The sequence below is a fragment of the Pristis pectinata genome, chromosome 2 (assembly GCF_009764475.1).
Source record: "Pristis pectinata isolate sPriPec2 chromosome 2, sPriPec2.1.pri, whole genome shotgun sequence".
In the NCBI taxonomy this organism is placed as follows: Eukaryota; Metazoa; Chordata; class Chondrichthyes; order Rhinopristiformes; family Pristidae; genus Pristis; species Pristis pectinata.
In genome coordinates this window covers 127974670-128118848 of record NC_067406.1, presented here as the reverse complement: position 1 = coordinate 128118848, position 144179 = coordinate 127974670, and the positions used below count along the sequence as shown (strand labels likewise).

Below are 144179 nucleotides of genomic sequence, written 5' to 3'. Positions count from 1 at the left end.
CAAACACTCTGAAGTTCAGGCAGCATTTGTGGAAGTGGAAAGAATTAATGCTTCAGATTGAAGTCCCTTCATCAGAGCTGGTAAAGAGAGATTTTAAAAATAGATAGTTTTAAGTTGCAGAGAATGTGATGGGAAGATTGGGGAGGACAAGGGGAATATCTGTAATATGGTTAGGACAAGGTTGCCCTGGGGATGTATTGTCGGGATCATCCAGTCAAATTCATTAATAGGGGCAATTAAAGGGTGATAAGATAGACAAAAAATATAGTGTGTTGTTACGAGCAGGATTGTAGAAAGGAGGGAAATAAATTAAGCCGGTATCACAGATGGATGTGGGCAGAAACGGTCAGTTCTAATACAGAGAGTAACCTGAAATTGGAGAATTTGATATTGCGTTGAAAAGGCTGCAAGGTTCCCAAATGGGAGCATTACAGTGCACAGGCTACAGGGAGGCAAGAATAGAAGTGGGATGTAGAATTAAAGTGGTAGGCAACAGGAAGCGCAGAGTCATTCCTGATGACAAATAATCCCCTTATCCTTTCTTTCCCTCCTGCCACACTCACTACAAGTTAAAACTACATTTTTTTTCTATTTCCCTATTCTATTGATGTGTCTTTGACCTGAAACGCTAACTGTTTCACTTTCCAAAGGTGCTGCCTTACCCACTGAGTGTTTCCAGGATTTTCTCTTTTTATTTCAAAATGGTGTTGCTCAATCTTTTATTTAAGGTGAATGTCATCTCTCAAGGTATTTCATCTCCAATAGGAAAGCTGTGACTTCTGTTTGAGGCATAAATATCGATTAAAATCCAGAGCATACAGTAGAATTCACTTTAAATTGTCTACTTGCTCGAAAGTAATCCCTTAGCTAGGCCTCCTATCCCTCTCCCTCAATATAGATTGGTTTATATCATTCTCGAGCTCACCCAAAATATCAAATCTCTTTGCCTTGAACACTTTCTTGAGGGTCTCTAGAGAAACTAAGTCACCTGGAAAATCGCAAGCTTTCCTTTTCCTTGAGATTCTTGCTACCCTGTGCAACATATTTCCTTCACAGCCACTTCCTTTTGTGTTCCATTTTCTTGGCTTTTTGAACAGTGGTTATACATCACAATTAAGGCCTCCAAGGATATTATCAGCAACATGAGTGTTGAAGAGAATCAAACCATAATTTGAAGTTACTGAGAGGTGGGAATTAAAAATCCCATTTTGAAATCAATTTGTTGTTTGATTCTAGGTCTTGGAACTGTAACATGGCAGAGAATCATGTCGCTCATCATTTTCAGCTGAAAGCATAATCAATGGCAGTTGCTAATGCAACAATTTCCAACCTTCTCAAACCTTCTCTTCAACAATTATAATGGAGATATATTTTCATTCCAGGTTTATTCTAAAAGCCATTGACTTCACTGAATGAAATACCAATTGAAAATGGATATCCTCTGCCCTTTTTAGGATTGATCTAAATAGTTCTATTCCAATAAAAATTCATGTAAACTGGGTTGTGCATCGTAGCTCAGGATATTTGTACATGGTGATGTTAATATTTTAAATTTGTGCAGAAATATTATCTGTATACCAGTTACCAAGGTCTGGCAATGCTCCCCTCACTATTTGTTTAAAATGGGTGGGGGACAGAGATAAAATGCTTTGTAGTTCACCACAGAACAATCTCCCAAGGTACTTTTGTGTCATAGTTGTATCTCAGAAGTGTGGTTGCAATACTAGCAGTTTGTAGCTCCTCCACAACTATTAATAAATTTAATATATTGGTTCCCTGCTCCAGACTGAATCACAGTATTCCTAATAATCCTTAAAACTGGAAGGTAATTTCTTTCACAAATCCACTTCTATGGTTAAACTATTGAGGCTGTTTGATGTCCACCGATACTGAATGTGCAAACAATGGGGCATTTAAAAGACTTAGATAGACACATGGAAGTAAGAAAAATGGAGGACTATGGGCTGTGTAGCAGGGGAGGGTTAGATTGATCAGGGAGTAGGTGTTTATATAGGTTGGCACAACATCATGGGCTGAAGGGCCCATACTATGCTGTATTGTTTTATGTTCTATGTACTGGCAGAGAGGTTTTTGTCATGTTCAACCCAGAACCAAGTTTCATATTTTTCCATGGATCCCCCACACAGTGCCTTGGAAAACTCTCTTTGAACCTTAGTTTTCTCCCCAAACTTGTCAGTTTTCTCTGTCTCTCGACTTCTGTGAACTTTTCTTTCACCTGTCCAAACCAGTCTCAAATTCCCTCCTGGTATATCTTTTATTTGTCTGGTGCCATCTTCCTCTTCTTTTTAAAACAAAATCCTGATAATCTTTCTTTGTCAAGGCTTTGGTCACCCTTTATGTTCTTTCACTCCATGGCTTTGTATCAATTTCCATTTTTTAAGATCTTTATGTTAATGATGTATAAGTGATTGATTGTCATTATTGAAGACAATACCACTGATTTACTGCTTATTAACTTTGTGTCAGTAGTAAGTCATGGGTTTGGCCTGCATTTTCTGATGTGTACTTTCAGTAATTATTGGGAATAGCAAAAGCAAAATTCATGCTTATATTTCACAGGTGACTGGAACTTTAACAGTTTGCAGAGTTAGGTTGTGGAAGAGCAAATGACATTCTTAGCACGTATTTTGGGGAGTAGGGGAAGTGTTGGGGACTGTTGTTATTGGTGTATATATTTTTTTAAATTGTAAGAATTTTTTTAATGTTGTAATTTCAGATCTGTTCTCCACCTTGTCGTTTGGTTGTTTCGAAACAAAAAATTATTTTGTTTGTTTTCCAGATGGGTAATAGCATGATGATGTCACAATCTAATTTTCTGTAAAACTAAATAGTTTTAATCAGAAGCATAGGTGGAAATACAGGGTCATTGTGTGGCAACTTCTCCTCTGCTATTCAAAATTATTTTTTTCTTAATGAAATTTTATGATTTCCAAAACAACTCCTGCTGCTATAGGCTCCACATTAACTCAATGACTGACATATATAAAAACACAAAATATTGGCAATACTGAACAGGTCAGGCAGGATCTGTAGAGAGAAAAACGGAGTTAACATTTCAGGTCGTTGACTTCTCATCAAAACTGGGAAAAGTGAGTTTAAAAAAAAGTGTGTTTTAGGTTGCAGAGGAGGAGGGGTAAAGACGGCAAAGGGCACTGTGAAAGTGGCAATCAGGAGAATACAGTGATAGAGATACTGTTGGTGCTTTCTAAGAGAAGGTGGTGAATGCTTATTAATCAAAGCTGATCTTTCTGGAGGAGATGTAAATAGAGTGAAATGATTGCGGGCAGAGTGGAGAATAAAAACATTGGAGCTGTGAGATGTAGAACACAGCTGTTGCTGAAAATCTGAAATAAAAGAGAATGCTAGAAATACATAGCATACCGGGGAGCATCTGTGGAGGGAAAATAGACTCAGTTAAGGTTACAGATCAAAGACTTGCATCAGAACTGTCCAGTTCGGACACAAGTTGGAAAGGCTGGTTACCTGGAATTGTTGAATTCAGAGCTACATTTTGACTCGGAAGAAGATGAAGTCCCATTCCTTGAGGTTTGTGGGAACAGTATAGAGGCCAAAGGCAGAGGGGTCAGAATGGTAGTTGAAGGTCTAAAGTGACATTCTGCTTCCATGCGGTGGTGAATCTCTGGAATAGTCTGCCCTGGCCGGGGATAGAAGCTGAATCATTAGAAGTATTGAGGTGGACAAATGCTTGATTTGAGGAATAGAGGGGTTGAAGCCAGCATAGATCAGCCATGATCATATTAAATGGTGGGGCAGTCGGGAAGAGCCTGATGGCCTACTGCTCTTATTTTCTTGTGTTCTTGTGACATGCAGCTGCAAATTCAGGATTTCCCTTGCAGACTGAACAGACAGAAGTGTTCTGTGGAGTGGTCAGCCAATCTGTGTTTGGTTTCTCAAATGCAGAGGATATCACAATTTGAGCACCAGCTGCTGTGCACTAAACTGGAAGAAGTAAATATCTGTCTCACCTGGAAGAACTGAGTTATAGATGTCCTGTTGGAGGTTTGGGGAAATGTTTAGTGTGATAATTGTGTACCTAAGATGACTTCTAATGCCAACCACCTTCCGGCTTCACTTTGCCATCTTCTCGCGGCTGCATCTGCCTCATTATATTATGTCCTTTTGGATTACTGTTCTTTTGATTTCTTTTTATCACCAGCCTTGATTTGAATTCCTCCTAGATATGCCTATTGATTTACCTTATTTTACCCAAACTTGCTGTCAATCAGTCAGATCAGATACATTTGTTTTTAAGAAAGCTAAATGCCTTGGAATTTATGATGACAATAACAATGAAATTGCACTTATGATGGACAAAATCAAATTATAACTATTGAATTGCTTACTGGTTAAGTAAATCCAGATGTTTCCATCAGTGATTACCATAGGACCATAAGACATTGGAGCAGAATTAGGCCATTCGGCCCATCGAGTCTGCGCCACCATTCGATCATGGCTGATTTATTTTTCCCTCTCAATCCCATTCTCCCCATAACCCTTGATGCTCTTACTAGTTAAGAACCTATCAACCTCCACTTTAAATATGACTTGGCCTCCACAGCCGTCCGTGGCAATGAATTGCACAGATTCAACACCCTCTGGCTAAAAAAAATTCCTCCTCATCTCTATTGTAAAGGAATGTCCTTTATTCTGAGGCTGTACACTCTTGTCCAAGACTCTCCCACTGCTGGAAACATTCTCTCCACATCCACTCTATCCAGGTCCTTCAATATTCGATAGGTTTCAATAAGATTCCCCCTCATCCTTCTAAACTCCAGCGATTACAGGCCCAGAGCCATCAAACACTCCTCGTACGTTAACCCTTTCATACCCAGGATCATTCTTGTAAACCTCTGGACCCTCTCCAATGCCAGCACATCCTTTCTCAGATATGGGGCCCAAATTGCTCTCAATACTCCAGATGTGGTCTGACCAATGCCTTATAAAGCATCAGTATTACATCCTTGCTTTTATATTCCAGTCCTCTCAAAATAATGCAAATATTGCATTTGTCTTCCTTACTACTGACTCGACCTGCAAGTTAACCTTTTGGGAATCCTGCAGTAGGACTCCCGAGTTCCTTTGCACCTCTGATTTCTGAATTTGCTCTCCATTTAGAAAATAGTCAATGCCTTTTATTCCTTCTACCAAAGTGCATGATTGTACACTTCCCTACGCTGTATTCCATCTGCCACTTGTTTGCTCATTCTCCGAACCTATCCAAATCCTCCTGCAGACTCCCTGCTTCCTCAACGCTACCTGCCCCTCCACCTATCTTTGTACCATCCGCAAACTTGGCCACAAAGCCATCAATTCCGTCATCCAGATTATTAACGTATAACGTGAAAAGTAGTGGACCCAACACCAACCCCTGCGGAACACCACTAGTCACCAGCAGCCAACCAGGAAAGGTTCCCTTTATTTCCACTCTTTGCCTTCTGCCAGTCAGCCAATCTTCTGTCCATGCTAGTACCTTTCCTGTAATACCATGGGCTCCCATCTTGTTTAGCAGCCTCACGCGCGGCACCTTGTCAAAGATGTTCTGAAAATCCAAGTAAAAAACATCCACTGACTCTCCTTTGTCTATCCTGCCTGCTGCTTTCTCAAAGAATTCCAACAGATTTGTCAGGCAAGATATCCCCTTAAGGAAACCATGTTGACTTTGGCCTAGTTTATCATGTGCTTCCAAGTACCCTTCCAAGTACTCATCCTTAATAATGTTACCAACCACTGAAGTCAGGCTAACTGGCCTATAGTTTCCTGTCTTTTGCCTCCCTCCCTCCTAAAAGAGTGGAGTGACATTCGTGATTTTTCCAGTCCTCTGGAACCATTCCTGAGTCTAGTGATTCTTGAAAGATCATGACAAATGCCTCCACAATCTTTTCAGCTACCTCTTTCAGAACCTTGGTGTAGTCCATCTGGTCCAGGTGATTTATTCAGACTCTTCAGCTTCCCAAGCACCTTTTCCTTAGTAATAGCGACTACACTCACTTCTACCCCTGACTTTCTTGAATTTCTGGCATGTTCCTAGTGTCTTCCACAGAGAAGACTGCAAAATACTTAGTTCGTCCACCATTTTCTTTGTTCCCCATTACTACCTCTCCACCGACATTTTCCAGCGCAGTTTCCATTACTGCACCTCCACAGGAGATATTATTTCAGTCTTTGCTGAGGCAATCAAAGTAGCATCAGTGAATTGACGAGGACTTCAACTTTTTATAAACTACTTTCATTAAAACAAAGCTTAAAAATCTTAGCTTTGCCAAATGAGGTGTGACTGAGTTTTTAAAGCATGGTAAGGATTAGAGTTTTGAAAGATTGGGGGATTGAGGGCTATGGGGATCTGACACAGGAGGAGTTGAGGCCTGGGATAGATCAGCCATAATCATATTGAATGGCAGGACAGGCTTGAGGGCCAGGTGGCCTACTCCAACTGGCGTTTTATTTTCTTATTTCAAATCCCTACATTTTAAATAATAAACATTAATAAAGATTATTTTTTATGATTTTCAAAGCCTATCTTAATCCAATTAAAGTGTATAATTGGGTTGGATGTGGTTATGCCAAGATGTGGTGGTAGTTGGTTGAAGAGTTGTTAAGTTGGCCCAAAGCAGAGCTTGGACTTGACTGCCTAGCAAGCCAGCAGAGGTTGTATCAGACGTTTCCTCAGAAATTGCTTGCTGGCAGAGAACAGATGAGGTGGGCTTGGGATCACAGTAAAAGGCAGAAGTGAAACTGGGCTTGATTCAGAGGGCTTAGGGAGATGCATGGCAGCAAATAGTCTATTGTACAGTGAACAAACTCAGAATACTTAAGGGGCGAGGAAACAGCAAGTTAAGATAAGGAAACTTTATTAGTCACATATACATTGAAACACAATGAAATGCATCTTTTGCAGAGTGTTCTGGGGGAAGCCCGCAAGTGTAGCCACGCTTCTGGCGCCAATGTAGTTCTGGCCACAACTTCCTAACCTGTACATCTTTGGAATGTGGGAGGAAACCAGAGCACCTGGAGGAAACCCACACAGTCATGGGGAGAACGTACAAACGCCCTACAGATAGTTCTCCCAAAAGCAGGGTAATTTATTCTGAAAAAATTGCAAATAGTTGCATTTTTTTCGCAAAGGACTGTGGTGGTAAGTGAGGTTGAAGCTGAACGGTGGGAGCAGGACTGGAAGCTGAAAAATGATTTATTGCACATTTAAAAATATATTGAGGCGTAATCCCGAGGCATAAAATTTTAGAATAAGAAATGGCTTACATTACCTTTTGATGATTGTCCTCAATAACTATAGAACAGTCAAGTAAAGGGTAGATAAACAGCAAAAATATTCTTTGATTTATCAAGTGGTTTGCACAGTTAATTTACTGAAGTTATGGCAATAGATGCAACTTCATCGAAATTCACCTCCCAGTGCTTTGGTCAACAACTGGTGATTCCTGTGAGAAACAAAGGATGACGTAGGTGGGTGAAATCTGACCCCTTCAAGAATGGGTTTTAAATAAGCTAAAATTTTATCATGGGTTTTCCATTATAAAAATATTGATGCTAGATTTTCCCTTTCTAAATGGCTTTGTGCATTTCATCATATGCAAGATGGCGCCAGAGCGTGGCAACTTGTTGCAAGCTGCTCTCTGTAGATCCACTCATTACCTTGTAAAACAAGTGGAGGATTAAGGGTGTATGTACATGGATGGCATGTACAGGACATTTAATTATAATTAACAGATATCCTTGGTATTGCTCATGGTAACTCAGGTATTTTAGAATAGTTGCATTTATCCACTTTAAAGACTATGGATGTTGTCCACTTATTACAGAATATGCAAAATTTTTACTGGTATTATGTTGGGAATTCATGGAAGATGGTGTGCAGTGTTTTCTGATTGGAGTTAGATATTTAGTGAATCCTACAATGAGTACTTATGGTATGATCTCACATCTTTCAGATTTTGGCACGGATTCTGTCATAGCTGATAGGTTAGCTCATTTTCAGATTCAGATTGTGTATAACACGGCTTCAGATATTCCTGGAACACACAAAACTGGAGTTTAAGTGGAAATCAAAAAGGAGTTTGAATAATATCTAGAAAGGGAGCCTGGTACACCATCAAGTAAAAGCTCCTGCGGCTTAAAGCGCACGAGCAGAAATCTTTGAACAGCATGCTGTTATGACAGAAATATGGAGCAGAAAGCATGCTCTATTTGAATTTTGAGGCCAGTGACCTGCCAATAATGTAGTTCTTACTTTGTGAAGGGAGGTGCAATAAAAGGGGAACAAATAACCAAACCAATAAGTTATGACTTTGCAACCTTTCTACTTAATGTGGCAACAGATTAGCGCAACAGTATATGCAGAAAATTAAGTGTTTAGCATCCAATTAAGGAGTACAATTTAACCGACTGTTGTTGAGAAGTGGAATAACTAATGGTTCGGCATTCTGTACTGTGGTCTATTTTTGCATAACTGGCTGCACTGAATTGCTGTGACTCAGTATGCAGCTTGTCAGCTGATGATAGTGATGTAAGAGGAAATGCAGTGTATAGAACCGTCAAACTTTTACCTGGTAAAGAAGGATGGTAAGATTAGAATTTCTTCTCCCTCTTTTTTCCCTTTCTCTATCACACATTGATAATTGTCTGTCAACTTCATTAATCTTCTGTAAACATGTCTGTAATGCTAAAGTTGAGATTTGATTTAGTTCTGTATGCAAAATAAAACAAACTGCTGGAGGAACTCAGCGGGTTGAGCATTAGGTGGGGGGGGGAGGGAATTGTTGACTTTTTGACAGTCCTAAGGCAGGGTCTTGACCCAAAACATCGACAATTCCTCCCTCCCTTTCCACCCCGCCCCCCCCCCCCCACCCCCACAGATGCTGCTTGACCCACTGGGTTCCTTCAATTTGCTTTTTGCTCCACATTGCAGCATCTGCAGTCTCTTGTATCACCTTTGTAAGGCTTAGTACTTTAAAAGTTCAATAGTAAATGTTTGACTGTGTTAAAATTTTAAGGTAAGTTTCATTTGAAGATGCTTAATGTTGCTTAAATTGTAATCCTTTGCATTTAGAGCAATATATATTTTCCTTTTGATTCTAGATAATTTAGATTGCTGAAAACTTTTTGCTATCTTAATAGCTTTACAAGTAAATGGCATGTTGCATGCAACTTTGTTCAATGCATGTCATTTGGTTTGAAGGAGGCTGGTTAACTCCATTATTTATTTTCCTGTAGAGTGAATGTTTGAAAGGAATGTTGAATATCTTTGTATTTCTTTTGGCTGAGCTCTGTTTGCCTCTTGTTTTGAATTTGGGCTGCCATTATGAAATGCTTCAGTCAGCTAATTAAGGTTTATAAGTGCTACTACCTGCTGCTATGTGCTTTGTATATTTATAATTCATATTATGTTTTTTCTTTTTAAGAATGTTATGTACATATAGGACCATACATGTAGTTTCATTTATTGAAGTAGGGTATAATTAACTCATTACTTCACTTTATTACACAGAAGTCCTGGACTTGGTTTTGAAATGTACTGTAGTTTCTCACCTGAAGAATGAGCAGAATTAATCATATCTTGGAATAAAAGCTCTGTTTCAGTTTTTTGGTTTAAATAGGTTTTGATTAAAAATATTAAAAGGCTACCTTACCAATGATATTCATGACGTGACTTTTAAAATGTGTCCAAGTATTTTTTTTCTAGGTTCTGGATTCCTTAAGTGTATTCTGCTCGAATATAAAATTAAAACCCAACTAGAACACAGTCAACCTTGACCTGATCCAAGCCTGAGGACTTTTAAATTTTTTTCCATTCCTGACTCTACCCAGCCATCAGTTGTAAGCATAACAATCTCAAATATGCAATTGATCTGTATGAGGATGGAAATATCAGACATTGATCAGGAACAAAGGACAGCAGTAATACTAAGCTAATCATCCTAACTTGAGTAAAGTACTGAACCCAGTTGTTTTATCAGAATACACACTCAACCCAACCCAAATCCAACACCTATGACTGGGTCTTGTTTGGCTCAGGTTGAGTAGCCAGGCTTTACTTATTAACATAAGGGCTTCATCCAGACCATATGTAAAATGAAGGTCAAAGCCTCAGAATGATTCCTAATAAGAAGTAAAAACAATTGCAGGGTAAAAATATTGTCTGCCATCAACCTGCCAGCAATTATTTCTGACAAGTCTGGATATAATCCTGTGGTAAGTATTTTGACAGAGGAGTGTGACACAGAAGCATTTGATGTGCTTCTGCTGGTACTGGATGGTTAAGCCACTTATTCATATTTTCTTTATACTAACACATGTTATAACTTCCGAAGAATAATGGCATGTATCCAGAGAGACGTCACATGAACAAGTGAAGGGAAAGAAAAATCCATTTGCTTTATAGATATCAAAGGATTCTGGATGCTTAATTTGAGTGAATGCTTATGGACTTGGTAAAACCATTACTAAAAAACAGTGAAGAGTATCTGCTTGTACTGATCCTGTGGGACATGGTAAATCCAGGAAAGTTCATATGGTACTTACCATGATTCTGGACTATGTCACAGCCAATATGAGAAATGTGTTCATTGTTGTTCATGCAATTAATTTAAGCTTATTTATACAAGTTTCTGCAAACAGCATTGAGAAGATGAATGGTGAAATTTGATTTTGGAAATATATGTCACAGGAGAACTCTGCTTAAAGAGTGCAATGGAAAATTTAGTATTTACCAGGATGGACAAGTTTGGTCTTTGCTTTAACATTTCAAGGGTAATACCTCTTACAACATGACAGTCCCATATTATTGACCAGAATATCAGCCTAGTTATGTATTCAACACCTGAGGTAAGAACTGGATTACCTTCTGAATCTGAGATGACATTATTGTTAAATGAACCAAACTGATGATATTACTGGTCCAACAGCTAGTTATCAGTGGAGAGTCCTCTTAAAAGTAATAGCAAAGTCACTGTCAAGCAATTTGCATGCTTTACTTAAGGACAATGTGTTGGCTTTTAAATTAAGAGTGATGACATGCCTATTCTGCTGTACTAGTTGCTTTGACAATATAGGTTTGAGTTAATATGACATGTCAGGCATGTGCCTTTATTATATAATGTTTTATTCTCTTTAAGTAATTAAATTACTTCTAATTTGATTTTGGTTACTCTACTGTTTCTGAAATCTTTGTTCATGAGGTGCAAGTTGCTGTTATCTTTTCCTTGAGCAAAGTGTTTTGTCAAGTGCAGAGCCTGACCAATAGGGTCTCATGTCTTTTCAGCAATACCTAACCTCCTGTATTTTTTCTCTCTGTTTATTTATTGAAATTGAAGATAAGAGAATTTTACAATTGCAATAGCTACTCTAAGGTCTGTGGAGTCAGGACTTGATAAGTACACAGTCATATTTGAAATGTATATTACAATTGACCATATGTGGACACTATTTTCAATATATAAAAAATTTTGTTTGATTTTATTCCTTTTACAAGGAAAAGGTTATTGCATCGGACTATGTTAAGTGCCATCAGCTGTTCCTTCAGTACTTGTTTGCTGATTTAATGCTTCAGAATGGTTTTGAACATACATTAGGACTTCATTATTGTTATTTTTCTTTATCACTTAGAGTTCTGGCATTGAGACCTTAGTTGAAGAACTTTGCTCCAAATTGAAAGAACTGCAGAATAAGCAAAAAGGTATGTTTTCTCCAAGTTTAATGTAACCGTACTGGTCTGTATTTTAAGTTTTCACTATTGTAGTTATTGGAAATCTAAGAAGGGTAAACAACAAAGATCTGAATCCATCATATCGTGTGGCAAACCTGCTTTAGGTAGAATCCCAGAATGACATTACTGTTCATTACAAAATTAAAATTAGAGGCTGTTTCCATTTTAGTTAATTCAAATGTTCGTATAACTCAAAGTTTTATCATCAACCTGTTTAGCTGACCCTAAAGTACTAATTTCGTTTTCAATAAACATTCAAGTACAAACCATGTAATATGTAAAGTAATTAATAATTCATTTAAAAACTAGTTTGCGAGGGAGGTGGGAAGCAGAGGGGTAGGTCAGAGGAAGAAGTGGATGGGGAAAAGTCAGATCTAACATGTAGAGAGGCTTTGAGGAAGAAGACAGAGTATAGGGTATAAAAGTAGGAAGGTGGATAGGCTAAAGTGTATTTACTTAAATGCAAGAAGTATCAGGAATAAGGGTGATGAGCTGAGAGCTTGGATAAGTACATGGGACTATAATATTGTAGCTCTTGCAGAGACTTGGCAGTCACCAGGGCAGGAATGGATATTGAATATTCCTGGATTTCAGTATTTTAAAAGGGATTGGGGGGGTGGGGGAAGAGGAGGAGGGGTGGCGTTACTGGTCAGGGATACTATTACAACTGCAGAAAGGGTGGATAACGTAGAACGATCCTCTCTATAGTCAGTATGGGCGGAGGTTAGGAACAAGAAAGGGGTAGTTTCTCTACTGGGCGTATTCTATAGGCCACACGGTAGCAGCAGGGATAATGAGGAGCAGATTGGGAGGCAGATTTTGGAAAGGTGCAAGAATAACAGGCTTGTTATCATGGGATACTTCAACTTCTCAAATATTGATTGGCACCTGCTTAGTACCAAAGGTTTAGACGGGGCAGAGTTTATTAAACGTGTTCAGGACGGATTCCTGTTACAATATGTTGACAGGCTGACTAGATGGAATGCCATATCAGATCTAGTATTAGGTAATGAACTGGGTCAGGTGACAGATCTCTCGGTGGGTGAGCATTTGGGGGACAGTGACCACTGCTCTATAACCTTTAGCATTGTCATGGAAAAGGATAGGAGCAGAGAGGACGGAAAGATATTTAATTGGGGAAGGGCAAATTATGAAGCTATAAGGCTAGAACTTGCGAGAGTAAATTGGGATGCCATTTTTGAAGGGAAATGTACTATGGGGATGTGGTCGTTGTTCAGGGATCTCTTGCAGGATGTTAGGGATAAATTTGTTCCAATGAGGCAGAGAAAGAATGGCAGGGTGAAGGGACCATGGGTGAAAGAGAGGTGGAACAACTAGTTAGGAGGAAGATGGCAGCATACATAAAGTGTACGGCAGCAAGGATCAGATAGGACTCATGAGGAATATAGGGTAGCAAGGAAGGAACTTAAGAAGGGGCTGAGGAGAGCAGGAAGGGGATATGAAAAGGCCCTTGGCGAGTAGGGTTAAGGAAAATCCCAAGGCTTTTTCTCACTTATGTGAGCGCAGAAGGATGATGAGGAATAAAGGTAGGGACTGATTAGAGACAAGGTGGGAAGATGTGCTGGAAAGCTATGGAAGTGGTGTGAGGTTCTCAATGAATACTTCTCTTCAGTATCACCAAAGAGAGGGGCCTTGAGGACGCTGAGGACATGTTGGTAAGGTTAATGTTCTGGAGCATGTAGATATCAAGAGGGAGGATGTGTTGGAGCTTGTTAGAAAATATTAGGACAGATAAATCCCTGGGTCTGACGGAATATTCCTCAGGCTGCCCTGTGAGGCGAGGGAGGAGATTGCTTGAATCGTTGGCTAGGATCTTTGAGTCCTCGTTGTCCACGGGAATGGTACCGGAGGATTGGAGGATGGCAAATGTTCTCCCCTTAGTCAAAAAAGGTAGTAGGGATAGTCCAGGGAATTATAGGACCAGTGAGCCTTACGTCTGTGGTGGGCAAGCTGTTGGAAAGGATTCTAAGAGATAGGATCTATGAGCATTTAGAGAATCATGGACTGATTAGGGACAGCCAGCATAGCTTTGTGAAGGGAAGATCATGTCTCACAAGCCTGATAGGATTCTTTGAGCAGGTGACCAGGCAGATTGACGAGGGCTAGTGCAGTAGATGAGGTCTACGTGGATTTTAGTAAGGCATTTGACAAGGTTCCACATGGTAGGCTTCTTCAGAAGGTCAGAGGGCATGGGATCCAGGGAAGCTTGGCCGTGTGGATTCAGAATGGCTTGCCTGTAGAAAGCAGAGGGTTGTGGCGAAGGGAGTGCATCAGATTGGAGGGCTGTGACTGGCGGTGTCCCACAAGGATCGGTTCTGGGACCTCTACTTTTAGTGATATTTATTAATGACTTGGATGAGGGGGTAGAAGTGTAGGTTTGCAAGTTTACAGGCGACACAAATAACCGATGGTGTTGTGGATAGTGCAGAGAACTGTCGGATATTGCAGAGGGATATAGATAGGATGAGAAGTGGCAGATGGAGTTCCAATCCAGAGAAGTGTGAGGTGGTACACTTTGGAAGGACAAACTCCAAGGCGGAGTACAAGGTTAATGGCAGGATTCTGGGTAGTGTGGAGGAGCAGAGGGATCTGGGGGTTCATATCCACAGATCCCTGAAAGTTGCCTCACAGGTGGATAGGGTAGTTAAGAACAGCTTATGGGAGTTAGCTTCATAAGTCTTGGGATTGAGTTTAAGAGCCACGAGGTAATGATGCAGCTCTACAAAACTCCCGGTTAGACCACACTTGGAGTACTGTGTCCAGTTCTGGTTGTCTCATTATAGGAAGATGTGGAGGCATTGCAGCGGGTGCAGAAGAGATTTACCAGGATGCTGCCTGGTTTGGAGAGTATGAATTATGAGGAGAGACTAAGGGAGCTAGGGCTTTACTCTTTGGAGAGGAGGAGGATGAGGGGGAGACATGATTAGAGGTATACAAAATATTATGAGGAATAGATAGAGTAGATAGCCAGTGCCTTTTTCCCCAGTGGCACCAACGCTCAATACAAGAGGGCATGGCTTTAAAGTAGTGGGTGGGAAGTTCAAGGGAGATATCAGAGGGAGTTTTTCACCCAGAGAGTGGTTGGTGCATGGAATGCGCTGCCTGGGTAGTGGTGGATGCAGGTACGTTGGTCGAGTTCAAGAGATTGTTAGATAAGCATATGGAGGAAGTTAAACTAGGGGGATATGTGGGAGGAAGGGGTTAGATAGTCTTGGGTGTGGTTTAAAGGTCACATGGTGGGCCGAAGGGCCTGTATGGTGCTGTATTTGTTCTATGGTATTATTAAAATGGTGTTGGGTGTGATGATTCTCTGTGGACAACTTCTAATTAATCTCCATTTGCAGTGCTAAGAAAAATGTTAGTGTGGGGCACTCTGACCTTATCACCATTCAAATTGATAAGAATCCAGTCTCATGGACCTATGGAATTGTTAGTTCTGATTTGTTTTCAGTGGACCTTAATGAAGTTGTTTTAAAAGAGAGTATTTTAACACCTAATCAGCTAGATCAGAACTAACCAGTTATTTTTTAATGCTGTGCATGACTGAATTCAGAATTGTTGCCAATAGATTTCAATGCCAATAAGATAGAACAGCGTTTAAAAGAATGTTGGGTTTTAGGAGTAATGACCAATTTCAGAAAAGGCTTCTATTTTAACATATGACAAGTAATTGATAAAATGATTTCTGTTTACACACTAAATTGTTTCTCCAAATATGGAGCCAACCATTGTTAACCTGCCTGAGTAATTGGGAAATATCTCTGAGATACAAGAGATTCTGCAGATGCTAGGAATCTGGAGCAACATGCACAAAATGCTGGAGGAACTCTGCATTCTGCTGAGTTCCTCCAGCACTCTGTGTGTGTTGTTGAGAAATATCTTGCATCTTTTGTTGTGGGAAGTGTTCCTGATACTGAGTCCTTGGCAGGGGCTGGCTGCAATAGGGCTCCCACTTGTTACAAACACACAGATAAAATTGGGATGTAAACACTGACGGTCAGAATTTTAGGCACCTAATAAAAATAGGCTTTGGTGAGATCCAAAAGTAAAATACATCAAATAGTTTGCAATTGTTTACATTCTTCATGATTGCTGTAAGTCCCAAATAGCTAAACACACTATAGTCATTCTTGTACTGTAGGAACAACAGCAGCCAATTTACACAAGCTCTCACAAACAGCAGTGTGATAATGACCAGAAAATTGAGTTTTTTTTAGTGACACTGGCTGAGGATAAATACTGGCCAAGACATGGGAAATTATTCCCCTGCTACCCTTCAAATGATGGCATGGATTCTTTCGTATCCACCTGAGAGGGCAGACGGAACCTCAGATTAATGCTTCATCTGAAAGACAGCATCTTTGACAATGCAGCATTTAATATTGCTCTCGATTATTATCGTAAATGTTTGTGTTCGGCCCCACATCCTTCTAATTCAGAGGCAAGTGTGCTCCAACTGAGCCATGGCTGATGCTGCATGACCATCTGAAATGAGTAGCAGAGCACATTTTTTTTGGGATTTTTAGAGAAAAACAAGCTGTATTGATTAAACTGTCAAATGCAAAACTGCTTAGTGCCAAAATTTCTGCAAAAAATTTCTAACTGTGAGGAAGTTCAGGAATCTCACAGAAGCGTGCACTAGTATAGAAGTCCAAAACTTCCACACAGTTAATTATGACTGTCAAATCCACTGTATTCCAATGCAGGATTCCTCTTGGAGTCAAGTGGTGGAGCATGAGCTCTCTGTAGTTTCTCATCAGTTACTTCAGGAATAATTAAATTCAGTGGGGAGAAATAGCTATGAGAGCAAAGTTTCAGTAATTTACATTGATTTAAATTATTTTAGTTAATTTGTATTTAATTGTGTTACGGACTCAGTGAATGTCCCTTTTTAGATAGAGAGTGTATGTGTGTGTGGGGCGTGCTTACGTCAATAGAAGATAAAGGACGTAATGACGTGGAAGAAGAGAAAGGAGAGAGAGAGAGAAGGGAGAGAGACACCAGCCTGCTAGTTTTCTCTATTGATGGATGAGAAACTATAACTGTGTCTGCCACTGAAATCTATGTATGGAAGTTGGAAGTAATCCGGTGGAGTTCACTTTGTTACTGACCTGTAGAAGGAAACAGGTATGTGTGTGTGGACGACCACGATTCGGATGCTTTTCGGGGTGAGGAAGTCACTACCGAGTAAACACTGGAGTGTCGTTTGGGTTCCATCGTGGAACATTTGGATTTCGTATTTACTCTCTCTATGTTTCTCTACGTCTACATCTTATCTTCAGACAACGGTGGTTGTTGAAGAAGCCCTTGCTCATGTTTCACCTTATGGCTTGCGGAACTGAACTTTAAGAACCATTCCTGAACTTGGAGTTTGGGACTTTGTCACACACACACAAAGAGTTTAGTTTTGGGGTTAAAGTTCAAAGTTTAACATTTTTGAATTCTAACATACTAACATTTTTACTTTTATTTTACGTATTATCATAAGTAGTGATTAATAAAATAGTTTTTAACACTGAATCAGGCTCAGTGTGTTTCTTTTGTTGCTGGTTCGTGACAATTGTTTTTAAATTTTCCCATTGTTTTAGCAGTTTTAGTGTTTTAAATTTTAAATGATTTTAAAAAAAGATATTATTAATTTTAGAATAGATTTGGAACATTTGTGAATATGAGGCATTCACTTTGGCAACTGATTTAGTCTGAGAATATGATTCCATGTGCTGTCAAATCATTCTGATTGAGTTTATGATCAGAAGGCGTACACTGCACAGGTCATCATCAGAGATCAGAGCTGGTTTCTTTGAGAAAGTCTTGCTGTGGGAACCCACTTGAGAGAGTTTAGAAGGAAGATGAATAGTGAGCCACTTTGAAGTAATTCCAGCTCACTGTTTTGTTTTGGTTTTAAGTTGATGAAATTTCTGCATTTTTACAGACCTGAAGATTTGTTTAACTACACAACAGAGTATGTGCATAAAATACAATATCTGGCTTATATGTCAAGGAGAATGCATTTGTTACACCCTTTAGCTCATATCTAAATGTTGGCTAGTGTGAGTCAAATCTGACACAGAAGAAGTGGCAACAACTGCTCCATTGAACTTGAAAGGTATCTTAGTTGACCTAAATATAAGCTGAGTTTCAGAAATTGCAGTTACATTGAAGAAAATAAACTTGGTAATCATAAATATCTTTGTATGGCTATCAAGCAGTCATTTTAGTCATGTTTTGATACTCATTGTGTTGCATAATGGTTATAAATACAAATGATGAAAAGTGAGGGAGTTTGGGTTTAATGCACAACCCTAAACGCTCAGAAATTCTCAACTTTAGATAAATGGAGCATGTCTAGCCAGTGGCAGAGATGAAAAAATAAATCAAATTTTCTGAAAACTTGTTTAGCTTGTTGATTTTTAGTGATTTTCCTATTGCCAAAAACATCCAGATTTATTTTTAAAACCAGAATTCTAAATTGCAAGCCTGAAATGGCTCTTTGTTCAAAGTAAGAAATACAGAACGATAAAACCAAGCCAATGAAGCCTTTTCTTCTGCAGGTTTTGTACACTTGGAGTTACAGGATCTTTAGACATTTACAGTTTGGAAGGTGGCCATTCTATGCATCAGATCCATGCTGAGCGGAAATCAAGCTGTTCAGTTATTCCCACGGCCCAGCTCTCAGCTGTAGCATTTTATGTGGTCATCCAGCTTAATTTTAAATGTATCAAGGGAGTTCTGCCTTCATTACTCTTTATGATAGTGAGTTCCAGACCCCCACCAAATCTTTGGATGAAAAAAAAATCCATGTTTCCTCTATATTTCCTTTACTTTAAATCTTAGTCCTTTTGTCTATGTCTCTTTCAAAGGAAATGGCTTCTTCCTGTTCACATTGTCTACACCTAATTTTATACACGTCGATTAAATCTCTCCTTAGCCTATTTGGTTGCAAAGAAAACAGCCCTTCCTAGCCATTGCCTTGATAGCTTCCTACAGCCTAGAACTGTCTTGCTCACAATTAAGCACACTACTAATTTCAGAAACTCCATAATCTTTAGTCATCTCGCTCAATGCCTCATTGAAAAAAAACTTACCACAGGTAATAAATATTAACATCTAACTAAAACACTAAAATTTATTCCTCAAACCATAACTTAGCACAATTTTACCTAAACTTGTTTTCTCAAGTTTCCATTTATCTTTTTTTCATTCAAAGTAGGGAAAATAATGAAGAAAGTAAAGATTATATTTGTGATGTCCATCTTGAATTTACTTATCTTCTCTCTTCCCAAATTACAGAAGAGAAGCAAGGTAGTAAGAAAGCAGAAGGATCTCAATCTCCTGAAATTATAGGATCTCCTTCCGCCAAGGATCAGGTAGAAATGTATGTATGTACTTAAAATATTGTTCTATATTGGAATACGGTTGACATATTGAAGCATACTATGGCTTTCCATTTATTGACAGAACACTAGAGCATTGAAAGGAAACTAACTTCATAATCTTTTTAACTTTGAAAAGTAAGAAAATGTGTTTACATTGTATAGATCTGTTATTATTAGATGGCTGTATCAGTATTCCAGCAAAAACTACTCTAATATTAATTTATTTTAAAATGTGATTCACCTGATGAATTCAAAATTAAGGGATTTGATGACATTTGACATTGAGGTTTGACATTCATGAATTTGTCAATAAGCCAAATGAATATATTATCTGAGTTTTTTTTTGGTTTAGGTATTATGAAGCATTTCCACCTCTTTCTGAAAAGCCAATCTGTCTGCAAGAAATCATGACCGTGTGGAATAAGACCAAAGCTTGTTCATTTTCTGGTTCTTCTTCTTCATCTGCTGCTCCACAAACAAGCACTGATACATCCTCTCCAAAAGAATGCAACAGTGAAGGTGAAGGTACTAGAGAGCGAACAAATGAGGCTTCCACTATAACCAACAATCGTACATTCAGGAGAAGTAAAAAGGAAAAAGAAAATAGGCACAATAACAGCATGCCAGAAGAAAAACCCGCAACAGGAAAGAAGATCAGACACAGGTCAGAAGGAAAGATCCGCCCTCGTTCATGGTCCTCTGGCTCCAGTGAAGCAGGCTCAAGCTCAAGTGGCAACCAATATGAGTTAAAGGGTTCCACAAAAGCTGTCAAAGTCAGACATAAGGTGAGAGAAACTTCTCGGAACAAAAAGGGGCGAAATGGACAAGTTAGGCTATCATTGAAGTCTGTTGACAAAGATGATCGAAAAAGCACCTGTGGAAGCAGCAGCAGTGGACCTACTAAACAACTGTGCAAAAAAGGAAAAAAGTTTATGAAAGAAACAAGAAGGAAAACAAATGGCAACAGTGGTGCTAAAGATCTTGGCAATGAAAATGGAAGGGAACAAGAATTTAAAGAAGAACCATTGTGGTACACTGAACCAATTGCAGAATATTGGTTCCCTCCGAGTAGAAAAAGCAAGCTAGAAACTGCATACCGGAATAGTGTAGCTGCTAATGATAGTGAATCTTTGACTTTGGAAGAGCTTTCGGAGACAATGCAGGGTCTTTGTATTAATAACAATAATTTTCAAACATACCTCGCTGCAGGTGCTTTCGTCGATGGTCACTTTGTTGAAATGCCTGCATTATTAGATGAGGCTAATGACCTCACTGGGACCTCAAGCTGTTCTAATCCCAAGGACAGTGATATTTTAGATGATATGCATCTGTCAGAATTTACTCACTTCTATGAAGTAGATATTCATCAATCCATATTGGATCCTAGTGCCTCAAATTCATTGCAAGGAGAGAGTCGAATTTTAAGCATGATTCGACGGAAGAGTACAGAGCAAACTGATTTTGAGGCAGACTGTTGTATAGTATTAGATGGACTACAATTGACGAGGGAAAGTGCAATATGGACAGATTCACAACCTTCTCTTGGTGCAGAAGGATTGCTCTTGCATGATCTTGCAAATATAGCTCAATTCTGGGAGTGCTCTAGCTCTGATGAAGCAGAGGGGGAAAGCTTCGCCGGGGAATCCCCCATTACTCTTTCTCCTATTGTGGATAATACAGTGTGTGACGCAAGTAGTAGTACTGGCAATCAAGAAGAACACTTTTCAGAAGCAAATGAAGGGTCAAGTTTAAACTCCACTTGTTTTTCTCTGTTTGAAGTGCAATATGATAACCCTGCTTCACCATTCTGTTTTGATGGGCTTAGCTTGGGAAATCAGAATAATGATATTGGAGGCTGGGCAGATTTGCCTGGGAAAGCACAGTCTCGTTTGCTTATATGGACCAAAAATAGTGCCTTTGATGAAAATGACCACTGCTCAAATCTTTCAACGCGAACGTGCAGCCCATGGTCACATTCTGAAGAAACACGTTCAGATAATGAAACCTCCTTTGGTATTCAGATGGAGGAGTCCACTAAATTTAATGCAGATGAGATTGATTGCATAGTCCCGGGCATTTCAACCAGCCTTCTTGATGAAGATCTATTAGATTTGTTGCATGAGGAGACTCATTCACAAACAGATGGAGCTTTACGAAACATAACAAATGTGGCTTTCAAGCAGAAATCTAAGTTGGAGTCCGTTTGTGGGATTCAGTTGGAAGAAGAAGAAAATAAGGAGTATGAAACAACTGTGGAAATTTTCAAAGAACAGATGGCCAGTCATGGAGATAGCTATGACTCAGAAGTTATAAAAGACATTTGGACAGCCATAGCTGAAAATGATGCTGTAACAACACTAGATGTAGAGAAATCAGAAGAAGATTTCTTTCCTGGTGAAGTGAATGGTTGCCATTGCTGTTGTTTGGACATGGCAACGAAACAAGACATTCTACAAGAGCCTCATGAAAAGGCAGTACAGAGGTCAGAATATCACTTATGGGAGTGCCAGAAAGAAAACTTGGAGGCCCAGGCTATTGCCACTGGGGAACTTGCAGAGATAGATGTTGGTGATTACACTGCACCCTCTAAACCTTGGGATATTGGTGCTGACAAAGAAAGTGCTTTCATTCTTGGTGGAGTCTATGGAGAACTGAAAACCTTTGACAATTGTGGGGACTGGGGAGTGGTTCCACCTGATCCTGCAAAAGGTACTTTATTGCAATGTGCATCTTCAGATGTAGTGACAATAGCAGGTACAGATGTCTTCATGACTCCAGGTAGTAACTTTGCTCCTGGCCATAGACCATTGTGGAGATCTTGTGCTTCATTCACACAGTGTGATCAGATGAGAAAAGGAGAAGACAAATTAAATACAGAGTTCTCTTTCATCTTCCATGAAGATTTATTAGGGAATTGCAGTAATTATCAGAGTCAAGAGCCTGGTGTTGAGTATTCATTTTCCTCCTTTGACCTGAACAATCCTTTCTCGCAAGTTCTTCATGTGGAATGTTCATTTGAACCTGAAAGGCTTGCAACATTTAGTCCAAGCTTTAAACCCAAATCTATACTGTGTTCAGACTCAGAAAGTGAAACGTTTCATCCTAAAATATATAGTATTGACAAAACACAGTATAGAGCTATTCGAATCTCACCGCGGACTCATTTCCGACCTATACCTGCCTCTGAACTTTCACCAGGCGGAGGAAGTGAATCTGAATTTGAATCAGAAAAAGAGGAAGTTACCATACCTATTCTGTCTCAGACAGATTTATTTGAGGATCCACAGGCTGATTTAAAGCCATTGGAAGAAGATGCTGAGCGAGAAGGACATTACTACGGAAAATCAGAGCTGGAATCGGGGAAATTCCTGCCTAGATTAAAAAAAGCTGGAATGGAAAAGAGTGCTCAGACTTCATTAGATTCTCATGAAGGGTCTGGTGGCCTTTTACTGTCAGAACAGCAGTGCCCAGAATGCCATTTACAGGCATCAATGGGATGCACCAATGTGAATAGTTGCGAAATAGATTTTAAGTTGAAGGTACCATGTGATAAATTGGAAATGTTCCAGAATCGTACAATAAGCAGGAGCTTTTCTGGGTTTAGCGAGGGAACGTGTGTCACAGCAGCATCACTACAAGAGGTAAGAATTACTGTTGCTTTTTGAATTTCTTTGCTTTCAATTGTTGTAAGATATTACATTTTCCAGTATTTTGAAAACTATTACAGATGATGTTGAAAGAATAAACAATAATTATCCTATTGGGATATTGACTGAGTCTTAAAATGTGGCCAATCAATGTCACATTTTCATAGCTTTGTACAATCAGTGGACTTCTTGTTGAACTAATTACAGTAAATCGGAGATTATGCTGTTGCAAAAGAGGTACTGAGCTTTCAGTGTCAGGAAAGAGCAGGTACTTTACCACTAAAATGTTTTGGAAAGCTCTCCTAAGAGTTGGACTCAGTTCATGAAATTGTTTGCCTTATCCAGTGGAGATGAATATTGAGGATATTGCAGCCTTACAGAACTCGCTACATCTGCAAAGACGTATACATATAGATACAGTAGTAGCTGGTCAGCCACACTATCTTGTTATATAGTGAGAGTCAAGAAATACGGAAGTAAATATGGAAATTAGATTCATTTTCGTCATTGTCATGTACAATGTACAAAACATCGTGACGAATGGTGTTTTCACAGTTTGAGTTGTTACTTGTTCCTTTAAATTTGATAAGTGCACCAAGTCTTTTTTTAAAAAAAATAACCAGTTCAAATATGCAGTTTTATATTGTAAATTGATTTGAAGAGGATTTCAAGCTTGTAGAAGGAACAACTGATGAAATACAATGTAATTTGCTCATATAAATGCTTAACAATTATTCATAAAAGTTGTTTTAAATCTCCTTGTTAGAAATACTTTTTGTTGTAAATGTATAACTAATATCAGTTATTTACTGATTATTGCTTAACTTAAATTCATTACAAACTCAAGCCTACAAGACAACAGCATCCCCACACTTCAAAACATGGCTAATTAGAGGTAAAGCAGTTGAGAACATCCTGAGATTGTGAATTGTGTCATGTAACTGCAAGTCCTTCTGTCTTCATTCTTTTTCTTTATAATATTTGCTTGCTATTACAAACTTAAATACAGGATCTGATTTGGTGGTAAATTAATTTTAAATAAATAATATACTGCAGAGGGGCAAAAGTAATGTTTAATAGCAATTGCCAAGAAGAGTTTACTGTACATTATCAATAGCTTGCTTGCATCTCTCAGCAATGATAGATACTTATAAAGTTATGGGGTGCTGGAACTTGTATCCTTGATTACTTGTGTAAATTAATGATCTTGGGTAGGAAAATCTGAAAAAGCACAAAATTTTAATGTATGAGGAATCATCCTTGTGATTATGTATGATATCAGTAATTAATGTCTTTTTGTAGTACTCGAGTCTGTAATTTAATAATAGCAATAATAACATGCCGCTAAATAAAATTGCAAAAATAAGACTGTTATTAACCAATTAAGACAGTCAAATTTTTATGTTCTCGAGGTTCACTGCAAGAACTTTATGGAGTCTCTTCTACCTGCATCAGTTTTGTATGATTAGAATGGATTTCTGAAAGAACTGTTCAGCGTTGCATTTATTGCTCTTTATTTATTGCACTACTGAAGTAGTTTATCTTCTAGTCTTTAGAGAACAGAGGCTTTCTCAGATGCTAGAACTATGTCAAAGGTTCAAATTTTTTTGTCTGTAGGTCCATTTTTCCACTCCACTTCAAAATTAGACAATATATATTAACATTCTGCATGTAAAGGGTATTTTAATGATACTTCTAAGAAAACAGTTCCTAAGGATACAAATGCATGTCCTCTTTGCAGAAAACTTTTCCTTGGTGTTGTGTTTAGTAACATGTTTCAGCTCAGGACTTGAGTGCAGAGCATAATTATGTATTATTTTGCTGTCACAGGAAACTCTTCACAAATACTCATGGTTCTGGGAACCCAGATTGAGCGCCAATGAACTATGAGACTAGAGTTAAATGTCGACCAGCATTGTGGATTTCTCTCCCTGAAGATAATGTTTTCTAATAGATAATGTTTTCAGATAGGTTTTCTAACATTCAGTGATCTCACGGTCATTCTTCTCAGAATCAGAATGAAGTTTATTATCACTGACTTGTATGTCGTGAAATATGTTGTTTTGTGGCAGCAGTACAGCACAAAGACATAAAATTACTATAAATTACAAAATAAACAATAATGGCGAAAAAGGCATAATGAAGATGGGTTCATGGACCATTTAGAAATCTGATGGCGGAGGGGACGAAGCTGTTCTTAAATCATTGAGTTTTGGTATTAAGGTTCCTGTACCTCCTCCCTGATGGTAGTAATGAGAAGAGGGCATGTCCTGGATGGTGAGGATCTTTAGTGATGGATGCTGCTTTCTTGAGGTACCGTCTCTTGAAGATGCCCTCGATGGTGGGGAGAATTCTGCCTGTAATGGAGCTAGCTGAGTCTATAACCCTCTGCAGCCTCTTGCAACCCTGTGCATTGGAGCCTCCATACCAGGCTCTGATGCAACCAGTCAGAATGCTCTTACATCTACAGAAATTTGCAAGAGTCTTTGATACATACGAAATCTCCTCAAACTCCTAACGAAGTACAGCTGCTGGCGTGCCGCCTTCGAGATTGCATCAATGTGTTGGGCCCAGGGTAGATCCTCAGATGTTGATGCCCAAACTTGAAACTGCTCACTCTTTCCTCTGCTGACCCCTCAATGAGGACTCTCTCTGATATTAGCACACAAAATCCAGATTAATGAATTGGCTAGAATTCGTATCCTCTTCTGGATAAGTAACATGAGCACATCACTACCAAGCTATTAATGTAGTGTGAGGAACAGACAGAAAAAAAGGAGCAGGAGTAGACCATTCTGCCCATCGAACATGATTATCCAAAGTTAGTGTCTTGTTCCAGCTTTTTCCCCATTTCCCTTGTTTCAACTGCTTTCTGAAATAGGGAATTCTGCAGGTTCACCACTCTCCAGGAGAAAAAAAAAATTCTCTTCATCTCGGTCTTAAATGGCTTACCACTTATCCTTGGACTGTAATGCCTGGTCTTGGATTTGCCTGCCATCAGGAACATCCTGTCCATTCCTGTTGGGAATCTGTAGATTTAATTTCATCTCATTCTTCTAAACCCCAGTGAACATATGACTACTCTGATGAAGAATCATTGACCTGAAACATTGTCTCATTTTCTCTTCCTATAAGTACTGCATGAATTGCTTCTGGCATTTTCTGTTTTGTATTTTTTAGCATCTGAAGCATTTTGCTTCCAGGAAATACTAAATGGCTCATGAGCTTCACATCTTAGCAATCTGAGATTTGTGACTTTCAATTGTTATATCATGCTTTTTGGACCCCACACCATATTAGTTTGGTGCAACTTGGATCAGAAGTAAACATTCTTCTTCAGTAGTCAAGATTTTAGGCAATTGTGATTGTTGATGAATCATCACAACTTATTAGTAGCAGCAGTATAAATTAGTTCATGTTTATGACCATCATATAACTAGGATCCTATCATTCTTTGCAGTTCTAGCAGTGTCTGTGGAGAGAGAAGCAGATAACATTTCAGGTTGATGACCTTTTATTGGAGCTGAAAAAGTTACATTCTGATGAAATATCATCAGTCTGAAGGTTAACTGTTATCCTCACAACAGGCTCCACCTGATCTAATGATTATCACTAGGACTGTCTGTTAATTCAGATTTCCAGCATCAACAGTTCTTTGCTTTGTTGTTTTCTTCACTTAGTAGCTTATATATTTATTATTCCATATTTTTAAATATCCGTGCAATGGAGATTTTATTTGTGATCTGTGGTTATTTTATCAACATGAAATTAAACTCGCCACCGAAGGTGGATCTTGTCCATGCTAAATGCAAGAAAATCTATGCCATTGTTTCGATGAAGAGAAGGGTTGTTATCTCCAGTGTATTAATCAGTATTTATCCATTAACCAATGTGACTAATACTAATAATCTGGTCTTTATCATGCTGCAGTTTGTGCTGCCATATGTGAATTGGCTGTCGTGTTTCCTTCATTGAATAATGATTTGCATTTAAATGTACTTTATTGACTGCAGCTTTAGGATGCTTTGAGGTCATGCAAATACAAGTCTTTGTATTTGAAGAGTTGGCAGGGTAATGACCTACCTATCTGTATCGCCGTTGGAACCCAAATTCCTTAGTTAGAAGTCTGATACACTTGTGATATTTATTTAGTTATAGTTTGACGTTTTTTCCAATCATCTTGGACACCCTCCCCCAAAAATTGAGATAAGGAAGAGGATGGTGTTTTGGAACAGCCTGGGACTGAAACAGATCTATCATAAAAGTGAAGGAATTACCATGGGCTAGAACGTTCTGCCCTTAAAGTTCCTATCAATAATATCATTCAGTGTTTTGTGCCTTCCAAAAAATAATAGTTTTGTGGCGACTCACCCTCTAGTCGGGCGAACCGGCTCGGCAGTCGGGTCGCGCGGTGTCGGAGCGACGAGGCCCAAGATGGCGGCGGGCCTTGTCTTTCCGAGCGACGGGGAGAACCAGCGCGCGGGAAAGTCCTGATGACGTAGGACTTACGTCATTGCCGGTTTTTTGGGCAGGAGTTTTCTCCCTTAAAGGGCCCGCGCAAGGCGGGAAAATAAACCAGTTCTGTTTGGCAATCCTCCGAGTGAGTCTTGTTTTATTCCACGGTAGCAACCGCTACATTGGTGACCCCGACGGTCCAAACGGCTTTTGGACCCGCGAAATGGACGACAGCGCAGCAGCCAACGCAGTGGCCCTCAAGCTGCCCACCTTTTGGACACTTCGGCCCAGCGTCTGGTTTGACCAGGCCGAAGCGCAATTCCACCTTCGGCAGATCACCTCCGACTCCACGAAGTACTACCATGTGGTTAGCTCTCTGGGCCAAGAGACAGCCGCCCAGGTTGGAGACTTCATCCAGTCGCCTCCGGAGGAAGATAAGTACCCGGCTTTCAAAGACCTTTTGATCCGGACCTTCGGCCTCTCCCGTCGTGAGCGCGCCGCCCGCCTGCTTCATCTGGATGGCCTGGGGGACAGATCCCCATCCGCCCTAATGAATGAGATGCTGGCATTGGCCGAGGGACACAAGCCATGCCTGATGTTCGAACAGGCCTTCCTCGAACAGCTCCCCGATGACATCCACTTGTTGTTAGCTGACGCCGACTTCAGCAACCCCGTGAGGTGGCCGCCCGGGCAGATGTCCTGTGGAGGGCCAAGCGCGAGAGCGGTTCGTCCGTCAGTCAAATCACCAGGCCGCGAGCCCAACGCCCGCCTCGCCCGGCCCCAGCAACCGAGCAGCCACGCCCCAGGAACGCAGACGACGACACGGGTGACCAGCTGTGCTTCTACCATCAGAGGTGGGGTGTGGAGGCCCGTCGATGCCGCCCACCCTGCAAGTTTCAGGGAAACGCCAGGGCCAGCCGCCGCTGATGGCTACGGCGGCTGGCCGCCGACAGAGCCTCCTCTTCGTTCAGGACAAGAAATCTGGACGGCGTTTCCTCGTTGATACTGGAGCGGAGGTCAGTATTTTGCCCCCGACAGGCCGCGACACTCGTGACAGGCCACCAGGTCCTCTACTCAATGCCGCCAATGGTACAATGATACGGTCTTTCGGCACCCGTACCCTTCAATTACACTTTGGCGGCAGCCGTTTTACCTGGACCTTTACCCTTGCCACCGTCGTCCGACCACTCCTAGGAGCCGATTTCCTTCGGGCCCACAACCTGTTAGTCGACCTGCGAAGGAAGCGGTTAGTTCACTCTAGCACTCTCTGGACCTATCCCCTGGGAGAAATCAGCCCACCAGCCCCGCGCCTGGACTCCATTTCCCTTTCTGGCGACGATTTCGCCAAGCTCCTAGCCGAATTCCCATCGATCTTGGCACCTTCGTTTACAAATTCTAGGCCCACACATGGGGTACGACACCACATCATTACCACAGGGCCACCCCTTCATGCCCGAGCACGGCGATTACCTCCAGACAAGCTCCGCCTGGCAAAGGAAGAGTTCCGTCACATGGAGGAGCTGGGGATTGTTCGCAGGTCAGACAGCCCCTGGGCCTCCCCCCTGCACGTGGTCCCCAAAGCCACCGGAGGGTGGAGGCCCTGCGGCGACTACCGCAGGCTGAATGACGCCACCACCCCGGACCGCTATCCCATCCCTCACATCCAGGACTTCGCAGCGAACTTACACAGGGCCCGCATCTTTTCCAAAGTGGACCTCGTTAGGGGATACCACCAAATCCCGGTCCATCCGGATGACGTCCCCAAAACTGCGTTTATCACCCCATTCGGCCTGTTCGAATTCCTTCGGATGCCGTTCGGCCTTAAGAACGCCGCACAGACCTTCCAGCGGCTGATGGACGCGGTAGGCCGAGACCTGGACTTCGTGTTCATTTACTTGGACGACATACTGATCGCCAGCCGTAACCGCCAGGAACACCTTTCCCACCTCTGCCAGCTGTATTCCCGCCTCCACGATTTCGGCCTCATGATCAACCCATCCAAGTGCCAATTCGGACTTGACTCTATCGATTTCCTCGGCCACAAAATCAGCAGCGACGGGGCAACACCCCTACCCGCCAAGGTGGACGCTATCCGCCATTTTGCCCGCCCCGACACAGTCAAAGGCCTACAGGAATTCCTTGGGATGGTCAACTTTTACCATCGTTTCATCCCTGCAGCAGCCCATATCATGCGCCCTCTGTTCTCGCTGCTGGCTGGTAAGGGCAAGGACATCATCTGGACTGACGAGGCTGCGGCTGCTTTCGTTAAGGCCAAAGACGCCCTGGCAGACGCCACGATGCTGGTACACCCCAGGACTGACGTCCCGACTGCCCTCACGGTAGACGCGTCCAACACCGCGGTGGGTGGGGTACTGGAACAGCTACTCGAAGGCCGCTGGCAACCCTTGGCATTTTTCAGCAAACACCTTAGACCGCCCGAACTGAAGTACAGCGATTTTGATCGGGAACTTCTAGCGCTGTATCTGGTGGTCCGGCATTTCCGATACTTTCTAGAAGGCAGGCCTTTCACCGATCATAAGCCTCTGTCCTTTGCCTTCTCCAAAGTCTCCGATCCCTGGTCAGCTCATCAGCAGAGACAATTATCCTACATTTCCGAGTTCACAACTGACATCCAACATGTCTCCGGAAAGGATAATGTTGTTGCTGATGCACTTTCCAGACCAACCATCCACAACCTATCCTTGGGTGTCGACTACACGGCCCTGGCTGACGCACAGCAAGCCGACGACGAACTGCCCAGCTACAGAACCGCAGTCTCCGGTCTGCAGCTCCGAGATTTCTTGGTTGGTCCAGGTCAGCGGACCCTACTTTGCGACGTTGCGACTGGTCAGCCCCGCCCTATAGTCCCTGCAGCCTGGCGAAGACGCGTTTTTGACTCGGTACATGGGTTGGCGCACCCGTCCATCAGATCTACTGTCCGACTGGTCGCCAGCAAGTTTGTCTGGCATGGCCTGCGCAAACAGGTCAGTGAGTGGGCCAGGACTTGTCCGCACTGCCAGACGTCAAAAATCCAGCGACACACCAAGGTCCCACCACAGCAGTTCGAGCCTACCCGTAGGAGGTTCGACCACATACACGTCGACCTCGTGGGCCCTCTGCCGGTTTCAAGAGGAGCCCGGTACCTCCTCACTATCGTGGACCGGTTCACGAGGTGGCCTGAGGCAACCCCCCTGACTGACATCACAACTGATTCCTGCGCCCGAGCGCTGCTCACAACTTGGGTCTCATGTTTTGGCGTTCCGGCCCACATCACTTCAGACGGAGGCACCCAATTCACTTCCAGTCTCTGGGCTGCATTAGCGAACCTGCTAGGGACGCAGCTGCACACCACCACGGCCTACCATCCTCAATCAAACGGGTTGGTGGAACGTTTTCACCGCCATCTAAAATCGGCCTTGATGGCCCACCTGAAGGGTCCTAACTGGGTTGACGAGCTGCCTTGGGTCCTGCTCGGCATACGCACTGCCCCCAAAGAAGACCTCCGCACTTCGTCAGCTGAGCTTGTATACGGGGCGCCACTAGTTGTCCCCGGGGATTTCATACCTGCCCTTTGGGACCAAGGGGAACAACCCCCAGCAGTCCTACAAAGACCGCGCGAGAAGCTTGGCACCTTGGCCCCGATTCCCACCTCATGGCACGGTCAAGCCCCATCCTGCCAGCCCAAGGAACTACGGGACTGTAAGTTTGTTTTCGTTCGCAGGGGCACACCTCGGGCGCCATTGCAACGACCATATGAGGGACCGTTCCGAGTCATACGGAATAACGGATCCACTTTTATTTTGGACATTGGAGGCAGGGAACAGGTTTTCACGGCGGACCGCCTCAAACCGGCCCATTTGGAGAGGCCGCCCCCCTAAGCGGGCAAGCGGCACAGCCCACGGACCTTGGGGACTGTCTCGCCGGTTCTGGGGGGGGTGTGTGTGGCGACTCACCGTCTAGTTGGGCGAACGGCTCGGCAGTGCAGTCGGGTCGCGCGGTGTCGGAGCGACGAGGCCCAAGATGGCGGCGGGCCTTGTCTTTCCGAGCGACGAGGAGAACCCGCGGCGGGAAAGTCCTGATGACGTAGGACTTACGTCATTGCCGGTTTTTTGGGTGGGAGTTTTCTCCCTTAAAGGGCCCGCGCAAGGCGGGAAAATAAACCAGTTCTGTTTGGCAATCCTCCGAGTGAGTCTTGTTTTATTCCGCGGTAGCAACCGCTACAGTTTCCTGTTTTGTAACAAATCTGCACTTCACAATTCAAGAATAATTCCAGTTAATCGACATCACAAGTCAATTCAAATACTGTAGCCTAAGCCCTACTCTAATTGTTTAGCTGCCTTCTTGTGCTTTATTGTATTTAAGAAGTCAGCATTCTTGATGAGAACCTTGTGTAATGGAAGTTCAGCACTACCTTGCATCATGTTAGAAGAAACAATGAAAAATAAGTTTAACTATTATGGTGTCAGGTCTCTGGAGGATTTATTTACTTTGTGAGCTGGGTTATTGTAAATATGTAAACAATATTGCTTAGATAAGATATCTTTATTAGTCACATGTACATCAAAACACAGTGAAATACATACTTTTGCATGGAGTGTTCTTGGGGCAGCCCGCAAGTGTCGCCATGCTTCTGGCACCAACATAGCATGCCCACAACTTCCTAACCAGTACGCCTTTGGAATGTGGGAGGAAACCGGAGCACCCGGAGGAAATCCACGCAGACACGGGGAGAACATACAAACTCCTTACAGACAGTGACCGGATTTGAACCTGGGTCGCTGGTGCTGTAAAGTGTTACGCTAACCACTACAATTGGTAGTATTAGAGCATATGTTTGGAGCACAGGTGATAGTATTTCGAGCTATATCAGATCAAGATTGTCTAAATGTTTCAGACTTTTGAAATGTTGTGCATCAACTGACTGAGGAGATGGATGAAAGTTAATTTCAGTTTCAGTATTACACCAGTACTTTTTTCTAAAAAATTGCATTTCTGTTGGCAGGTTCACTACGAACCAAAATGAGTCTTCTTGTTTGAAAAGCCCGAGATACTGGCCTACCAGCCAAATATGAAATATTTCCAATGCTGCTAGGTATTAAGTAGGAAGTCTGCACTATCTCGTGTTGCTTTGAAAGCCAGATCATATTTTTATAAAAGGCGAAGCTGTTTATGTATATTCAGTTCAATAAAACAATTGACAGCCTGTTCACTCAGGATAAAATGCAAAAACAAAAGTGATCTAAAAAAACTTACTTTCAGAACATGGGATAAAATAATTATATGAATAATTGCAACTGGATCCCTTAATAGTACACTGAACTGCTGTACAAAATTTACATGGATCTAAGCCCATTAAACAATGTTATTTTGTTGTGCCCTGTGGTCAATAAAATCAAACAAAATAACAGCTGGAAATCCTATCCTGGAGTCGTCTTCATCTAAGATTTCTTTCAGTTATTTTTATACAGTCCACCTTGATGGTACTTGCAAGATAAATATACATTACACATTAGCCCAAGAAGGCTAACAGGCTAGCAAATATCATTCACTTTCCAGTCAGGATGTATTCTAGTTCAACTGGACATAAATTTGCAATTAAAATATTAGTTGGAGATATTTGTATGTAACCACAGTAACTAAAAATGCAAACTAGCTCCAAATGGACTGAATTCAGTGAGATGTAACTTCTGTTGATTGTATTTTTGAAGCAAACATAAAAACTTAGTTTCAAAGCAGTACCCATACAAAATATTCAATTTTGATTAACATAAAAAATCTACCATTGCTGGCTTATGAGAGAAATTCATGAAAAAAGGCAATTGTCTCCAATTGAAGCTGAGATGGGTAGAATTTTGTTTTAGGCTTGACGACCTCACCATCTCCAGATGGTAATGGTGATCTTATACACCTGCTCAGAAATTAGAATCCACTGACATATAAAATGGGGAAAACCGAGGACCAGCTTTTCTGATGAGGGATTACAATACTGCTATAGTCTCATTTCATCACCAAATATGAGAATATTATTCCCACTTCCAACAACATGTTCCTCTTTAGTTATTAGTGATGGGGCTACCTCTTGCCAGTAGTTCATGATTGATACAGGAACATTCATAAATCAGTGTATTTTTAAGATTCTTAATCCTTTTTGGAGGCCAGATATATAGTCAAATATTAATTCAAGAGAGACAACTGCTTTGTTCTGTGGAAGTTTTCATGATGTGGTGCCTTTCTGAATGTTTGTAATTCTTGGTCTCCAGTTCTTTAATTTCTTGTTCATTCCTAAATTATGTAATTTCCTTCTTTTGTAAATACCATTCAATATTTTAAGGATCTGTATCACATCCCTGATAGTTTTCTTCATATGTTGAAACAAGTTTTCTTCTGAGAGTCATTCACCTTACTTGAATTATGTAATTCATTCATGTGTGAACGTCTCAGCATTTAAAAATGTAGATCACATTCATGTTTAATTTTTTTTCTAAGAGCAAGTAGGAACAAACATAGTTCCTAAGAGTCTCCCACCTTTCATGCATGTTTTCCCACCAGGTTCTACAAATGCAAACTGTTATCCCATTGATAGTATGCTCATACAGTATTTAAGAAGCCATTCTTGTTTAGACCTAGAAAGTGAGATAGACAAGCAGGTTACCATAGGTAATTCTGGTTTTCCCACCATGATATTTAGACACAGGAATGAAAACTTTTTTTGACATTTTCCCTTCCCCAGAGCCAGGAAACTCTAAGAAATGCCATTGGCTCCATTGCTGAACAAACTAAAACTCATTTGGCTCAGCATAAGTTGAGGATTCACCATGAATCTGCTTTGCTGAATTATTTCCTGAACAGAAATTACTCTGAAAAGGCAGATTGCTAAAATTTCGTGAGAGTTAAAATCTGTGTAATACATTTACAAATGTAGTGACTTGTAAGGGAAAGATTAATCTTGGGCTACAAGACTTGCATTTACCAGTTGGAGAGCCATGTTTTTCAAACTGCCATAAATATCTTCCATGTTCCCTAAAAAGTGTTTTTTGTGTGCATAGGGATGCTGTATTTCTTTGGTGAAACACATTGCTGTTTCTTAAATTCATTTTTCAGGATGTGGATATTGCTAGCAGAACCAACATTTGGTTATATTAGTTTAGATGACTAGATTTAGTTTATTGTCATATACACCAGGGTGCAATGAAATTCCTTGTTCGCATGAAGCTCACAGAGTAAACCATATACACAATAATAATAAATACAACAATAAATACGACAATGAGTGCAAAACAGCAGAATGCTATTGTGTGAAATCGTTCTTTTTTGTCTTAAGGATCAAGGACTCTGAACACGAGCTTTGTAGGCCAAAACTAGTTTAATCACAAAGGCAAACACGGGCCAGAGTGGATGGGAACAGACACACGCTCACTCACACACAGGATACCACGAACACGAGAGGGGAAGTTCAACTGGGGTAAAATACATTCTCTCTCTTGCTCTCTCTCGCTCGCTCTCACAAGCACACAATAACAATGTACAGCTTCAGGATATAACATTTCAATGCCTGTCCCACACTATCATTGGCCCTTAACACTCCCTGACCACGTGGTGATGCACTCTTACCAATGATCTCTGCAGCGTTGTTTGGAGGCTTGTTAGCGGTGCTAGGAGGCTGAGTGGAGCCTCACTGTTGTGATTTAAACGAGCCAATGGTGTGGGAGTCAAAGACAAAGGTTCCTGCCACAGCCAATGGTCAGGCAGGTTCAGAGACAAAGGGTGGTGGTCAGGCAAGTTCAGAGGGAAAAGGTACTCTCACACCTTAGGGGTGGGTGGAGCCGCACCTTGATTGACAGTAGTATCACTTCTGATCAGAGAAGCAATGCTGTCCTCCGCTCAGCGGGGGTCAGTGTCGTTACTGTCACGTGACAGCCATGTGGATTTCTCACAACAGGTGTAAAGATTGTAATGCAATCTGAAGTAGTGCAAAAAGAATCCTAAAGTGACAATAGTGGAATAACTGAGAGAGGTAGAGTTAAGAGGATGAGAAAATAGCAGCACCATCGGGATGGGTGTGTGAAAGAAGTGATTGGTTCAGGAGTCTGATAGCAATGGGGAAGAAGCTGTTCTTAAATCTGGGCGGCTGGGCTTTCAAGCTCCTGTATCTTCTCCCAAAAGGTAGAAGACAGAAAAGGGAATGGGCAGGTCTCAGGTATCCTTGGCAATACTACTAGCCTTCTTGAAGCAATGCACCATGTAGATGGACTTGCTCATCCCTAATCGCTCTTGAGAAAGTCCTGGACAGCAGCCTTCTAGAATTTGTGTAATCTTTTATTGGGTAGGGCATTCCAGGATTTAAACCCAGTAAGGATGAAGAAACGGCATTAAAATTCCAGTTTAGGATAGTGAGAGACTTTCAGGGGATTCTGCAGGTAGAGGTATTCCCAATTGCCTACTGCCCTTGTCTGTCTTGTGTGGTAAAGTCCATGGGTTTGGGAGGTGCTGTCAGAGTAGCCTCAGTAAGTAACTGCAGTGCATTTTGCTGATGGTACACATTGCAGCTATTGGTGTGTCAGTGGCTGAGGGGGATGACTCTTCAGGGAGGTGGACGGGTTGCCAGTTAAATGGGTCGATTTGTTCTGGATTATGTCAAGCCTCTTGAACATTGTTGCTGCATTTGCCCAAGGATGTGTAGAGTTTTCCATCAAGCTCCTGACCTGTGTGTTGCAGAAGGTGAAAGGCTTTTGGGTGGCTGTAAGTGGCTCAATTACCACAAGATCCCCAGACCCTGAACTGCTCTTGTCTTTTTAATATTTATGTGATTGGTCCCATTGAGTTTCTGATCAATGTTGATACCTCCAGGTTGTTGGTGATGCCATTGAATATCAAGGGTGGATGATTAGAATGTACATTGCCTGACACTGTTGTGGTTTGAATCATACATGCCTCTTATTGGCTATGTCTGGATGGAACATTGTTGCATGGAGCATTGTGGAACAGGTCTCCTCCTTGACACACTCAATAAAATGCTGCTTTGCAGCCAAAAATATCACTCACCTCACCTGTAGTATTTAGCTCTTTGGTCCATATTTGGACCGGGTTTGTACTGAGGTCTGGAGCTGAGTGATGCTGGTGAAACCCAAGCTGGGCAAGTTATTGAAGAGTAAGTGCCACGTGTTCACACTGTCGACAACTGTTTCCAGCACATTGATGATTGAGAGGAATCTGAATGAGTGGCAATTAGTCAGATGGGATTTGCCCCACTTTCTGTGAACAGGACAAACCTGGGCAATGTTCCACCTTGTTGGGTATATGTCAGTATTGTAATTTTATTAGAACAGCTTAGCTAGAGAAGCAGCTACTGCTAGACTGTGAGTTTTCAGTGTAATAGCCAGGGTATTGTCTGGTCCCAAAGCCTTTGCTGGTCCAATGCTCTCGCATGCGGTGAATCAAATTGGTTGAAGACTGGCTTTTGTGATGTGGGAATCTCATAATGAAGTTAAGCCAGATTATCCACTTGGCAAACACAGTTGCATATTATTTAGTCTCTTACTTAGCACTCGCATCCTGGGCCCAACTAGTATTGAGGTTGAGGATGTTCTTAGATTTGGTTTCTCATAAGCTGATTAATCGTCCACCACCAATCACAACTAAATGTGGTAGGGTAGAGCTCTGATCAGATGCTTGGGTTATTGGATTATTCAGTTGTCTATTGTATGCTGCTTTTGCTGTTTAATGCACATAAAAATGTGTGGTGCACCTTCTCCAGGTTGGCATCTTATTTTTAAGTGTGCCCTTCTGTATTCTTCATTTGAATAATACGTTTTTAAAAAAATTTTTGAGATCTTTTTTCCTCGCCATCCCTAAGTATCATTTACTTCCTCTTTTTTTTTTGTACCTCATTAGACCTTGATTGATTAACTCTTCCACTGTTTATTTCCCAAGTTTTAAATCTCCTAGGTTAGTGTGATACCCCTGTCGGTTGACCTGTTTAGTTGGGTTTCTCATCTGGCCACTGTCTGTAAGGAGTTTGTACGTTCTCCCATGTCTCTGTGGGTTTCCTCCGGTGCTCAGGTTTCCTCCCACATTCCAAAGATGTACGGGTTAAGAAGTTGTGGGCATGCTATGTTGGCGCTGGAAGCGTGGCAACACTTGCAGGCTGCCCCCAGAACACTATGCAAAAGATGCATTTCACTGTGCATGTGACTAATAAACATATTGTATCGTATCTTAAATAATTTTTTTTTCTTGAAGTTTGTGCAAGGCAAGTTTAACTAACAGCTCATTGGCTTCTGAAACTCAACCACACCCTTGTTATCTCTAAACTTAATCCTTCCGACATACACCAGGCCAGTCTTGTAGATTCTATTTTCCGTAAGTTTACTCAGCCCCTTGAGCATGGTCCGCCATTCAGTTAGATCATCACTGATCTGATTGTAACCTTAACTCTACATTCCCATCTTTCCCCACTAACTTCTTAACCCTTGATTTTTAAATATCTAATATACTCCTGCTTCAAAATGCACAAAGACATTACTTCCACCATCCATTGAGGAAGAGAGTTCCAAAGAAGTGTGTTCCACTGAGGGAAAAGTGTTCACATCATATCTGTCTTAAATGAGCAATCGCTTGTTTTTAAACAGTGACCCCTAATTGCATATTATCCCACAAAGGGTAGCATCCTCTCCATGTCCATCCTGCCAAGGCCCTCCCAGATCTTACGTGTTTTAATCGGGTTTCTTCTCACACTTAATTCCAGCAGGTATAAGCCTAGTCTGCCCAATCTTTCACCATAAATCAACCTGGCCTATTCCAGGCATCAGTCTTATAAACCTTCTCTGAACTGCTTCCAGTGCATTCACATCCTCCCTTAAATAAGGAGACTAATACTGTACACAGTACTCCAGATATGATCTCACCAGTGCTCTGTATAACTGAGAAATAACCTCTCTACTTTGAATTTTAATTCCACTTCCAATTCCCACACTGACATGTCTGTCCATGGCCTCCTCCACTGCTGAGTTGAGGCTAGATGCAGATTAGAGGAACAGCACCTGATCTTCCACCTGGGTAGACTCCAACCTGATGGCATGAACATTAATTCCTCTAACTTCCAGTAACCACTCCCCTCTGTCAATGTTTCTCCCTTATCTCATTGGCCCTCATCACCCTATCCCTTTCCCCTCTCCCAGCCTTTCCATCTGCCCATCACCCACACATTCCTCCCACTGGTTCCTTCCATTTATTCCATGGTCCACTGTCCTCTCCTATCAGATTCTATCTTCTTCAGTGCTTTGTCACTTCCACCTATCACCTCCCAGCTTCTTACATCATTCCCACTCTCCTTCCTCCCTCATCTGCCTATCAACCCCCCCCCACCCTCACCTGGATCCACCTATCACCCCCCCCCCCCCTCACTTGGATCCACTTATCATCTGCCAGCTCTTGCTCCAACCCTTCTCCCCACCTTTTTACACTGGCTATCTCCCCTCTTTCTTTCCACTCCTGATGAAGGTTCTCGACCCATAACGGACTGTCCATTTCCCTCCATTGATGCTGCCTGACCCGGTGAGTTTCTCCAGCTCCTTTGTGTGTTGCTTCAGGTTTCCAGCATCTGCAGCTTCCATACTTTGATGTTCAATTCCCCTGGGAATAAATGATAACATTCGATACACTTTCCTAATTACTTGCTATATCTGCATACTAGCCATTGGTGAATCATGCACTCAGACACCAAGATCCCTAGAGTTATAGAGGGGCATGGACTTAAAGAGCATAGAAATAGGCCTATTGGAACACTGTGTCTATGCCGACTATCGTGCCTATCAATACTATTTCCACACCTGAATTAATTCCATATCCCCCTCTGCCTTGCTCATTCAAGTCCTTGTCCAGACACCTCTTAAATGTTGCTACTGTTCCTGCTTCCACCTTCTCTGGCAGCTCATTCCAGGTACCAACTACTCTTTAAACCTCCTCCCTCTCACCTTAAATCTATGTCCTCTAGTTTTAGACTGGACCATGGGGCTATCTACCCTATCTGTTCTTCTCATAATTTTACATACTATCATGTCACCTCAGCCTCCTTTGCTCCAGGGTAAACAGACATAGCCTATCCAATCTCTCCTTTGAACTCAAATCCTCCATTCTAGGCAACATCCTTGAAAATCTTTTATGCACCCTCTAGCTTAATCACACCTTTCCTGTAGTGTGGTGACCAGAATTGCATACAGTATGCCCAAGTACAGCCGAACCAATGTTTTGTCCAACTGTAACATGATGTCTCAGCTTTTATACTCTGTGCCATGACAATGGAGGCAGGCAGGCCAGACACCTTTTTCACCACTGTGCTTACCTGCGTTGCCACTTATTTATGGCCCTCGGTCTCTCTGGTCAAAAACACTACTCAGGGTTCTGCCCTGGTTTAACTTCTCAAAATGCATCACTTCACACTTGTCAGAGTTAAATTCCATCTGCCATTCATTTACCCACTTTCTCAATTGATTGATATCCAGTTGTAACCTTAGACAACCTTCTTCACTGTCAACCATACCACCAGTTTTGGTGTCATCCAAACCACCCAGATTATTAATATGTATGATAAACATCAGAGGACCCAGCACCAATCCCTGTGGCACACCACTGGTCACAGGTCTTGAATCTAAAAAAAACCAACAATCCACAACCATCCTCTTCCTCCTCCAACTAAGCCAATTTTGTATCCATTTGGCAAGCTCACCCTAGATACCATGTGTTCTAATCGTCCAGACTAGCCTACCACTCAGGACCTCATCAAAGACCTTGCTAAAGTCCATGTAGATAACATCTACCGCCTGGTAGTGTAGCTGTTAGCATAACGCTATTACAGCGCCAGCGACCCAGGTTCAATTCTGCCGCTGTCTGTAAGGAGTTTGTGTATTCTCCCCGTGTCTGCGTGGGATTCCTCCGGGTGCTCCGGTTTCCTCCGACATTCCAAAGGCGTACGGGTTAGGAAGTTGTGGGCATGCTATGTTGGCGCCAGAAATGTAGCGGCAACTTGCGGGCTGCCCCCAGAACACTCTATTGCAAAAGATGCATTTCACTGTGTTTCGATGTACATGTGACTAATAAAGATATCTTTTCATCTTAGTCACCTCTTCAAAAAAAAAGCTCAAAACAAATTCATGAGACAAGAGTTCCCACACACAAAGCCATGCTAACTGTCCCTAATCAGTCCTTGCTTTTCCAAATGTAAATAAATCCTATCCCTCAGATTCCCTTTGAATGACTTTCCCACCACAAATGTAAGGCTCACTGGCCTGTAGCTCCCTGGCTTATCTCTACTACCCTTCTTAAATAGATACAGTTAATTAAGTGCAGTTCATCTTCATATATCCCCTTTATCCCTTTGTTCTGCTTTCTTCAAAGAACCAATAATTTGGTCAAACATGATTTTCCTTTCACAAAGCCATATTGACTTTACTTGATTACTGTGAATTTTTCTTAAGTGCCTGTTGTAACGCCTTTAATAACTTCTAACATTTTACTCTATGACAGAAGTGGCCCGGAGTTTCCTGCCTTCTGTCTCCCTTTTAGAATCAAGAAGTTAAGTTCACTATTTTCCAATCTAATGGAAAATCTAGAGAATCCTGAATCTAGAGAATTTTGAAAAATTAAAACCAACAACGTCAGTAGCCACATTTTTTAAGTCCCTGCAATGAAGTCAATCAGGACCCCGAGGGTTTGCTCGCATTTAGCTCCAACTATTTCCTCAGTACCACTTTACTTGAAATTTTCAAGTTGCTACCTTCTTTCCAATTCCCAGTTTACAGCTATTTCCGGGAATAATGAAATACCTGAGGTCATTTAAAATTGTTGTCTTGTCCTAACTTGCACCAAGGCCTGTTCACGCATCAGTCCAGTGCTTGCTGACCTTTGTGAACTTAATGTTCAGAAACACCTGAATTCTACAATTCTCAACCTTGTTTTCAAGTTCCTCCCTGGTATTTCCCTTGCCCAGATCTGTAATCTTCTTTGCCCTTCATCCCTCAAAGATTACTGGGCTGCTTTATTTCTGATACCTTGATCAACCCCCAATTTAATTACTATTAACCAATTTGCCCGTGCTCTGGAATTCCCTGCCAACTCTTCCTCTGTATTTTCATAGAACGTAGAACATAACAGCAAAGTACAGGCCCTTTGGCCCACAATGTTGTGCCGACATTTTATCCTGCTCTAAGATCTATTTAACCCTTCCCTCCCATATAGCCCCCCCCATTTCTCTATCATTCATGTGTCTATCTAAGAGTCTCTTAAATCGTCCCTAATGTATCTGCCCCCACAACCTCTGCAGGCAGTGCGTTCCACGCACCCACCACTCTGTGTAAAAAAAAACAAACTTACCCCTGACGTCCCCCTTATACCTTCCTCCAATCACCTTAAAATTATGTCCCCTCGTGTTAGCCATTGTCGCCCTGGGAAAAAGTCTCTGACTGTCCACTTGATCTATGCCTCTTATCATCTTGATGCCCTTAAAGGCTAATTCTTTGACCAAAATTTTGGTTATCTGTCCTATTATTTCTATTCTGTGGCTTAGTGTTGATTTATTATTTGTAATGCTTTTGTGACAGTACCTTGGAACATTTAGCTGGATAAAAGTCCCCATACAAGTGGAAGATGACATTGTTATGAAGGTCCAGAAGGAGTTGTACATTGTTATTAAAACAACTGTGTATACTAGTTTCACTATGACCTCCTACACAATGTAAATAGATCAGCAATTGTCTACTTTTTCTAGGTTATTGAGTATCTCAGTGCTGAAAATACTCAGCAGGGCAGGCAGCATCTATAGAGAATGAAATAGCTTTAATGTTTCATGTTGATGAGCTCTCATCAGAACTTTCTGACCAGTGTGTAATTTAGTTGCTGCTGGTGGTGCCTTATCTGTAAGAAACATACACTACATCACATCTGTAAAATTAAGTAACTGAAGACTAGAAAAGTCTTGAGTCTTACATAAATGTGATTAAGTTTATTTTTGTTTCACTTTGTTACAAATTGCTGTCAACAAGCTTAAGTGTCACCTACTTAATCTACAACTTGATATTACCATTATAACAAGGATCTAGGAGTTGTAGAATGATCTATTGTTTGACTTAAGCACAAGAAGCAATAGATAGCATGATTAAATGCCCTTGTCCTCAGTAGATGCAAGTTAATGTTGTTATGCCATATTTTGGTCATAACTGATGAGATAAATGAATCCTCGGAGTGAATTATTAAGTTTTATTCTTTTTTCTCTCATCGTTTCCTTGGCATTAATGACCTCTCAAGATATTTTGCATTGTGTTCTAGCAATGATTTGTAAATCTCTTATAAGGCTCCAACATAGACAAAAAGTAATGACATTTCAAATTGGCCTGCTGATTTATTTATGTTGTTATGACAGGTTCCTTTTACAGACTTGACCCAACAAGGGAAGAGTGAGTGCAAGGAAGAACCAGAATGGTGGCGAGAAACACTGTACCCACAGCCATTTACTGGGATCGAGTGTACAGGCAAGTCAATAATTAAAAATCAATTATTAAGTAATATTTTAAAAATATGATGAATACACTTTAAAAAAAAAGAAAATCAGGAGGGCAAAAGCAGACATGAGATATCCTTGGCAAATAAGTTAAAGGAGAATTCTGAGAGATTCTGTAACTATATTAATAGCAAAATGGTAACCAGAGAAAGAATGGGTCCCCTTAAGGATCAGTAAGGCCTTAAATGAATACTTCTCTTCTGCATTTACCATGAAGAAGATCATGGAAGTTAGGGAAATCAGGGAAGAGAACAATGATGTCCTGAAGCATATCAATATTAAGAAAGAGGAGTGTTGGCGGTCTTTTGGTGCATGGAGGTAGATAATTCCCTGGGCCTAACCAAGTGAAGGCTTTGTAAGGAAAGAAATTGGCAGGGCCTTGGCAGAGGTTGTTGTATCTTTCCCAACAATGGGTGAGGTACCAGAAGACTGGAAGTTGCCTAATGTTGTGCCTTTATTTAAGAAGGGCTGCAAGGACAAGACAGGGAAGTACAGGCTGGTGAGCCTAACATCAGTGGTGGGAAAGTTACTCGAAGGTATTCTGAGAGACCAGGTCCATCTGCATTTGGAAAGGCAAGGACTGATAGGGATAGTCTGCATAACTTTGTACATGGGAATAGTGTCTCACGGCTATAGCTGAGTTTTTTTGAAAAGGTGACCAAGAGGACTGACAGGGGCAGGGTGGATAGACATTGTCAACATGGACAGTAGCAGGGTCTTTAACAAGATCTCGCATGATGGGGTGGTGCAGAGGGTGAGATCACATGGGATCCAGGGTGAGCTAGCCAATTGGATACAAAATTAGCTTGGAGGAAAGAGTCAGAGGGTGGGTGGTGGATGTTTGTTTTCCAGATTGGAGGCCTGTGACCAGTGGTGTGCCGCAGGATTGGAGCTGAATCCTCTGTTGTTTGTCATTTATGTAATGAATTGGATGAGAATGTAAGTGGCATGATTATTAAGTTTGTGGATGACACCAATATTGGTGGTGTGGTGGACAGTGAAGAAGATTGTCTAAGTTTACAACAGGATATTAGATTAACTGGGAAAGTGGGCAAAGGAATGACAGATGGAATTTAACTCAGACATGTGCCAAGTGATGCATTTTAGGAAGTTAAACCAGGACAGAGCATTCAAAGGGGCCCAGGGAGTATTTTTAGAACAGAGAGAGTACATAATTCCCTGGAAGTGGCGACACAGGTAGATAAGGTGGTGAAGAAGGCGTATGGAATGCCAGCTTTCATCGGATGGGACACTGAGTACAAGAGTTGAGATGCCATGTATAAGACATTGGTGAGACCACACGTGGAATATTGTGTGCAGTTGTCGTTGCCATGCAATCCAGAAGGATGTGATTAATCTAGAGAGAGTGCAGAAAAGATTCACAAGGATGTTACTTGATTTATAAGGAGTGACTGGATAGGCTGAGACTGTTTTCCCTGGACGAAAGGAGGCTGAGGGGTGACCTTATAGAGATTTATAAAATCATGAGCGGTGGATGGTCACAGTCATTTTCCCAGGGTAGGGGAATCTAAACCTAGAGGGCGTAGGTTTAAAGTGAGAGGGGAAAGATTTAAGGAGGACCTGAAGGTCTGGTTTTTCCACACATAGGATGGCGGGTAAATGGAATGAGCCACCAGAGGAAGTGGTAGAGGCAGATACAGTGACAAGATTAAAAAGACACGTGGACAGGTTCATTGATGTGGGCCATGAGGGATATGGGCCCAATGCAGGCAAATGGGACTCTGGAATCATTTAAGAGGCATTTGCATAATGTGATGGGAAAATGGTAGTAATGGTAGTGAAGTAAGAACTAGCTGGGCAGAATGGTTTCCCCTTGTTGCACTTATTTTTGTGATCTTGGCCTCTTTACACACTTGATAAATGGTTTAGCTATTATTTCTGTATTGTAGTAGATGAGCAAGAGCAATTTATGTGTCCACTGCAGTAACTGAAATGTTGTAATATTTTATGTAGCAATGAAGACAGATTTTACTCTGATAATTGATGTGTGGAATTATAGTTGCATGACAGAAAGCATTGTTTATTCAAACAAAAACAATGATTACCACCAATTAAAAGATTTTTGCTTTAAAGATCTCACCATATAATTCAGATTACACATTTATGCATGTATTCAATCACAACTGAAAGTGAAAATATGTGATTTAGTTCTTTAAAAAAAATTATTTTATCTAAGCTGTATGTTTTATAAATAAAAATCTAAAATGTAACTTTTTCTTAAGAATGCTACACTGATGCCAGGGGAAAGGATGGAAATGAGTGTCCAGTTTTAAGAGGACATTCACAAAATGGAGATTGTCTCCTACCATTAGACCTGGTAAGTTCATCAAGTATTAAAAATCCATTTCCCAAGATGGAGAGTTTCAATTTACACTGAAACAGAAATCCTTTATCATTAAGCAACAGTTACAATGTATTATTTAAGTTGTTTTTCATGAGAACTGAATGTACAGTATCCGACTGAGTTAACTTGGAGAATTACAAGATCGAATATGTAACTAAAATTTTATGCAGATAAAATCTGGGTGTAATTCATGTCTATGGTTGCGTAATGATGAAATTCTTTTTCTTAATCTACCCAAGCCAGTCTCTCACCTGCTAAATGCATAACATTTTGTAAGGCTTATATCAATATTTATTTGTACTTATTTATTGTTTACATTGTGCTGCTTAACTATAATTTTAATTCAGCTGTGAACATATTGTCCTTAGTTTCACTATTTTAAACCTGTAAAATCTAAGGCCTGTACAAAAAAGTTCACTGGAAACTTTTGTATCCACATAAACATTGTGTTTTCATATAACATACTAAATTATGTGTTTGCTCCAGAATCATTGCTAAATGAAGCAATGTTACTAAGGTGGTGCACTGTTTAGTGTAGGGTTTAATCCACAGGGCTAACAAATTCAGCTTTAGAATGTTTAAAAAAAAATTCTGATTTGAGTGGGCCATCTGTTCAGTTCAATTGGATCCCATTACATAATTTCTTTTTAAGTTTCGAAGCATTATCCACTTCATTTATTAAAAGATGAACTGAGTGGGGGTGCATGGTAGGTTGGTACATTGTTTTTGGTCTGAATTAAGCTTAAATCCATTTTGGGTTGACGGGATGTATCTCTCCCGAGTTATTCCAATGTATAAGAATTTATACAAACATATCAATTAGGAGCAGCAGTAGGCCACTCAAGCCTGCTCTGTCATTTATAAGATCACGGTTGATCTGATTGATCTGTTGATCTGATCTCTATAACATATTCCTGCCTGTTCTGTAATCCTTCATTCCCTTACTTATCAATGATTTATCTACCTCTGCCAAAAATATTCAAAGACTGCTTTCATGGTCCTTTGAGAAAGAGAGTTGCAAAGACTTACAATCCTCTGAGAGAAGAAAATTCTCATTTCTGTCATAACTAGACAGTCACTTATTCTAAAAAGTAGTTCCTAGATCTAGATTCTGCCACATGAGGAAACGTCCTCTCCACATCCATCCTTTCAAAAGCCTTTCACTCTTCAGATTTCCAGTGGAGACAAGTCTAGCCTGTCCAGCTCTTCCTCGTAAGAAAGATCATCCATTCCAGGTTATTAGTCTAGGAAACCTCTGCATTGGAGGGAATTCATTTACATTCTTTCTTAAATAACTAGAGTAGTATTATTGCACTGCACTTTCTCTGTAGCTGTGACACTTTACTCTGTACTGTTATTGTTTTTACCTGTACTACATTAATGCACTCTGTACTAACTCAGTGTAACTGCACTGTATAATGAATTGACCTGTATGATCGGTATGCAAGATAAGTTTTTCACTGTACCTCGGTACAAGTGACGATAACAAACCAATACCAATAAACAGTACTCATAGAATTGTCCAGCATGGAGACAAGCCATTTGGCTCAACTCATCCTTGCCAACCACTGGACATCCTTTTGTATTAATCCCTTCGCCCAACAATTGGTCCATAGCCCTCTGTGTCTAAGTGATTCAAGTGTTCATCTAGACACTTCTTAAATTCTGTCAGCAACCCATCTTCACCACTCTCTCAGGCAGTGCATTCCCCTCTAAATCTCTTCCCTCATACCTTACTGTATGTCCTCCAGTTTTATCTATCTTGGAAATGGGGCAAAGTTTCCTGCAGTCTACCCTATCTATACCCCTCATAATTTTATATACCTCAGTCAAGTCCCCTCTTAACCTCCTCCACTTGAGGGAGAACAGACCTAGCTTCTCTAGTTTCACCTTATAACTGAACTGCTCATCCCAAGCAAATGTTTTGTCTTTGCAAATGTAAGCATAATCTCTGTTTTAATTCAATGTTCCTTACTATAAAGGATAACATTCTATTTAGCTTTCCTATTTACTTGCTGTCCAGCATAATAATCCCCTTTAATGAATCATGAAACAGGACATCCAGATCCTCTGCATCTTAGTATGCTTCTTTTTACTTGCTTGCCAAGATGGGCACTTTCACATGTTTGTCCATTATGCCCCATTTGCCAGATCTTTGTGGATTCGCTTAACCTATCTGTATCCTTTTGTTGCCTCCTTAGGCCCTCCTAACTAATGTTGTGTCATCAGCAAATTTTATCAACCTGTGCCTTCATCCAATTCTTTTATATAATTTGTGTAAAAAAAAAGTGTTGAATCACCTGCAGTGATCCCTGTGGACATCATTTGTTGCATCTTGCTAACTGGAAAATAATTCATTTATCCTGCTCTCAATTTTCTATTAGCCAGTCAATTATCCATAGCAAAATGTTACTTCCCTTACCGTGAGTGTTTGTTTTTTTTTCAGCAATAATCTCTGATGTGGCATCCTATTAAATGCTTTCAGGAAATCTAAGTTTAGTACATCCATTGGTTCCCCTTCATCCACAATTCATGTTACTTCTTCAAATGATTCTATATTAAGTAAGTTTTGCTCCTTCAAACCTAGTCCCCAGTAGCCACAGCACTCTTCCTCAGTAAGTAGAATCACAGTCAGGGAAGGACCAGAAGGAGAATGGATATGTGAAAAAATGATTTAACTGGTCCAAAAAGACTTAGTTGTCTTGGTTAGTTTAAATTGCTGAAATAGAAAAGGGAGAACATTTTTAAGCATGCGACCCATATTAAATAGGGAGGTTGGACAGAGCTATTGAGTGGCAGAGAGGAAACATATTTCTTATCACCTCATCCGACCTTATTGATTTCACCAGTCGTAGACTTGCATCAGTGACACAGAACTCAACTGTTCTAGTTATCTGCATAGGTTTTAATGAGGTGCAAGATCCATATTTTATATTTTGTGAGACAGTCTTATTCAGTATAGTCTCTTTTTATGCAAATAGCAAATATTAAAATGAGTTACCACGAATGCAACCACGACAAGGATGAATCAAATTCCTGGCCTAAAGTGATAATCATTTTATTATTTTTAAATCTAGTTGTGGAGATGAAAGCATATTTTCACCTTGGTGAATTATTCAGTGAAGAACAAAAATATTAAATGTGTAAACGTAGTGAAAATGTAAAGCTATAACACATTTCTCTCTCAGCAGACTACAGCAGCCTGCGAGGTGAATTGCAGAGTAGAGCATGACACTAGAGGGAGGTCAGCTGTCATCCGCAGAAAGCTTTTCTCCAGCGACTGTTCAAGCTCGGATGAAACCGCTTCAGAAGGCGGAAGTGACTGGGATGACCCTCCAGATGAAGAGCTTTTTTCTCGCACACATCTTTAATTCTGCTCAGCTGTTTCCAGCTGGGAAGCAACTACACTTTTAATAAGTTCACAACTCTCTTGCTGAGAACTTATTGCTCTTTGAAAAAAAACTTAAGTTTTCTTTTCGTTTAACTCCTTTAGATAGGATTTATCTTTCTCTTCTTGTAGGTTTCACTGTTAGGCATTGACTGCAATACCATGACAGAAAAACTAATTACCAATAATAGTTTATCGAAACCTTGGCTTTTTCAACTAGTATAGGTTGTGTTTGTCAAAGAATGATTGTGCATGTGTCTATCTTACTAGCATCAATGCTTATTTTGCTGATTAATTACGACCGCTTCCATTACTATTGTAGAACTACTGTTCTCATTAGGACTACTCTGTCAACTACAACTTCTGCTATTCAGAGGCTCTTAGCATATGGCACAGTTATAATGCTTTGTTGTAAAAGAATTGGGAGATAAACACTTCAAGTAAACTTTTCACATAACTAGATCAGTGCCTTTCTGAATGCAGGACAACAGCATGGATGAATAGACTTAAATCATCAAATTGAAACCTGTTATCTCACTTCAAAGTAGGAACGACAAGGTTGTGCTTTAGAATCAGAATAACTATAAATACATTTTTTTTCTGAATGATTCTAAATATGTTTTCATAAAATTGAGATAAATTTAGTGAGTATGGCTTGTGAAATGCTAACTGTGAATGCCCAGGATTTTGAGGTTGTGGGAAAGGTTTCAGTGTGAGGGATTGGGTTGATGTAACAGATTCTTACACTGACTTTAGGCATCGATATTAAACAGAAGAGTGATAAATCTGTATGCTACAGTTGTGTGAGGAATCCTGAGCAAATTACAGTTAATCCATGTTGTGGCTGTGATTTTATAGATCTTAGCAGAATTCATTTTGTGTTATGGAAGGGTGTGAGGAACCATTCTGACATTTTACCTGTGCTGACTGCAAGAACCAAGTGTAGACTTAAAACATAAGAATCTCATTAACATGTGTGACTGCAGTAATGGTTGTTTCTTCATGTGACTTACTTTGAGGTTTTTTTTTCCTTATTTTTTTTAACACTGGTGTCATAAACATCACTTTGACATCAGAATATAATTGTTGAATATCTGTCACACCCTTGTGCTGTGAATCTGCAAAATAAAAAAAAGCCAAGGGAACAATATTCTGGTCACCAGGTACACAGCCAGCCAAGAGTTTTTCAACTTAATGACTGGCTACCTGGATCCCATGACAGTGATCGCTGGTTACAATGGAGATCAAAAATTCAAGTTAAGTTTTCCTGAACTTTAATTTGTATTAGGAACAGAGTAACCACAGAACTTATCATGGTGATAATTGATATTATAATAAAAAAGTGGAAGGATTGAATTGAATTATCTTAGGGATAAATTCAGCATCCATAACTTTAGAGCTGCAACATTTTTTTTTGTACATATGAGCCAATTGTAAAACTAAAAGAAAAATAATAGTTTGCACGTAAGTTTGTCAGAGATGGCTACTATTGCTCAGTGAAATAGTTTTAACTATTAAAATTTTAAACTTTACAAAGCATTTATCAGGGCCCTTTCTGTGAAATTTTTTTTGATTGAGGGTTATTTTAATAGCAACACAGTTTATGTAAACGAGCAAAAACAAATGCTGCAGCTTTAAGAAATTCATAACCATTATGTTTAAAAAGGGTTATAGAATTTTTGAATGGCCATGGATGTTAACAAGAGCAGAAAATTGAAAGCCTTCTGTAAATCATATATGCTTAAGTTATGATTTCTTTTTAGAGCTGCTTAAACAGACAAAGGAGGACTATGTCAGGTGATGCATGAGCTTGTCAAAAAGTATTATATTGTTATGTCATCTTTGGAAAGAGGAAAAGGCCTGAGAAGTGGATTGGGGAATAATGAAATGTTTACACATGTCACCTGAAGTAGTTTCCATACTTATTATTTAAAAAAAAACTTAAAAGCAGCACTCAATTGGGATAGTTTGAGAAATGTGATTTCAAGTTTCTTATGGTCAGGTTTTCAACTGAGTGATTTATCGAGGAAATGTAGGGAAGGGTGTTTTATTTGTCATCTACTACAAGCAGGTTGAAAAGAGAACATAGAACACATTGTAGAGTAGTACACACCATAGTACTGAAACCTGAGTTCCCCATTTCTCAGTTGTTAGCCTTTTTCTAATTTTTGCTTAAAGTGGTTGTATTGTTCTCTGATTTCATGTACACCAGAGTAACTGATTTTGTTTCATTGTGGAATTACTTTACACCTAAATAAAGACTCAAAAGTAAAATTTAGTTTAACAGCATTTTGGTTTATTTACACTGAATGCTTTTTTTAAATTAATAGCCCTGACTTATTGAATGCTGGGGCTCACTTCCTGAACTTGCAGCTGAGGTTTGATGATATCACACATTTACAATGTTCATATCCGGAAAGATAATCATGGAGCCCAAGACTGTGTCTTAGAACCAAGCAACGATGCCCTGAGTGGTGGCAGAATCCCACCCGATGTAACTGAGACATGTGATTGATCAATGAAATGCCTTTTCTGGAGGTAAATGCCTGCAGTTCCATGGCTAGTAAAACCATGCACAATCTGGATCATATTTCAAAGCATTGTGAACTCAAAGGTATGGACTCATTAACTTTATCTACTGAGAAATAATCCTGAGCAGTAACATACTCCAAAGGACATAGAGCAAAGCAGCCTGCTTAAAAACTTGATTGTAATGCCATATCAGCAAGCTCTGAATTCAAATCTCGATCATCCGGTGTCTAAGAGTTCAAGTTACAAATATTCTCAAAGGTATTCTGAGTACCATTAATATTTTTCTCCAATTTCTGTCGTTCACTTAAGTATGATCTATGCAGGGTTACTGTTCCAAGGGTAACAGCATTCATCTGATGTTTCACACAAGTATCCATTCTTTGTGAGGAGCAGCAAAGTGACTGCATCACATAAGGTAATTCTGTTCTCCATCCCATATCTAACATCTGTCATTTCCATCACTGCATACAAATATCCACTACCTTTGTGATGATTGCAGCAGTAACAACAACTCTCCAGGAGCTTGGCACCTTCCAAGAGAAAACAGCCTGCTTGACTGGCACTCTATCAAACATCCTAATCCTTCATACCCTCCACTAGCAGCACACAATGGCTGCAGGATGTATAATCTACAAAATGCACTGCAGGTACTCCAACAGTACCTTCTAAACTCCCAACTTTTACCACCAAGAAGGATAAAGGCAGCAGATGTAGGGGAATACCAGCACCTGCAGGTTACCCTCCATATCATTCACCATGCTAACTTGAAAATATATGACCAATCATTCATTGTTGCTGGGTGGAAATGCTGGAACACTGTGTACCTTCACCAGAAGCACTGCAGGAGTTAAGGTGGTGGATGACCATCACCTTCTCAAGGGCAATTAGGGATGGGTAATAAATGCTGGCCTTGCCTGTGATGCCTCAATCCTGTTAAGGATTAAAGAAAAGATCTTGCTTCATGAATGAACAAACAAAATATTCTTCCCTATGTTATTTCTCTTATACAAATCACATATGATCAATCTTCAGCAAATGATAAAACAAAATGAACTAAAACTGATGACTGAACCTGCAGAATGATGACTGGGTCCCGATGCAGGGTTTCAACCTGAAACGCAGACAATTCCTTTCCTCCCACAGATTCTGCTCGACCAGCTGACTTCCTCCAGCAGGTTGGTTGTTGCTATGGACTAAAAATTTCTATCTCAACATGCTGTGAGGAATTAAGGTGCAGTATAACAAACATTTCAAACAGGCTGCGATAGGAAATGCTTAAGTTGTTTAATCAAAATACAAATAGGGATGTAGTTGGAACATTATGTGTTCTCTAAACACCTGTGATCATTTTTGTTTTAAACATTGTTATCTCCAGTCATGACACAGTGATCCAGCTTCGGCAGCAGAGTACGCATTGTGGGCAGTACGTGTCCATGCTCTCAAATGAGCTACATTTTTGGACTTTATTTACCAACATTGAAGTTATTCTTGCCTCTGATTCCAAAACCCAGATCTGCACAAAATCAAAATTAACTCCCTTCTATAACAAGGTCTTGAGCTATTTTCATGATCACGATCATAATGTTCAGGTCCTATGGTGAAAACTGGTGCTTTATTATGTTACATGTTAGAATATCAAGGTTATTCAAAATCACAAAGGGTCCTGTCAGAATGGAAAAAAAGAGAAAGTGTATCCATGGGCTGAAATGTTTAAAAGCAAAGAACAAAGACATAAACAGCTGGGGTGACGTGAGGATAACTTTCACAATGCGGTGATTAGTCAGGATCTGGAATTGACTGAAAGTTGGTGGAAGCAGATTCAGTTTTCACTTTCAAAAGGGAGCAGGACAGAGATTTGAGGGAGATAAAGTGGTAGGTTGGGGGAGGAGCTCGGAATGTGAATGATTAGATTGCTATTGTCAAAAGTCAGCACTTGCTTGAGGCCTTCTATACTGTAAGAATCCTTTGGTTCTTAATGCACCATAACAGACAATTAGAAAGTGCACAGCACTAAATAGAGTATTATCCCTAATGAAAACCTTTCACACTGTGTGCTGATCACATCTCCACTGTATTTTTCATGTTTATCTTAAATCACAAACTCAAATGTAGTGATGGATAAAATGAATTTAAACATGTGCTGCAGATGTGTATCTGTCATTGTGCTAATGAGTTTAAACGTGCTACAGATGTGTATCTGTCATTGTGCCTTTGTTCCAAAGCATGTTTTTAGCGACTGCTGAGAAATCTTGATGGGAAAGATAGGTAGATATTTGTGTCAAAATGGTATTAGCTGTGGCTTTAGAACATGAGGTGGCTGCTGTTTAGAAGGTTGGATGGATATTTTAACTGATTAGTAACCCCACAGTTGTTCAGCTAAGTGCGTGCAAGGCTGAAATGGCTGGGTACAGCAAGCAAATGATAGGAAGAATTGGCTGCCTGGGCACATATCTCCTGTCTGTTCTGTCCGTCAAGTATACTGCCATCTGTTTTGTGAATGTCAAATTTACATGAAATTTGCATTACTAAATATGCAGCAATTGTAATGCATTCTGCCACCTGTAATAAGTATTGACTTTATTTTGCTTGTGAGCAGCATCAAGTGGTAAAACATTGTCATTGCATCATTTTGCTTGCTAAATTAGCACAAAGTAAAGTTTTGAGCAAGGTCCTTTTCAATATGAAATACATATTTTACAAATTATTTAGCCTTGGTAATGTTTGAACTTCACGCTGAAAACCAACTGGGTTATTTTAGGCATCAAAAAATTGACAATCAATTCATAGAATCATTAAGTTGTATAGCATAGAACTATGTTCATGCCTACCATTACACCCATCTATACTAATTCATTTACGTGCATTAGATCCATAGCTTTCTATGCCTTGGTGATTCAGATGTTTGTCCAGATGCTTCTTAGATGTGAGAATATCTGTGTCCACCACCTCCTTAGGCAGAGCATTCCAGATTCCAACCCCTATCTGTGTTTAAAAAAAACTCTCAGATCTCCTCTAAACCTTCAACCACTCATCTCAAACCTACGTCCTCTTGTCATAGACATTTGCACCAGGGAGAAAAGATTCTTACCCTATCTATCCCCCTTATAGTTTTCTATCCCTCTATCAGGTCACCCCTCGGCCTCCTCTGCTCCAGTGAGAAGTTTGGTAGAAATGAGACACTTGAGTGGGAATATTCCCAGGGCTTCCTCTTCTGTTGTTTAAGGGACCATAACCATTCACACTGATTGTGCAGGACTGCAGAGCTTTGGTCCAAATTGTTCAGTTTCACCTCATTTCTAGGTGTGCCTAATGCTGCTCCTGGCAAACTTTACTGCACACCTCATTGAACTCTGGTAAGTCATGACACCATCAACATGTAGCACAGAATGCTGACAGCTAAGATACCTTACAAAAGACAGGTGAGCCGGGCAATGTTCTTGAGGGTTTAGGTACTGATGCTTGAGTTTTAGAACAGGTTGCAAAGACGGTACATTTAACTCAGCCAGAGGTACATAACACATCTAACTGAACATTTTTAAGTGGCAAACTATTTTTTTTATATAAAATTGTCCTTCAAGATAAACTGTGTTTATGTAAATTATTATTCAGGACAACTTATTTTATTTTTTTTAATTTATTGTGGAGTTTGCAAGAAAATGTTAATACTCTTGTATAATTTTTTAGCATGATTCTAATTGAAATAGATGCCTAAAATTCAGCCTGCCGTGCTATTACTACTAGTGCACCGGACAATCTCATTCTGACTTAGTCTAAACTACCACTCAAACAGGAATCCTGAGATTAATATAAGATGTGAAATCAGTGACAATTAAGATACTATTACTTGTTTCTATGCTCAGTGGTGCTGCTCTCTTAATTCTTTAAAAATGTAAACCAAACACTGGAAATGGAATGGATACTGTGGCAAGCATAAACCATATCTTTGCACATATGCACATTTACCCATCCCTACACACTTGCAAACACACTATTGTCAAGCCCAGAGCAACAATGTATTTAACTCAAGATAAACCGACACCAATGGCGGGACTGCACAGGCAGTTATAAACACACAAAAATTGACCAAGCTTCATATCCCAAAATGCCACGAGGAACCTTCAGGTTCTTAGTGAACTTTTAAAACAGGCTATGTGCTGAAGGAAATGCTGGAGGAACTATGCATGCAGAGGCAGAACAACATAAATTCATTGAAGTGTAACTATCTGTTTCCTTCACTGAATCCCTGTGGTGTGGCTCTCCACAAGATTTACAAATCTTCAAAATAGCAAACCTGACTCCACTGATTTGTCCCCAAGAGCTCTTGGAAGTGTTAATGCTCAGTGTGTTGCTGAATTGAAGTCCATTCATCAGTCTGTCAAACTGCAGGTAAACCCAGAATTTTTCCCATTATATGCTGTCTGACCTGCTGAGTTCCCCCAGCACCTTTTGTGTATTGCTCCAGTTTCCAGCATCTACAGAATTTTTTGTGTCTTGGTGTGATAATGATCATTAAACGCAATTACTTTTCCTTTATACTAAGGGATTGGTTCACTAAATCAACCACATACTGAACTTCCAACAAGAAATCCAATTAGATCCAAAGTGGGTGAGAATGTGGAACTCATTACTCTGGGAAGTCTTGGAGATGAATAATGTGCATACACTTACTGTGAGGCTGGTCAAGCATATAAGGGATTCAAGGGTTATGCTACTCAAAGTATATGAGGAAAGGTGCAAGGTAGCTTATATAGACTGGTTTGTCTTACTGGCATTATTTTGTGTCACATATTTTATTTAGTATCTTCAGTTCTCTCCAGTAAGGAACAAGGTTTGTTGCCATGATCTTCTTGACAACCAATGATAATGTGGTCCTTGCCCTGCTCTGCCCTTGTAGTAGGGGATAGATTTAGTGAAGATGTCCCTAATGAACTTCAATGTTATTGGAATCTATCCTCAAGGATGGGGTTACGGAATACCTGGAGGCGCAAGGCAAGATAGGTCCTAGCCAACATGGTTTTGTGAAGGGAAGATCCTGCCTGACCAACCTATTGGAGTTTTTTGAAGAAATCACAGGTAGGGTGGATAAGGGAGAGGCGGTAGATGTTGTGTATTTAGACTTTCAAAAGGCCTCTGATAAGGTGCCTCACAAGAGACTGATTAATAAGATGAGAGGTCATGGAATTACGGGTAGGATAACAGAATGGGTGGAGCATTGGCTGGTTGACAGGAAGCAAAGAGTGGAAATAAAAGGATCTCGTTCTGGTTGGTTACCGGTTACTAGTGGTGTGCAGCAGGGGTCGGTGTTGGGACCGCTCCTTTTTACCTTGTACATTAACGATTTGGATGATGGAATAAATGGTTTCGTAGCTAAGTTTGCGGATGACACCAAGATAGGGGGAGGAGTAGGGAGTATTGAAGAGATAGGAAGGTTGCAGAGGGACCTAGACAGTTTAGGAGAATGGGCAAGGAAATGGCAGATGAGATTCAATGTTGAGAAATGTGCGGTTGTACACTTTGGAAGCACAAATAAGCGGGCAGATTATTATCTAGGAGGAGAGAAAATCCAAAGCACGGAAGTATAAAGGGACTTGGGGGTACTCGTGCAGGATACCTTAAAGGTTAACCACCAGGTCGGATCGGTGGTAAAGAAAGCGAATGCTATGTTGGCATTCATTTCGAGAGGTATAGTGTATAAAAGTAAGGAAGTGTTGATGAGGCTCTACGGGGCACTAGTGAGGCCTCATTTGGAATATTGTGTGCAGTTTTGGGCCCCACATCTTAGGAAGGATGTGCTGACGTTGGAGAGGGTTCAGAGGAGATTTACGAGGATGATTCCAGGAATGAAAGGGCTTACATATCAGGAGCGTTTGTCGGCTCTTGGACTGTACTTGCTGGAGTACAGAAGAATGAGAGGGGACCTCATAGCGACATTTAAAATATTGATAGGAAAGGACAGAGTAGATGTGGCTAGGCTGTTTCCCTTGGTGGGTGAGTCCAGGACCAGAGGGCACAATCTTAGAATTAGCGGGTACAGTTTCAAAACAGAGATGAGGAAAAATTTCTTTAGCCAGAGGGTGGTGAATTTGTGGAACTCCTTGCCACGTACAGCAGTGGAGGCCAGATCAGTGGGGGCGTTCAAGGAGGAGATAGATAGATATCTAAATAGTCAGGATATCAAGGGATATGGGGATAAGGCTGGAAATTGGGATTAGAACAGGTTTTTTTTCTTCCCCCATTCCCTATTTCTCATTTCTATTTCCCTTTCCTTGGAGCAGACTCGATGGGCTGAATGGTCTGCTTCTGCTCCCTTGTCTTGTGATCTTGTGAATGTCTTGCACAATGTTACATTGTTCCTCATGAGATTCCAAAGGGCGAATTGCTGCCTGAACACCTCCCTGAGATCTCTTCTCCACCTCTACCTCTACCTCCTCCTAACAGCTTGTTCTGCTTGCATGACCTCGCTGCATTCGTCCCAACATTCTGTGTTCTAAAGGGTATGTAGAAAGCACTCACATATGGGAACAACTGCTTTGAAGTTGGTGAGAATTCCTCTGGCACCTGCCACAACATTCCCTGTAGATTTTCACAACTTTAAGCAACAATTTAAAACACCACACAGTTGTAGAATTATAGCAACCATCAGGGGGGGAAAAACTAGCAAATAATCTGTAAATAAATACACGTTGCTAAATCCACCACAAGAATACTGCTCTACAGTTTGTGTGGTTTTGTTCCAAGTTGCAAAAGTCTGAACAGTGTTGTGCTACATACTAGTAACATTGTGTAATGTTCTGTCACAAAAACATACCTTGTTTCCTGTTAGTTTGCACTCCATTTTTAATATGGTGGTTCTAAAATGTGCTCAGTGAGAGCCTTTTAATGCGTGGAATAGATAAGACTAGGTTGCAATTTTATCTAAGTGCTGTTGGAGAATATTAGTGTATTATTTGCAACCTCCTGTTGCGCAAAGGGGAAACAACACTGAAGTAAGAAAAAGCGGTTTACTTTTAAAGAAGATGGTTCAAAAGTGGCCAGCTGTAATTCCCAGGTCTTGCACAGGCTTTCAGAAAATATTTTTTTTAGGAACTTGATTTTCAAGAGTCCACTGAAAACTTAATTCTTAATAAGCTTGCTGATTGTTTAAAAACAGAAGGATGTCCGTCATGTGGCTCCGGATGAGTTGCAATAAAGTAAAGCAGGAAGTAGATGCGATGCTGAAGGCAAGAATTTTTTATTTGTTCATGAGATGGGAGTGCTGCTGTCAAAGCCGACATTTATTTCCTTCCCTCATCATCATTTTTCAGAAATATTCTTCATAAAATTTGTCAGTATATAACGGTGGACTGTATCACCATTCACAGTACAAACCATGTCACTCCTCCTTCCCCTCTTCCCCTCCACTTGTTATTTCTCTTTTGCACTATTTATTTATTTTTGTAACTTATAGTAATTCTTTTGTCTTGCACTGTACTGCTGCTGCAAAACAACAAATTTCACAACAACGTCAGTGATAATAAATCTGATTCTGAATCCATTTGCTCATAAATTTTGCATTGTTTTAGCGTGACATCAGTTTTTCTTTCTCACGCATTCCATGAGCAAAAATTCTCAGTGGTTATTACACAGCTTCAAGACCCTCAGCCTGCAATGATTGAAGGGTATTAAAATGTTTCCTTTCCCCTGCAGCTAGCGCAGGCTTCAGTACATCCCTCTACATGTTGTCCTGGACTTTGGAATGTGCTAGTCCACAATATTCTCTACTGTATGCTCAGCAAGTTTCAGGTGGACCAGAAGGAGTTTTTCACCAAGCTTATAATCTAACAGCAGCAATTGATGTTTGTCTCAGTTTGTGTCTCAGGAAACTGCTGGTAGAGCTCAGTGTCCTGTATTTGGATGAACCTCAACTATGCCCACTGCATCTTTTGCCTGACCTTCTTGGAGAATGCACACCCCTGAAAGAGATGGACGTTGGTCTCTCCCCACCACAGCCGCGTTGAGGGCAGCATCAGTGATGCTGAGACACCAGCCATGCAGAGAGGAACTGGCAGAGAGAGTCCTTCTCACCTTCAACCAAGCAAGGTGTTGGTGCTTGTCTGAAAGTTCTGGTGATGAAGCACTCTGCTTAATGTCAGTCTCGTCGGGGAATAGTCCATCAACTGTTCCTGCAGGGCTTTGAGGACATTCTCTGAAGACCATTGTCCAATCAATTTGAGATCAAAAGTGTTTAAAAAGGGGATAGATGGTGTGGCATAATCCAACAATAATTTCCAAATTATCCTCGAACTGAATGGCTTGTTGGGTTATTTCTGGGGGCAGTTAAGAGTCAACATTTGTGATGTGGGTCCAGAGTTCTTTTAGGCCAAAGTGGCAAAAATGGCTATTTTCTTTCCCTAAAGGGCGCTATTAAGCCAGATTTTTTTTTACAACAATTCAGTATTTTCTGATCACTATCACTGATATTAGCTTTGTAATTTCTAGGTTTATTTCATTACTTGAGTTTAAATTCCTCAGGTGTCATGGTGGGATTTGATTCATGTCTCCAGATGAATTGCCCAGTCATCTGTATACCATGCCAGTCGCTTTACTGCCATGTCACCATATTGTGGATTGCACTATCCCAACAAATCACAGTGTACAGGGAAATGTGTGACAATTGCTGAAGGACATTTTACTGGCTTTAACCCAGTTGCTCCCAAATGCAGATCAGATATTACTCGAGTAAAGTATCTAACACTGACCACCATACTTGCGAAAAAATGAATTCTCAGAGCAAACAAAAAATTGTCTTCTCAATTCTAAACAAGGTCATATGCATCAGCGATAACAGCCTTGAAACACCAGAGCCTGTGAATAGTTAGTTCATCAGAGAAGCTGGTAGGATGTGGTGTCTCTGTGGGAGTAGGTTCTTCACTGATTGGCATTCTCTTGCTTCATGCCCCGATGTCCCTGACACAACTCTGAACAGCCAGCCATCGCACGTTGCCCATGATGAAGAGCTGCTAGCAATGTCACCACTAAGGCACCAGTTGATTAACACTGGAAAATGCTCCCTGTTAGTTGATGTCCAGAATGCAGGCTTCGGAAAGCATTTGAGCATCTTGCTGTCATTTCGGAAGATCAGGCACTCATTGTCAGCTGAATGCCCATATACATCGCACTAGTTTGTTGCTTTATTTTGCTGTGTGATTTTAGTTCTACTGTGATTGTTCTACACTGATTGCAGTGTTAGTTTTCTGCTCCAATCCCTGGAATAATGACATTATTTCCAAGGTGGAACTGTACATTCCACCAATAATAATGTCATTAGGTGCATGCCTGATGTGAATAGTGCTTGGTGGTGCCCTAATCCAATTTTACCCGGAAATGATTACCAGGACAATCTCTGGGTAAACTCAAAATTAAATCATATTGAGGATAATAAAAAAAGTGCTCCACAAACCAGTTTCTTCAGATTTTTGAGTGCAGTCACACAATATGAAAATCCAAAACACATTACACCCATTTAATATTATAATCTCTGGAGAAAGATTTTCTTTGTGCACATGATGTGTCAAAATCATAACCATGTTCATGAAAACACAATTGAAATATTGGTGTTCCAAGAGGATATTTGTTTCTCCTGAATGACGTTGCCATTCAGGACAATGAACTTCCAATAATATTCTGATAGTTCCTTCACTGGTATGATGATGTTTAAATTCCCCTTTTCTTTATATTGGAAACTGTGTTGGTATAGCAGGGTCAAAGTTGGAAGAAAATTAAGGAGTGGTCTTCTTGAGGTTTTATAATGATTAAAGGATTTGACAGCATAGAGGGAACAGTTCTGGTGGGAGACTCAGAACAAGAGGGTGTAACCTCAGAATTAGAGTTAAACTTTCATCAAACAAGCCTTCCCATTGGAAATCTATGACCCAATTCCCCCAAAAAAGTTGTTGAGGTTAAGTCTAATGAAAAATGACAAGGCTGAGATTGATATATTTTTGATAAGCTGAATATCAAGGATTATAGAACCAAGGGATGTAGATGTAGTTAAGATGCAGAGCAGTCATAATACAACTGAAAAGTAGAACTGGCTCAAGGCAAAGGCCTTGGTTTCATATAAATCTACTACCTAAGATGCAACTCTGCTGTCAGGTTTGCAAGCTGTCTGGTGTGCTGTCTATCTAAGTTTGTGCAGATTAATAGTCAAACCTTATAATTTTTGGAAAATTTAATGTGGAAAAATCATAAGTCCGTCACATCCCTCTAACATTCCATTAATTTAGTTATGATCGGTGTCTGTTAACCCATAGTCATCAGTGGTTCTGATGTTAGGTTTTAAAGAACCCTAGCTGCAGAAAAGCCACTATAATTCAGTTCCTTGCCACAGGAATATGCACATAACCTCTCCACATCCAAATTATTGCCTCTTCCCAGAAAGATTCAAATTTTTCCATTCCAAATAATATGAGCAAGAGTTGCAATTGTATGTCCAATTTAGCTAATAAAAAAAGAGTATTAAGTAAATGATGAGATGAGATGAGATATCTTTATTAGTCACATGTACATCAAAACACACAGTGAAATACTTCTTTTGCGTAGAGTGTTCCGGGGGCAGCCCGCAAGTGTCGCCACGCTTCCGGCGCCAACATAGCATGCCCACAGCTTCCTAACCCGTACGTCTTTGGAATGTGGGAGGAAACCGGAGCACCCGGAGGAAACCCACGCAGCTGCGGAGAGAACGTACAAACTCCTTACAGACAGAGGCCGGAGTAGAACCCAGGTCGCTGGCACTGTAATAGCGTTACACTAACCGCTACACTACTGTGCCTTCCCTGCCTAATATTTCTGTCCTTATTTGGTAGTAGAAAAGAGAAAATACTGAATTATACTCATAGATAATAGCATTTCCTCTTCCAAAGTCCTCATCACATATTCAGAATGGAGGTAGGTTTGCTACCTTTTGGAGTTATTTCTTTCTAAAACTGATTTCAATTGTATGCCAGAAGTTTACTATCACGTTGGGTTTGGTTTCTGCCAGGTGGAAGCAACTAGGAATTGTTGATCCAAAGAAGCTACCACAAGAGCAGGAATGGGCACCAAAGATGTTCCGCAGACAGTTGAGTGTAAAAAGCTGCTTCAGCTGGAAATCAGAACTGTCAAGTGGATCTGAGAGCAGAACAATGGAAGCCATTGGCTCCCAAGACCAGCAACAAGGAAATGTCAGGTCTGTCTATTTCAAAGCAATCAGAGTCTGCAGTTCCACTTCATTCTCCGTCACCTTTTGTGTTGCAAATTTCAGACAGTCAGCACGGGAAGCTGGACTGGGGAAGAGAAACGCATCAGCAAAGGGTGGCAACCCCATCGGTCAATAGCTGCTGGAGATGTTCGTGTCTTTCTAAAATTCCTTAAGTAACTATCTTGAACACTGACATGAATGTAGGCACAAGGAAACAAAGGTGTCACTGTGATGGGGACTTGAAGGAGAACTATTTCACATACTCTAAGCATCCTGAATAAATCCTGTGCATCTTTAATTTATATTCATAGCAGACATTTTGGCATTGACCATTAATGTGAAACATGGGACTAGTACAGAGCTAAGTCAGCACTATCCGAGATCAGCTGGGCAACCATTCAATTTTGACAATTGGCCTTAGTGCATTCCTGCATGGGTCAGTGGAAAAGGGAGTTGAGGAGAGAAGGAGTTTGGGCAATATAATCAGCAAATAGTTGGCATTAAATGTGGAAATTTAAATTTTAAAACCAAGATTGATGAACAGCCAAACTTTGTATCAAGAGAAATTTAATTTATTCTTTACAAAACTGTCAAAAATATTTTCACCAAATAAACAATTGGAATGTTTTGACACTGATATAATTCATGTGAAAGTGCTTTCTCAAATTTCTGAGCTCAGCGATACAACTCTAAAATAATGCAAGTCTTTCTTTAGTTGATATTTTGCTTGCTTTGCACATACAGTATGTGCAAAATGATTTAACATTCTATCCTTCAAGTGCAGGAAGTTCAGGGGCACCACGATCTCTTTGTTAGTTTCTGTTGCAACGTGCGTGAGCTAAAAATGAACACTAATGTGTTCACTTTTAGTTTGTGCAAAATGCAATAAATCTGCAAAAAAAAAACCAAAAAAACTTTTATTAATATATTAACTAAATTATGAAGAAAAAGCATAAAACAGAACTTTACATATAAAGAAACTTGTGCCAGATGCATTATTTATATTTTCCTTCTAATTTTTCTTAAGTAAACTTACCTCTCTGTCCTATTTAGTATAAAACCTTGAAGCCAGCTGATCTCTCCCAACGTTCCTCGTGCAGTCCCGAGTCTGAAGCATGTTTAGCTGCTCTCTGGCCTAACTATTATCTGTTCTTCAAGCATCCTCTGGGGAAAATCAACATCCTTATACTGATTACTATAGCATTGGAATGGGAAATTCTTGCAAATGGCAGAACAGGAGTAGGCAATTCAGCACTTCAGACTTGTTCTGCCATTTAATTAAATCATAGTACATCTGTATCTTAACTTCATGTATCTGCCTTTGTTGCAAGTCACAAATTTTGCAGGGTTTCAGTCTGTAAATTTTCAAACAAACTAGCTTCAATAACCTTTTGGAGTCCAAGATTTCCATGACCCATTGTGTGAAGAATGCATTCTGACGTCACCCTCAAACTTAAATTTCCCCAGTTCTTGATTCCCAGGCCAAAGGAAATAGCATCAATCAATATGTTGGATCATCTTGACCACTTCACTTGGAAGATCTTTTGGTCTGCCATGCTCAAAGATACATAAGGCCAAAGTAAGCAAACCCATTCTATAATTGAAATCTTCTAGATTTTAGAGAAGCAAAAATAGTCCAGTTCCTACAAAGGGATTTTCCACAGATCCCATAGCAAACCATATTGGAGAGTAATGTTTTATTTAACAAATAATTATGGAACACTTATTGTAAAGAAATAATATGAACAGGAAAAAAGAATGCAATAACTTGGCAGGAATCGACAGATGGCTGGCTTGCCTGAATGAATGAGAGTGTTAAGGTAAAGCTGGCGCAGTTTCTGTCTTAGTTTCTATACTGGAAATACTCAGTAATTTAAACTATCTACAAAGGTTCTTTACTCGTGAAACACCTTACAGAACCGGTAGGCTTACTTGCAATCACTTTCTTTCCAACAGCCTACTTTAGGAACTCTCCCTGCTAAACTCCACCGCAGCACTAGCTAGCAGCTAGCCACAGGAAACAATCCCTCAAAGATTTTCTGCATTAAGAGAACAATTACCATCCACAAGCAATGTTAAGTAGGACATGTGTATTTTAGTTTCTACTCTGCCCTATCCCAGTGATGGAAGAGCTGCACCCTGAACCACGTTGCGGACTCCATCCATTAGAGGCACAAATGGATGTGATCTTTGCTGCAGGAAGACTCCTAGATGAATGCAGAGGGCAGCATCAAGAGCCAAATCTGGCCTTTTTCAACCTCACCACAATGTTGCACCTTGGCTCCAACAAGCTTACACAGGGCGAGTGGGAAACTGCTGAACCTATGTCTCCTCCAACCAAGGTCAACCTAACCACGGTGTTTGAGCTGTAGTTCGAAGACAGCACTGGTGCATGCCTTTGATTCCATCAATTGAGAGGGACGGTGGCGCGTCCTCCAGAAACTTGGTTGTCCACAGAACTTCATCTCAAGCTTACACTTGTTTCATAGTGGGATTCAAGCCATGATCCTAACCAATGGACCCACAACAAACTAAATCTCAATGCAAACTGGTGTGAAGCAAGGCCGTGTTATTGCCCTCGAACGTTATTTACTTTTCCACACCACAACGTTGCACCTTGACTCCAACAAGCTTACACAGGGCGAGTGGGAAACTGCTGAACCTATGTCTCCTCCAACCAAGGTCATCCTAACCATGGTGTTTGAGCTGTAGTTTGAAGACAGCACTGGTGCATGCACGTTTGGAGGCCGAGCTCCAAGTCATTGTCAACTGAAGCACATGACAGGATAACCTTCAAGCTCAATGTCCAATGGGGAACAGTCCGCTGCCAACATGCCTCCATTGTACACCATCCCCTTATGACAAAGACCCATGACAAGACCTTGGAAAATGCTGACCACTTCTCATATTTCCGGAACCACTTCCCAACAAAGATGTTGATGATGAAATTCACTATCGCCTTTAATGCACCAGCACAGTTTTTGGTGAAGAGTAAAAACAGGTGTTTGAAGACGAAGACCTCAGACCCAGTACAGACTCCCAGGCAGCTGTGATCCTGACTCATCTGTCCACTCCTGAGACATGGCCTAGATACAGCAGACACATCAAAGCATTGAGGAGACACCACCAATGCTGTGTCTGCAAAATCCTCCAAATCCATTGGCAGGATAATTGAACCAATGTCAGTGTCCTCTCTCCAGCCAACATACCCAAGAGTGAGGGGATAGTTGCACTCAGTAGGCTCTAGTGAGTAGATCATCACAATTATGCAATACAGAAATGTGCTGGAGGATCGAATGTCTACCTACCACAGCGGTGTCAATGAGCTTGGATATATGGCATTTTATTTCTTCCTCCTGTAAAATTCAAGACTTCACCTGTGGCTTAACCAGAAATCTTTGTCTTCTGACAACAGAGGGAAAACTGAAAATTTCATTGGGCTTTTAAATTAGTTTTGTACCTATCCACAATCTTTCAGTGATTTCTATACTTGATTCCGAAATTCTTTGCCTCTCCACACTTACCAATTTCTCATTGTTTAGAAGGATACTCTGATTTATTCATCCTGGATCCATAGTGGATGACCTCACTGTTCATGACACTGAATTCAGTTTTTCTCATCAGCTTCATAGATCAATGACCACGACTTTCTAATGTGACTTACACTGTTGCACTTAACACAGCACTATCATTACACATGGGTAAATGATTCTCTATTCTATTCCTTCATTCCAAGCAAGGAGGTTTACAAAGAACAGATCAAGTAAAGAACTTATCAGCAATCCTCTGCACAGTGTGATAAGATTGCCACCGCCTTATGAAGTGGTTTAAGCACAGCATCAACAAGCTAGAGGTGGACTTGATGCACGTACATGGTTAGGTTACTTTTTTATTTAGCTCAAACTGAGACCATCAGACATATTTTTGAAATACTCCCTGAGATTTCTGCAGTATTTACACAAATGTATTTATGTAAAGATACCTGGAAGATACAATTGATATTTATATTCTGTGGTGGAAGATGGACTTGTAATCATATCTTTGTTATTTACCCCTTATACTTTGGATCATATTGCTGGAAGTCTTATCCAAGGCTTGATAAGTTAGTACAGCTCTGAATTCACCTTACCTTTCTTGAGTAAAGAAAGTACATTTTCTATTTCAGTAATACTGTGCAGAAGCACTGAAAAATTATTGACAATCCTCCACAAAAATGGAAATGGTCAGATCCAATAAAAGAGATTGTGTTACCTCAGATTGCATTGACAATATTTTGCAATCCTGCAGGACTTTAAAACAGTAAATCCTTAACTCAACAGACTGACATTTTCAACTGTGATCACTGATAGAAAATCTTCAAGGAAGGTTGGTTAACAGAGCTGCTTCTTTCAAAACTGGAATGTGTATTGAGATGTTCTGAATATATACAATATTCTGAAGATGAATTGACACATTTTTTCCTGAAGTTACACACGATATGGATGTACATTCCAATTTTTTATCAGAAATCAGTTTATTGAGCTATTAATTCTCTCCAAGTTCACAAAGATAATCGAATACAGTTTTCTCATGGAATTCCTTCAAGACAGAGTTGGTAACCAGATTAAAAACTTCATTTATAGAAGATCCATCACTATAAATACACACTTCCAGCATTCCATCTTTTGGGAAATAACTGGCAATTAGTCGCCCACTCCGATCCCAGTCATTCTCTCTTCTCCCCCCACTTCCTTCAGGCAGAAGATACAAAACCTTGACAACATGCACCACCAGGCTCAAGGACAGCTTCTATTGTGTTGTTATAAGACTCTTGTACAATAAAGATGAACTTTTGACCTTTCCATCTACCTAGTCATGGCCCTTGCACCTTATTATCTACCTGCACCGCACTTTGTAACTGTAACTGTCAAAGTTGAGTTTATTGTGAATATGCACAAGTACATGTATGTACAGGTGCAATGAAAAACTTACTTGCAGCAGCGTCACAGGCACATAGCATCAGAGACAAAACATTCATAAGAAAAACATAAATTATACATAAATTATACAAGGAGGAACATAATTAGAACAAAAAAATACAAAGTCTATTGGAGTGCAAAGTGGACATGGTGTTGCTATACTGAGGTAGTGATTAGGGTTTTGCCAGTTGGTTCGAGAACCAAATGGTTGAAGGGACGTAGCTGTTCTTGAACCTGGTGGTGTGGGACTTCAGGCTTCTGTACCTCCTGCCCGATGGTAGCTGCAAGGAGATGGCATGGCCTGGATGATGGGGATCTTTGATGATGGCCGTTGCCTTCTTGAGGCAGCGCCTCCTGTAGATACTATTGATGGTGCTGAGGGATGTTCCTGTGATGTATTGGGCAGAGTCCACTACTCTCTGCAGCTTCTTGCATTCCTGTGTCTTTGAATGGCTGTAACAGACCATGATGCAACCAGTCAGGATACTTCCAACAGTACATTTGTAGAGTGTTCGGTGACATGCCAAACCTCCTTAACCTTCTAAGAAAGTAAAGACGCTGGCACACCTTCCTTGCGATTGCATTTACGTGCTGGGCCCAGGATAGGTCATCGGATATATTAACGCCCAGGAATTTAACACTATATTCTGCATTCTGTACTATCTCGGTGTACATGTTTTGAAACAATCTGTATGGATGGTATGCAAAACAAAGTTTTTCTCTGTATCGTGGTACATGTGACAAGAATAAATCAATTACCAACAATCTGCTTGATGATGCTCAGTTTGAGTCCTGCCAGGATCACTCAGTTTTTGAGCATCATGACCACGGTCAAAACAAGGACCAAAACAAAAAGCCGAATTCTAGAGGCGAAGTGGGAGACACTGCCCTTGACATCAAGCAGTATTTTACCGACAGTAAACCGAGGGCAATGAGAATTAAGAGGATAATGCCTCACTAGGTAGCTGGTGGAAGTCAATCATCAGTCACAGGACAGTGCTCCAGCTGTGCCTCAAGGCAGTGTCCAACAATCTTCAGTTCCTTCATCAATGACCTTCCCTCAATCACAACATCAGAAGTAAGGATGTTTGTTGACAGTTTGACCGTGTTCAGTCCTGCCTGCAACTCCTGAGATAATGAAGCGGCTATATATTGACAGGTGGTGAGTAACATTCATGCTACTAACGTAGCAGGTACTGACCGGGTCTAACCACCTACCCTCAACATTCATAATGTTCTATCTGTAGAGATACGGTTTAAATGTCAAGGGCCAATACAATTGCCAAGAGCTCTTTCTCAATTTCTGCATTCTCATCTTTGTTTCCATAACTGCCTTTGTGCAGAGGCAGTTGTCCATTCTGCATGACTGTAGCTCCAAGTCCAGTCAGAGATAATAACAATGTAAAGATACTACTTCCTTAGGTTATAATGTGTGTGAACTGGTGCACTAGTGATCATCACTTTAAGTATTTTTAGTGTCACTTCTTGTAATTCTCCCCAGAATCACTCGGTATCTTTTCTAGTTAGATCTCTGAGCAACTTCACCATTTTCGATTTATGAGGAAGGAACTTACTCAGATACTGAATGTCCCAACAAACATTGGATCCCTGTCACATCTTTAGGCATTTCCTGAACTGTTATTTGGCTGGATCTACACAAAGCTCTTAGCCTATAAAATAATGTCCAGTTAAAAGAACCCCTTTCCTGCAAAGGTGTTCCTTTATTTACTGCCACTCTGCACCTTTGAAGAAATATTTCAAAATGTTTGTCATGATCTTCCATCTTCCCTCTAAAATCCATGGCCATAAAATATCAGCAAAGACTTCTCTGAAACTCTTTCACCGACTTGCGTATTTTCCTTTTGGAAATTTCTGGTGCAAAGCTAAAGGCACATGATTTGAGCAGAACCTTCCAAAGGATGCTTAGAAATTAGCTGAATATAATGACGATTCATCTAAACTCATGTGCCCAAACTTTTTTCTATCTTCTAGAATCACAAAAGTACATAGATATGTAACAACATCTTCCATCATTGGCAAGATTAATGATCTATTTTAATAGCTTTACTCAAGGCTTTAGCTCTGAAGCGTAAATACAGTGATCCTTCTATCTTAGATATTATTAACACTGAACTGATCTAAGCAGTCCATGTTGCTGCTGAAACTAGAATACCTCGTTTTACCAGGACATCTAGTATTTCTTTCAGATTACCTGTTGAAACTACAGGCACCACTCCAAGCTATCTGCCGCACTGGATCAGTTGGAAGCACAGGATCATATGTTCATGAAACCTGATTAAGTTATCTAATTCTACCACCAAGAACTTGAAGATATCCCCCTACTAAACGGAATTCCTTATTCTGTGGTGGAAAACCTTTACCTGAGGTTGAAAAATTATAATTTAATTGTTGCAGCTGTTGCAATGTTTTTGTTCTCTCTACCCCATTCTATGAGCTGACCTTGTGTATACACAAAGCAGTCTTGCTTGTTTACTTAGCAAAGTGTTTTTTCCGGGCTTTTTTCAACATCTCCTGATTCAATAGGCTATTGGGAACCTATTTTTAACAGCTGGGAAGTGGTCAGAGCAGATCCACGGAAGCCACGATGCACGTGGTATGGGAGGCTTGAAAATCAAAAAAAAAACTACAGATGCTCGAAATTATGTGAGAATTTGGTACGGAGATAAAGGGTCAGCCATGATGTACTGAAAATGTAGAGCAGCTTGAAGTGCCAAATGGGCTACTCCTACTCCTATCAACCTGAGGTAACCTGCTCCCCCGTGTCCCTTTTCTCTCTCCTCCTGATCTACCCAGTTCCTTCTGTCTACGCTTCTTGCTGCCTTGGTAAAGCAGCCAATGTAAAGCCTCCACCCACCCTGGACATTCTCTCTTCTCCCCCCTCCCATCAGGCAGAACATACAAAAGCCTGAAAGCACGTACCACCAGGCTCAAGGACAGCTTCTATCCCACTGTTATAAGACTATTGAGCAGTCCCCTAGTACAATAAGATGGACTCTTCATCTCACAATCTACCTGGTTAAGGCCTTGCACCTTACTGTCTGCCTGCACTGCACTTTCTCTGTAACTATAACACTTTATTCTATTCTGTTATTGCTTTTCCCTTGTACTACCTCAGTTCACTGACGTGCTAAAATGATCTGTATGGATGTCATGCAAAACAAAGTTTTTCACGGTACATGTGACAGTAATAAACCAATTTACCAATTTATTTTTACCTACCCCACCCACACCCCCCAGCCCCCTATCACCCTGTTTATTTCCGTTCTTTCACTCACTTCACCTGTCCATCACCCACACACTCCTCCCACTGGGTCCCCTCCCCCTTCTGCCCACCCCACCCCACCCCCCTTATTTGGTTCCATGTTCTCATTTTCCTTTCCTATCAGATTCCATCATCTGCAGTCCTTTGTTGCCTCCACTGATCACCTCCCAGCCTCTGTCACTTTTTCCACTCTGCCCTCTTCCAGCTGCCTATTTACCCCTCTATACCTGGATCCACCTTTCACTTGCCACCTCTGGCTCCATCCATTCTCCTCACCTTTTTATACTGGTTGTCTCCCCTCCATCTTTCAGGAAATCTGAAATAAAAACAGAACATACTGGAAATATTCAGCACCTGTGGAGAGAGATAGAATGTTTCTAATCAATGACTTCACCAAAATTAGGAAATGTCAGATAGCAAAGAATTGGCAGAGGAGAGAAAGGGATGGAGAGAACAAAGGCAGTGTGTGATAGTTGGAGATCTGGACAAACTGAATGACACAGATGGTGTTTGTGCTGGCTGAGAGGTCAAACTCAAAAGTCAAAGTCAAGTTTATTGTCTTATGCACAAGTACATGTAGGCACAGGTACAATGAAAAACTTGCTTGCATCGCAGACACATAGCATCAGATACACAACGTTCACAAGAAAGACATAAATTTAAAAATTTTTACAAAAGTACTCAATTAGAACAAAAAAAAAACAAAGTCCATTGTAGTGCAAAGTAGTCATAGTGTTATTATACTGAGGTAGTGATTAGGGTTGTGCAGGCTGGCTCAAGAACCAAATAGTTGAAGGGAAGTAGCTGTTCTTGAACCTGGTGGTGTGGGACTTCAGGGTTCTGTACCTCCTGTCTGATGGTAGCTGCGAGAAGATGGCATGGCCCAAATGGTGCTGAAAACTTATCACATCTCTCTGGAGGAGAAGTAAATAAAAGGGGATAAATGAAGATGGGGAAAGAAAAAATGTTTTGAGATGTGAGATAGAAAACACTGCAGGACCTGGAAATTTGAAATAAGACAGAATGTTGGAAATGATGAAAAACACTATGATGCTGGAGGAACTCAACAGGCCAGGCAGCATCCGTGGAGAAAAGCAGGTGGTCAACAATTCAGGTCAGGACCCTTCTTCAGGACTGAAGATAGGAAAAGGGGAAGCCCAATATATGGGAGGGAAAAGCAGAGCAGTGATAGGTGGACAAAAGAGGGGAGATGGGGTGGACACAGGGTGGTGATAGGTTGATGCAGGTAAAAGATAGTGATAGGCAGGTGCAGGGGAGGAGGGGAGAGCAGATCCATCAGGGGATTGGTCAAAGGTAAGGAGGAAAAAAGTGGGGGGGTTAGGAAAAAAGAGAGAGAGGGTAGGAAAGGGAAGAAAAAAAGGGACATGGTTGGGGGTGGGTGTGGGGATTACCTAAAGTGGGTAGGCACGAAAGTGTAGTGGTTAGCACAACGCTATTACAGTGCCGGTGACCTGCGTTCAATTCCGGCTGCTGTCTGTAAGGAGTTTGTACGTTCTCCCCGAGTCTGTGTGGGTTTCCTCCGGGTGCTCCGGTTTCCTCCCACATTCCAAAGACGTACGGGTTAGGAAGTTGTGGGCATGCTACGTTGGCGCCGGAAGCGTGGCAACACTTGTGGGCTGCCCCCAGAACACTCTATGCAAAAGATGCATTTCACTGCGTGTTTCGATGTACATGTGACTAATAAAGAAATCTTGTTACTGAAAGCTGGAAATATTCGGCAGCTAGACAACAGCTGTGGAGAGTGAGCAAACTGGGCAACCTCTGATACAAACTGGAAAAGCTGCTTATCTGACATTATTCAGCATTGTCTTGAGGGTTGGAAAGTGTCCAAACCTGACGTCATGAGCAGCCCCTCTGCACCGACAGCTGCAAACCGCGCATGCGCGGGTGCCTCCGCTCGGCGCTCTCGATCGATTGCTTCGGGCTGAGAGGATCGACCAAGCGTCCGAATGCTCGACTGGTCGGGCTCTCCGTGTGACGTAATCAAAATTCAAAATGGCGGCGGCGGCGGCGATGAGGCCGAGGCGCCTCCGCGGGTCGGTCGGGGGCTGAGCGCCGGCCGCTGGCCGCCGGACCGCAGCCGATGGAAGGGCGCTCCCAGGACCAAGCGGAAGCCGCGTCGTCCGCACACCAGCCCAATGGCGACCAGAGCAGCGCGCTGGGCTCCGTTCCGGGCCCGTCCCCCTCCCGGAGGGCCCGGCTCCTCGCCAAGGCCCGAGCCGGTGAGTCCGGGGCCGCCGGCCCGCGGGGAGGAGGGGGCGCCCCGGGCTCCGCCCTGCTGCTCGGGCCAGAGTCCGCACCCGCTCACACCGGCTGCCTGCTGGTCGGCGCCGCCCCACGGCTTCTCCTCCCGCCCGAGCCCCTCATTCCATCTCCCTTCCAGATCTCCCCTTCCCCGGACACCACCCCCTCCCCCCGAACCCCCTCTCTTCACACCCACCACTCCCTCCCCCCGAACCCCCTCTCTTCACACCCACCACCCCCTCCCCCCGAACCCCTCTCTTCACACCCACCACCCCCTCCCCCCGAACCCCCTCTCTTCACACCCACCACCCCCTCCCCCCGAACCCCCTCTCTTCACACCCACCACCCCCTCCCCCCGAACCCCCTCTCTTCACACCCACCACCTCCTCCCCCCGAACCCCCTCTTCACACCCACCACCTCCTCCCCCGAACCCCCTCTTCACACCCACCACCCCCGAACCCCCTCGTTTCACACCCACCACCCTCTCCCCACCGAACCCCCTCTCTTCATACCCGCCCCCGAACCCCCTCTCTTCACACCCACCACCCCCTCCCCACCGAACCCCCTCTCTTCACACCCACCCCCCCCCCCCCCGGACACCTTCTCTGCTTCCTCCAGATGTCCATTCTTCGCCCCCCCCCCGACGCCTTTCCCCTTCAGATCTCCCCCCCCCCCCCGCCGACCCATCCACCTGTTCCCCTATCGCCCCTGCTACTCTGGAACTGCTCTTTCCCCTCCAGATTTCTCTTCCCCTTTCTCTGGACCCCCTTTTTCCCCTTCCAGATCTCTTTTCTTTCCCCATCTCCTCCAGACAATCTCTTCACCATTCAGATCTCTTTCCCCCTCTTTCCTTCCCACTCCTACGGTCCCCCATTCTCGCTCCTGCTTCTCCGGAACTGACCTTCCCTTTCCAGATCTCTCACCCCTTCCTTCCTTCCCCCCCCCCCATTCAACTGGACCCCCTCTCATCCCTTCCCTGTCCACCTGTTCTCCAGACCCCCTCTTCCTCCTCCAGATCTCTCTCTCGCTCGAGATCTCCTCTTTCTGGTGACACCCCTTTCTGCTTCCTTGCCATCCACCTCCCCCAACCCCCCCCCAACCAACCTGCCTTCTCAGGTATGTGTGAAAGACCCAGAATATCCTTCCTGTAGGTATGTCAATGGTATGTAGTAGAGGGAGGGTTGGAGCTGATAAAGGTAATAGTCTGTAGAGACAAAAGGCAATCTTTAGGAAAGATCTCCCTATGGAGAATGCAGGAAGGATTTTTATTGTTTTGATTTTATTTTTCAGGTTGTGGGTGTCACTTGAAGGTGGTGGTGAGGTGCTGCCTTGAACCACTGAAGTCCTTCTGGTGAGGGTACTCCCACAGACTAAGGCATTCCAGCATTGCTCTCAGTTCTGATTGCATTTCTCATTAGGATGTTGTGCAACGCAGAGAAAGACCTGCAGGCTGTGATGTTCACGTGTGCTTGCTGTCCTGCTCCTCCTTGGTCGGCACAGGTTGCAGGTGTGGGAGGTGCTATTGGAGTAGCCTAGGCATGTACTTGAGTACACATTGTAGGTGGTCAATACTGCAACCACGGTGCACTGTTGGTGGAGGGATGGATGTTTAGGGTGCGGGATGGAGTGCCTTGTCATTGGTGTCTTGTGTGTTGTTGGAGCTGTATTCATGCAGACAATAGTGAATGTTCCCTCGCACTTCTGAATTGTACTTTCGAGATGGTGGAAAGGCTTTAGGTGTCAAGAGATGTGTCAGACAACACAGGATAGTCAACTCAACAATATCACCTGGGTGGTCTATTTGAGTTTCCAGTCAAAGGAAATCCCAGGATATTGAAATCTGACTAAATTCAACTTGTATAGAACTCTCATACTGGCTTGTCATATATATTGAGAGGATATTTGTGTACATTTTTTTCTTAGTAAATCAATAACCTTCTCTGCTGTGGTATGCGAAAGTGGTCAAACAGTGATGTTGTGGGTTTTTACTCAGATGAAACTTGTTTGTTATTCTGGGCCCAGTAATAGTTTCACTTCCTCTTTTTTTTGTTTCACCCGAATCAACTTCTGTTACCTTGCAAGTTTAGATGTACATGTGACAAATCTACAGTCTAGTATGTTTGAAAGTCTTAACTTTATTTGGTAAATAATTCCAGAAGAGAGAATCTTGCTCTGCTTCAAATTTAGTGTGGGTCTTTACACTTGGCTTTCCTTGCTCAAGTGTTGGCGGAGAATCATAATCACCGTGCGCTAGCAGTAAGCAGGTAATATGAATGCATCTTGGGGATATCTCATTTTGCTGTTAAGTACTGAACCAGCAAATATCATCAACATTTAAAGTTGCAACATTTAAGAATTGCTTTTTATTTCCTAATTATTGAAATGTTTCTTGGAACTTTTATTGATTACTCTGAAAACCTTTTTTAAGTTAGGCATTTCAAAGAGCCATAACAAAATTAGCAAAATTGAACCCAAGTGGCTGTGCAGAAAGAAAATTGTCTGATATATGAAGCAAAGCACAACAATGAACTGTTACAGAGTGGGTTCTTCATTTAGGCCACAGGTCTTTTTAATGAAATGGGCTTTCCTACATAATTTTAAAGTTTATGGATAACACAAGACTTTGAAGTATATAAATGGAAGGCTTAGTGATCTTTGAGGATGTGGACTAGTGCAATGAACAGGCATAGCAAATGAAATGAATTCATTTTGGAAGGAGCAATGAGGAAAGGTGATTGAAAAAGTGATCACTTCAGATGGCTGTTGCAGGAAAAGAGAAAATGGGATTTAGTATGTCTTTTGAAAGTAGCAAGATGGTTGACAAATTTTTAAAAGTAAAATATTTCACTGGGATCATTAGGTTTGTGAATGGAGGCATAAATGCAAGATTATAGTAAACCTCCTTAACTCATTGGTTAGACGTCAGCCAGACTGTGGAAGTTGGAAAGCTTGTCATTTGCCTACAAGAATGCAAACACAATTTTATCCACCTGTGTCGATGACCTCCAGTATCACAGGGCTTGAGGTTTAAAATTTTTTCATGTAGATATTTTATGAAAATCTTTCTGGAAATCAAGGTGTGCTTTGTAACTGGTTTCATTCATTAGTGCAGAACCTCAGAATTTAACTGGCTTGGTGAGTTGTGATCATCTCTATCAGAAGTTAGACAAAGATCAAACTTCATTCAAGTAATTATAGAAACTAATTCTAGTTTTCCAGTTCTGGTGGTTTTCTCAAGATGTCAGGTCTATGGGGCTATACTCTCCTTGACATTGCCTTTTTCTGTGCTACATGATGACATAACTGGATACGATTGTACAACATCAGCATCCCATCATGCACATCCTGACTTTGGGTTGTTAAAGATGTATGCAAGGACTTCACAGAAGTCACTTGTGAACACCCTTTGCTGAATACTGTTAGAACCTGTAGCCTTGTCTAATGAGTGACCTTCTTTGTTTTCTCTGAGATCATCTTGATATCCAGTTCATTTACAACTTTTCTTTCTATATATTACAACTGAGGCCAGTCATGGCCTTTAAAACTTGAGGGCATCTGTGTTCCCTATAGATCTCTTCATTATTTATTCACTCTAGGGATTTGGGCTTTTCTGGCAAGGCCAGCAATTATTACCTATTTATAGAAAGAAACCACTTGTTCCATGCTTCCATGCATTTGTTCCAAGAAGCTTTCAGTTCCATGCTGCCCTCTACCTCTGCAATTTACCCTCTTTAGGTGTGCTGCTGCTTGAACCACTGTAGTCCTTCTGGTGAAGTTAATCCCAAAGTGCTACTGGGGAAGAAGTTCCAGGATTAAGAACCAGCAATGATGAAGGACTGATGACACATTTCCAAGTCAGGATAATGTGCGACTTGGAGGGAACCTGCAGGTGGTGGTGTTCTCTTGCATCTGCTGCTCTTGTCCTTGGTGGTCAAGGTCATAATTTTGGGAGGTGCGATTGGAATAACTTTGGTTAGTGACTGCATTTTGCAAATGGCATGTACTGCAGCAGCAGAAGGAATGTTTAGGGTGGTTGATGGGGTTCCAATGAAGTGGGCTGTTTTGTCCTGGAGGACATTGAGCTTGAATGATTTTTGGAGCTGTACTCACCTGGGTAAGTGGAGAGTATGCCATCATGCTGCGGATTTGTGCAATGTTGAAAGATTTTGGGATGCCTAGCCTCTGTCCTTGTAACTACAGAATTTATATAGCTGGGTCTGCTTGTGTTCTGGACAGTAGCAATCCCCAGAATATTGATGGTGGCAGTACTGTGATGGTGATGCCATTGAATGTCAAGGATAGCTCGTTAGAATTTTTTGTAACATTTAACTTGAAGGAAGGAAATAACAGTCATGGGACTAAGTTCCTCATTAATACAGAAATAGAAGGAAGTACTTTGCAATCGAGATCTAGAATATTGTACAGCCAAAGAGAAGTAGTTCAGTGATAAAAAAAAATTTAGTAATGTGTTGGATCCGGTTATTTTCAAATTTGCAGGTTCTTTCAGGAGTCTAAGAATAAGTTGAAAACAACTTGGTGCTTCACAAAGTTTGATTGGAAAAGTTTAAAACAAAGAAACAGTCACAGAGCACATGGCACTAACTTTACTACTACATGAGCTGAGACAAGGAACTAAAAATGAGCTAGGGCCGGGGGGAGAAGAGAGCAAGAGAGTGATTAACAAAAAAATGACACCTTTTATACCTGAGATAAGAAGTACTCCTCAGCTAACAATAGTCCAGTCAGAAACCCTATTAGATACCTGTGGCAAAACCAACCAATGAGAAAACACGCATTCACCTGATGGACAAACCAATAAGCTAAGAAGCAGCCATTCCTGTACAGCCACTTGAGGTGTATTAAACGATATACTTTTGAAAAAAAACTACTTAAAATGGTCGAATCCAACACATGTTAGAGTAAAAATTCAAATAGTTGGGTCAACTGAAGGGTAAAAGTTGGTGCTGAGTTTTCCATGCTTCTCATAAACAGAAGTTCATTATATTTGGCATCATATTTTAAGATCAATTCTTTGAAGAATGCTTTTAGTACATTATCATGCTCAAGGTGGGGATATAGAACACCTTCACACTGGCAATCCAAATTCGACATTTCTCATTGGCTAAAGTTTCACAGAACACAAAATGTGGTTTTCATCTCGGGTAATGTTTCTGAATTTATTAATTCAGAATTGCCTGCAAGCACCACTGTTCACCACTTATCTATGCACAATGTCCATAATTATTTTTAATGGATCTCCTGTGTCAATGTGTTCCCAAGCTGGCTTGATCCTTAATGGTGTAGCCTCGCGAAATGGTAGAACCTTGTGTGCTTGAATGTTGTCTCATGATGCGTCTTACCTACAAACCAGCTGAAAATTAACTTTGATATTGCAACAGAATAAGATGCACTTAAGCACACACAGACCATAGAGACACACTTGAAAACATTTAAATATGCCAAAACAATTTTAATGGTATAGCTTAACTAAAGCTTGACTTTGTCCCTTGCAGCCAACTCTTTCCATCTATAGAAATGGTAGTGCAATTCCTGTGTCAGCTACAGCACTGTTTGATCAGAATTCCCAGCTTAAATGCTAGCCAAAACTTTGCTCAGATATTTTTTAGATATTTATTAGTTACATGTACATCAAAACACACAGTGAAATGCATCTTTTGCGTAGGGTGTTCTGGGGGCAGCCCACAAGTGTCGCCACGCTTCCGGCGCCAACATAGCATGCCTACAACTTCCTAACGTGTATGTCTTTGGAATGTGGGAGGAAACTGGAGCACCCGGGGGAAACCCATGCAGATACAAGGAGAACATACAAACTCCTTACAGACAGCAGCGGGAATTGAACCCTGGTCGCTGGCGCTGTAATAGCATTATGCTAACCGCTACACTGCAGTGTCGCCCCGCCTACACTACCATGCTGCCCTGCTTACACTGACAGCATCTTTCAGGGCACCTGTGTTTACACATTAATCTCAAAGCTACTGCCAGTAATGTAAGAAAATACTGGTAGTTATCTGGGATAGGTCACATTCTGAGTTAATTTTCTTTATTATCCAGACTGATCTTTATCAAACTCCCTTAAAATTTGATATTTTTGTATTGAGACATTTCCTGCTTGCTCTACATAGTCTTATTTTGATCGTGTCTACTAATATTGTCTCATCAGTCTGGGTTAATATGCTCTGCTTGTGTTCTTTTTCTCTTGATGCAGCACTTTAATAACTTAGTAAGCCATCTGTTTTTAATAGTTTAGTCATCATTAGAATGAACTATAATTGAATCAAGAAAAATACTAGAAATATTGTCACTTTTCATTGTTGAAATTGTTTCAACAATTCTGTTTTATCCCAAGACTAATCTATTTTCTGAAAGAAGAATGTCAATGATTTCTCAGTTTAGCAGTTTGGTGTAACAGTTTTGTTTCAATGCTTGTGCTTTTTCAATTTGGTATGAAAGCTGTTTTTTACAATCTTGGTTTTCAAATGTTATTTAACTTTTTATCATAGCTTTTAGTCCTTTTTAGATTTTTCTTTTGTATCCAAAATTCAATGTTATCTTTACTTTTTTTTTTAGGTACATACAGCAGCACACCTAAGATATTGGAGGACAAAGTTTGGACCGACTTCACAACTCCTGCTGGACAGTGTGTTGAAAATTGTGAAATTGTGAATTTTCAAAACTGTGAAGTAAAAACAATGTGGTCTTTGTCCGTTCCAACATACAAGCACAATTTGCACTGTTCTAGATATGAAGACAGTAACAGCCTTAATTCTGAGGACTCGGGTATTCCTACGCTAGAAATTGGAAATCCAGAACCCATCCATTGTGGTGTGTTAAATGTCAGAACAAACAATGTTGATCCATCCCAGTGTGCTGGATTTTCACACGACAAACTCGGACAAGGTTCAGGTAGTCTCCCACCTGGCATGTGCTCACCGGCTATACGACTGGAGAATGACAATGCAATACGAAAATCCTCCACGTTCCCTCGTTCTGGTTATGATAATGTGAAACTGTACAGTCCATCTGCAAGAGGAGTAAACAAAGCTGATGAGATATCTGTAAGCAGTATTTCAAGCCTGAGCACAGAACTATCCACAACCCTGTCTGTTAGCAATGAGGATATTTTAGATAGTCTGGTGACCAGTGATTCGAGTGCAATCGTAACTCTGGAAACTGATGAGGCACAGTTCACTGACATCAGTCTAAATTCTTCCAGAGACACCTACATGCAAGCAGACAGTTCTTCAGAACAAGAGACCAAATACAAAAAATTGGGTACCCTTGCCAGCTTTTTTACCAGGTACAATACACTATTTGTCTTTTTAAAACATTGCTCTTCTATTAGACGGTGAGAATGATATGTTTATGTGAATATCTTTCTAACTGTTAACGTGTTAGTTAGCATGAGAAGATGGTGTTCGGTTGTATTCTTGGGCCACTGCATTCCATTTAGTGAAATGTTAAAGTGGCAAAGTTGAAGGGGAAATATTTAAATCCTTGCAACATTTGCAACAAGGCAAATTAATGGCACAAATAAAAAGACAGTAATGATCTAATTATGATTATGGAAACAAGGCTGAATGTTGGAGAATATTTGACATTTAGGAAGAACAGGCAAAAACAAAAAGAAGGTGCTTCTGTGTTACTAGTGATGAGGGAGGTCAGAGCAGTGATTAAAAAGAATGATCTTGGCTTGGCAGATCACGACATAGAATTAAAATCAATTTGGGTTTGAGGTAAGAAAGAGCTAATGGTGGGAGTCGATTATAGGCCTACAAAGTATACTATCAAATAAGTAATTACATGTTTAAAAAAAAATGTGGGTGACTTCAAGACTGGACATGCTAAATTTATTGTAATAAGGTGATGGAAAAAGTCATTGAATGTACCTGAGATGGTTTTCTGGTCCACGTGTTGAGAGATCAACTGAGGATAAATTTATTTGAAGTTTATCAAAATAGATCTTATTTTGTGCCGTGAGACCATGTTAATTAATGAGCTGGCACGGACACAATGGTCTGAGTGGCTTCTTTTTGTGGCGTAACCATACTATGATTTTATTGCTGTCTGTAAGGAGTTTGTACGTTCTCCCGTGTCTGCGTGGGTTTCTGCCGGGTGCTCCGGTTTCCACCCACATTCTAAAGACGTACGGGTAGGTTAATTTATGGGCGGCGTGGACTCGTTGGGCCGAAGGGCCTGTTACCACGCTGTTAATTTAAATTTATATTTCTGTGCAGTGTCCTTTATGAAAGATTGTCCAAATCATAGACTTCATTAAGATAGAAAGTGATGCATTTTAATCTGAAATTAGCATTTTAAATCTAAATAGGAAACTATGAAGATTTGAGGAGTAAGTTGGTTAGGATAGATTGGAGAGATTCATTGAAAGGTGTCATGTTGTAGAGGCAATGGTTAACATTTAAGGAATGAATGCAGCACTGCAATAGTTATGTTCTTTTCTGACACAAAAACAAAACAAAAAGAAACCCAATGATGGCTTACAAAATAATTACGGACAGTATTAGAACCAGCGAGTGATGTATTGCTGCCAAAGTAGCAAGCCTGAAGGTTGTGAAAAGTTAAATTTGACAAAAAGACTTGGAGATTGATGATAAAGAGCAAAAATAGATCATTAGAATAAGATTGTAAGGAACATAACCAGACTGTTAAAGCTTCTACACGTATGTAAAATTAGTAAGACAAATTTAAGTCCCTTACAGTCAAAAATAGGAGAATTTATGAAGGGAAACAAAGAAATGGCAGAGCATTTAGACAATACATTTGTTCTGTCTTGACAGAAGACAACATAAGTAACTCCACAGAAATGGAAGGGAACCAAGAACCTAATGAAAAGGAGGAATTGAAGTAAATTAGTATTCATTTAAAATAAAAAGTACTTGGAAAATTAATAGGACAAAGTTGATAAATCCCCAGGGGCTGGTAATCTGCATCCTAGAGCGTTGAAAGAGATGGCCATGAAAATAGTGGATGTATTGTGTCATCTTTCTGTAAGTTCTGAAATGGTTCCTGCAGATTGTAGAAGAGCAAATGTAACTCTATTTAAACAAAAAGGGAAAACTGAGAAGCACAGACAGGTTAGCCTAACATCAGTAGTAGGGAAATTCCATGAGTTAGATGAGAAGTTTGTTCACTCAGAGGATGGTTAAGCTGTAGAGGCCAATTTGCGCACTAAACTTAAGGAGATGTACTACTAGAAGTCTCAGGAGAGATTGGGAATATTGTATTTAGAAAGGGGATCAGCCACAATGCTCAGTGGGTCAAATGGTCTTATTCTGTTTCTATGAAGGAATAGCTACTACATGGTAAAATTGGATATGCTTTTGCAGCAGCTGGACATTTAGATTATTGAATGAATTGCCAACAGACTCTTCAGTCCTCAAATATTGTTGTGGCTCTGTCCATCCAACCAGCTGGGGAGTATTTCATTGCACATTTAATGTCTTGTTGATGCTGGAGAGTTAAGAGGTGACTTAATAGTGAATATGAATTTGCTTTGGCTGCTTTAATTAGTAATATCCAGGACATTTGTGCTGGAGATTCAATGACTATGGTATCGTAAGTCTGCTGAAATGCTTAGGACTCTGAGGAATAATAATTTTATTATTTGACTGCATTCGTCAACAAATATCTTCATTTTTGACCTTGTGTTAGAAGGAAGGCCATTGCAGCTGAAGGTAGTAGGGCTGAGGTTGTTGTCCTGATGACCACCTTCACCAATGTCCTGGTGTTGAGATGGTTGATCTCTGACAGTTGTAAACAAATTCTTGTCATTTGTGGTCCACATTCCCCTGATATTATTCACTTTAGACATGCTATAGCTTCTTGGTTCTACATTCTGTCAAATGCTCCCCTGATCTTAAGGTCTGACTTTTATCCCAAGGTTAATTGCTTTCACTTAGCCTCCAGTATTCATTTCCTACATTCACGTTTCTAACAAGGCTGTAACGATGTCCTAGTGGAACTCAAACTGTACACTTGACAAGGTTATTGTTAAATAAATGCTGCTTGATAGTGTTAATTGCTCTTTCTGTTATAGTGTGTTGATGATGAGTAGTTTGATAGTACGGCAACTGGGCAGGTTTGAATGTCCTGCTCTGTGCAGACAGTGAAGTAACTTTGGTGCATATTTTGATTTTTAACATACTTAGCAGCTGTGTATATGATATAACCTGAAGTTTACAAGGAATTTCTTTGGATTATCATTAAGAATGCAATAGTAATGGTAGGTCACGTGGACCTTGGAGCAGCAATCAATAAGATCATTGTATTACCCTTGGGCTGAATTTGTAGTATTTCTTTTCAGGAAACAGCACTGAACATTTTGTCTAACTCCTTTTAATTAACTGAACTGACATGGATCTCTGTAGTGGAAAGCTTGATATGTTTGTTGGACTGTTTTGTCTTGTTATCTTTTGAGTCATAGTTCCTTATTTCACAGAACTTGGGCAGAACACGCTTGTTTTGCAGTGAGATAACCGCTCTTTTTCTGTAAATATAGCAAATGTAAATACAGTCATATATGCACACATCTGAAATATATCTGTTGGATCTCTTGGATGTTGTCAAACTGCTATTTGTAATTATTTCTCTTGTTTTTCCTCCCTTCCCACAATTATATACTCCAGGTTCTACAGCAATATTGTTTTGTTTCATTTAAGCTTATTTATTTCAACCAAATTTAAAGCTGCCATCTATTTGTTTCTTGTTTTAATCTCCTGACTTCTCCACCCCAATCCCAAACATAAGTGAGGCTTACTTTTGCCATGTACTATTTATTATTAGAGTGCTTATGCAATTTCTTACAGTTAGATATAGTACTTTGTTTTCTAACCCCATTTGAGAGAGATGGCTCAATTGTTTGCTCACTTGAAATTTAATGGCAGGAATACTACTATGGTGTTTGCTTATGCTGCTGCTTCTGTACATTATCTTTCTCAATTATCTACTTCATTGGATCATTAAGCTATAAACCCAAATCTTCTAAAGTAAGGGCATCCACGGTCATCTAATTCAAATTTAAAATCAGTTGGCCAGAGTTATGGAACATTGGTTAGGGAACGGCTAAAGAAAATTAAGTCTGCTATAAGGATAATGGAAATGAAAATTGTAGCAAATTGTGAAAATAATGGGGGGAAAAAAAAGTTAGTTATGTGAAGAGCTAGAGGACTGTATCTGGACAAATGTATCCACTGAGCATTAAACTTGTAGACACATATCTAAGGCTAATGTGGAAATATTGAGATTTTGTGTCGATCTCCCAACGCTCAATTTTCAGAATTCCCCAATGTGACTAATAACCTGTCTTGTGAACATATTTTGTAGATTTTTTTGTGGTCGCCAAGATATTGAGGCGAATTCAATAGACAATGTCTGATGCTTTTCAAACAAAAAAGTCCAACTACTACATAAATGACTCTACAAGATGGCTGATTCACTTGACCCTCATTCAGATTTTCTAAGCCTCCCAAGTATGGTTTAACTTTCATCAGTACAGCTATTGGAGGAGAACAAGGTGAAGGATTAAGAAGTTGATAACGGCACCTGTTTTCCCCCTACAACCTGCCATCACAGGAAATGTTTAACAAGGTTAAGCAAATATCATTTTCAAGTTGCAGGTCATTCTGGCTTGATCCATCCATATCACTGAACTAAAATACTGAAATGGTTGACCAAATACTACAGTGGAAGCACCATTATTACAATGGCTGCAGTAGTTTTGAGTAAGCCCTCTGCCACTTCTAGGTCAATGGGCTTGTGGCTTAAAGTATCTTTAGCTGGTGAGTACTGAAATCCTGCAGGAAACTTTGTATGTCACTTTTGCCTTGGAACCTTTCTGGATTATTCTCTTTTTATGCATTTCTCAACATTGAGGCTTGTGTTACATTATTTTTTTTAATGGACTATTGTTTCAGAAAGCCATCAAAATCAAATTTGGGGAATATTTGCACTTGGTGTTCAGTGGAAGCTTATTTGGTTGTTTCATTTTGCCTCTTCTTAACAATCTGCATAATAAAGAATCCCAAGATGTGCTGCAAGTCTGTCTGGAGCAAGAAAATAGCAGGGGAAAGAGTGGGTGCCCCAAGGGATCAAAAGAGTAATGTGTGTGTGGAGCTAAATGAATCTTTCTCATCAGTATTCACCAAGGAGAAGGACGTGGAAGATGGTGAGTTCAGGGAAGGTTACGTAAATAATCTGGAGCAGGTCAGCATTAAGAAGGTGTTGGATGTCATGGGATGTGCAAGGGTGGATAAATCCTCAGGTCCAGTTGAAATCTGTCCCAGGTTGTTATGGGAAGCAAGAGAGGAGATAACTGGGGCCCTGACGAGGAATTTTGCCTCTTCATTAACCACAGATGAGGTGCCAGAAGACCAAAGGATAGCAAGTGTTATTCCTTTATTTAAGAAGGGCAACAAGGAGAAGCCAGGTAACTGCAGGTTGGTGAGCCTTGGGTAAGTGGTGGGAAAATCAATGGAGAAAATCGTAAGGATAGGATTTATGTACGTTTGGAAAGGCAGGGGATGATCTGGGATAGTCAGCATAGCTTTTGTTGGGGAAATCCTTTTTTTTTAAAGGAAGTAACTAAGAGGGTTGATGAAGGCGGGGTGGTAGACGCTATCTATACAGTTTTTAATAAGGCATTTGACAAAGTTGCACGTAGTAGGCTAGTCCAGAAGGTTAAGGCACATAGGATCCAAGGTGAACTGGCTAATTGGATTCAAAATTGGCTTGGTGGTAGGAGGTGGAGAGTGGTGGTGGAAGAATGCCTTTCAGATTGGAAGTCTGTGACCAGTGGTGTACCACACGGATTGATCTGTTGTCTGTGATATAAATGGCTTGGATGTGAATGTCAGATGTATGATATGTTTGTGGATAGCACAAATGTTAGTGGTATTGTGGATAGCAAGGAATGTTGTCTCAGTCTACAGCAGGATACAAGTCGGATGGAAATTTGGACAGATCGTTGGCAGATGGAATTGAAACCCATCACGTGCAAGTTGTATTTTGGGAAGTCAAATAGGGGAAAGATGTGCAGTAAATGATAGAGTGCTAAGGAGTGTTGATGATTAGATGGACCTTGGGGTTTTAGTACTCAGTTCCCTGAAAGTGGTGACAAGATAAGGTGGTGAAAAAAGCATACAGCATTCTTGCCTTCATGGGTCAGGGCATAGAATATAAAAGTTGGGTATTATATTGCAACTTTACAAAACACTGGTTAGACTGCATTTGAAGTATTGTGTACATTTCTGGTCGCCAGACTGGAGGAAGAATGTAGTTGTGCTGGAGAGAGTGCAGAGGAGATTCACCAGGTTGTTGCCTGGATTGGAGGATCTTTGTTATAGGGAGAGGTTGGATAGGCTGGGCTGGTTTTCCCTAGGGTGAAGGAGGCTGAGGAGTGACCTGATAGAGGTAGATGGTTAGATTATTTTTCCCACAGTAGAGCTATCTAAAACAAAAGGGCATAGGTGAAAGGAACGAGTTTTTAAGGGGATTTGAAGGAAACATTTTACACAGATGTCTGGAACTCGCCGCTAGAGGAGGAGCTGGTATCGGATACAGTCACTACATTTTAGCAACAATTAGGCACTTGAATAAGCAAGGCGTGGAAAAATACAGGGCTAATGCAGGCCAATAGATGTGCTGTAGATGAGCAAAAAGGTAATCATGAACGTGATAGGCTGAAGGGCCTGCTTCTGTGCTGTACAATTGTCTCTGACTAGCTATTCAGTTTATTTGAATAGCTTAACTGCTATCAAAAATATAAACTGTAATTTAGTGATTCACAGTTGGAATCAAATCCCGCAAATGTTGCTCAAATATTTAAAAAAAAGTCAAAACTGCCACAAGATGGTGCAGAAGTACCTCAAGGTGGCTCACTGACTATTGACGCCAGATAGGATGCAAAATTAAAACGTGACCCAACCACAGTCAATAGAAAAGAGATTCACACCCAAGTACTTTAAGTTATTTTCCATGCAATGCCTGATCATTGTAGTAAAAATAGTAATATAGCAATACCAAACATACTATTGATCTCTTTGAGGCTGAAATTCCAAATATTGATCAAGAATAGAGGCATGTGCAGTAATACCGGGCAAACCATCCAAACCTTGATAAAATACTGACCCCAGCCAGCATTGCCTTGATCTGATCCAAATTTCTCTGTTTCATCAGATAAACATCCAACCCAAACCTGACACATTCAGGCTTTAGTGGGTTCAATGTGAATTGTCAGGTGCTGATCTGATTGTGGAGACACGAGACTGCAGATGCTGGAATCTGGAGCAACAAACAATCTACTGTAAGAACTCAGTGGGTTGAGCGGCGGATGGCATGGGGAAGAATTGTCGGCGTTTGTGGGTCGAAACATTGATCATTACTTTTCCCCCACAGATGCTGCTTGACCTGCTGAGTTCCTTCAGTAGATTGTATGTTGCGGTTTGATTGTCCCTGTTTCCTTTAACTATTTTTTCCTGCACTTTCTTGTTTAACTGCATAAATCTAATCAAAAACCTGCTGAATAGTGAGTTTATGTACTACCATTGAAAACTGAGTTCCTTAAATTCTAACATTTTGGTCTTCTGCCTGACATTTCTTTCAAATAATTTTGATTATCTACCTCTTCTGATAGCCTTGGGTATTAGTTCTTACAAGATGTGCAAAGTCTGTTTTAATGTTATGCTACATCATAAAAAGTTTTCAAATTTAACTGTTGCTGGTAGTTTTTAAATATGTAGGTAAAATTGAGGGTATCTCAGCTTTGATGATGAGGTACTGTATACTTAAGGCCTGCTGGAGAACTACAGTTTTCTTTGAATTGGGATCTTGTTCCAAAACAAGATAACATATGTTACTTATAAATGGAAAATGATCTATTTAATATTACTGGTAATTCCAAAACTCCTAGAAAGGTTTTATTTGATTTAGGATTAAATAAGAAGCTTCTTCATAAGTCTTGGAAATATTTGTACAGATGGTATGAAGCATAATTTCCAATCATTTGAAATGAAAGCTCTATGTTAAGGCATTGTCAAATACCTCCCCCCCACCTACACCCCCCCCCCCCCCCCATCCAATGCTCTATAAATATCTGAAAATGTGGGCTATTCCTTTAAGGATGTTAGGGTTATCCTGGGGATTCCCAGCACTGTTAGTAATTTTACAGCAGGGCAACTAGGATGCTAAATATAGTAAGTTATTTTCTTAACTTTCTAAAATTGCCTTAATCTTACTGAGGTCCTATCATTTTTGGCATTGTCCCTATCCAGAGGGGAAATTGCATAAACTAGATTGGGTGTTGCTGTTTTCAAGAATCAGAGGGCCATAGCAATCTGATTTGCATTAGACACAAGAAGTTCCATTAATGTGAAGGCAATTTTATTGAATGTTAAGTAGCTAGAGTAAACTGGTGAATAAAGTGCCCTTTTCCCTGACTGAACTATACTCAGAAAGCTAAAGGAATTGATTTTTTTCTGGTAATAGCAGAAATGCAGGTTTTTTTTCCTGGAATCCTGAGCTTGCATTGGTTTGTGGAATGAGTCTGACACCAAATGCATAGGTTGGTATCAAAACTGATTTTAAATTCTGGAGTTTAAAATAATGTTATCACCTTGTGTATGTGCAGAATCTATATTTACAAATTGGAATTTGGAGGGTGAACTAGGTCAGAAATAAGGGACAGAGGTTTGCACTCCAACTCCAACTAGATTTGTTTGAAAGCGCTGGTCGAGTCAGTTTCATCCTTTGGTCTAGTTAGTTGGGTGCTGGGTTGAGCGTACCTACTTCCAAACTAATTTCAGCGTCAATTTAATACAGCCTTATACATTTTTATTTTGAAAACCATTTTTTGTGCTGAATAAATGGCAGTTACAATGAACTCTTGGCAAAATGTTAAAATTCCAATACAGTTGGATTGGTGCCTTGGTTGATAGCAGTGTCATCCAATGAATTGCAGGCAGGCAAATGTCATGCAACAAATAATTTGTTGCTTTCCACTCTTAACTTTTTTGCTATATGCAACCACCTGTTTGGCCCTGAATTTTCAGATATCCCTGGAATGATGTTTGAGCAAATTCTCACGCTATTATTAAAACTGGTGAAACTTGGCAATGCTATTATTATGTGCAAAAGCTTTCACTATTTTAGAGGGATAGCTAGTAGTTCTGCTGTTCCCAAATTTTAAAGCTTGGGATTACTTAATGTTTCTTGGTTGAAGATGTTTAAATTTTGCATTAGATGTGGATCATAAAATGGAAGCAGGGCATTCAGTTCATCGGGATTTTTCAAAAACTGAATTAATGAGTGTAATTCGATTTGTCTACCTCGCTATATCATTTTTCCTTCATCATTTGTATTTTTTTGGTACTGGTTTATTATCGTCACATGTGGAGATACAGTGAAAAACTGTTTTGCAAGCCAGATAATTTCAAAACACAAGTACATCAAGGCAGTACAAGGGAAAAGCAATAACAGAATGCAGGATATAGTGTTACAGTTACAGAGAAAGTGCAGTGCAGGTAGACAATAAGGTGCAAGGGCCATGACAAGATTAATTGTGAGGGCAAGAGTTTATCTTTAACGTATAAAGGTCCATACAAGTCTTATAACAGTGGGATAGAAGCTGTCCTTGAGTTTGGTAGTGCATGTTTTCAAGCTTTTGTATCTTCTGCCCGATGGAAGAGGGAGAAGAGAGAATGTCTTTGGTGGGAGGGGTCTATGATTATGCTGGATTATCCAAGGAGGGGAGGCTAGTTTTTGTAATGGACTGACCTGTGTCCATAACTCTCTGCAATTTCTTGCGGTCTTGGACAGAGCAGTACCAAGCTGTGATTCATCTGGATAGGATGCTTTCAGTGGTGCATCTATAAAGATTGGTGAGGGTCAACAGGGGCATGCTGACTTTCCTGAGCCTACTGAGGAAGTAGAGGCACTGGTGTGCCTTCTTGGCCATTGTGTCTACGTGGTTGGATCATATTAAGCTATTGGTGATGTTTACACCTAGGAACTCAAAGCTCTCAACTCTCTCCACCTCAGCATCATTGATAAATACAGAACTAAAATAGGATTGCCGAGGCTTTTCTTCAGTCACTAAACATTGAAATGGATTTTACAGCCTCAAGTCTTTATAAAGTTTTTCTTGCCCTGTTTTTTGGTGATGGTACAATAATAAACCAATACCATAACTCTAATGGTATTGGTTTATTATTGTCACTTGTACCGAGATACAGTGGAAAAACTTGTCTTGCATACTATTCATACAGATCAATTCATTACACAGTGCATTGAGGTAGTACAGGGTAAAAACAATAACAGAATACAGAGTAAAGTGTCACAGCTACAGGGAAGTGCATTGCAGGTAGACAATAAGGTGCAAGGTCATAACAAGGTAGATTGAGGTCAAGAGTCCATCTCAAAAGGGAACCATTCACACAGTCTTATCACACTGGGACAGAAGTTGTCCTTGAGTCTGGTGGAATATGCCCTCAGGCACCTGTGTCTTCTGCCTGATGGGAGAGGAGAGAAGAGAGAATGACTCGGGTGGGTAGGGTCTTTGATTATGCTGGCTGCTTCACCAAGTCAGCGAGGGGTCATAGACAGAGTCCATGGAGGGGAGACTGGTTTTCGTGATGCGCTGGGCTGTGTCCACAACTCTGTAGTATCTTGCGGTCCCGGGCAGAGCAGTTGCCATACCAAGCCGTGATGCATCCAGATAGGATGCTTTCTATGGTGCATCGGTAAAGGTTGAGTGTCAAAGGGGACATGCCAAATTTCTTTAGCCTCCTGAGGAAGTAGAGGCACTGGTGAGCTTTCTTGGCCATCATGTCTACGTGGTTGGACCAGGAACTTGAAGCTCTCAACCCTAGTGACCTCAGCACCATTAATATAGACAGGTGCATGTACATCGCCCCCTTTCCTGGTGCACTGGTAAACTAATTGGACTAATAACCTGAAGCCTTAACTCGATCCCTGCCCCTTTTCTTTTTTCCTCGGAATCAGTGTATTTGTCGATCCATCGGGGATTATTAATGTTTTTCTTTCTTTCCTTCCCTCCCATATTCTTCTCGTGCATTTTATTTCGCTCCTGTCAGTTATATAATTTGAGAGTTCAAATTCCCTTCTTGTTGGAATTTAAATTCAGGTAGTAATCTTGAAGGTTCAAGGTGCCAAGGTGCCCCTTTTATTCTTGGGTTCCAGATTTTTCTCTTTCAATCTTGTGATCATGACTCGACATTCTAGACCCCTAAACTTGTTTCTCTAATTTTAAATGCTTCTATTGAGTGAGCTGAATTGTTCGAAGAAAAACTACTTTTCAAGTCATCTTTGCAGTATCACTTATAAGAATTGTACATAATGTATAAATAAGGTTAAAGTAAATATACTGCAACACTGGTATCAGAAACAAAAACAAAGCTGGAATTATAGTAATTCCATTAGATTGATGTAATAAACTGTGGGTTGTTGGACATTTTTCAGTACTGCTGTCACAGTGTGGTCAGAAACTTTGCCTTTCTGAATGGGCCACTGTTCATTCTAGTAAATAAAATGACCTGCTTATGTGTTATTTAGATTAGCTGCCTTTTTAGAGTTGACAACACTTGGTATTTGCATAACTGTGCTGTTAAGGTGGAGAGTTTGCACGAAACTAATTTAATATGCAACTTCCTTATTCACTGAAAGTGCAGGGTTTGTTTTGGCAGCTGTTACTAAGCTTGGCTTTTATTTTCACGTTACTTCTAGCTTTTACATTTTGGGTCTTGATAAATCCAAACTTCACTACTTAGAGAATTGAAACATTCTTGAAAGCCACCATTCTCCCAGTAATTAAGATTGATGGTAAAGGATTTATGGTAACTGTAGAACCTCTGCTTGTAATCTGATACCTGTGAATTGCTTTACTTTAAAATGAATTTGTGGGTGGGTCTTATTACAGTCAGTCATTCCTTGAGGTATGTATTTTCGGTTGTCCTCTGTTAGTACTGTTGTGGATTTCTGGCAAGGCATGGCCTAGATTAATATTTTAGGTCTAACTGCTGTTATTAATGTTTTTGACAATGTTTAAAGGTGACAAACCATGAAAGTGGATCCAACATGCAGCAATTGTTGCTTTTGTTATTGCACTGGAGATTTTGATTTTTTTGCAAACATGGCTTGCTGCTCTTCTATTCTTGCAGATAGACCAGTATGGAGTTTCTGTGGATATATAATGCATTGTTAGCAGGAATGTTTTTATAAGTGCACAGTGCACATTTCCCCATTAAATCCTGATAGGAGGGCCAGTAGGTTTGTTGTTGGCAAAGAACTAATAATTGAGAATGCGTTTGCATATTCTGCAGCTGAGCTGCTCCAAAGTAATTTTCTTCTATCTGCCGTTGCTTTGGTGGGAAGATCCTGGGATGTGTTAAAGCAGTTTTAGAATAAAATTGAGATACATTTTTAAGATTTAAAGACACATTTGAGTTGTTTAATTGGATGAGGAAATCTTTTGTCTGATAGAACTAAAATAAATAATTTGAGTCATTAATGGACAATGCTAACTTGACTCATTTTGGAACATTATGTCAAGTTACCTTGTACATGGCTGAATGCTGTTTTCACTACTCAGTACAAGGCTTTTAAAAAGTAAAAAAGAAATTATAAACTGTATTTCCCTCAAGTTTTTAATAAAATTATGTTCACTGACTCTAGGGCTATAATCTGCTCCCTTCCTTGAATGTAAACCTATGTAATTGCTTCCACACAGATTATCTTGTAATGTCACGAGATTGTGCCTGCACTTTCTTTCTGTTTAAAATTGTTTAAAGGATAATAAAGGGGTACTTCTTAATTCACAAACATTGCAGTTTGAAATTTGTCCTTAATTTTAATGGGCCAATTGGTGATTCTTATGTGATGCAACAGAAAATTAGAATATACAGCAATGAGGTGCACTGTAGGATGGGGAGAGAGATTTTGTTTACATTAACATGTCAAAGAGTCTTTTAGGTGAGGCTTTAAATTGAGGCCCTATATGATATTGGGTGAGCATTAGATCCTGTGGCTCTGTTCAAAGAAGAATGTAGGTATTCTCCGCAGTCTCTTGTCAATGCTCCGTTTTTGCAAGTGATAATGAAGTCAAAATTATCAATATTTATTATCATTAGTTTGTGCAATTCACAGAACCTAGGATATCTTACCTCATGCTAAAAATAATATTTTAGGAGGCTGTTTGACCCATCTGGTCCAAGCCAGCTCCCAAGGTACCAATCCCATTAGATTCATTCCTGTCCTCTTCCCCATTTCTCAGTATCCCTGCAACTTGTGCACATGTCCATTCAACTCCTCTTTGATTCTTTTTGCCATTAGCCAATACACTACTGGGTAATTTACCAGCATGTCTTGGGACCTGGTTACAGTGTGCAAACTCCACACAAGTGGCATCCAAGGTCAGGATTGAACCAACCTCCCTGGAGGTAGGAGGCAGCAGCACTAACTGCTGCACCAACGTACCATATCACTACAGAAATCCCAAATCTCTTCAGTACTCCATCACATACGTACTGCTGTTTGTAACTTTCTCCATTGTGGCCAAGGGATTTTACCTGCATTGATGTGCATTTAAGCTCTTTATGCATTTGTTCTGCTTGCAAATATCCTAAAAATCTTGTTTCATTGTTTCAAATCTAAGTCAATTTTAGTGGCATAGTAAGCTGTCATGACTGCTCAGCAAACAATTTAGCCCTAAAATTCTAATATTTACATATTTTGTAATTTTAGAATAAGGCATTATATTTGAAAGTATTGATGTTTTAGCCTGTATCTTAATCACATTTTCCAATCCTTTTTTTAAACATGGTGTGTAATGTTTCAAATCTGTTTCTGGTTTCCTTGGGTGCTATGTTTAAAAAAATTCTCTAGTGTGACTGGTTGATTAGTCAACTGGATAAAATTGCACACTAGGAGTACCTTTTGAACCTGCACGAAGCTACATTTCTTGTCCAAGAAGGCTGAAGTCAGTAGATAGTCATGGAGTGGTAGGGCATAGAAACAGGCCCTTTGACTCGACTGTCAATGCTGACCATCATGCCTATCTATACTAATCGCACTTGCCTGCATTAATTCCATATCCCTCTATGCCCTGATCATTCAACTACTTGTCCAGATCCTCTTAAATCCTAAACCTATGCCTTCTAGTTTTAGACATGGAAAACCATGGGCAACAGACATTTGCTATCTATTCTATCTATGCCTCTCTTAATTTTATCAAGTCACTTCTCAACCTCCTTTGCACATTTGCATCTTCTTGGATCCAACTTATCCAGTCTCTTCTGATAATTCAAGCCCTCCAATCCAGGCAACATCCTTGTGAATCTTTTCTGCATCCTCTCTAGCTTAAACAAATCGTTCCTGTAGAGTGGCAACCAGAACTGCACACAATACTCCAACTGCAGGCTAACCAACATTTTGTACAACTGTAATGGGACATCGCAACTCTTGTACTCAATAAAGAAATAAAGGACTGCAGATGCTGGAATCTAGATGAAAAGCACTGTGACGCTGGAGGAACTCAGCAGGCTCAGCAGCATCCATTGAGAAAAGCAGGCGGTCAACATTTCGGAACGTTGACCGCCTACTTTTCTCCACAGATACCGCCTGCTGAGTTCCTCCAGCATCAGTTTTTCATCTTTTACTCAATACCTCGACTGATGCCTTATGCTGCCTTGCCACCTGTTTACCTGTGTTCCAGTTTCAAGGATCCACTTTTCAGATGTGTTGGTAATTTTCTTTTGAGGCTAGTGAAGAATGGTGTTGTTTCATCACAAAATGCAAATTCTGAGCAATATTTCTCTCAACCAATGCTCATGGCCATGTTGTTTGTGAGACCTTATTGTGTGCAAATTGGGTGTCACTTTTCATACATTACAACACAAATTGATCTGAGCTGTCCTGTGATTTTGAAAGTGTATATAAATGCTATTTATTCTTTCAGCTATCATTTAAATGTGTTCTGAATGTTAGTTTATAGAGCTACTCTTTTCAGTAATAAATACTTCCAGGTCTCATATATGCAGCCAGGAAAACCTGGAGTCTTGCTTTGGGAAGTTATTCTCAAAATAATTTATAAATATGGTAATAGATTAACAAAAAGATAAATTAGAGATAACAGTACAAAGAAGCCAGAGACATAAATTTAATTATAGCTTTCATTAGTCAACAGTATAATTCAACAATGTATTTGAAATTTTACTTGGTTCCTTTATCAATACAATATACAGTAGCTATTAGTTTAAAAAAACATTCTTTTAATGGCAGAATGTTGCAACCTATGAGATCATGTACTTTTTCCATTGATTTTTCCAATGTTAGCCTGTAACATTATTTTACTAATAGTCATCAAATAGTATTCACAAAGTTTTCCACTGAAGCACGGGAAATTTCACTGAGATGTGAAGCTTATTTTAATCAAAATTAAGTACAACACAGTATTGTCCTCTGTTCTCTGGTGAAAGGGTATAGAACCATAGAACAGTACAGCACAATACAGGCCCTTCGGCCCACAATGTTGTGCCGGCCTTTATACCTCGCCTAAGACTATTTAACCCCTTCATCCCACATATCCCCTATTTTAAATTCCTCCATATGCTTATCTAACAATCTCTTGAATTTGACCAAAGTACCTGCCTCCACCACCACCCCAGGCAGTGCATTCCATGTCCCAACCACTCTCTGAGTTAAAAAAAACCTCTCTCTGATATTCCCCTTGAACTTCCCACCCATTACTTTAAAGCCATGCCCTCTTGTATTGAGCCTTGGTGCCCTGGGAAAGAGGTGCTGGCTGTCCACTCTATATATTCCTCTTAATATTTTGTTTCTACTTCTATCATGTCTCCCCTCATTGTCCTTCTCTCCAAAGAGTAAAGCCCTAGCTCCCTTAGTCTCTCCTCATAATCCATATCTGCTGAAATAAGCATGATTTATGACAAGAGAAAGATGTTGTAAAGCATAAGCTACTTCATGCACTGATTTTTAAAAAGTAGAAGCAGTTGTAATGAATTGAAGCATGCTATGTTGGAATCTATTTCATTTTCAGACTACTAGGAATGGTGGTCAATGATGCATGCACAAATCCATGCATCGATAATTTGTTATGAACGTCATTTCTGATTCTGAATCTTTTGTCAAGTCTGTTCTGACCAGAAAGTAGGCATAGTTGATAGAAGCAAACTGGACTGACCCACAATCTGAATAAAGTAAAGTAACCAATGCCAACAATAACAGCTTATAGAATTAAAGCAGTTTGAGTCTCTTTTCATACAGTTTGATTCGCAAATACTTCTCTTTGATGAATACAATTACTTCGTAATTGAAAATCTAAAAATGAAGTGCTGGAAATACTCAGCAGATCAGGCACCCTCTGTGGAGATGTGCTTTAGGGTCATTGACTGAAACGTTAACTCTGTTTCTCTCTGTATGATTACTGCCTGGCCTGCTTGTTATTTCCATCACTTTGTCTTTATTACAAATCTTCCTTGGTTTAATATGTGTTATGATTTTAATCTGTCTTCTCTCTGGGGCCTTGAATAAACTGCTATGTATTTCAACCTCATTCTGGTTTTTGATTTCAGATTTTCAGCATCAGCAGCTTGCTTGACTTTATTACTTTGGGAATCTTAGCCAATTGTCTCTTGAATGGATTTGCCAGTGTTCCATAAGAAGCAGTGCCTTTTTATTTAATATGTGGAACCTGCTAAATTGGTGTAATGCAAAGAGGATTTTTTTTTATCCTCTATGGAGTAATAATATTCATACGCTAGACGCATATTTAAAAATTGGGGCAATTCCAGTTAATAGCTGTCTGCTTCTACTTTTCAGGAATCTGTTTACTAAGAAACTCAAAGATACCATACCATTAGAGCAGAATACTCCAAGTTGGAAATTGTTTGGGAGGATGCCTGCCAAGGAAAGCCCTCTTAAAGATTCCAAGAAGATTCAGCAGGTATTAGTAATATTCAGAATCATAGTGCATGCCTCATTTTAAAACTAAATTGTGTGATTAAAATATTTGTTCGGTTTCAGTTTCATGTTTTTATCTCCTTTAGAAAAGCAATTATGGTTGAAATGTATGCGGACCTGTGTTATTTGTGATAATTGCTTGGCAGTTTAATGAAGCAAGCAAAATTTACCTGTTTTCCAGGACACTATATTAAGTAAATATCAAAAGATAGGAGTTAACTATAGCACAACTGGATGCTGCACTGTGTTTTATAGTATGAAATCTGAATGAGGGTGACACTACTTTAACACATCTCGTGAAGATTTCTGTTCTCCCTATGAAAATGTATGGTTGATATTTTGGTGGTGAAAATGAAGAAATTCTAGTGTTGCATGAATTTAACTTAAGTCATTATTGTGGCTGGGAGTTCTCAGTAGGATCTCTGACGTAACCTTTAACAAACTGTAACCTTTTCATTGTATTCAAAGCAAAAAAAAATATAGATTCCAAAGTTTTTCCAGACTGATTCTTGTTTACAGAAAATGTCCTGAGTTCCTAGGGGACAGTTTTGCTGGTTATTTTTTTTTGCTGTGGCCTTCCTGCAAAACAGCTCATTCGTGGGTTGCAAGTGTTGAACTTGAGGTATAAAATGTTACTTTACTGTTCCTATCAGGACCACTGCTGTATTGTAAATTCCATCTTAATAGTTTGTAAATCAAGCTCTTCATAAGTATGAGAATATTTTACATTGAAGCAATGTCTGTGTTGAGCTCAGAAATGGTGTGTACTGAAATGCATCAATGTGCCTGAGAGATTCAGGTGTGAGAAGTAGGTAACGTGTCTGCATTCTGTCTGTATCACTGCTGAAACTGGGAGCTTAACAAAAAACAAAATTAATATTGCGGAGCGATATTACTGTTTGAGGAAGAGAGGTCCCTGAAGTCTAGTGTCAATTATTGCATTGACCCAATATAATTGTCTTTTGTCGGAGTTCCTTCAGGGCAGCTCAGTGGTGCACCTAGTGGAACTGCTGCCTCATAGTGCCAGAGTCTTGGGTTCAATCCTGACTTTGGATGCTGACTGTGTGGAGTTTGCATCTTCTCCTTGTTTCTGCATGAGTTTCCATTGGGTGCTCCTGCTTCCTCCCACATTCCAAAGATGTGTGGTTTTGTCGGTAAATCAGCCACTATAAATTGCCCTCCTGTGCAAGTGAATGGCAGGATCTATAGGAGCTGATAAGACTGTGGAGAGGAAAAAATGGGTTTAATATCGGATTAGTGTAAATGGCTGGCCGATGGTTAGCGCAGACTAGGTGGACCAAAGGGCCTGTTACCATTCTGTATCTCTCTGACTCTGACTGTTTCAATAAATCATTTGGTAAATTACACAGCAAAGACTAGTAAGCATTAATATTGCCAATCTTTCAACATGTTAGGATTCAGCTTTGCAGAGAGATCTTTACATTGAGCATGACTTTTAGATGTGCAAAGAAATGTTAAACAGCAGCATGAAGCTTTTTAATCCAATCTCGTTTAATGATACAACGAGAGGTTCAAGCTTGTGTTCTTATTCTCAGTGGTTCAATGTTGAATAAATTGGATATGTGTACTTCTGAAAATAGCATGATTATTAAAACGAAAAATGAAAAATTCATAGGCATTTGCTAATGTTGTAATGAAATACATTTTCTGAAAAACCTGGTTTTCATTTGTTTTGTTACTAACTGAATCCACCATCTTCATGGGGAGTCTGTCCTATAGATCGCCGCCTTTAGAAGAATCTTAGCAGTTTTATTATCACTGTCATATGATGTGAAATTTGTTTTGTAGCAGCAGTACAGTGCAAAGACAAACATCTATAAATTACAAAAATAAATAGTGCAAAATAAAAGGAATAATGAGGTAGTGTTCATGGATTTGTGGGTCATTCAGAAAAGAGATGGTGGAGGGGAAGAAACTGTTCCTGAATCATTGAGTTTAGGTCTTCAGGCTCCTGTACCTCCTCCCTGATGGTAATAATGAGAGGAGGCCATGTCCCAGATGGTGAAGGTCCTTCGTGATGGATGCCGGCTTCTTGAGGCACTGCCTCTTGAATCAGAATCAGGTTTATTATCACTGACATATGTCGTGAAATTTGTTGTTTTGCAGCAGTAGTAAAGTGCAAGACATGACATAAAAATTACCATAAGTTGCAAAAATAAATAGTGCAAAAGAGGAATAATGAGGTCATGTTCATGGACCGTTCAGAAATCTGATGGTGGAGGGAAAGAAGCTGGTCCTGAAATGTTGAGTGTGGGTCTTCAGGCTCGTGTACCACCACTCCTGTATGCCGCCTCATCGCCATCTGAGATTCTGCCAACAACAGTGGTGTCACCAGCAAATTTATAGATGGCGTTTGAGCTGTGCCTAGCCACAGTTGTGAGAGTAGAGAGAGGGGAGCAGTGGGCTAAGCACGCATACTTGAGGTGTGCCTGTGTTAATTGTCAGCGAGGAAGAGATGTTACTACTGATCTGTACTGACTGCGGTCTCCCGATAAGGAAGTCGAGGATCCAGATGCAGAGGGAGGTACAGAAGCCCAGGATTTGAAGCTTGTTGATTAGAACTGAGGGGATGATGGTGTTGAATGCTGAGCTGCAATCGATAAACAGCAGCCTGATGTATGTTTTGCTGTTGTCTAGATGCTCCAAAGATGAGTCGAGAGCCAGTGAGATTGCATCTGCTGTAGACCTGTTGTGGCTGTAGACAAATTGCAGCGAGTCCAGGTCCTTGCTCAGGCAGGAGTTAATTCTAGCCATGACCAGTTTCTCAAAGTCATTGAGGCAGCTCACCCTGCTCTCTTGGGCCCTTTTGATCTGAGATTCTACCAAAAACAGTGGTGTCATCTGTGAATTCATAGATCCACACAAAAACACACATTAGTTTATCCACACATTAGTTTGGTTGTACTGCATTCTTCTGCCCTTTGCCACACCACCAACCCACATATGGAGGAGGTTAAGTACTGGCCACCAATGGGAGAAGGGGATTGCATTCCTAGAAAACAGACTGAATCGCAAATTTTCATAACGTGAAGCGGCATCATCTGCGCATGAGTCAAGAAACACGTTGGAAAAAGAATAAATTTTGTGTTCATTAATTTGCTTTTTCACAAATGCCGTGAGAGCAAATTTTATTGCAAATATCCAATTTGTCTTGTGATTCGTGAATTCTGTAAGGGTGAATTTCCGTAACCCAAACAGCCGTAACTTGGGTTTGCCTGTGGATTGTCTATGCTATCTAATCCTTTCAGAATCCTAAACACATCAATCATACCCTTTCCTACCTGGTTATTCCTTACAACATATTGCTTACAAAAATATTGCAACATCATTTTTGCACTGGCATTCCAGAAATACAACACAGCTTTCCAAGTGTCTTACGAATGAATGCAAAAAGACAAAATTTACTCAGTTTTGAACCAATAATAGCCTTTTAAATAACCCCCAACGCTTGATGTGCTTCACTCATTGCTACTGAGTAATGTTGTGGAAGAATTGATTTATTTATTCCTTAATTTATCTCATATTCCTTGCATGTTATTTTGTGCATGGAAAATGAAAAGATGCTGGGATCCTGATGAGGAATACTCCCTTCCTGGAGTTGATGGCCTTGAGTGAAATGCATTTAATTTCTCTGCAGTGAATATCATCTGCCACCTGTTTGCAGAATTCCTGAGAATAGGAATTCCTACAACAACTTTTCATCTTTGTAGGTTACAATCTTCATAACCTTCATATCGGGCTATCCATACTAGTTTATTCTAGGCTATGATATATCTTAGGAAGCTTCAGTCTTCAGCCGAAAATGCCCTAATTTTGAAAGCAAAATAATCAATTCTTTGAAAGGACTCATTTATTAAAATAAAACTTATACTAAGAGTGGTATGCTTGTAAGGAACAAGTGACTTTTGATCTGTTGTTCCCAAAATTTTCCATAGAACACTACAGCACAGGAAACAGGCCATTCGGCCCTTCTAGTCTGTGCCGAAACTTTATTCCACTGGTCCCATTGACCTGCACCCAGTCCATAACCCTCCAGACCTCTCCCGTCCCTGTATCTATCCAATTTATTCTTAAAAAGTGAGCCCACATTTACCACGTCAGTTGGCAGCCCCTTCCACACTCCCACCACTCTTTGAGTTCCCTCTAAACCTTTCCCCTTTCACCCTAAAGCCATGTCCTCTCGTACTTATCTCTCCCAATCTAGGTGGAAAGAGCCTGCTTGCATTTACTCTGTCTATACCCCTCATAATTTTGTAAACCTCCATCAAATCTCCCCTCATTCTTCTACACTCCAAGGAATAAAGTCCTAACCTGTTCAATCTTTCCCTGTAACTCAACTCCTGAAGACCCAGCAACATTCTAGTAAATCTCCTCTGCACTCTTTCAATCTTACTGATATCCTTCTTATAGTTGGGTGACCAGAACCGTGCACAATACTCCAAATTTGGCCTCAATGTCTTATACAACCTCACCATAACATCCCAACTCCTATACTCAATACATTGATTTATGAATGCCAGGATGCCAAAAGCCTTCTTTACAACCCTGTCTACCTGTGACACCACTTTCAGGGAATTATGTATCTGAACTCCCAGATCCCTTTGTTCCTCCACACTCCTCGGTGCCTACCTCCACTAGTTTTCATAGTATCACTTTGACTTTGTTGTAGATTAATGTAAGGTTGCTTGTCAGTTATATAATGACTAATATGTGTACTAACTGGACTTTGGACACTTTCCATTCAATATTTTCTATATTCCAATGTACTTTAGCTTGTAATCTTTAAGTATATTGAATTACAACTTGTTTAAACTGGCGTGAATAGTTAAAATGCTAAATAAAGGGACATTATAGGTAATAGAAGATGGTGCATGCAACCTTCCAGGATTGTCTTACACTTCTAAAATCCATAAGCAGAATAAGTATACTCCATAATTTAGAAGAACCAAAGGTAGGAAGGAAGAAAAGGTATGTTAGCTGGAGTTGTCCACCTTTCTGTGCTTTTCTAAAAAAAACTAAAATAGCTCTTGGAAATTGTTTTAGTATTCAGATCAGTTTTACAAAAATTAAGCTGTAATCTCCAGGAGAGAGTGAAATTGCTGTGCAGTGTTATGTTTTCTTTTACTATCAGGAGCAACAGTTAAACATCAATGCATTTTCCTCTTCTGTGCAATTTTTTATACTATGTGTCATGCCTTGGTTGTAAGCCTCTGTACTTGATGGATGTACAAGCAGATGCCTTAGCATGATTTTTATTTTTCCACCTCTGTACTTGTTTAGAATGCACTTTTATTGCTAGTACATCTCATGTAGAGAGAGGTGTATAACTAAGCACGTTGAAGTAATTCTGCTACTGCTAGTTTTTTGTTTGGACTCTATTGTGAACATAAGTTTTTAAAAATGCTTTAACTTATGAGCTTGCCATTACCACAGAGCAAGGGACCAAGGAATGGGAGCATATAATTTGCTTTATCTGCCTGGTTCCCATTTTCTCAGCAGATGTGGATGAAAGGGTAATGTAGCACATTCTGATGAGCAAATTTACACCTCCTCGCACCCTTCTGAAGTAGGACTGGCCACTGACAGTCTGCCAATTCTCTTGACAGCAAAAGGAAGTCTAAGCATTCTGTAAAATGGGAATTTAAAAAAAACTTTAAAAGTAATGCTTCAGTAAGTCCTGGAAAGTTGTCTTTTGAAGCAAGAGATTAAATGCTCCTATTAAATCTTAATTTATGAAAATATTTCAATAAGCTCCTGTCATTGCCTATTATCTTTCATAGTGGAGCTTGTTATGTCATGTGTTGGTTTAAATTTTAATTGGTCAATTTTCATTTACATGTATTGCACCCCCAGTATATTTCAGTAGACTCAAAACATAAGTGCTTTACATTTGGACAGATTCAACCTCTGCACCATATCAAAAGCTCCTAATTAATCATTTGTCCTCTGATCTTGCTGCTGTTTCTTCCTCCACTCGCACATCTGAGTCCTTCCTGTATTCAGATGCTTGATTTAAAATTGTTATGCCCTTATTTGAATGTTATTTCAGTATCTTGCATATGCTGTGCAGAAGTCACGCTGTATCTAGCCAAAAGTACTTTTTAACCCCTCTTTCCTTTACACCTTGCATCACTCAATCCCACACCCAGCCAATCAAATAGAGGCTCTTGTCAAAGCTTCTTTAACAGTTAATTGAACCATTTATATTTTGGGGTGGGGTGGAGGGAGGAGAGATTCAATATGTGAGGGACAAGATAAATTAGTATGTAGACCAGTTGTGGATAAGTCTCTAGACTCAATAATATTGAATGAAATTATTGATACTTGAAACAGTGTGGACTATTTGCATGTTCTACAGATTTGTTGAGGGGAAATGTTTAACTAGGTCTGAAGTTCTGCAGCTGTGTCACTTAGTAGATGGAAAAGAAGCCTAATGAGTTTTAGGGTATTTTTTTGTAGCCTAGTCTTGGAGGGGGCAGTAAAGTGGATTCCCAGCTGGAATACTGCACACACTTTTCGGTAAGCTAGGGTAAAATTGAAAAAAACTTGCAATAAAATTTTGGTGTATCTTAAAAATAAGCAGATAGTTGTCAATGGTTTAAAGTTTGGAGCTGCTTTAATGTATTCATATTGTAATAAAATGCCACTGTTGTGTCATTGAACAATTTTTAGTAGTGACCCAATATGATATTTGAAAAGATGGCCAAAAATTTGGTTAAAAGGTTAGGGGAAGAAATGGAGGGAAGAAAAATAAATGGAGCAGTTTTGGGAATGCATTCCAGAGTTGAGATTCATAACAGCTGGAGACAAGTCTACCATTGTTGGAGGAAGTGCAAGAGGCTATATTTTAAGGAATGCAGATGTTCAAGTGTTTGTAGGACTGGGGGACATTGGTTAACTGGGATCAAGAGTAGGTCAGTGAGCAAAGGAACAATGGGGGAATAGGATGGTGGGAGCTGGCACGTGCAGTTAGGAATGTATGGGAATAATCAAAAAAAACATAGATTTTAACAACAGATGTGGTGAGGTAGATGTGAAATTAGACAATGCAACAGAAGTCTTAAGCGATAATGCAGATATATGATTGCAACTGAATGGATAAAATACTGAGGGATACATTTTTTTTGGCGAAGGGGTCATTAATCTTTGAAGAATCATCAATTGCACAGAAAAGTCTTTCAAATAAGGTTGCATTACAATTGGTTTTTGATATAGCAATTACAATTTCATTTCAAAAATGTAACTAAAAGTACAAAAGAAATAGTTTTAATTGAATATCAGTACAGTAGACTGAGTAATAATCTGTATTACAATTTGGATGAGTACATCTCTGCAACAGTCATAAAATTTTTTTTGTTGGCTATTGCTTTAATTATTATGTTCATGAAACCAGAGATTAAAAAATACCCCAAGTACAGCGTAGCAATGTTACTCATTATTGTGCCTAAATATTTAGTAACTTAATATGAGTAATATTTTCTGAATTACCACACATGTGGTCTATGCTATCCAGTCAAATATCTTGCATTAGTGAAACTAAATAAAATTAATAATAGCCTTGAAAGGTAATGGCACACTCTGAAATATTGCACAAACCAAAAATTTCTTAAGATTCATTAGCAGATGTCATTGCTACTAAATGGAATCTTGATGGAATAAATTGATTCTGTCTCTGCTATAAGATTCATTTAGTCTGTTTCCTAATTCTATAGAAGTTATACTGAAACCTCACAGACCACGTTATTTGCTATAATATAACATCATCACATTGCACAGAAAAATAAGGCAAATGGTAATACTTAGATGCCTCCATCTAATGTGAGTATATTTTAGAATTCTGCAAAAAATGACATGTCTCTGCTGCATAAATGAAGAAGAATTGCCCTAATCTGATCCTCATAGTTTTTGGGGGAAAAAATTTTGGTTATCAATAGGGCTGATAATCACAAGAACAGATTCAAAGTGCTGTGGTTTTGTCAAGCCTTCCTATGCAAACAATCCTTTCTTTCTTTTTCAATCTTTTTATTAATTTTCAAATTAATACAGATTAATACATATAACATTGGTGATTATACACGTGATACAAAGAGATCGGGAGGACAATCATGACATATATAATTATAAAGAATAAAAAAAATTCTAGGCCCAACAGTCTCTTAGTAAGTGAGTATATTTTAAAAAAAATCAAAAAGGGAAAGAAAAAGATTTATTGTATAAAAAATAAATCCCCAAATCGAAAAAAATTATAAGTAATAAATCGAAACAAACTAAAAAATATTTCAAAAGAAAAGAAAACTGGACTGATATTTCTCAATGAACAAAGAGCATTATTATGTCGTCAACTCTGCTCCTCTAAGTTCAAAGATTACTAAAAAGGGATCTATAATCATATGAAAATATTGAATGAATGGTCTCCAAACTTCCTCAAATTTAAGCGAAGAATCAACAGTGCCACTTCTATTTTTTTTCTAGGTTTAAACATGATATAGTTTGAGAAAACCATTGAGAAGTAGTGGGAGGTATTGGATCCTTCCATTGAAACAAAATGGATCGCAAACAATTCATTACATGTCTTAAGTGCCATTCAGTTCACTGAAATTGTTTGAAATCCAGTGTTCAAATGCAAGTATCTTGCATGTTTGATTAGCAGTCTTTTTCATCTTTCAAGAATGCATTTTTTGTTCATTTTAAAATAAAGTCTTTTAATCCAAAACCATCAGAGTCAAAAGGGCTTCTAGCAGGTGAACAGCACATTCATATATGTAAATGGCCATGGTATTGTTTTGGGTCCATTTCTAATTTTAACATGGGGAAATATGCATCTCTTTCTTTATGCATGTCAGAGGAGGAATATATTTGTTTATTAGTATTTTTTTTCTACATTGGTATTGTTAGCTATTCATTTATCCTGTTCAATAGTTGGTTTTGTTATGTTCACTACAGTATTTATTGAATGAAGTTGCTGCCGGTTGGAAAGTAACAGCTCTTAAAGGTGCTTAACTTTGGAACTGAATCCAAGTGAAATATTTGAGATGAAAATGCAAAAAGTGCCATTTTTTTTTCCTCCCCCACCTATTAAACCCATTTGCATCCAACCACTGGGGTGAATTTACCATCCCCAATAGTTGACAGTAAACTTTGGTCTTCACCTCTTATCATTATATTAACATTCAGAAACTCAACGAATGATTTGCAAAATACCTTGTACCAACCTGTATAACATTTGATCAGGCTTCTACAATTCATTTTTATTTATGGGAAAAGTTTGAGAGAGATTTTTAATTGTTTATTACATTCCCCAGAAGGTTCTTTAATCTGGTTATTTAGCGGTTTCTTTCTTTAATAGTGGGGATTTTAACTTCATCCTTTTCTGTGCTGCAGTACAACATGAGTAATTGTTTATAAACCTAGGAGGCCATGACTAATTTAATTTGAAGCTCAGCTCCTGCCCAACCGTATCGGTGATTTGCTGCTAAGGCATAATAGAGGAGTCTGAGAAAACTGATTGGATGTTTCCACTCTGCAGATGATTAATATGGCTGCAGCCCTTTTCTTCACTGACGGTGGTTAACTGCAGACCTCAGTGATATTCTGTATGCAGTAGTAAGGATTTGGAGAGAGGGGGAGAGAAGGTCATAACAGATGAATTAGCAAGCCTGAGGTGCTGTAGTATCCTTTGCAGAAAAAGCAGCTTGAGCTTTAACATATATAATGAAGGCTTTTCATTCTTGCTCGCCCTTGGATTGTTATAAGGCCAGCTTTCATGGTAAGAACACACCTTAAAGCTGTGACATTAAGGTGAATAAACAAGCATTTTATTTAGATTTGCTTTAAAGTATATAATGCTAATATACTTGATACCTCGGTATATTTTATTGATGCAGTCTTTCCTTTGTTCTGGTTGGCACACAATGTGATGATGAATCACGCTATAACTAGCACTCTGTTTTCAGCTTGGTTTCATAAAGGCTCTGTCCCTTGATCTGCTCTTCAGACTTCCATGGGGAAAGGAGTCTTTGTGTTGTGTAAAGAAATGGCACTGCTCAAATGTTTGGGGGAAATGTTATAAGCTGAAGGATCATTGAAAATTTGGCAGGGATGCAATTTATTCAAATCCAAATGTTTTCAGCAGGGGACCATGCATTTTCTTTGTATTGAAAGCCTGCCATTATTCAAGTGTACATGTTGCTTCACCATGTCACTTTTTGTACCATATTTTAGTTCAAGTTCAGAAAAAAGATTCAATCTCCACATTGCTAAAATCAATACTGAAAAATATAAATCATCCCAGAAGGTTTGTACGCTATCATCACCAAATTTAAATTTTTATTTCCATGCTTCAGTGAACGTAAGAAATTTGCTGCCTAAAGGGGAAATCAGATAGGTTTTATAGTTGGGTTGACATTGTTTATAATAAAAGCTAAATTACTGAAGTAGATGTCACGTGCAGTTCTGTTTGGCAGGTGAGTGAGTGCATTTGTTTAATTTTATGCATTTATCAGTACACATACAACCATGAAGTTATAAGAAAAGTACTGAATACTATACAGCTGAGAGGAAAATGTTGAAGTTTATTACTCAAAAAGGGGGGGGGGGGGAATACTGATCCGGCATGAATATTTAAGTTAAATTGATATGTTATTATTTGGACAATTTCGATTAAATGCATCGCTACTTGAGTAGTGTACATTTTCATTAGGGATGTCTGTATTTCAATTATGCTGAGTAGGTAATTTTAGAATGATTTAATGTTTTGGAACTTGGCCTGGATAATTTCAGTTATTAAAAAAATATTGGTTGTGGTCACTGCATTTTTTTCAAGGCAACTCAGTCTCTTGGGACCAATTGAAAAGTTAATTATGTACCAAAGTTAAATAAATATGAACATAAAATATCTTGATCAGTGCAGTTAAAATATCAAAAGTAAATATTACTTCTGATTATCATTGCTGAAATGTGCAATATTTTGAAGGAAATGTGTTCACTACTTTGCTGTAGATTTCTGCATGCTGTTTTGCAGGTGCATTGGACAGATGCACACAGCTGCAGCTGTTAACATTTCACAGTGTATCTCTAAATGGCTGAGTTTGTAAATATATTGTGTGATGAAACTGATGGAGCAGAAGGCCTTGGATTCTTGTGTTCAGGTAACTCTGTATGACCATGCAATGATAACATGATTGATTTCAGTGCCCTTGTTCGAGTGGTGGATTGTTCCATCTGTGAGCTTTTAAGTAAAAAGAATGGGCACTAATTTTCTTGAATTCTTATCAAGAAGTCGATTTCTGTTTCCAAACTAAATTAATTTTAAGCTTTCTTTTTGGTTTTAGCATTGTCCTTTAAGTATAAATGTAAGAATTGAACAGAATGTGGACAATATGGCACCATTCTAGGAATTTATGTATCATTTGTAAAATTGTTGGCTATTTTGGTGTAAGACTTCAGGCTTACAGCCCCATTTAAAGAAAAATCTTTCGGAACACTTAGCAGCAAACCTTGCTGGAGTACAAGGTTTCATGCTCTTTCAATTTAATATATATCAGTAAACATTTCAAGATAAATCTTAAGATGTAAATTCTGGGCCATTCTCAGAAACAGGAGTAATCCATTCCATGCCACCTAAGTTTACTAGAGTTGATCAAGTTGTCATTTTCCTAGTAACTTTAATTAATGATCAACAGGCATTGCTATCTTTAAAAAAAATTCCATTTTCTGACTACAGTTGATCTAAGGAGATCATGTACTGTATTTCTAATATTAATTTGTGATATTTGGCTCTTAGTTGAACTTTTTAGGTTCTACTTTCACTCTTGGCTATTGTCATATTTGAGTGTTCATCTCAAGCAGTCTGCTATTTCTGTTTAATTGGATTCTGTTTAATGGGATACATCCTTTCTGAATGTTATAAATTGGAAGCCATTCTGTACAGTGAATTAATATAACGAAGGCATTGATTAATAGAAAACCTGCAGAAAGGCGAGCCATTCTAAAACAAGTGTACAGGTATTTAATAATCCTGAAGTGGTCTTCAGTTAGATGAACAATATTGTGCTGGATGAAAGAAAAACATTCAATGTTGATTTGTCTCTAACAAAACAGGACACTACAATATGATATACACTGTAGATTCCAAAAGCAGACAGAGAAACTTCTTGGGTTTCTGCCATTTCAGGGTTCTTTTAAAGGTAGGCATGAACCAGATGACAGCTGAGTGGTGGTGTAAAGAATGTTATTCTCTGAGACGCAATAATTTGTTAATTCCTCTGTCGATCAAGCCTAGTGACCACATTGCTTTAAGTTCAATACTTAATTTTATACACGACATTTGCCTGTAACCATTCTCCACTTGCTGTATTTTTCTGAAGAAGACATCTTGTTTTTATTGGTCCATTTTAACATAAATTCTGTTTGATTCACAATTTCTGAGCAAATTGACTTTAGTACAATGGACTAGTCACATGCCCCATTGTTCCCCATTGTTATAACCAAATTGTTCATTGGTTAGATACTGTTTTAATAAAGGGAGGCAGAGCTTATCATAACCAGGTGAAGGGAAAATAGTAGCCAGCACTAAGTTCACAATGGAAATGCCCAGATGGGGTATATATTCATTCAATTTATTATGGTTGGGAAGAGCAAGGCAATGGATTAAAAGAAAGTATGAGAAGTTACGGTTACATTTTGTAAAGTGGAGAAGATGGTCATATCTCTTCAGATGTGTTCACCTTACATAATCAATTTTGAACACAGGTCTGTTGTCAAAAACCAAAGGGCTTGAATCACTGCAGCTGTGTGGTCAAGGTATTCCCACCTTACTTTAGATAGGCAGGTCCAGGATTTTAATTTGGTTACGGTGAAAGGACTGAAGTGCATTGTGAAGTCAGTATAGTGTGAAACTTGAAGAACATATGCAGGTGGTGGTGTTCCCATACACCTGTCCTTGTCAAGCATGGGTGCAGAAGTTGTAGGCCAGAGGTGTTACCCAAGAAGCTTTGTCAAATTGCTAGATTGTGTTTTGGAAATTATACAAGCTGTAGACACTATCTCTGGTGGTTAAAGGAATATATTTTTAGGCTGGAGGCTTAAGTGTCATTTGGTTGCTGTGTCCTGGATGTTGTTGAGTTCCTTGAGTGTTGTTGTAACTTCATTCCTCCAGATCAACAGAGTATTCTATGTTGCTTTCTTGGGCCCTGTGAATGTGAAATTGCTTTGGGAAGTTTGGTTGAGTCACTCATTGCGGGATCACTTGTCAGTGAAGTTAATGTTCTACAGTGCATTCTTGGATGTTGATGGAGGAAGGCTGTGTAATCATAATCTGATTGAATGTCAGAACACATTTAGACTCTCTTGACTGGCATTTAGGTGGGACATTGTTACTATTTTTCTGCCCATACACTTTGTAAATGTCTGAATACTCAGGGTTGAGAAATTAGAGTACTTAAATTGGTGATATTTCTCAATGTGAACCTGAAAGTCTTCAGAAAACCGATGACATCCATTCTTTAGTTAAAAATGTTCAATGCCATTGACAGTTCATATAATTTAATCCTGTTAAGTACTACAACAGATACTCAATATAGTCCAAAGCTGCAATTTGTAGTCATAGTTACAAACCAAGGAGCAATAGTTCTCAAGAATTCTTTAAGAATACACAAAAGCATCTCTGACTTTTAGTCACAGTTTTACTGCACTGAGCTCTGATTTATCTTTTGGAGGGTAATTTGTAAATTTTAATCATAGAAATAACATTATCATGTTTAAGCTATGATTCAGGATGCAACCAATGGATTAGTTTCAAAACTTGTTTATATATTCTAAATTGCTGATCCCTTAACAATAGTGCAGATTACTGGATCAGAGCTGCTAATGTTCAGACTATGGAAGTCAGTGGCAGAGAGCAATATTTGTACATATACTTTTTCAGTTCCACTCCATTATCTCCAAACCACTAGGCCATAGACCATGCCTTGCACATCTTCCAACCACGCTCTTCACCTTGTTCTTTCAGCAATCTATCATTGAACATACCTAGAAATCTGCACGATCTTGATTTTGTTCACATTGCACCTCCAGCTGTGATTGTGTTACCCACTGTTGCAATCCAGACATTTTAGCATGTCTCTACTGTGTGTATTGCTTTAGCTAAAACGACCCTGGGCCATTTTGGCAATACATGATCCAGGTGCTGCTGCTTGCTCCTGCTGTCTGTTCTTCAAAGTCCTGACAAAATATCAGAGGCTGGTTTGGTTATAAAAGCACACTCTTTATTTTCTACTCAACAGCTGTACTCATGAAGTCTGACTTTTTTAAAAAAACTGTTCTCATTTAATCCAAGTATTCATTAAGTTTAATCAGCTTTGGAAATTGAGGCTGATAACAAATGGTAGGGGCAATACAGTTACAAAATCTTGCCACATTCTTCAGTTTCATCCTTTGCTACTTCTGCATTTCATTTCCTGTGACGTGTTAAATTGCAATAACCAATCTGACCTTGCAACATTTGTATTGTTCCACTGCTGACAAAATTGCCTCTCAAGCTTTGTATGGGGGCTTGCCTTTGCCAATCACTTGCTTTTTTTTGTGAATTTGGGAATAGCATTGAGATAAGCATGCTAGATATTTTAAGAAATCTCAGAAGAAAACTTGGTAGTACTTACTACTGTTCTTTCTGGAGCTGTTAAGCATTTTTTTTGCATCGGTAATTCTAGTGTACGTTGCACCTGTTTTGAAAAGTGCTGTCTGACGCCGTCACCAGCCACCAAATTCCAGAATATCTGTCCATTTTTGTTTATCAGCATATGCAAAATCTTTACCAGTGTCTTGTGTTTCTCCATATTTTCTTCCAATATAGAAGGCCATTCAGCACATAAAATCCATGCCAGCTCTCAGAAATCCCATTCTCCCACTTATTTCACTGCGGTCTGTTCTCTCTAACATGCTAATCAACACCACTTTGATTTTTCTAAAACATGTCTACACTGCACTAACCAGTCAGCCTACCATTTGGCATGTCTCAGGGATATAGGAGGAAACCAGAGTACTTGGGGCAAACCTATGTGGTCAGAGGGAAAGTGTGCAAATCGTACGCAGCACCAGAGATTGGGATCGAACCCGGTTTGCTGGAGCTCTGAGGCAGCAGCCTTACCTGCTACACCACTCTGCTGCCCATAGTAAGCTCAGTCTGGCTAATTAATTAGAGTGGCATTTTGATAAATCTAAACAATTTTGATCAGTTCAGTCTACCACCTAAAGTTAACCTAATTTTAAATTACTGAAAGCTGTTTATTAAAAACAGTTTTCAAATTGGTGTAATGTAGGCAGTTCCATAATTTATGAATTATAGTAAAATTCATTTCAAACTGTATTTGCATTGGGGGGGAAAAAATCACTGAAGCACAATTTGAGCTGAATGCTGTTTTCCATCACCTAATACAATTGTGCAAATTCTGCCAAAAGCATTGTGGAAATTTCCAGGCTATGTTATTTATCTTTAATTTTTTGGAGTCCACATGTCACTGGCTTGGCCGGCATTTATTGCCAATCCTAACTGACCTAGAGAAGGTGATGATGAGCCACCACCTTGAACTGCCTCAGTTCTGTTTGAGGTACACTCAGAATGTTTTTGGATAGCGAGTTCCAGGACTTGGACCCAGTAACGATGATGTGTTTCCCAGACAGGGTGATATGCAATCTGTGGGGAACCTGGTGGCTTGGTTGTGCTCCCATGTACTGGCTGTACTTGTCTTCCTTGGTGGAAGTTCATAGTCACACTGCACAGAAACAGAAAGAAAAACAGTTAACACTTCACATCAAAGACCCTTCCTAGCAACTAAGAAAAAGATAAAACTTTCCCAGTTAACTTGACACATCCAAAACATCGACTTTCTCTCCATGGATACTGCCTGACCTGCTGAGTTATTCCAGCATTTTGTGTGTGTTGCCCCAGTTAATTTGAAACGTTTCTCTATCTTTGCTGCTTGATTCCTGAGTGATTTACATCATTTTCTGATTTTATAACTTGAATAGTGGGATAGATTTAAACTGATGTAGCAAGAAATGAAACATTTCAATATCTGTATTCAGTCGTATTGTGAGTGTGTTGAAAATGGAATATTTAGATGTGTACAAGATTAGTATTGGATGATTAGAAGAGGGAGCTCACCACGTAACTGGATCAAAGTTTCTTAATCTACAAATGCAAGAATAAATTAGGTTATTTGCAGCTCTGTAAGGAAGAAAGGTTCATATTCCGTGAAAGAAAATAGGAAAGGAAATAAAAATTAAGATTCTGGATTTAAAACAAACAGATAAGGGATTATGGATGAAGATGAAGGAGAAACTTGCTAGGATCAATTTGAAGCCATTGAATCATAATAAGGCTATGAATGTTAAATAATACAAACAAGTTAGCAAGCTATATTTGATCTTATAAATATAAGAGTATATAAATATGCAGAAAAGCCAGTATATCAAATGGTGCAGAATATTGATCATAGTTATACAGCACAGGGACAGGCCCTCTGACCCACCATGTTCAGGCCTTCCATTAAGCACCTATCAATTTACCAACGCCTGGTCCATAGCCTACTATACCTCGGCAATTGAAGAGCTTGTCTAGCTGGTTCTTAAGTGAGCATATCTGCCTCCACCATCTTTTCAGACAGTGCACTGCAGATTGCAACCCCCCTCCTCCTGAGTGGGGGGGGGGGGGGGGTATCTTCCTCCGATCCCCTCTAAACCTCTTATTCTTTGCCTGAAACCTAAGCTCTAAAAACTCTGGTTTTAGATGCCTCTGTCATGAGAGAAGTTTTTTTGTTTTCTGCCCTATATATGCCTCTGATAATTTTGTACACCTCTATCAGGTCCCACCTCAGCCACCTCCGCTCCAAGGACAACAAACCCAGCTGATCTAGTCTATCCTCTTAACTGAAAAATTCCATCCCAGGCAACATCCTTCTCCGTCAATGCTTTGCACTTAAACAAAATTTCCCTCCTTATACCTGCGCATTTCACAGGAATGTTAGGAAATAGAATTTGATATCAAATTGCATGAGGAGATTTGGTGAAAATTTTAAGCAACATCTTTGAAGAGAAAGATGGATATGTTTTCCAAAGCTTGGAAGCTTTGCAGTTGATGCTCAGCCAGGAGTAAATTAAGTGTAAGGTTGAGCAAAGGGATGATATTGTAAAATCTCGAGGCTTACCTTGCCCTTTCAATTGCTTTCAGGGATTTGTGCATGTGCTGACTGTATCTTGCTGAGTAGGAACCAATGGCTTGTGACTTGGAATTCTGAAAGCTCACCACTGGGGGTTTTCTTGTCATGTGTCACGTAAACTAAAATGGTTAAAGTGTGAAATGGCATGTTTGAGGGGGGAGAGAGATGAATAAGTATAGTGAAAGGTTTCCAGCATTTTGAGCCTGGACAATGGTGTAAATCAAGGATGCAGAAGCCAAGAATGGAGGAGCCAGGCTTCAATCTCCTTCTGCTACTCTTATCAAAATCTGTTTAATTTGGTGTTGGTATGCATTTCATGGTCAATAAATCTTTAGAATTAGTTGGCAGTAGTACTGGAAATAAAAGTAAATTATCCATTCTTAAAGGAATATGAAGAAGGATTGAGGAGAGCCCAGAAGTCTCCCTCTCCTAATCAATGCGTGAGGAAAAATCTAGACTTCGAACCTCTCTCCACAACAGCACTTATCCTTGAGGACAGGCCAGCGTAAGTATTAAACAACCGTTTTCTTATTCCTTAACCTTTACTTTGATAAGCAAATTTGTATGCCTTAAAGTAAAACTTGGTAGCATTAAATAACAAATTATCCATATTTTCTGACTTTGTGCTAAATTGTACTTTGTATATGCTTCTATTAGCATATCTGTTCTGAATGTACTTGAAAACCCTGATGACAAGAGTGACCTGCCAATCTTTTGCTTTCTCATGGGCGTGAAGTTCCTTGAGGTTGAAAGTTAAATCATTTATCTGTTGTCATCAAAAATTGGATTCATGCTAATATAAAGTCCTGTGGGCAAAGCTCTACTTTGTTATATTGTACATAGTGATTATTGATACTGAATTAGAAAATCTACTTTAACAATACAAAGACTTTGATTATAGTTGGCAAGTATGAACATGTTGGTGTGGGCAAAAATGGGTTTAGCTGTGGTGGTCCCATGGTTAAACATCCTGAGGCACATTGATAAGGGACTGTAGTTACAAGGATAGATTAGTGAGGCATGGACTATTTACTTTAGAGAAGGCTGAGGGGCGATTTGATGAAAATATATGAAATGATGAGGGGTCTGCATAAAGTAGATAGGGAGAAGTTGGTTAGTGGACAGATCAAGGTATAGAGGTCATGGGCTTAAATTAAGAAAATTAAGAATGATGCAGGGAAAATCTTATTTTTGTGGTTTGAATCTGGAATGTATTGCCTGCCGATGTGGTGGGAATGGGTTCTATTGTGGATTTACTAAGGGAATTGGATAAAAATACTGTGAAGAAAAATTTGACAGGTTACAGATTTGGATTTCTATAAGAGCAACTCACTAGCTGGGTGGAACTAAGTTGTTAGGACACAATGGGACAAATGGCCTTCCCCTGTGCTCTGTATTCTGTGATTCTGTAACAGTTTGTTTCCAATGAAACTTTATGCCATGGGAACTCAGTGATATCAGTAGATGTGAGGGAAAAGATGCTTGTGATAATCATGCAGGCCACGTCCATCATTTTATTCTAATTAACTTGGTGGGTAAGTCATGACTTAGGCTGCCACTGAGCTCTACAGAACAAAGCAATTCAAATTTGGTGCCTGGTGTGTGAAAAGTCAGACAACTTTTGATAGGTGGTTAAGATCCCACAAATTGCCTCCATGCGAGTAATGCATTTGGAAAGAAAAAGGATGGTGTGAAGGAAATTGAGGGTGAGCAGTGTGAAAATTCCATTGATATAACTTTTTAGCCATTTGTCTCTTGCAAGCAGCCACTGTTGAGTGGATTATTTTAGACTTCTGTCTAAATTTGGGAAGGATGTGGCAGAAAGGCAAGAGGGAGAATGAGTAGCTGGGATAGTCATTACTGGGAGGAAATGTTTTGAAGGACTGGGAAAGAGGAGGTGATCACTAATTCAAGGCCTACTTTAGAAGTTGAGCACATTTTCTAGTTTGGTATTGCAGCTCACTATTGAAGGGGTTTGATTATTAAATTAATTTTGAGAGATGTTATAATAAAGCCCCGAACAGGACTTTGTTGCCATGTTCAACCAACATCCAAATTGGTCATTATTTTGGTCATGAACATGGACTTTGTGTCTATATTTATGAAGGTGCAGCTTCTGTCTATATGCTTTAACAGTAATTTATTGCTGTAAGATGCTTTTGGAAATCTCAAAGACAATGAAAAGGGCAGATCAAAGCTTTAGGGAGACATTCTTAGTGGAGTCATAGAGTAATACAGCACAGAAACAGGCCCTTCAGCCCAACTGGTCCATGCCGACCACAGCATCCTCCCTGCTGGTCCCAGCTGCCTGTGTTCAGCCCATAACCCTTCAAGCCCCTCCCCTCCATGTACCTGTCTGAATGCCTCTTAACTATTGCAATTGTGTCCGCCTTGACCACTTCCTCTGGCAGCTCATTCCAGGTCCTCGCTACCCTCTGTGTAAAGTAGTAGTAGTTTCTGTACAGAGCAGGTAATGAGGAAGTGAGCTGGAATAAAACAAAATTCAAAAATGCTGGCAATATTCAGCAGCTGGGCAGAATCTGTGGACAGAGAAACTAACCTATAAATTTGATAAAGCCTTTTTTGTCCTGATGGTTGTGGCTATGAAACTAACAGTGTAAGATTGCTATATTTCGAACAAGATGTGAAACTGTGGCCCCACCTCTGTCCCAGATAGATGTCAAGTATTCCATGATATTTTAAAGAGCAGGAAAGTTATCCTGGTTCCCTGACCAATATTTCTTTGAATATCACCAAAAGTACAGTTACCTATCACTTCACTGTTTCCAAAGGTATGCTCTATGCAAAGTATTTACCGTGTTTACAACATTCGAGCATACCTACACCACTTCATCAGCTATTTTAAAAAAAAACAAGGAAATGATGAGATTATGCAGATGCTCAATAAAGATACGTCATTGCCCCCAGCCTCATTCCATTCAGTGTCTCTATTTGGTACTGTTCTTTAGGTGTTACTCAAAGCCAGCTACCTCACCAAATTGTTTCATTCGTTGTTTGAATATTCCTTCATCTCTAACAAGTTATTGATATTCCTAAACTAATCATGTTTAAAATTCATGTTGTTTTATAACTTTCATAGTCACTCAGTTACCCCATTCACTAATTTACATAAAGTTCAGGTTAAGTTTGAAGCAGGAAGAGCAGTTAAAGAGCATCTTTTTGTGCTACAACATGCTCAGAAGTCTGTCATTTGCTGAATTAGTTGTATCATTTTATAGGTATTTGGTATATTTTGGACCTAAAATGCTTCACTCTGTTGGCCTAATTTGTAATTTGAGCTGTCACCAAAATTATCAAGTTAACAAATACTCCAATTTCTCCTCAGAAATCTCCCTGCAAAACCAGCCGAAGAAGCTCAAAAGCATAGGCAGCAGTATGCAGAGATGGTGGCTCAAGTGAAAAAACGAGGTTAAATACCACTTGTTCCATTGCTATAATTTTAGTGTATGGTATTGGGTATCTTTATATTGAGTTTTTTGACAATGTGAAGAGCTCTGCACTTAGGTTTCTTGCCAATCTTGTTTTCCCCTCCAGTGCCCACTTTCTGGCATCTTGTTGCATTAAATTTCCCATATGGTGTTTCCTTTCTCTGAAGGTAGAGCAAGTCTGATTTCAAAAACAAAATGTAGTATAATTTTAATGTTAATGGCCTGGTAGGAATCAGGATTGTGTAAATATGGTTTTCTTCCAAATGACAACAGAACATAAAATTGAATGGTTAGAAGGGAATCAAGCTTATGGGGAATAAACAGTGAATTGGAGCTGAGGTGAAAATCAGATCCACTTTGATCTTCTGTGATGGAGCAGCCTTGGGACCATGTGGCCAACTTTTTTGTTTTTATTTGGATGTGAAATGGGCAAAAGCATAGTTGTACAGCACATTGCCCTACCGTGTCTATGCTGACCATCATTCCTATCCACACTAATCCCACCGGCTTGCATTAATTCGATATCCCTGGATATCTTGCTCATTCAAGTACCTTTCCAGGTGCCTCTTAAATATTCTTATTGATCCTGTCTCCTCCCACCTCTGGCAGCTTGTTCCAGACATGAATTACTCTTTGTGTGAAAAATTTATCCCTTCAAACCACGACCCCCTCACTTTAAATCTATGCCCTCTAATTTTAGACTCCCCTTCCATGGCAAAGACTGGCTATTTGTCCCATCTATGCCTCATAATTTTATATACCTCTCTCACTTCACCTCTCAGCCTCCTTTCCTCCAGGGAAAACAGACCCAGCTTATCCAATCTCTCCTTATAACTCAAGCCCAAGTGCGGCCTAGCCAATGTTTTGTACAATTGCAACATGACGTTTCCAACTCTTGTATTCAATACGTCGACTGATGAAGACATGCATTCCATACCCTGCCTTCACCACCTTGTCTACCCGTGTTGCCGCTTTCAGGAAACTAGGTACTTGTGTCCCTAGGTCCCTCTGTTCTCAAACACTCCTCAGGGCCCTGCCATTCACTGTGTATGTCCTGCCCTGACTTAACTTCCCGAAATGCATCACCATATTTGTCTGAGTTAAATTCCATCTGCCATTATTTTGCCCACTTTCTCAGTTGATCTCGATCCTTTGGTAACCTTAGATAACCTTCTTCACTGTCCATTAAACCACCAATTTTGGTGTCATCTGCAAGCTTACTAATCATGTCACCTCCGTTCTCATCCAAATTATTAATATATATGACAAACAACAGAGGATCCAGCATGGATCCCTGTGACATACGCTGGTCATAGGCCTCCACTCTGAAAAACAACCCTTCACAATCACTCTGCCTCCTACCAGCAAGCCAATTTTGTATCCAGTTGGCTAGGTCATCCTGAATCCCATATCTTTTAACCTAGCATGCGGGACCTGATCAAAGACCTTGTTAAAGTCCATGTAATGTGTGCTCATTTTCTGCAGTTAAAGATTGATTCACTGTTAGCAATATTTATGAATTAGAAATGCATCATAGTTTTGGGGGTCTTGTTAAGACTTAGACTCTTATTGGTGGTGGGGGTTGAACTGGAGGAGACGGGCAAAATGGAGATACAATATGAAACGCCCCTTCATTTGATTGTAAAGAAAGTCATGTCTTCAAATCACAGAAATGCATATTCAACTTGGGAGGTGTGTTCCTTTTGTAGAACAAAAAGATGCCCAACGGCGAAGAAAGCTGTTGGAAGACAGGTGTAAACTGGAAGATACCATTGGTAATGCTGTGATGACTTGGAACAATGAAGTCCTACCCAACTGGGAGACCATGTAAGTTAGAGAGGAAACAAAACTATTCTACATTGTAATAAAAAGGCAGTTTCTTTTTGTGCTTATTTTCTAAGCTTGTTGCATTGGACTGATATAATACAGACTGGCTACAGAATTTTCTTCAAAGTATTTATGATCCTGCAATAATAATGATATCAGCAATAAGCAAATCAGATGTTCATTCCTTTTTCCTGAATTTTCTCCCCTCCTTTGTGAATGAATTAAGCTGTTGTCAGGCCCAGTTTAATGGCTGCACTTGGCCAATCTTCTTGTGGGAGCCTAGAAAATATGTGGTGATTGGCTAGGTGAAGGATGTTAAAATGAGCTTTGAGTGGTCTTCAACAAATTTGAGAACCTCCACCATGGCTTTGGCTGCCTGGAACAAGGGTTCACTGTCTAGGGTTACAGAGTAAGAGATTTAGGGCTGAGATGAGAAATTTCATCAGTCGGTGATGAACCTGTGGAGTTCTCAGCCACTGAGGCTGTGCAGGCTAAGTCACCGAATATGTTTGAGGAGATGGACTTCTAAAATAACACATCGAGGGGTATGAGGAAAGAATGGACATATGGTAATGAGCAGGGGGTTATCTATGATTCCTCAATGGTTTATTCCTGCACCTATCTTCTATGCTTCTCTATGTCCTTGCCTTGTGATAGTCCTTAGCCTTATTATTTGGTCTCAATATAACTTAATTGAAAGAATTGAAGGTGTAGTCCAGTATAGTTGGCAAAGCTCATGCAAAATGCAAGTTTCTTCGTGAGTACAGTATATTGTTAGATTTGGCAGCATCTATGGAGAGAGAGGGTTATTTTTTTAGGTCAGTGATCCTTCATCAAAACCAGAAATGTGAGATAACGAGTTGGAATTTAAAGTAATGGTTACTTTAGTCTGCACTTTAGGACAGGCATTCCTCTCCATCCTTCCTACTTTCTGCAGTTTAAAGCATTTGTTTTCTCGCTTTTCCAGTTCTGATGAAGAGTCATCAACCTGAAACCTTGATTTTCTTTTCTCTTTCCATGGATGCTGGCTGACCTCAGTTTTTCTCGCATTTTCTGTATTTATTTCAAATTTCAGCACATGTTTTTGTCTGTATCTGCAACTCTGGTGGTATTCCCTGAATTGGTCCACATTCTTTGAATCGCCTATAGGATTAACTTTTGGCAAAGTGCCATTGATTTTAAATTATTCAAAGTATTAATTTTATCCTCATGAGTTTTTTTAAATCGATGGCTATGCAGCTTGCGTATTAATTTATAGTTACCTACTTTTATTATCTGTTGTCTTTATGTGAAGGTTTAATTCTCGTAAAGTTCGTGATCTCTGGTGGCAAGGAATTCCTCCAAGTGTGAGAGGGAAGGTGTGGAGCTTGGCCATAGGGAATGATCTAAACATAACTCATGGTGAGTCTGTATAGCTAACCAGCTTTAATGGTTCTACTGAATTAGAGGTACTACTGCACAAGTTATCTAAAAGTTGTTGCAAGTACAGGTTGGTGAACTTCTGTGCATTGTTTTCAAGAGTTGTTTGCTATGGTTGAAATTGGCTACTGATAAGTGATAAGATGAAATAACTGAAAAGGGAGTGGAAGGAGGTGATTTTGTACCTAATGTGTTAGGAAACTGTAGTTAAATCCAAGAGTTTACTATCCTCCTTTCCTTTTCACTCCCACCCAAAGCATCTAGAATAGGCATCTTCTCTATAAATGGCATACATTTTCCCTACTTGTTGCAGTACTTCCACCTTTCTGTTGCTTGCACAGTAGGTATCCATCTTGATTGCTCAATATCCACTTATGAAATTACAATGTTCAAACTGTATTGTTCATCACACTTGCAAGCAAATATCTAGATCTGTACCACTTAGACTACAGTTAAATCCTTAACACAATTTCCTGATCATGGAAAAATTTTGTGAATTTAACTTATACTTTTAGATCCTTTGTGAACAACTTGGTTTTTCTTAAAAAGAAAACTTCTAGTGCTATCAGTTTATATAATTTGACTTCCTATTCAGTAAACATCTATTCCTTATGGTGAGATGAGTAATTACACAGGAACAAAATTGAATGAATTTAGTACATAATGATAAATCTTTCTCAAGGCACTTTTGAAAGTGACGTTCTTCCTTCTACTTGACATAAAATTGCTACACTTGGAAAAAATGCTTCTCATTTTAAATTTTACTTTTAATATTAGAATTTTTTCATTCAATCTATTACAAACTTGCTTTTCAAATAATGTTGTCTTTCAGAGCTATATGAAATTTGCTTATCTCGAGCTAAAGACAAATGTAGATCTCTCAGTACAGCACACTCTGACATGGACAATGAAGGTATTTGTACTGAAATTTTAGCTTGGTGCTAATGGAGAGGCTTGAATGGAACTGACACTAGTTTTCTTTTGCATCTAAAGACATCATTAATATATTTTTGAACAGCAATTAAGCATCTGTGCAAATTTTGTTAATGGTAATAAGGGGGCTTGGGCTTGTCTGGAGTTCTCTATGCTTAATGTTTGGGAGGAATGGCAGAAAGAATGGATTTAAATTAATAGTTGCACTGCTTACGTGCAGGCAGCAACTTGATAGTGAAACAACTGAAATCACTCAAAGTTGATAATGATCTTGTATTGAGGTTTTTTTTAAATACAATTTCTTGCCATTATTTCAACCACCTGATTTGAGAGCAAGTTGGTCCTTCATGCCTGATTTTTTTTTTCTGGAATTATCAAGTACACTTGGAGAATTACTGAATCTTTCACACTTGTGGTGGGTGACCGTGATAGTGGATTTATGGCGTGCTGGTTTGCTTGGGTTAGTTGTCTAGTGATGATCATTGCTTGATTTTAAACCTGAACCCACTCCTCCCTCTCCCCTTCACTATTTGTTCAAATTAACTTAATAAAGCCCCTCAAGGTGAACAATATCCAATTGGTTATTGTCAAACCATAATATTTTATTTCTTTTAGAGAAATATGGCAGAAAATCACTATTCTTTTGAAAGAGTTGGTACCATGGAGTCATTGAATGGCTTGAAGAAAATTAAATTCTTTCAGGTATTGCAGTGGGTTAGATATTTGCTCATTTAAGGTTCTCATTTGGAGCATCTCAAACTAAACAAAGTAACCATTTGTTATATTCTGCTAAGTAGTGTATATCTTTATTATTCACAGATCAAGGGTTATCTGCGGCAGACAGGGAAGCCAGTTTAGAGCTCATAAAGTTGGACATTTCTCGTACATTTCCAAACCTTTGCATTTTTCAGCAGGTAAATATAAAACTGAAAGATTATTTTCTGCACAATAAGCTAAAGAGCTATTGGAATACGTGTATTAAAATTTATACAAATATGTTAAGTTGTAGTGTACAGTTTTTGGCTCTGGAAATATTTGTAGCTAATCATTACCGTGCCTAAACTATTAACTCGTAATAACGTTCAAAAAACAGATCCATGTTTTAACTAACTTAATCATTTATAATGAGAGCACATCCCAAGATTTAGTCACTTCCTGAGGGATTTTGAAATTAAGACAAAACATCTGCATTATTACATGAACATAATTCCTTAAATATATCTATTTTTGTGGTAAAGAGCCACTTATCCATCATTACAGAATTATATAAAGCTTAACATTAAATGCAGATTTTTATTATACAGCTTGAAATATGTTGAATCTTCCAAAGATGTAGGTTCTCCGATTCTACTGTATTAACAATTTTGGCACCATTATCTAGTTCTTTACAAGATCATTAAAAAAGTGCCATCATCCATGCTTTCTAATGATCCATCAGTACAACATTTTAACAAAAAAAAAGCTATAATTTTTACGTGCTTTAGGAACTTCACTTTAATAGTGGATTGCTTTTTTCATGGTAGTTGTTATAGAAGCCTTCAATGAAAATTATATTTGTTGTGCTTTCTTCTCTGTATGAAAATTAAGTCCTTTGCAAAGCCTTTTAGTTATACTGACAAAACTATTCTCTATATTTTTCTGCAGGGAGGTCCTTATTATGATATACTGCACAGCATTCTAGGAGCATACACCTGTTACAGACCTGATGTAGGATATGTAAGTTCCCCGCATATACATCTAATAGCAGCACCTCCTTATGCCCCTTTAGGATGCTGCTTAAAACCTATCCCTCAGCAAGGTTTTAGTCACCTATTCTACTGTCTTGTATTGTTATGGGCTATATTTGGTTCATTAATGTGAAACGAAGAACTATAGATATTTAGTTGCTAATGACACTTGATAAATACAAGATGTTTAAAAATTAAATGAATTGAGATGATGAATTTAAAGCAAGGACAGTAAGGGTGGGGAGAGCCAGCCTTGGATAACTAAGGAACTAAAGGAAGGCATCAAGCTAAAAACTCATGCATACAAAGTTGCCAAGAGTAGTGCGAAACTGGAAAAACTTTAAAGCAACAAAGGATCACTAATTAAGCAATAAAGAAAGGGAAGATACATTATGAAAGTAAACTAGCACAAAATATAAAAACATAGTAAAAGTCTTTTTAATTATACAAAGGTAAGGGTGGCTAAAGTGAACATGGGTCCCTTGGAAGACGAGAAGGGGGAATTAATATTGGGTAATGCAGAAATGGACGAGGCTTTGAATGACTGTTTTGTGTCGGCCTTCATGGTAGAGGACGCGTCTACCATTGCCATCGAGATGTTATGGATGCTATGGGAGGTGAGGACTTCGATACAATTGCTATCACTGAAGAGGTAGTGCTGAGCAAGCTAGTGGCGCTAAAGGTAGTTAAGTCCCCTGGTCCTGATGGAATGCATCCCAGGATACTGAAAGAAATGACAATTTAGGTCAATTTACCAAAATTCTCCAGATTCTGGGTAGGTGCCAGCAGATTGGAAGACAGCGGATGTCACACCATCCTTTTTAAAAAGGATATAGGCAAAAGGAAAGTAACTTATAGGCTAGTTAGCTTAACATTTGTAGTCAAGAAAATGCTTGAAGCTATCATTAAGGAAGAATTAGCAAGACATCTGGATAGAAATCTGCCGAGACATCAGGCAGACACTGCATGGATTCAGAAAAGGCAGGTCCTGTTTGACAAACTTACTGGAGTTCTTTGAGAATGTAAACGAGTGTAGTGGATAGAGGGGAACAGGTGGATGTTGTATACTTGGATTTCCAGAAGGCTTTTGATAAGGTGCCACAAAAGACTTATTCATAAGATAAGGATGCATGGAGTTGGAAGTAATGTATTATTATGGATAGAGGATTGGTTAACCAATAGAATGTGCAGAGTTTGGATAAATGGGTGTTTCTCTGGTTGGCAATCAGTGGTGAGCGGGGTGCTGCAGGGGTCGGTGTTGGGCTCCCAACTGTTCACGATGTACATTAACGATTTGGAAGAAGGGACTGAGTGTATCATATCTAAGTTTGCTGATGACACTAAATTGAGTGGAAAAGCAAATTGCAGAGGATGCAGAGGGTCTGCAGAGAGATATAGGCAGGTCATAGATAGATATAGGCAAGGGTCTGGCAGATGGAGAACAATGCTGGTAAATGCGAGGTCATCCACTTTGGAAGGAAAAATACAAGATCAGATTATTATTTAAATGGTGAAAGATTGCAGCATGCTGTTGTGCAGAGGGACTTGGGAGTGCTTGTTCATGAATCGCAGAAGGTTGGTTTGCAGGTGCAACAGGTTATCAAGAAGGCAAATGGAATATTGGCCTTCATTGCTAGAGGAATTAAATTTAAGAGCAGGGAGGTTGTGCTGCAAAATTGTACAGGGTACTGGTGAGGCCGCACCTGGAGTACTGCGTGCAGTCCTGGTCTCCTTACTTGAGGAAAGATGTACTGGCTTTGGAGGTGGTGCAGAGGAGGTTCACCAGGTTGATTCCGGAGATGAGGAGGGTTAGCCTATGAGGAGAGATTGAGTCGCATGGGACTATGCTCACTGGAATTCAGAAGAATAAGATCTTATAGAAACATAAAAAATTATAGAGAATAGTGAAGGAACTAATCACAAGAATATGAGGAGAACTCGTATGTCATATTGCATAGATTAAAAGTTTCGAAATGATTGAAAATTCTGAAATCAAAAATTGCTGAAAATTTATAAAAGCCAAGATCACAAAATGAACATTTTGGATGTGTATCTTTTGTTAGAACAACCTAAATCTTTTCTCTAAACAAATGCTGCAGCAATGCACTTAGTCCTTGTATATTGAATAGGTACTTTTATTTGTGAAAGTAAAATTCTTTATAGCTGGCTAACACTAGGTACCTCATTATGGAAAGTGTCATTATGATTACACAGGCAGGCAGGTCAATTGTAAATTATTTTAAAATATGTTAGTAGCTCTGAGAAATTTAATATTGGCCCAAATTAAAATTAAGGATAATCTGCTAGTATTAGATAACCAGATATAGTGATGTTGACAAGATTGAAGAAAATTTATCTGTATCAATCATTTGAAATGCCTTAAGGCATGTGATAATTAACGGTAGTAATTCAGTTTTAAGGTTATGATCTAAAAATTGAATTTTCTTGATTTCTTGGCCCTTTAATTTAGTTATTTTATCATTTATTTCTGGCTGAATGTTATTCAAAGCTATAGAGAGAGACAGCAAGGAAACAGGTCCTTCAGACCACCGAGTCCACATCACCTCTCAACCAGTCATTTACACTAATCCTACATTAATCCCCCATTTTGTATTCTCCCTACATTCCCATCAACTCCGGCCCAGATTCTACCATGCCCCTACTTATGAGGGAAATTATTCAGAGGCAAATTAACTTGCCAACCTGCACGTCTTTGGGATATGGGAGAAAACAGGAGCACCTGAAGGAATTCCAGGCAGTCACAGGGAGAACGTACAAACTCCACATCGGCAGTACCTGAGGTCAGGATTGAACCTGGGTCTCTGGTGCTATGAGGCAGAGTATTAACTGCGCCACTATGCTACTCCTTCAATAGATCAAATTATAGCCATTGAATGGTAACTCTACATTTTCTCCTTCAAAAGGTGCAGGGAATGTCTTTCATTGCTGCTGTGCTGATTCTAAACCTGGATACTGCAGATGCCTTCATTGCCTTTGCTAATTTATTGAACAAACCATGTCAAATGGCATTTTTTCGTGTGGACCATAGCCTTGTGAGTATTTTAGTGCTTTAGACCTATTGTGAAAATTTCTTGGTATGAATCAGTTCTATGAGGCAATCTGAAAGTTTTATGTAATTCTAAACTGTGAAATTTAAAAATGGGACTATAAAGGGCAAGTTTTATTCCCAAATCGGCTTCATCCCTACTCCCCATTATTAATGAAAGATCACAGCCAAGAAGCAGATAAGATTTTATGATAATGACTGTTTGTTTGCAATGCAGAGCAGTATTAATGAATTAATGTTTTGTATAATTTGATTTCAGATTATTTATGCCAGGATAATGGAGAAACTTGGTAGCAAATTACAAAACATTAGCAGCAGGGATTATCGAATAACTTTTAAAAAATTAAATCATAGTTTGCAACACACGGAGGCCAATATTGTACAGAAGAACTGCTGGGTTAAGATACTGTGTTATGCTCCTCTACAGAGAGGATCAAAAAGTCAATATATCTCTGTGGGCCATCTCAACAACATTCTTTCTGAGTGAGTTGGAGCAGAGTTGGAAGAATAGCTTTCTAATTTTGACTGCCACTAACTTCAACTCTAACGATGTAACTTTATTTTTTCCTGTCAAACCTCTGAGTGCTCAGACAACAGTGGCTCAATATCAATTAATTTAGTTTGTACAGAAGATTGGGCCAAGGATTCTTTAAATTCACTGGACAAAATTGCTAACATTCAAGCAGGTCTAAAAATTATTACAAAGCTGAAACAATGTACGCATAGCTTGCATATGGATTTTTACAGACATTATGTTAACATAAATTTCTTGCCATAAATAATTTTGTGAATTTAGTTTTTAATATTGACTTATAATAGTTTTTCGTTTCCATTTAAACATCTCTGATCCTAACCAGTGAGTAGACTTTCTGACAGGATAACCTGTCGATGTCATTGGGGCAGTCCATTCGTGGGGTGCTGCTTTCCACCACCTGCAGTACATCTACCTGCACTGCTTACAAAATGATGGAGGCAGTGTTGTCAACATGACTTTAAAAGCCCTGCAGCTACAGGATGTTTGTGTGGCCATATGGCTGGTGGATTGGCATTCGGGAGGAGCAGCCTGGGTCAGGTGTGATCCAGCCCAATAGTTTACAACCCAAGGGAAGAATGTCGGGGTGGGAAAAGAAGGGGTGATTATAGTCTACAAAGATAGCACAAAATTTATTTAAAATTGTATTATAAAGAGTGTCAAGTAGTTTTCTTGTTTCTTGGGAGTCAGGGAGAAAGGAGTTAGGTTTCCGACAAGATTTCAGAGAATATTAAAATGTGTATGCGGTAATGCAAATGTTTGCACCTTTGACCCTTACACAGATGATACTGAAATGATGATCACAATGCAGGTAGTATCCTTTTATGTATAAAAGTCAGAAGAATTCAGAAAATCTAAATTGATTTGATGTATACAAAAGGTTTTTGCAGAAGTATAAATAGGAAAGGTCCATAATTTTGAAACTAGCCCCCCACATACAATGGAAAAAATGCTTTAACAATATCGTGCCTCCTGCAAGCTGTGAAGACTTTGTGAAGAATTTTATTGCAGATTTTATTTTAAGATCTGTAACCACTAGCAGAGAACAATTGAGTAACTAGATAATCTGAAATTGTGAAGTTAAATATTGCCAAGGTTGGTATTCTTTCAACTGATCCTCATTAATAGGATTAAGAATTAATTTCATGTACAACAACTTGATGCATGCTTTGTTTTCCCTTCATATAGATATTGAAATATTTTGCAGCCTTTGAGGTGTTCTTTGAAGAAAACTTACCACGGTTGTTCGCACATTTCAAGAAAAACAACCTTACCCCAGATATTTATTTAATTGACTGGTAATTGCATTTTCTTAACTATCTGATTCTTTTAATAGGCCATTTTAATTGCAATTTAGGACTGCATAATTGCATTCCTGACTATTTTACTTTGCCATTGTTTATTTTTCTTCAGATTACAGAATATGACTCCCCTGTGGCCAATAGGTGTGGGACTGGGACAGGGCTTCCATAAATTACACACAGCTTCAAAAGGAGGGTAGTTATGTAATCTCGTCATCATAACTAACATACAATTGAGTTATGACTTTTTTTATGCACTAGTCTCTTGGAAAAGGCATTGATAAACACTCCTAAAATTCCCAAGCATTGTAATATTGCTTATGTTTAGTACTAAAGTTTCTGTTTTAGTCTCTTCTATTTTTGAACCTAGTGAAGCATTCAAAAAATTTAGCACTGTTAAAGCAAAAATTCCTAGGATACTTTATGTAGGTGCAAACTCTACACTGCCTTGAAGAACATCCAACAATATTTCAAATTATGAAGGTTTTCTGTTAATATTTTAAACTTTAAACTTCATTTATACAGCATAAGTAACAGGCCCTCCCAGCCCAAAGAGTCCACGCCACCCAATTACACCCGTGTTAACCTACTAACCTGCCCATCTTTGGAATATGGGAGGGAACCAGAGCACCTGGAGGAAACCCACACAGTCACGGGGAGAACGTGCAAACTCCTTACAGACAGTGGCGGGAATTGAACCCTGATCGCTGGTGCTGTAATAGCATTATGCTAACTGCTGTGCTTCGGTGCTGCCCTTCAGGAAGCATGTGTTCATGACAAAATCACTAATGCATAATACATATGCACAATTAATGTTATTGAAAGGATAATTTTAACTATTATGGTTAAATGTTATAATTTCGACCATTATGCTTGCATCAGAAATTAGTTTTTCTCAAAATCTGAACTTCCATGGTGGTATGCGTCCTCATGTTAACTAGAGATGTCTAAAAATGGAGTGCAGAATTTTCTGAAATTATCAGCTTAAATCAGTTGTGCTTCCGGTTCATCATTTTGCACTTTATGAACTGATTAATGCCCACAGGTATAATTGAATAATTATTTTCATATTACTAAGTTGTCCCTTATTTTATTCTAACATCAATATTTCTGATGAAGAAACTTTACAATTAGTGCTCCTTAAGCCATCTGTGTTTAGCATGGGCAGCTGCCTAAACCTAGTCACTTTTTCTCATTATCATGGGAACTAATTATAAAGCTTCTCCATAACATTAAGTATGGTACCTATTTGGTGAGTGGTGTGGGGGTTTATTCAATGAGCATTTTTGAATTTAAAAGGTTGTGTTGATTTCAGCCCAAATTTAGCCGGATAACTTCATTAAATTGTGCATCACTCATTAAAGTAACATTACTTACTATTAAAATTTGGATTATCATGGTATTTTGGTGGATTTTCTTTATTTGGATTTTAAAAAAAAAGATTGGATTTTCTTTTTTTTGGATTAAAAAGGATTGCTACTCTTTTACTTTTACTGTTCAACTTGAATACCAGACAAGTTGCTTTAATGCCAACACACCTGCTTAAACTATGGAAACTCTCCAAGCTGCATACTCTCTAAGTGCATCCTCTTGCCAGTAATTGCACTGCATTTCCACTGTTGGGAGGTGTAATTATGATGTGACAAACCTGCCCTAGACATTTTCCATGGGCATTAGCAAGGAATATGGAAAAGTTCAAAGAAGAATATGGATATCACTTGTGAACCATCTGCAGTTTTGTACAGTTATTGATAATTTGCATATGTTTTCTGCATGCACAAATATTTCAGGAAGTGAAAGTACAGTCAGAGACAAATTCTGCCTTCACATTTCTTGACACCTTCCGCCCCAATCATAATTAAAGCAAACAGTTGCATCTCTGTGGGTTTCTTACTTAAAAGAGAAACAAAAGTTGCAGCTATTATGAGGTACCATTCCTTCAGGTATTATGCATCTGTTCTCATAAAATGTACCAACATTCTACAGGTTAAGTACAGAAATGGAAGTCCTACTCCTTGTGGGCCTTAGTTGAAGAAGTATATTTGGACATGCAGGAATTTGACACACAAATGGGGAAAGTTGTATCTGGATTGATTTAATCATCAAGATTTTGCTGGTAATACATTGGGCCAGATCTTGCTGGCATGGGCCAGTTGCCCAGAGTGGCCACCGCAAGCATGTATTTGTTTCGGATATGGAAGGATTATCTTGTGATCCAAAGTATCTGATTCCAGCAGGTTAACATGAACAGCAGTGCAGCCTTCAAAGGCAACTGAAGGCCATCTCCCAAACACCCCGAAGCTTTGTGAGCTGTCAAAGCTGTAAGGCCTTTTAACGTTGAGAGGCACTTAATGGCTACAAATTACAACTTAGTCAACTAAAACAGATCAACTGTTACAATTGAAATATTGCACCAAATCTAAGTCTTATTTTATAAAAATGACCTTGCTCTCCCCTTTGTCCTTCACAACTCTATAATCCCCATTGAAATCAGTGGGCTCGTAGATCCTTCGCTGGTTCTAAACAACTGCTTTTAAAAAAAAATTAATCCTAACAAGATTGGTGGGAGGGAGGATGGGACGGAGCATCTTGACAGGTACTGCTCACTCCTACCAAGTAAGTTAGGGACTTTGGGTTTGAAATGCATGTGCAGAAATTCAGAACTTAAACTTGAGTAAGTAAATGCCAGCAGTTTGTTCAGAACCACTAGCATTTGCCATCAATATCTGCGCAGTTGCTCTTGCAACCAGAGTTTTTATTTGGAAAAGAAATAAAGCTATCAAGTGCTGCAATATTCGGCACCTTATAGCCTTATCAGAACCTGATACCCTTATGAAGTTACTAGAGTTATAAATGTAAATAATTCATAACTGTGGCATAATACTGTTGTCTAATTTTCTTCAGGATATTCACTCTGTACAGTAAATCCTTCCCTCTGGACCTTGCTTGTCGTGTCTGGGATGTATTCTGTCGTGATGGGGAGGAATTTCTTTTCCGAACTGCTCTGGGAATCTTAAAGCTTTATGAAGATATTTTGACCCAAATGGATTTTATCCACATGGCACAGTTCCTGACCAAGCTCCCTGAAGAGATGCTATCCGAGGATCTGTTTGGAGCCATTGCAGCCATTCAGATGCAGAGTAGAAATAAAAAGTGGGCTCAGGTAAATCTCTGTTGTAAGGGAGATAAACATTGTAATGTATTAATACCAAGTGTTTTGTTTTCCTTAGATATTTAAATTGAATTATTGCAATATAGGCAAGTGATTTTACAATTCTTTTCTATAGCATAATTTATAACTGCAAACTTATTGCATTTCTTTAGTGCTTTGTTTCATCTGGTTTAACTTGAACATTAATGGGCGAGAAAACTAACACACAAAATACTGCAGACGCTGCAGATCTGAAATTTAAAATTTGCTGGAAATAGTTGGGCAGTATCTGGAGAAGGAGAAATGGTTCATGTTTCAGATCATTTGGTCTTTCCTCACTGGGAATGGTTGGGGATAAGCAGCCTTAAAATGAAGAGAAGGTGGGGAAGGGATGAGATAAAAAGGAAAACAATGAAAGAAAACAAAACAGTTGGAGAGAAGAGCGGAACTTTAAGCTGGGCATTCCTGGGAGAGAACAGAAGGAAAAGGGACTCGTGCTTTTGTCCTCCTGCCTGCTCCATCATTTAATAAGATGTTGGCTGACCTTTTATCTCAATGTCACTTTTCCAGTAATAAACTAGTATCCCCTGATTCTCATAATGTTTAAATATCTATTGAACTGTCTGGAATAGACTCAGTCACAGAGTCTCCATGCTTCTCTTGAATGGATAATTTGGAACCCATGGTCACAGTCTCCAAACGCGAAAGTGTCCCTTTTATTTATAGTCTTTTCTGGGTGTTAACCAATCCTCAATCCAATCCTGTGTGCTTGAATTTGTTTAATAACCTCTTGTGTGGCACTTCATTGAAGGCTTCCTAGTTCATCTTTTATTTTGCTTTTATAGCCTCTAGAAACACAAACAGGTTTGCCCTACTGAATTTTCCTTTCATAAATCAGTGTTGACCCTGGCCAATCCTATTATTTCCCAAGTGCCCTGTTACTGCTTCCTTTATAGAGCAGTGGCTGTGGATTTAAAAAGTCATACAGAAGCAAAATGCTGGAAACTTAAAAGCGAAACATGCTGGAAATACTTAACGTCTAGCAGCATATGTGGTGAGAGAGAGTTCGTAATTCATTATATTGCTACTTCATAAATCAGTTCATGTTGAATTTCTGGACTGTTTGTTGCTACTGTTAAAGTAACATTATTAATGGTTACTGACTGGTGAAAACAGACTTAATTTTGTATTTACATAGCTCTTATCATATTGAGCACACTGTACAATGTTTGTATGCAATGAATCACTTTATGTAACGATCATATTAGAATGACATAAAACACGTAGGAGTCAATTTAGCCCATGTCTATGTTGGTTATAACTTCAAATTGAGCAGTCTAAAATATCCAATTTTTTTTTCCCTTTATGGGGTGGGGGAAATTAAGCTACAACCTTTATGTTACATAACGGGGTCACTATTATGCGCATCAACTTATTGGGACATAATTTTGGAGGATTTTAATAGGGTGGATATGAGAGGTTGCGGAGTTTAGAACTTGGGGTATAAGCGTGGGTTGATGGGTCAGATGTTTAGGATTGAAATCAATAGAATTTTTTTTGAAGTGTGAGAACCTTTGTAGTGTTGATGTTCAAAGAAACCTAGGTATGCTTGTGCGCAAGCCACTGAAGGACAATATGCAAGTAATTGAGAGGGCAAGTAGCATGTTTCCCTTTATTATGAGAGGATTTGAATACAGGAGCAAGGAAGTGATATTACAGTTGTATCAAACCTTGGATAGACTGCAGCTAGAGTTTCGTGTACCTCTGTGTTTCTTTAAAAAGAGAATAAGCACTTTCTGCTGAAGGAATGCAGCAAAAAAAAAATCACTGGACTAGTCCAGTGGATTTCAGGTTTGCCATATGAGGACAAGTTTACCATAGAAGAGGGACTGTCGTTCTCCTAAATTCCAGAGAATAGAGGAGATCTTTTTGAAATACAAAGCATTCTTAAAGGTCTTAACAGCTGTATGCAGAAAAGGTATTTTCATTGGCTGAGAATCTAGAAACGGGGTCACAGTTTCAGATAAGGGTTAGGCTGTTTATGACTGAGATGAGAGGAAATTTCTTCATGCAAAGTGTGATGAATTTTTGGAAGTCTCTTCCCTGGAAGACTGCTGAGTCTTGGTCATTGTGTTCGTTCAAAACACATTGATTTTTTGGCATCAAAGGGATATGGGGATAGTGCTGGAAGATAATGCTGAGGTAGAAGATAAGGCGTGATCTTGATGAATAGCCAAACAAACTCGAGGGCCAGAGACCAATTGCTCCTCCTCCTTATCCAGCCCACCAAATTCATTAGTACATTGGGTGGAAGGTGAAACACAGGAAATGCTTGTTGGGGTTCTGGATTAAAGAATATTGGTATAAAGAAAATGGAATCTTTGTCTGCCCATTAACAGATTTCTGTAGATTGTTACTTTTTAAAATGGGTTATCTTTGTGGTTTGACTTTGGAGTTAACCAGCCAGGTGCCTATCAGCATGCTTATGTGATTATAAACCCGTATGGTAAAACTTCTATTGACTTTGACTGTCATGGGAATCAAGATCCTGAGAAAAATTTTATTGGTGGAAATATAGTGCACCAAATCTGGTTCCAGTAGCAACATTAATTGGTCTTCATACATCAAGGGGACATCAGTTCTACTGTTCCATGGTTTCCCCTTGCATGGTATAGAATTTACCACATTTGGTCACTTCACTTTTGCAACAAATACGCATGAAATGCCTGTCCTTTTGGCAAAATATTCTCTATTTTTAACTACAGGCTTTGATTGTAGTTATCAGTTGGATTTTTCAAATTACATTATGTCTATCTCTGATGCAACCCTATTATCAAGACCTAATCTTATTAAATAATCTGAGGTATTGCAGTGTTTTTGTGTCTGAGTAATTTTTTTCTGCATTTTCAGATACTCTCAGCATTGCAAAAAGATACGAGAGAGCTGGATAAAGGAAGTCCTGCTATGAAACGATGACTTGCATATTTGAATGTTTGAAGCCATGTTGTAGTAAATTGAGTGTTAGGTTCAAAAAATGGAAATAAGACTTTGTAAGTCGCAGTGATGGGCTTCTTACTGTGATTTACAACATCGTGTTATTTGATACTAACGCTGGAGTAAGCCTTAAAAGAATAATCTTACATAATTGAAATTGTGGATGCAGCCTTAAGAATTTTGCACAACCTCATCTCCTATGTACCATGGGCAGTTTTTTAACAAGCTTTAATCCCAATAATTCAAAACAAAATATTTACTGTACATCAACTGTACTTAAATTACAGCATACTATCTGTATATTCTCAGATTTGTCCAATGTGATTTATAAATCTCTCAAGTCCAAACAATAGAAATTGGTCACTAAATGTGGCAGTTCAGTTTCTTTCAACTTTGCTATCTTTTTGTCATACCACTTATGTCAGCAAGTCTGGGTAACATCAAATTTAAACCATAAACCTTGTGTTTCCAACCCATTTGATTTACATTTAATAGCTTGTTGCATCCAATGTCAGCCCAGTTATATAACACGTTTCCTGCCTACACTGCATACACCAAAATTACATCTCCTTTTGCATATAATTATAGAGTCGTATGCTTTCATGCACTTGACCTAATGCTGCTGTTCTTGACTTAAATGAGACAGCACTATGGCTGCATCCGTTCATCGCAAGCTGTTTAGAATCATACCACTATTTTTTCCCATAAGCTTTGCATTTGAAATAGAACTGCTGTCATTTTGTTGCTACCCGTGCAATTACTGGAGTAATAAAACAATACAATTTTAGCAGCAAAATTATTTTATCTATGGACAACAAAATGTAATAAGGTTTCTACTTCATTAGAAACTTTTTACAATTCTGGCCATTGCTACATTGTGATTAAAGATAACTAATAAAAGTTGGCATATGTCAATGGGTTAAACACTATCTTTAGAGTAAGGAGCAATTCATATGTGTAGGCAGAAGATGGAACTGTGCTTGTGTACTCAAAAATATGTGATGTATTTCTTGGTAATCTTTAGCTCAGGGCATTTTTCTCTATGAAATTAAATGGCTTCATGTACCACCAGAGATGTAAAACGAAGGCTAACATGTAAACTTGTTTTTAATAGCTGCTTGAGTTGTTGGTGGTGATCTCACTTGTATCATTTGTGACCTGATACTAGCACTTTCATAACATCCTTTTGGAAAAATGAGAATATGGCATAAAAGTTGGGAATTTTGGAGTTTGGTTACAATGAAGGTGACGCGCACACACATGCAGCCACTTTTCACTTTGAGCTTGAACCCGGGATGGCTGTTCTACCATTGTGGTATCATCATCATTCAGTCCTGTACCCACTTTCCAATCTGTCTTCTCAGCACTGGTTATTTGGAGCATTAACCACTTTTCCCTTTGTACTTGGTTTCAGTATCTAGCTGTTGACAGTCCACCACCAGCATGCAGGGAGAGCTGATTCAGCACAAGCCATTGTTTGAATCTGCAACTTTGGAGTCTGTTTAACAAACACTAAGGTTCCTTTGACAATGAGATAGTTGGATAAGAGAAAAGAATCTAGTGCAGTTGTGAATTCAGTGTAAATTCTCTTGAACCTTTGATACTGGAGTTTGTTACCATTGTTGCATGTTGGAGCAAGTTACTGAATTGGTGACATGCCATTTGTCAGGACAGTTGCTGATTAACATTGTCTGGTGACACCCTGACTTGATAGAGCTAGCACCAAACATTTGAACTGGAAGCGTCAACTTTTATGGTTGGATTTTATTCCAAGCTGTCAGGTTAGCTTGTTTTTAGGGTTATCAGGTCAATTTGTAAAACAGTTCCAAAATATTGCATTCCGTGTTAACTTCAAACTTTGTTCCAACTTTGTTTTATGATCAGTTAATTGATATATTGAATTTATTTACATTTCTGAAGAAAGAGAAGCTTGGGTTTTTGAGCACAGATGCAGTGACTTGCAAGGTCAGAAGATGTTTTAGTATGTGAACTGAAATTTTCCTTTGGGATAGGGAACTGCCCACAATGTGTGATTACTGTGCATACTTCTATGTAATATTCCTTTTAATCATCATAAGTAGGATAGAATTTGTCCCATCAAGGATGAATTATCCTTCAATTTGGTATGGGAGGAATGCACATCACTGTTATAATAGTTGGAAACCCAATTTGAATACAGCAAGGCATTCTATATTTTCCCAGCTTAAAATACGAATCAAACAAAACAAAACGTGTAACCTTACAATAGTTTGGAATGTGTTTTATTCTGGGACCGTGCAGAATAAACAGTTAAGTTAATATCTGTGCATTTATGTTCTGAAAAACTCTGGCCAGTGTTGACCACTTTACCAGATCACTATCTCAATGGATTTTGCAAAAGTGAACTCAACCCAGTCCTTTGCTGTTGACTGCTTTAGGAGATGTAAATATATTGGGCCTCTGTTAGCAGAGTGACCTACTTGCACTTGTGTATAATGTCTATAACTGGTACTTGTCGACTTTGTCTTCAGTTCTTTTGCGTGTAGTCCTCTCATAAAACAATGCTTTTCTTTTGTAGATGTGGTTCATCATGCAAGTGAAGATTTATTTTGGTAGTGTGAAGAATTAAATGCTGCAATAATGGAATATTTGCACAGTTAGTTTTGAAAGAATTCATTTGCGAAATATCCTCTTCCGGGGTGTAGTAGTTGAACTGAGGATTCTTTCTTGAATTTGATAAGGTTTGAGGCACTTAGTAACAAACAATGCAATTAATATGTATATATGTCACAATTTAGCTATTATTTCAAATTGTACAGATTTAAATGTTTAACAGTTGTCTGTTTGGTCACCATTTCATTGTGACTGCAGTGTGATTTATTATTTTGTTTCTGGATTTTGTTGGCACTGGAAGTGATTTTTCACACATTTTAAATGTTCTTAATTGCACACTCAATGGTATATAATTGACACCATTTCAAATCTATGAAGTAGTGTTTTAAAAAGCACGGCTGCAATTTTAATAATGGTACACACCCTATTAATGTTTAGTTTACTTCTGTCCTGGGCATAAGTGATTTAAACTGAGTAAGGTTACCAGATTATGAAAGAAGATGTACTAAATACAGAACATTAGATTTTCCTTCAAATGTAAATAAGATGTTTTCCTAAAATCTCTGAATAAAGATTGATTTAGAGAAATGTTTTGACTCCATTGATTATTGACAGTCCTGCTGCTCTTCATTTGTGACTAAGTTCAGGGAAATTCTGGGAACTTTTTTTTAAATCAACTGAAAGTGATCTCAGAACTGTAGGCAAGATTGAGTATGTCTTTCTAAATATGGTCGACATCAGATGCTGTGGTCGTGGCTTCAAGGAGAGTTTGCCCATTTTGGATTGGAGTAGAGTGCCACCATATCACTGAGTGTACTAACAGTACATTTTTACACTCCCTGTGATGCATCATGAATGAATTTGTATTGAACTTTTGTAGCACTATTGCAACAATATTTAGAGTCATAGTCTTGCAACATGGAAACAGGCCTTTCGGCCCAACTCATCTATGCCAACTGTGTTGCCCAGCGATCTAGTCCCATCTGCCTGAGTTTGGCCCATAGCCCTCTAAACCCCTCCTATCCATGTACTTGTCTGGATGGCTTTTAAACATTCCTAATGTGCCTGCCTCAACCACTATTTCTGACAGCTCATTCCAAATACGCACCACCCCTTGCATGAAGCTGCCCCTGATGTCCCTCTTGCTATGGGGAAATCACAAAGACAGTGAGTAAAACTGCTCATTTAAGTTGGTAAACTTGTCTTGCATACCATCCATACAGATCAATTCATTACAACAGTGCACTGAGGTAGTATGAGGGAAAACAATAACAGAATGCAGAATAAAGTGACAGATACAGAGAGAGTGCAGTGCAGATAGACAATAAGGTGCAAGGCCATAACAAGGTACGTTGTGAGGTCAAGAGTCCATGTTGTACTAGGGAACTGTTGAATGGTCTTATAACAGCAGATGGAAACTGTCCTTGAGCATGGTGGTAAATTCGGCCTTTTGTGCTGATAAAGATAAAACCAACATTTTTGCCAAAGTAAGCATCCTCATCATTGCTGCATGGAGATCTGGCAATGGTTCGAGTGAAGTAAGGTAATTCACTGGTGATACTGGTGCAGCCTTATTGTAATGACAATGGTCTACACTTCTGTCATGGAAGAATTCTTACTCCCATTAATGAGTTGCTTCTCCTTGGGAATCTGTATTGGAGGATATGAATACCTGTTCCCAAGAAAGTCATCTTGATGTTAACTTGCATCTGCCAGAGTCATTGCAGGGCACTTCCTGTAAGGAGACTTGGGTTGTCTCAACAACACCTACACCAGAGCAGCCTTGCCAAAATCTTTTGCATCAGCTTGGCTGGTCTTTGCCTCATGAATCTGCCATCCAACCAAACAAGGTTGTGGCGCACCTGGAGAACTAGCGTAATCATGAAAGGTTAAAATTGCATCCCTGCAAAATGCTGGACCCATTTATCAGCTTCTCTTATGAAGATGCAGCAAAAGCTATTTGCATGGTCTTGGCAAATATACCTGCACCACCCACTGAAGGCCAAAGCTGCTATTTTGCTATCTGCTGCTACATTGTGGAACATCATTCTATGGTGAACAGACTGAAGATGGAGAATGTTTTCACCATGAATTTCAGGGGAAGAGACAAATGAAAACACAATTTTCCAAAGTGAGTGCCATGTGTGAAACTGATTTGACTGGTTCGAACTTGGCTTGGATGCTCCAATAGCATCCAATATCTGATCTTACTAATGCAAGTGGGAATTCTTAGTGTTGCAAATGTTAGGAAATTCCTTTGTGGAACAGTTTAATCTGGGAATGAGGCAGCAATGAAGGTGGATGCAACAGCTCAGATTGTTGTTTTTTGGTTTAAAAGCTTTTCAAGTTAAAAATGTCCTTAAAGGCATGCATATTTTCTGTGTTTAATAAAGAAAGTCTTCAGAGGCAAGGCACTAGACAGATTGTACATATCTGTGGGAGGGGCAGAGGGGAACTATGAAGAAGATCAATCTAACCGGTGCTGTCTGGCCTTGTCCAGGGAGGACTATTCGTGCTGGACAGAATTTAGAGCTGCTTCAAATTCAGAAACCTTGTTTCAGTGTTGCTGATCTTTTTTTTTCCCCCAGTGTTACTGCTCCCAATCTCCCAGAGCATCAGCTGCCTCATTGTGATAAACAGAACGTGGCATCTTACAGCCAGGAAAACAGAACTTATGCAGACAAGAGTCGGGGGAATGATGACAGTTATAACTAAGTCACCTGTCACAATACCCTTAAAGGCTGACTTCACTGTTTCTGACGTAAAGGATAATTTTAAAACTTAAGGGCACCTGCATTTTACTTAAGTGCTTCCCACACTCCTACCCTGCACCCCTAAACCCCTACCTCAACGCGCACAATGGATGGATGCCACTCCACTTCTAAGGTTCATTATTTTGAAAATAGTCCTGAGAGTCATTGGCCTGCCATCTCAGTGACTGCACTCTGATAGTGCAGGATACCACAGGCTCTGCTGGAGTATGGAAGGAAGCAGCAGTGTGCCTCCATTCCAGGGGCTCAGTTGGTGCCTCATGGGTCTGCCAGGCCTTGCCTCTAGGAAATTTCACCAGTGGCTCATTACGTGAATCTGTAAAGCCATTTAACTCTGCTATGGTGGTAACTTTAAAATGTCCTTTGGCCTCGACGAGACAGTCTACTTGGTCAAAAACATGCCAAATTCACACTTCTATATCTAAACTTCAATTACAGGTCCTCCCCAGGGTTTTGGTCCTCTGAACTGTTTGTAATCTGAACAGTTTGTAAGTCAGAAATGCATCTGAGAACTGAGTTCCCACCCAGCAGAAGATGCCTGCAGCAGCCAACAAATCCGTCCCACTGATCTCCCAAATGCTGGTTTGTATGTACAAACCGTATGCAAGCCGGGCGTTCGTAACCTAGGAAGGAGCTGTAACAATCTTTGTTCTATTTGATTAACTTACCCCCTATCACTTGCCATCTCTCACTCCACCAAAAGTTTCTTTCACTCCTAAGTCTAGATGGCATTAATATTCTGATTTAGTGAAATGAATCTTTCAAATAATGTGCATTGTTTTCTTGCTCTTTTTCAAAGAGCCTTATTTGAATAATGGTTTTCTCCATTCAAGATATCCCAAACTCTTTACAGAGGGTGAAGTATTTTTGAATGTAGTTATTGTCAATGTTGGAGTGTAATATCTAATTTTCACATAGCAAGATTCAAACAGCACATAAGAACCAAATAATGATTCATTTTAGTAAAATTGATTGAGGGATGAATATTTGCTGCAACCCTTCCCAGCAGGATCCTGAGATCATTTGGAGACGGTAAATGGGGTCTCACTTTACCATCTGTAAAGCAAAACCTGACTGTCGAACTACCTCAGAGCAGCACTGGAGTGTCACCCTCAACTTTCGTGCACAAGTCTCTGGAGTGGGATGGACCCAGAAGCAGTGGTCACTGGTGAGCCATATAGGACACATTTTTCCCTTTCAGTTTAACCACTTTCAGATCCTGCTTTGACTGTGGACTATCATGTTATTGCTCCTTTATTTTTATTCATAGATGTGTTAGCTTTGCTAACAGTATCTCCCAGCCAATGGGGAAGCAGTAATCTGGTACGTCAGTGCTATTGTGCCCAGAATATTTCCAAAGGTTCTCCAATGGAGAATCAACAGATCCCCTGGAGAAATGGTGTAAATCAGTGTATGTCAATTGAAGGAAATTTAGTTCCATCACCTGCAGAAATAATGAGTGACAGCCTTAAAGTTGTTCCAGTTTGAAAGGAAGTTGGAGACATTTTTTCCATACACTTTTGCGATTTTCCAAAAGTTATTGTGTGCTGAGTCAGTGATTGAAGGATTTCATGGGATATCAAGATAGAGTTTGGGTACACGATCTCTAGTGCTGTCTGATGCAATCTGTTCATTATCTATGTTGCTGTTGTTGTTTTCCTCCTGAGTGCTACAATTTTTCCCACATCCCAAATCGGTAGGTTAACCGGCTCTTGAAATTACCTCTTGTGTCAGTGGGTGATAGGAGAATTAGGGTGGGGGGAGGAATTGATGGACATGTGAGAAAGAACAAGTTCCAAGGAAGTAAGTGAGCGAATGGGATTGCTCCAAGACCCCGTATATATTTAACAGGCTAAGTGGCTTCTGGTGTTGTAAGAAAATAGAATTAAGAAAATATAATCTGAGAACTTTGTCTCAGATTAAGTATTATCATATTTCAATATTGTGAATTTTGATGAATGTATTTTATTGTCCTTGATTTATTCTTGGAGACAGAAGTAACCTTAAAATAGCCTATATTATTATAATAGAATCATTTGTGAACAGTCTTAATCAGGAAGTTGCACTTTGCTCAGTCCTGTTTGTGACCTTTGGAAATGACACTGCACAGAAAAAAATGTGTGCAGAGGAAAAAAAATCACAAAACTAATACACAAACTTGTGTTTTACACAATAACTTACTGTTATGCTAGTTTTTTAAAAAATAATTTTTGTTTTAATTGAGCTTCATATTGAAAAGTCAGCAAATTTTTAATGGCCAGCCTTGTAAGTTTCATAACAACCAGCTTCCACTGCTAATTCAAAGGTCACACACAATAATCAGATCAGTTTATTAAGATAAATCTCTCTGAGCACACCAAAGAAAAATGCACAATTAATACACGATGTAGCCAGTTGCAGTTTTGTCAGTTTACTGGATTTTCTTGAGGGGCAGCTCCCACTTTAAGTGGAGTGGGCTGTTATTTAAAATATTTCCCTTTTAATCCCAAACCATTCTGTAGATCAGGGCAGGAAGTGAATAGTTAATGGAAGGGGCTTCTGCCCAAAGAATTTCCCAAATATTGTAAGTAAAATACTTCACCGAGCAGTGATCCAAATTTGGTTAAATTAAATCTGTAGATTTTCAACCATCATTGTTAGAAATTTAAAGGATCCTTTAACAGCACTTAAAAAAAATCTCCAACTGTTTTTGTTTTTGCTTTAAAATGCAAGAGTTTACAGTGTCGGGTGATGAACACCCTTGTGATCAGTAATGTGAAACCTTTGACATTGATGTCAAGCTTAGAAATAAACAAGAAAACTACATTATTAAAACATGTAAATGCTCAGGTAATGGAAACTATTCTGCACATTTGCAAGTTATAAAAAAGCAAAACATGTTTTCAAAAGGGAGGAAAAGAGTGGTTCAGGCAATACAGTAATATACTGTTAGGCACACAAGGGTTTTCAAATCTATCCATTCTTTAGCTCGGGGATTATATCAATGATCAATGAACGATAAGAAAGGCCTTCAAGTAAATAGCCTAGATTATCTCAAATCATTTTATTGCCAATTTTGGCACTTTGGAATGTAGATACAGAAACAATGACCATATAGTTGGGGAAATTTCAGCTAGAGTGCATATGGTGAAGTTATAAACATGAAAAAAATACATGTTTATGATTTCACAACAAATAGCAAGATGAGGAATTTCCTTCTTTTGAGGTAATGTAAATTAATGTGAACTAATGTTTGTAATAATTGGAATCAAACATCCCAGCCTCAGGACATTGCTGTAAGAGTTCCTTAAGGCAGTGTCTAGGCCCAACCATCTTCAGCTGGTTTCATCAATGACCTTCCTGACATCATAAGTTCAGAAGTCTGGATGTTTACTGATTGCAAATGTTCCCTTGCATTTACATCAGCAAGAGCTTAGATATCATTCAGGTATAAACTGATAAGTGGCAAGTAACAAATGCCAATAAATGAACTGGGCAAAGACCATCTCTAACAAAAGAGAATCCACCTACCTACTCTTGACCTTCACTGCCATTTCTCCCAGATCCCCAGCATCAACAGCTCAGCCTACTCCACTTCGTAGGAGGACTATCAGGTATGGATGCCTTCTGTACCTGTCAGGTGGTGCCAGCGGAGGACACTGTGGGTGGTTAGCTCATTTAACCAGCCAAGTCCAGTAAGATCCAACCCATCATGCACTGAGGTTTCTGTCATGAGACTAGAGCTAGCAATGTTTTGACTCTGGGGAGAATGTTTACCAGCTGAGCCCCAGCGAACACAGACAAATCTAGTTCTGGGCCGTGATCCCACAATACACCACCAGACATGAACTATGATCAGGTGTATCCTGAGGGATAGGATTTTGTTCCTTGTTAATGCCAGTTGCTGATTTCACTTCTGAGCTCAGATATTCAAAGCCAGGAAAACTAATTTTATAACCCGTGAAACTGTAAATTGAAGCTTTACAAATCTCTTTACAAAAACCAAGTTTGGGTTTTTGCTGCTCCCTTAAGTTTCAAGAGCTGACAACGTGGGCGGTGGGGGGAAATGTTTAGAATCTATTCCAGTGGTTCCTAATCTGGGGTACACATGCCCCCTTGCAGGTGGGAGAGGCATGTCCCGACAGGGGTTTGTGAAGCCAAAATATTATTATTTAGAAGGTAAAAATATTCTCAGCTAGATACCCTGGCCACAGGACTGCTAACAGTACCTAGGAATCAGTGAGATATCTCCTACTAATTAAAAACAAAAGTGGCCTACAATGTTGTTAAGAGTTTAACAAGGTATTTTTTAATCTTGTGAAAACACATGGGTTTTTTATTGAAACCACAGTT

The 144179-nt window shown here is 39.7% G+C and overlaps 2 protein-coding genes across 6 annotated transcripts in view; both read left to right on the top strand.

Moving 5' to 3' along the window:
* kiaa0232 (KIAA0232 ortholog) overlaps nt 1–50841 on the top strand; it is a 65267-nt gene extending 14426 nt beyond the window's left edge. Inside the window, exons 1-7 of one of the 3 annotated variants that reach the window (XM_052010108.1) lie at nt 8571–8619; nt 11662–11731; nt 19073–19157; nt 19511–22799; nt 42673–42781; nt 45054–45148; nt 48364–50841. In XM_052010108.1, coding sequence (XP_051866068.1) covers nt 8617–8619; nt 11662–11731; nt 19073–19157; nt 19511–22799; nt 42673–42781; nt 45054–45148; nt 48364–48546 — 3834 coding nt within the window. In that variant the 5' untranslated portion in view covers nt 8571–8616 and the 3' untranslated portion in view covers nt 48547–50841. Of the gene's footprint in view, nt 1–8570; nt 8620–11661; nt 11732–19072; nt 19158–19510; nt 22800–42672; nt 42782–45053; nt 45149–48363 lie in introns of those variants that run through there. The other 2 variants (XM_052010107.1, XM_052010106.1) reach the window with 2 other exon arrangements.
* Nucleotides 50842–72565: 21724 nt separating this feature from the next.
* LOC127586754 (TBC1 domain family member 14-like) lies at nt 72566–137660 on the top strand. 3 transcript variants are annotated; one of them, XM_052044887.1, is made up of 14 exons: nt 72566–72797; nt 79409–80138; nt 96707–96830; nt 114471–114589; nt 117431–117513; nt 119243–119360; nt 120655–120761; nt 121612–121692; nt 122532–122626; nt 123357–123428; nt 126364–126492; nt 128227–128336; nt 131244–131502; nt 134401–137660. In XM_052044887.1, exons 1-14 carry the CDS (start codon nt 72659–72661, stop codon nt 134464–134466), a joined length of 2232 nt encoding a protein of 743 aa, XP_051900847.1. In that variant the 5' UTR covers nt 72566–72658; the 3' UTR covers nt 134467–137660. The 3 variants fall into 3 exon arrangements, with proteins under 3 accessions (XP_051900847.1, XP_051900849.1, XP_051900848.1); XM_052044889.1 differs by lacking the exons at nt 72566–72797; nt 79409–80138; nt 96707–96830 and adding an exon at nt 106438–106634 and having other exon boundaries at nt 134401–137616; XM_052044888.1 differs by lacking the exons at nt 72566–72797; nt 79409–80138; nt 96707–96830 and adding an exon at nt 107886–108015 and having other exon boundaries at nt 134401–137616.
* Nucleotides 137661–144179: the final 6519 nt, after the last annotated feature.

What these genes read in the sequence shown, in the direction of transcription:
- LOC127586754 (XM_052044887.1), top strand. Translation starts at nt 72,659, where the DNA reads ATGGAAGGGCGCTCCCAGGACCAAGCGGAAGCCGCGTCGTCCGCACAC. An exon ending in ATTCCAAGAAGATTCAGCAG is followed by an intron (nt 96,831 to 114,470) that starts GTATTAGTAATA and finishes CCATTCTTAAAG; the next exon opens with GAATATGAAGAAGGATTGAG. An exon ending in TTCGTGTGGACCATAGCCTT is followed by an intron (nt 126,493 to 128,226) that starts GTGAGTATTTTA and finishes CCCTTCATATAG; the next exon opens with ATATTGAAATATTTTGCAGC.